General features: G+C 35.3%; 5 protein-coding genes, 3 long non-coding RNA genes, 1 other non-coding gene and 6 pseudogenes across 20 annotated transcripts; 9 read left to right on the forward strand and 6 right to left on the reverse strand.

Annotated features, from left to right (window-relative positions):
* Positions 1-503: 503 nt before the first annotated feature.
* On the reverse strand, positions 504-1061 carry LOC109129115 (F-box protein At5g42460 pseudogene; annotated as a pseudogene).
* Positions 1062-5447: 4386 nt separating this feature from the next.
* On the reverse strand, positions 5448-5915 carry LOC147926720 (putative F-box protein At3g19560 pseudogene; annotated as a pseudogene).
* A 2552-nt stretch (positions 5916-8467) lies between these two features.
* On the forward strand, positions 8468-11684 carry LOC104747018 (uncharacterized). 2 transcript variants are annotated; one of them, XM_010468582.3, is made up of 5 exons: positions 8468-8795; positions 8943-8984; positions 9192-10689; positions 10772-10907; positions 11002-11684. In XM_010468582.3, exons 3-5 carry the CDS (start codon positions 9217-9219, stop codon positions 11556-11558), a joined length of 2166 nt encoding a protein of 721 aa, XP_010466884.1. In that variant the 5' UTR covers positions 8468-8795; positions 8943-8984; positions 9192-9216; the 3' UTR covers positions 11559-11684. The 2 variants fall into 2 exon arrangements, with proteins under 2 accessions (XP_010466884.1, XP_010466885.1); XM_010468583.3 differs by lacking the exon at positions 8943-8984.
* Positions 11685-12972: 1288 nt separating this feature from the next.
* Positions 12973-14051, forward strand: LOC147926721 (uncharacterized). Its single transcript, XM_087486742.1, has one exon. It carries the CDS (start codon positions 13029-13031, stop codon positions 14049-14051), a length of 1023 nt encoding a protein of 340 aa, XP_087342868.1. The 5' UTR covers positions 12973-13028.
* Positions 14052-32348: 18297 nt separating this feature from the next.
* On the reverse strand, positions 32349-42039 carry LOC147926722 (uncharacterized; annotated as a pseudogene).
* On the forward strand, positions 39254-41129 carry LOC104747020 (uncharacterized). 10 transcript variants are annotated; one of them, XR_015581345.1, is made up of 6 exons: positions 39292-39743; positions 39853-39985; positions 40085-40140; positions 40262-40325; positions 40528-40702; positions 40788-41129. It is a non-coding gene; the product is annotated as an uncharacterized LOC104747020 (long non-coding RNA). The 10 variants fall into 10 exon arrangements; XR_015581342.1 differs by having other exon boundaries at positions 39341-39743; positions 40079-40140; positions 40229-40325; positions 40773-41129; XR_015581339.1 differs by having other exon boundaries at positions 39341-39743; positions 40079-40140; positions 40773-41129.
* Positions 42040-45642: 3603 nt separating the features above from the next.
* Positions 45643-46566, forward strand: LOC147926723 (uncharacterized; annotated as a pseudogene).
* A 3306-nt stretch (positions 46567-49872) lies between these two features.
* Positions 49873-52479, reverse strand: LOC147926724 (uncharacterized). The gene is made up of 6 exons (XM_087487180.1): positions 51833-52479; positions 51296-51425; positions 51137-51187; positions 50900-51093; positions 50592-50820; positions 49873-50355 (listed from the first exon to the last, which is right to left on the reverse strand). Exons 1-6 carry the CDS (start codon positions 52477-52479, stop codon positions 49873-49875), a joined length of 1734 nt encoding a protein of 577 aa, XP_087343306.1.
* A 2461-nt stretch (positions 52480-54940) lies between these two features.
* On the reverse strand, positions 54941-57521 carry LOC147926725 (uncharacterized; annotated as a pseudogene).
* Positions 57522-57565: 44 nt separating this feature from the next.
* Positions 57566-62079, forward strand: LOC104747021 (B3 domain-containing transcription factor ABI3). Its single transcript, XM_010468585.3, has 6 exons — positions 57566-60520; positions 60667-60759; positions 60957-61057; positions 61190-61236; positions 61353-61429; positions 61508-62079. The coding sequence occupies exons 1-6, from the start codon at positions 58826-58828 to the stop codon at positions 61673-61675; spliced, it is 2181 nt and encodes a 726-aa protein (XP_010466887.2). The 5' UTR covers positions 57566-58825; the 3' UTR covers positions 61676-62079.
* An 11780-nt stretch (positions 62080-73859) lies between these two features.
* LOC109129219 (uncharacterized) lies at positions 73860-76617 on the forward strand. Its single transcript, XR_002035407.2, has 3 exons — positions 73860-74144; positions 75727-75775; positions 76273-76617. It is a non-coding gene; the product is annotated as an uncharacterized LOC109129219 (long non-coding RNA).
* Positions 76618-77528: 911 nt separating this feature from the next.
* Positions 77529-79797, forward strand: LOC104747023 (indole-3-acetaldehyde oxidase). The gene is given in 9 exon segments (XM_087488617.1): positions 77529-77666; positions 77771-77882; positions 78027-78221; positions 78303-78414; positions 78525-78729; positions 78787-78882; positions 78966-79064; positions 79139-79328; positions 79440-79797. Coding segments are annotated over 6 exon segments (801 nt in total). The 5' UTR covers positions 77529-77666; positions 77771-77882; positions 78027-78221; positions 78303-78406; the 3' UTR covers positions 79643-79797.
* Positions 79798-100273: 20476 nt separating this feature from the next.
* LOC147926726 (small nucleolar RNA R71) lies at positions 100274-100380 on the forward strand. The gene has a single exon (XR_015583209.1). It is a non-coding gene; the product is annotated as a small nucleolar RNA R71 (small nucleolar RNA).
* Positions 100381-104064: 3684 nt separating this feature from the next.
* Positions 104065-105697, reverse strand: LOC104747024 (uncharacterized). Its single transcript, XR_761076.2, has 2 exons — positions 105477-105697; positions 104065-104682 (listed from the first exon to the last, which is right to left on the reverse strand). It is a non-coding gene; the product is annotated as an uncharacterized LOC104747024 (long non-coding RNA).
* Positions 105698-106948: 1251 nt separating this feature from the next.
* Positions 106949-107984, forward strand: LOC147926727 (putative long-chain-alcohol O-fatty-acyltransferase 5 pseudogene; annotated as a pseudogene). Its single transcript, XR_015581445.1, has one exon. The product of XR_015581445.1 is annotated as a putative long-chain-alcohol O-fatty-acyltransferase 5 pseudogene (transcript).
* Positions 107985-109728: the final 1744 nt, after the last annotated feature.

Genomic DNA, 109728 nt, shown 5'->3' on the forward strand with positions numbered 1-109728 from the left:
CCTCAGCCTTTCTACTGGCAGATTCATCACCTTGGATTCTTGGGGCAGGGGGCGATGGAATATGGAATACGCAACACTTGCGGTAGCCGGTAGTCGTAAGGGAACTGACAGGCCAATTTGTAACACTTATCAAATCAAGGAGGACTCGAAGGAATTCAGTAACTTATCTCATAGAATTTTTTTGAATCCTGAGGGAGTGAATAAAAGTAGGTCCTTCTAGTCAAGACCTAAGTGACCCCCTTACTTATTTTTTGGCAAGAAAACAAGTATATATGATTAAGCTTTTGGTAAAACCAAAACATGTATTTCATTCCTAATGAGACTTTTACATCTATGAAAAGAAAAAAGAAAACAACACAAACAAAAGTCCAAATCATATTTGGGTCTTGAAACTAATTAGAAACAATTGACCAGACCAGTTCAAAACAATAATAATTAAAGACTATAAGAAAGAGATGGTGTGCAAGAAACAAACAGAGGTGTTGTAAGTTACTGGACCTTAACTATTGGATCTGCACCGAACTTGGAACATACGAGAACACATCTATGAGATCCAATTTTTCGAAGCACCCATCTTCTCCAACTACGATAGATGTCCTACCATGTAAGCCTTTACCACAAACAACTGCTCTTTTCTTCTCTTTATCAAGGAAGAAACTTTGAACTTTAAACTGAGATAGAAAGTAAGATTTACGCACGAGTTGAATATCAACTTTAAAGAATTTGCTCCACGACATAGCATTGGATTCAATCTTAGTTGTAATCCATATCGCCAACTCATATCTACCCCGACACCTAACAAAAAGCACCGCAAGCTGCTCTTCTCTAACACAAGATAGAATCACATCATCATTGAGTTCAAGCGGCAAATGCAGACGTGGTCCAAATATCTCTGTTGTAAAATCAAAACATATTACAAAATCTTGCCCTTTATGAGCAAGAAAGTAAGTATTCCCCTTCAATGAAATGCCTCGTTTAAACGATATATCATAAAAACTAGGAATGATATCCCAAACCCTCCACGAATTAGACTTAAAATTGTAGATTTCATGCCTTGCCATTGCAATATGATAGTAATCGTCATAGAAAAGCCTCAAGATTTTGTGGTTGCTCTTGTTGTCGTATCCTATAGCATACAAATCAGATAAGTGGTAATCGTTGCTAAGTTGGATCCATTGTTGGGTTTGAATTAGTCTTTGGTTGTTTGTTTCAGTTCGAATAAGCTCCTGGTCTGTAGGAGTAATTAGTAGTTGTCCAAGTATTTCGGTTTCTTAGTTTGCTTCCGTAAGTTTTGTTTCTCTTGTTGTTACTTTGGCTATTTAAAGCCTGCAATCTCTATCAAATAAAGTATCGAAGTATTCAGCTTTTGTGTGAGTTTTATCTGAGACCAACAAATTTGGTATCAGAGCTATAAATCGAGAGTGAGAGAAACACAAGTAAGAGGGTGAGTGAAAACAAGGGTGAGTGAGATGGCTGAATCAAGCAGTTTTGCGCAGCCAAGCATTCCTCGATTTGATGGAGATTATGATCATTGGAGTCTCCTTATGGAGAACTTGTTGAAATCAAAGGAGTATTGGGGTGTGGTGAGAGATGGGTTCGTTGAGCCAACCGACGCAGAAACTCTATCCGACGCGGAGAAGAAGACACTTGCTGAAGCGAGATTGAAAGATCTCAAAGCAAAGAACTATCTGTTCAGTGCAATCGACAAAGCTGTTCTCAAAACGATTACATTGAAGGATACTTCTAAACAACTATGGGATTCAATGAAGATCAAGTACCTGGGGAACTCACGGGTGAAGCGTGCTCAACTACAGACCTTGAGAAGAAATTTTGAGCTGTTGGAGAAGAAGACCGGAGAATCAGTCACAAATTACTTTGCTAGAGTAATGGTGGTGGCCAATGATATGAGAAACTGTGGCGATGATATGCAAGACGTCAAGATAGTGGAGAAGATCTTGTGCACATTGACTGAGAATTTCAATTACATTGTCTGTTCGATTGAGGAATCGAAAGACATTGATAATTTCTCAGTCGATGCATTGCAGAGCTCATTACTAGTACATGAGCAGAAGATGAAGAAACCTGTTAATGGAGGCAAAGATCAAGTGCTGAAAGTCTCATATGATGATAGAGGAGGAAGAGGTAGAGGAAGAATGGGCCAAGGAAGAGGAAGAGGTCGAGGAGGAAGATCTTTTGTCAAAGCTACAATCGAGTGCTTTAAATGTCACAGACTTGGACATTTTCAATATGAATGTCCAAACTGGGATGGAAAAGCAAACTATGCTGAGGTCGATGGAGAAAATGAGGATGTGTTGCTCATGGCATTCACAGAAGGAAACAAGAAGGAAGAAGCATGGTTCCTAGACTCAGGCTGCAGCAATCACATGTGTGGAAACAAGACGTGGTTCTCCACACTTGATGAAAATTTTCGTCACTCGGTGAAGCTAGGTAACAATTTGCAGCTCGGAGTGATGGGGAAAGGAGATGTGAGTCTACGATTGGAGGGAAGAACTCACACCATCTCAGACGTTTATTTCGTTCCTGATTTGCGTAGCAACTTACTTAGCATTGGACAACTTCTGGAGAAAGGGTGTGAAGTGTTGATAAAGAATGGAGTCTTCAAGCTGTTTCATCCAAGAGTTGGACTGATCCTGCAATCCTTCATGACTCAAAACAAATTGTTTAAAGTCATGGCAGCCATACATGGATTAGATGTTGCACCTGAATGTCTACAAACCACATCCGCAGATGAGTTCCAGCTTTGGCATCGCAGGTACGGACATCTCAATTACAAGGGGCTGAGGACCTTGAAATATCAGAACATGGTGAGAGGGATACCACAATTGAAGAACGGTGGAGGAGAAGCAGCATGCGTTAGTTGTTTGGCAGGGAAACAACATCGAGAAACCATTCCAAAGAAAAGCTTGTGGCGATCTTCACGACGTCTACAGGTTGTGCACTCGGATCTCTGCGGTCCGATCTCTCCAGTATCGAACAGTGGCAAAAGATACATCCTAACCTTCATCGACGATTACAGCAGAAAGGTCTGGACCTATTTTCTATCAAATAAGTCTGATACATTCGCTCTGTTCACAAGATTTACAAGTCAAGTTGAGAGAGAACAGAATGGGCTGTACATGTTTTAAACAGAAGTCCTACATCTGTTTTAAAAGGAAAGACACTAGAGGAGATGTGGAGTGGAGTAAAACCATCAGTGGATTATTTCAGAGTGTTTGGTTGCCTTGCACATGTACACGTTCCAGATCAAAGACGTAAGAAGCTTGACGACAAAAGCATTACTTGTGTGTTAATTGGGGTGAGCAGCGAATCAAAGGGCTACCGACTTTACAATCCAGCAACTGAGAGTGTTATAACAAGTCGTGATGTTGTGTTCGAAGAAGAAAAGGGCTGGAACTGGGAAACTAGCGGTGGAGAAACAAATGAGGAACCACTGATCTGGGAAGGTGATGAAGGTGATAAGTCTGATGGAGAAACAACAGATAATGCAGAACCTCAGCTATCGGATGCTCCAGGGATGCCACAAGAACCTGCAACACCTCAGCCAACACAAGCTCCATTGACGCAAGCTCCACTAACGCCACAATCACCACATGCTCCATCGCAAAGAACTCGTAAGCCAGCTTCTTATTTACGAGATTATGCTGTTGGAGAAGAATTGTCAGAAGAAGAAGAAGAAGTCACAAATATGGTTATGTTTGCTTCTCTCGATGATCCGTCAACATTTGAAGAAGCAAACGTAGAAGAGAAGTGGTTGGGGGCGATGGAAGCTGAGATGGAGTCGATTGAGAGGAACAATACATGGGAGCTTACAGAGCTTCCTAAGGGAGCAAAGAAAATTGGTGTGAAGTGGGTCTACAAGACGAAGCTTAATGAGAAAGGTGAAGTAGACAAATACAAAGCAAGACTTGTAGCAAAGGGGTATGCTCAACAACATGGTGTGGACTACAATGAAGTCTTTGCTCTAGTGGCACGATGGGATACTATTCGCATGATTTTAGCATTGGCAGCTCAGAGACAATGGTGCGTGTTTCAATTGGACGTCAAGTCTGCATTTTTACATGGAGAGTTGTCAGAGGAGGTGTATGTTGAACAGCCACAAGGTTACATCAAAAGGGGAGAGGAACACAAAGTATACAAGCTTAAGAAAGCTTTGTACGGTCTTAAGCAAGCACCTCGAGCGTGGTATAGCAGAATTGAGGCGTATTTTGCTAAAGAAGGGTTTCAAAGGTGTGAGTATGAGCATACTCTGTTCATTAAGACGGGAGAAGGTAACAAAATTCTTATTGTTAGCCTTTATGTAGATGACTTGATCTTTACTGGAAATGATTCTGATATGCTGGAAAAGTTTAAGTCATCTATGAAGAATGAATTTGATATGACTGATCTGGGTCGAATGAAGTACTTTCTTGGTGTCGAAGTGGTACAAGATGCAGACGGGATTTTTATTCATCAAAGCAAGTATGCGGGAGAGATTCTGGAGCGATTCAATTTGTTGTGTGGTAATGCTGTCAAGAGTCCAATTGTTCCGGGAACAAAGCTCTCAAAGGATGGTGAGGGAAGCAAAGTGGATGAAACTCTTTACAAGCAGCTGGTGGGAAGTTTAATGTATATTACTTCAACCAGACCAGATCTCATGTTTGTGGTCTACTTGTTGAGTAGATATATGAGTGCTCCAACGGAACAACACTTGCAAGCTGCAAAACGAGTGCTCAGATACTTGAAAGGTACGTTGTCTTTTGGTTTGTTGTATAGGAGAGGAGGTGGTTAAGAGTTAACTGTCTATACAGACAGTGACTATGCTGGAGATGTGGATGATAAGAGAAGTACGAGTGGGTATGCTTTTATTTTGAGTGGAGGAGCTGTAGCTTGGGCATCCAAGAAACAACCAGTGGTGACGTTATCAACAACAGAAGCAGAGTTTGTGGCTGCTGCGTTCTGCGCGTGTCAATGTGTTTGGATGAGAAGAATTCTGGAGGAGTTTGGATTAGAGTAAGTAAGGAGCACAACGGTTTTGTGTGATAACAGCTCGACTATCAAGTTATCAAAAAACCCAGTGCTCCATGGTCGAAGTAAACACATCGATGTCCGGTTTCATTTCTTAAGGGATCTTACAAGGGAAGGAGTTATTCAGCTAGAGCATTGCGGAACATATGATCAGGTAGCAGACATTCTAACTAAGCCTTTGAGATTGGAAGTCTTTGCTAAGCTGAGAGAGAAGCTGGGAGTTTGCGAACACAAGTTGGAATAAACTGAAGTTTACTGTTTTCAGTTTAGGAGAGGCATTGTTGGGTTTGAATTAGTCTTTGGTTGTTTGTTTCAGTTCGAATAAGCTCCTGGTCTGTAGGAGTAATTAGTAGTTGTCCAAGTATTTCGGTTTCTTAGTTTGCTTCCGTAAGTTTCGTTTCTCTTGTTGTTACTTTGGCTATTTAAAGCCTGCAATCTCTATCAAATAAAGTATCGAAGTATTCAGCTTTTGTGTGAGTTTTATCTGAGACCAACATCCATCTGGTTTGCACCAGATACGGGTTCCATACCACCACCCCTGAGGGTTCCTGAGTGACTACTAATAACAATAAACCGTCACACTGATAGACTACTTTAAATTTATTGACTCGACAAAGTAGTTCACCTATCTCCTTTACAGATGACAAGCCTTTGATGTCATGGCGACTGAATCTCGTTTGTGACATATCAATTAGAAAATAATACTCGCTAGTCATTGTAATCATATACTCCTTGGTTGCTTTACCAAGGTGCTTCTTTGTAAAGCTCTCATCTTTGATTAGAGTTCTCCATTGTTTGCAAGTGGATCCAACAGCTGTGAGAGAAGTTATCGAAACCCTAGAGAGTATCTCTTCTACAAGTTCCCACGAAAGATCAGAGATGATCGTCATTGTTTTCAGATAAAAAAAAGTTAAGGCTTCTAACTTTCACGGTTCTTTTCTTATTTATATAGACAAATAATAAAGTTAGGCCCATATATTCTATTAGTTTTACACTACATAAATTATAAAGTTGGGCCCATATTCTATAACTAATGATATATTATGGCATGTAACGTATATAATTTGAAGAAGAACCAACCAAACTCAAATCGGTGTTTCATAAAATACAAACAAAATGAGATTCGAATTAGCCCGAATGCCTGATTAATCAAATTCATAACTAACTAGTCGAACTTGAAATTCTGAACGTCGGAGAGCTTAGATCATTCAGAGATAAGTCTTTTGTCGATAGGCAATGTGAAACTAAGGCCAACACTGCACATGAAAATTAAAGAAATGTTTTTCAATGATTTCACACTTGCCCCCGAGGTAACCAAAGAGGAATTTTGGGCATTTATTGCTGCCACAAAGACGGTCACTATTTTGCAAGAACCATGTGACTATATTAATGCATAAGCACCTTCTCTTTCTTTTGCTTCAAATTTTGAATCAATCCTTTGGAAATTTGTAGTATTAAGTATTAACAAAAACACCACTCCTAATTTGTAGAAGGCATGACTTACATGACTTTTTTTCTTACGGGATTCCCATAACTTGTGTTTTTTTTTTTTAAGTTATCCTTCTCACACATCTTCTTATTAGGAAGAACAAGGTTACAATCTTGTGGTAATGTATAATATTCAAACTTGAAATGTTTGCGATTTCTTGTCACGGGTCATGTTTGGAAGATACTTGGTAAACCCTAATAAATGTGTTCAATTCAAAAACCACATTCCTTACTAGTATTAAATTTAGAAAGTCCCTACTTTATTTAGTTTGAACGATTTTATCAAGTCAAATATATCGTCCCATTTAAAGTTTTGGAAATGCAAGCAATGCCAATTTCATGAAAAAAAGACTAGACAATACTGTAGTTTGTGGAATGGAAGAAATACACGAATCGAATTAATTGTAATGAATAAAATTAACGAAATGACACACTCGATTAGCAAGTCGTTGGATACTAATAAATCATAGGTAGTGGTGATATTTCTTCAATAAATGCTAACCAAATTATTTGCAATTGTGGAGAAACTAGACAAAAAAAGTGTCATTGAAATGGAATTCTCCAAAAATAGGAATATTACTAATGTCTTTTGTTTGTATGCATCTCTTGTTTTTATTCTCCACTTCTTTCTTCACCCTACATGATTTACAACACATCACAATCACAAATTTGTGAAATAAATTTAATTCAATACCATTATAACAACATTCCACGGCCGTTTTGCACCCAGCTGTTAAAATTAATAAAAACCAAACATGAGTTTATAATGCCCACAAATATATTTTTCTTTTCTAAAAAGAATATTCTCTTCACTTAGGTGTTGACTGGTTCTCCCGCTACCTCCCGCAAACGCTGCGTTTGTGGCTGGTAGCGGTTGCTAGCGATTGGAACCAATCACACAAAACGCTCCCAATCGCTCCTAATCGCTCCCAATCGCTTCAAACCACTGAATTCCAAAAGCTGCTTCCCGCAAGCGTTTGCGTTTGCGGGCGATTGCGGTTTGAATTTTTATTTTTTATTTTTGTAAAAAACTTAAAAGAAATCAATGATAATGAATTTTTTTTGTTATATCTTCTATCTAACTATTTTACTCATTAAAGATGGAAGAAAATGAAGTACGGATACGATTGCAGAGATTATAAAATAAACAATTAGAAGAAAATAATATTCCAATTAACAATAATCCGGAAAACTTGATGTAATTTAATGGCACATCGCACATAAGTTCAAAAAAATCTAAATAAATATAATATTTCATCAAAAATTTAAGAAAATAAGATTATTTGTGAAAAGTATTAAAACAAATCACCAGTGACTCTTCTCAACTTTCACTTGACCATTCCTACCTATGCAACTACTGACCCACGATCTAAGATAAAAGAGAAAAGATCTACGATCTAAAGCATATGTTTTGTCATTTATCAAATTACTTGATTAAATTTTTGGTGAAAGCCAAATGCATAAAGGAATAAGTATTTCAATATGAAATTTATTTGTTTTTGAATAATTATTTTAGTCTTTTTTTAATAAATTTTAATTATAAATTAAGTTTAATAAAAATTTTGGTTTTTTAAAACATTTATATATTATATATCACATTTATTATGTTCCAACCGCTATTGCACCCGCTGGTCAACCAGTCGTAAACCTTCCGCAAACGCACCAATTTTAAACCGCTAAACCAGTCGTTCAAAACGCTTAATAACGCTTAAAACCGCAATCGCCCGCTTCCGCAATCTCCCGCAACCGCAACCACAACCGCAGCGTTTGAACCAGTCAGGCCCTTAATCGTTTTTTCTACTCACATTTGATTCTCTCGCCAGCAAATACTAAAATGCTGTAATAATTTCATTAATACGAAAAAGATTATGTACTAGTTAATTACTCAATGAGATTAAAAAAAAAAAATTAAAAACAGAACCGAATAAAGATGAAACTTGATTAGTTACAAACTAACGGAAGGTAGTTTTGTCCTTTTTCGAAATTACAAACACCGTTCTTCTTCTTCTGATGATGATGACGTGTAGCTTCGCTTCATCTTCCCTATCTCTTCATATAGTGATAGAATAAAAAAATAATTAAAATGTTTTCTTTAGATTTCAATTTTCATTAAGACAAGTGAATCAGCTTGTCCCCAGAGAGGATATTATCTGTGTAAAATTTACGAAACCTTCGACGAAGTCATAAGCTTGGGATCTCTCTTCAAGTTTGACTCGTCTGCTCATTTCTCTCTCTCTCTCTCTCTCTCTTCTTGTTAGTTGCAGGCGATGACTCTTCGTTAGGTTTGATTGAAATCTTCCTAATTTTGATTTTTTTTTTTTTCATCTGGGTTTTACATTTTCTTAAGTAAATTCATAGACTTTATTGAGATTTCTTAATAAGTTTTTGTAAAGATTAAGTTTTTTTTTTTTTTTTTTTTTCTGGTACAGAGGAAGAGGAAACTGAGGTTATTACAAAAGCTTCCATATTTGGTTAGTTTTGTGTTTAATTGTGTCACTTTAGTTGTAAGAGAGAATATTAAAATTCGTTATTTTGTTTGTTCTTGTATTAAATTCAAGAAGAATAAAAACAAAGAATCATGTGTTTAGTCTTATTAGATTGAGAATTCATAACTTAGGGTTGAAGATCTTGCACTGTTTATGAGATCTAATTTAAGTTTGACATTTTTTTGGTTGCAGAGAGAATAAATAAATTAAAAAAACAATGCCTGAAGGGAAACTGAGATCAGGAGTTTACAGATCATTTATAATGTGTGATGATCCAAGAGATGTTGTTGACTGTAGTGCCATTAAGAAACAGAGTAAGAGCCGTCCTTCGAAAGCCAAGGAGAGATCCGAAATGGCTGTGGTGCCTCCACGGAAGAGTACCGAGGATGTTCCACCTCATTCGTCGTTGCAGCTTTTGAGAGTATCTAAAGGGATTGAGAAACTAAACGTTGCGATTGATTCATGGTCTAAAGGGTTTAGCTTTGAGGCTACGTCTAGGCCTGAGGATATAGCGAAAGATTTGTTGAGAGGAGCACTTGATTTGGAAGAGTCTTTAGCTATGCTTAGTAGTATTCAAGAAGATGATATTAAGCAGAAACCGAGTGTTTGTAAAGACGGTAGAAGAGATTTGCGGTTTCAGAGATCGATGTCTGATAGATTCGGAGAGAGGATTGAGAAACGGACAATGGTTCAAGAGAACGTAGCATCTAAAGATTGTTATGAAGAGCTGAGAAAAGTGATTAGAGAAAGCTTTCTTAGGCAGAATCTTGTGTCACAAACAAACGGGACTAAGACTCGTGTTGTTAGAAGTGATCATTTTGCTTCCTCTTCTGGAGCTGCGTCTTCGTCGACGAGCTCTAGCCAATCTTCTATGGTTACTGGCTCTTCAAATTCCTCTGCATCGTCTGATGTTCCACGGAGAGCTCCAAGTTTGATTGCTAGGCTTATGGGTTTGGATGTATCATCAACTCAAGAAAAGAGCAAAAGCGTCGTGGATCATGTTGATAAGGCGGATATCGTAAAGATTTCATTAGAAAGACAAGAGCAGCTGAAGAAGAGTAAGAAGGAGAGTCTTGAAACTGTTTCTACAAGAGAAGCTGTTTTACAAACTTTGCCTGAAGAGAATCCTTCAACTATAGTACTCATTAGACCTATGCGTGTTGTTCAACCGGTAATGGAAGAGAAGCCGGGAAACAAACGAGTGGTTGTACCTAGGAAACCGAGAATGCAAGGGGAGGTTCATCCAAGAATGATTAATAACCAGAGAAAAGATCATCAATTAGCCAAGGGAAGCAACAACAAGATGAAGTTACCATTAAGTATGATGACCAAGAAAGACAAAGAACCGAAAGAAATGGTGCGGAAACTAGAACAGAATGAAGGTAAGGTGATCAAACCAATGTCTCCGAGCAATGTCAAAGCTGTAACAAAAGATCGAAAACCGATGGAAGTCGGCAACAAAACCAACAAAAAGCTTGTTGTCAAGAAGGAGGATACTGCCGAAGGCAAAGACAGAAATAGACCTCTTAAACCAGCCAGCAACACTGCGACTCAAAAGAAATCGAACAGTTCTTCAGACTTATCAAGAAACAAGAGTGGACGTTCCAGCAGGTTAAGCTCAAGCTCTAGTAGTGGTGAGCAGAAGAGTAGTAATCGGGTAAAGAAATCCGGTGAAGCTAATAGACCAAATGTGAGCAATGTTTCTCACTGCCTCAATGCATACTTTTCATTTCTTAACTTACATAGTTTCATTAACTCTGTTTCTCATCTAGGCCAAGAAGAAACTTCGGCAACAAGACAACGAGCTCGGTTCAGAGAATAATAATTCTTGCTCTTCACAGGACACGCGTGGATCACCTAACCAACTCTCTACAGAAGAAACCACATCTTCAGAGTTTCACAATCAAGGTTATTACTTACTACAGTTCTCAATTCTCAAGATATGTTTTAAATGTTTGTTTCTTTTAAAAAGTCTCCTCATACATACTTTAATCTTGTAAAGGTCATTGTGACAATGGAGAAGTATCATCTTGTGCTCCCACAGTTCAAGAGCCAGAAACTTCTCAAATCTCTCTTAAAACATTCCTATCTAGCTCCTCAGATTTTATCAGCTACGCAGAGGATCTCTTCGACATCAACACCAACACCAAAAGAAGCCAAGAATCAGCCTTTCGAAATAGAGTTAGCATTGTGACCACAGACCAAAGACTTGCACTAGACTTTGCCAAAGAAGTAGCCAGACGTAGAAGCCTTCTACTAGCAAAACCAATGTGTCCCCAACGAAGCTCAGTGGACATTGATGAGTTGTTAACGGAAGTCTGTGATGGGTTTGAGTCTCTGAGAAGTTACAGAGACAGGTTTTCAGAACAGAACAGCTTCGTTAAAGAGAGCATTCACATGGTGTTGGAGAATGATCTTAAAGATAAGAAGACAGAGATGACAAGTGGAGTTTGGGATTTGGGTTGGAGAAGTGAGTTTCAGATCGATGAAACTTACCAAGCTGTAGTTGACTTAGAGAAACTTATCTTATCAGGTTTGATTCAAGAAATAATCACTTGAGTTTACCAAGAATAAATGTGTTTCCTCGTCTTTTTGTACCTCGTAGGTTTAATCCTCGTGCATATTAAATTCTTTGTAACCAGTTCAAGAATAAAGTATAAATAATTCAAATATCAGTTAAGAACATACACAAAACTTCACACAATCTAAAAATGTTGGGTTCACCATTTTTATAGCACTTAACTATTAGACAAAATTTGTCAAAACCATATAAAAAGAGACGCAAAGGAATTGGTCACACAGCTGTAATCAGCAAAGCATATAACTGAAAACCTCACAATGAGTCAAACTCGCCACGTCTCTCCCCAGTATCGTGACGTGTATCCCTCATACTCTTTTTTTTTCTTCTTTTATTCCGAAACTATCAAATCTTCTAACTAACAAACTAATTGTAATTCTTGATTACTCAGACAAAAGACGACAAAAGAGAATCCCAAAAATGGCAAGTTTATCCATTTACAGCTTTCCTCTGTAAACAATTCACTCATCAGTCATCACAGGTGCAACTCATAGAGTCATAGAGTTCTTCTCCCCGTCACGACAAAACACTTCCACGGCCATAACTATTATTTCTTCTTTTTTTGTTTTTGTGTTTGTGTTTTTTTTTTTCATAATTCAGGTATCCAAAGCCCAGTGGGCCCTGAGTAGCCCACTAGGCCGAAGGCTTGGCGTGCATCCCGAAGACGACAAGAGTGGTTCCTAGAATGTGTTTGCTGATCACTATATATTTTAATCTTATTGCCACGGGATCAATAAACGTTATCGTGTAAGTTCTTGGACCAAATAATCAAAACCACTGCCTAGACAGTCGACCAAAACATGAAAATTACCAAAAGGTGAAAACTGTTGTAAAACAAGTGTGATTAATCCATCAACACATGTCATCACACTTTTACAACTGTCATTACCATGTTAATAACTGGTATGACTCATAACTTCTTTATTCCCCTATAAATAGGAATTGTACAACATGAGAAAGTGACACAATAATAATACAAAGCTTTTACTCTCCCCCACTCTCTCGTAGCCTCTCTTCCCTCTCCCTCTCTTTAATATTTCTTGTTTTACTTTATAGAATATTATATACACATATAGGTGTATTATAGTTATAGTTTCTATCACATTATCAGCACGATCTCCAACCAATCCAACCGTTTCTATACATGATCACTCTTTTGAGGTAACATCTAATTTATGTCAAATTTGTTTATTTAAAATTTTTTTAAATTCCTTTAAATTCAAGAATATATATATATATGAAATATTTACGGAGTAAAAAGACTATGTCTTCTCTTTGATCATAATGGTAGGCTCTGCCTCCTTGATCATATAGATCTACATTCTTGATCAGAAAGATAGGCTCTGCCTTCTGGATCATATGTTAAGATTTATATTATATTATAGAAGGCTCTGCCTCCTCAAAATCTCATGAATAAATTAATAATGGACTTATTATTCATGTAGATAATTATGTCAAATCTCGCCAGACTCGAAATCCTTGCCCTTGATGTATCTGGAAAAAATTATATGACATGGGCATCGGATGCACGAATGCATCTGAGATCGGATGGGCTTTTAAGCACCATCGATCCGTCGAAAACGACGTCAGATGAGGATAAGGCCAAGGACATGGTGTTTTTACGCCACCACCTCCACGATAATCTGAAAAATGAGTACATCACGAAAGAAGATCCTGTAGATCTTTGGCAATCACTCAAAGATAGGTTTGATCACCAGAAATATGTGATCTTACCAAAGGCTAGACATGAGTGGTTAAATCTCCGGTTCTTGGATTACAAAAGTGTTGGTGAATTTAATTCCGCTATGTTCGGAATCACCTCCAGGATGGCTTTGTGTGGCGAAGAAGTGAGCGATTATGATATGATCGAAAAAACGCTCTCAACTTTTCATCCTGGAAATGTAATCCTGCAAGAACAATACCTGACCAAAGGATACACTCGATTTTCTGAGTTAATGCACGTTCTTCTTGTTGCTGAACAAAATAATCAACTCGTGATGCTGAATCATCAAACTCGCCCAACTGGATCAGCTCCACTTCCAGAAGTGAATGTTGCTTCATCCAGTTATGATTGGCAAGGACGAGGACGCGGACGCGGTCGAGGCCGTGGCTGTGGTCGTGGGCGTGGAGGAGGTCGTGGCCGAGGTAGAGGAAGAGGTCACTATTCTAATAGCTTCAACGCTGGCAAAGCCAACAACAATCTTCATGTAAATGATGCCAGCCGCATTATAAAGAAAAAAGATGAGAGTATTTGTTACAGATGCGGCATGAAAGGTCATTGGTACCAAACTTGTCGTATACCAAAGCATTTGGCCGATCTATATCAAGCGTCTCAAAAGGAAAAAGAAAGAGACGTTGAGACCAATCTCATCTCAAATGAAGCTGGACCTTCCTACCATGGTCTCAATGATGAAACTCATCTGGATATCGCAGATTTCCTCGTCAATCAAGAGAGTGGAAAATCATGCGATTAAAATCTTTATGTAAAATATGCTTGTAAAACTTTTGGTGTTTAAAGTCCTTTTTGTAATATATTTTAAATCACCTAAGACTTTGTTATATATTAATGCATATTTTATGAATGTTTTATCTCCAGAAAATGTCAACTTTTGAGATTGAGGACGAAGAAATGTGTCTAGCAGATAGTGCTACTACGCACTCAATATTTAGAGATAAAAAATATTTCTCCTCTCTCAAAATAAATGACTCCGCTAAAGGCGTGAGCACTATATCTGGAAATGCAAAGATTATAATGGGCTTTGGCAAAGCCAATTTTTCAATGCCAAGGGGAACAAAATTTGAAATAAAAGATGCATTATATTCCCCTAAGTCTCAACGAAACTTGATAAGTTTCAGAGATATCCGAAGAAATGGATATCATATAGAGACTATGAATAAGAATGGCATTGAATATCTTTGCATCAAATCCGAGGAAAAACATATATTGGAAGAGTTACCAATGTTATCCTCTGGATTATATTGCACAAAAATAAATGTATTCGCATCGTATGTTACAGTAAACTCAAAGTTTACTAATACGTTTAAGATTTGGCATGAGAGACTTGGACATCCTGGTTCAATCATGATGCGAAAAATTGTGCAAAATTCTAATGGCCACCCGTTAAAAAACCAGAAAATTTATTGTTCTGGTGAGTTTTCATGTGATGCATGTTCTCAAGGAAAACTCATAATTAGGCCATCACCAACCAAAGTCGGGAATGAATTGCCAATATTCTTAGAGAGAATACATTGTGATATATGTGGACCTATTCACCCTTCATGCGGGCCATTTCGTTATTTTATAGTAATGATTGACACATCTAGTAGATGGTCATATGGTGTGTCTTTTGACAACACGAAATACGGTTTTCGCAAAATTCATTTCCCAAATAATCAGGTTAAAAGCACAATTTCCTGATTATGCCATAAAGAAAGTAAGGCTTGATAACGCTGGTGAATTCACTTCACAAGCTTTTAATGAATATTGTATGTCAATGGGAATTGATGTTGAACATCCGGTCCCTCATGTTCATACACAAAATGGCATGGCTGAATCTTTGATTAAACGGTTACAACCATTGCTAGACCGTTGATATTGAGAACAAAACTCCCAATTTCTATATGGGGTCATGCTATATTGCATGCTGCAGCGTTGGTCCAAATACGACCAAGTGCATACAATACATATTCCCCTTTACAATTAACGTCTGGTCAAGAACCAAACATTTCTCATCTCCGTGTTTTTGGATGTGCGGTTTATGTTCTTATAGCCCCACCGCAAAGAACAAAAATGGGGCCACAAAGGAGATTGGGAATATACGTCGGTTATGCATCACCAAGTATCATAAATTATCTTGAACCACAAACTGGTGATATGTTTACAGCACGTTTTGCTGATTGCCATTTTAATGAAGATGAATTTCCAGCGTTAGGGGGAGGAATTAAACAGGTACCAAAAGAGATTACCTGGAATACACCATCTTTGGTACATCTTGATCCCCCTACGAATCAACGTGAGCTGGAAGTTCAGAAAATTGTACATTTACAAAATTTGGCAAATCAATTACCAGATGCGTTCACAGATACAAAAAGGGTGACAAAATCACATATTCCCGCTGCAAATGCACCATCAAGAGTTGAAATTCCTAGAGAGGAAATCGATGGGAAAAGGGTTAATGAGCCTAAAGTTCAATTGAAACGGGGGAGGCCAGTAGGTTCTAAAGATAAAAATCCCCGAAAGAAAAAGAAAATGGGAGACGGAAATGAAGAGGTTCAAGAGGAACCAAGTGAAGAGAAAAGTCATCAGGAAGACGATACAGAAAATTATGAGATCTCTATTAACTATGCCCAAGATGGAAAATTATGGGCTAGAGATGAAATCAATGATGATAATGGAATATTTTCTTTTTCTGTATCTAAAGAGATTGATTATGAAAATGATGATCCTGATCCAAGGTCTGTGTCAGAATGCCAACAAAGGCCTGACTGGGAGAAATGGAAAAGTGCAATGCAAACTGAATTGTTCTCCCTTAATAAAAGAAATGTCTTCGGACCTATTGTCACTGCATCTAATGATATAAAACCTGTTGGGTGCAAGTGGGTTTTCGTGAGAAAGAGAAATGAGAAAGATGAGATAACACGATATAAAGCCTGACTTGTTGCACAAAGTTTTTCTCAAAGGCCGGGAGTTGATTATGAGGAAACATATTCTCCGGTCATGGATGCAATTACATTCAGGTACTTAATGAGTCTAACAGCTTCTAATAATTTAGAAATGTACCTTATGGATGTAGTGACAGCGTATTTATATGGATCATTGGATAATGAAATACACATGAAAATTCTAGAAGGATTGAAGGTTCCTGAGACTTTAAAGGAAAAACCTAATGAGATATATGCGGTAAAATTACAGCGATCACTTTACGGATTAAAACAATCCGGACGCATGTGGTATAATCGCTTAAGCGATTACTTATTGAAGAAAGGGTATGTAAATAATGAAATATGCCCTTGCGTCTTTATAAAGAAATCCTCATCGGGATTTGTGATCATTGCTGTATATGTTGATGATCTCAATATAATTGGAACTCAAAAGGAGATTGATGATGCTAGAACTCATATGAAAGAAGAGTTCGAAATGAAAGATCTTGGAAAGACAAAATTTTGTCTCGGTCTTCAAATAGAACATCTCCAAGATGGAGTATTTGTGCATCAATCAAATTATACGAAAAAGATTTTAAAGCGCTTTTATATGGATAAAGCGACTCCTTTGAGTACTCCAATGGTCGGTAGGTCCCTGAATGTTGATACAGATCCATTCAGACCTTGTGAAGAGAATGAAAAAATACTTGGTCCCGAAGTACCTTATATGAGTGCTATCGGTGGACTTATGTATCTTGCAAATTGTACCCGACCAGACATTGCATTTGCAACTAATTTACTTGCAAGATACAACTCAGCTCCTACCCGCAGACACTGGAATGGAATTAAGCACATATTACGCTATCTTCAAGGTACGATTGACTTGGGATTGTTGTATCGTAGAAACTCTACGTTTGGTCTAGTTGGTTTTGCAGATGCAGGATATTTATCGGATCCACATAAATCTCGATCCCAAACTGGATACGTTTTCACAATTGGAGGAACTGCAATCTCATGGCGTTCACAAAAACAGACTTTGGTCGCCACCTCTTCTAACCACGCAGAGCTAATAGCGCTTCATGAAGCATGCAAAGAATGTGTATGGCTCAGATCCATGTCAAACCATATAAAAGATGCAAGTGGAATGGTCAGCAGTAAGGAGCCAACGATGCTATACGAAGACAGTGCAGCTTGTGTCGCTCAAATCAAAGAAGGTTATATCAAGAGCGACAGAACAAAACACATTCCTCCAAAATTCTTCTCCTACATTCAAGAACTCAAGAAGAACAAGGAAGTCAATATCCAATATATCCGATCAAGTGACAACGCAGCAGATCTCTTTACAAAATCGCTTCCGACTACCATATTCAGAAAGCATATTCATAGCATCGGAATGCGTCATCTACGAGATCTTTGAAGAAAAGAATACTCATATCTTTTCCAGGGGGAGATTACGTCACTGTACTCTTTTTCCCTTGTCATGGTTTTTTATCCTAATGGGTTTTTCCATGATAAGGTTTTTAACGAGGCAGTACGTAATTCTCTAGTGATGGATAATCAAGGGGGAGTGTTGTAAAACAAGTGTGATTAATCCATCAACACATGTCATCACACTTTTACAACTGTCATTACCATGTTAATAAGTGGTATGACTCATAACTTCTTTATTCCCCTATAAATAGGAATTGCACAACATGAGAAAGTGACACAATAATAATACAAAGCTTTTACTCTCCCCCACTCTCTCGTAGCCTCTCCTCCCTCTCCCTCTCTTTAATATTTCTTGTTTTACTTTATAGAATATTATATACACATATAGGTGTATTATAGTTATAGTTTATATCAAAAACATAATTATTAGTAGATTAGTATGATACTATAGTGAATCAAGTAATTACAAACCGAATGAAGTTTGTTCACTCTTGTGGGGTTTTGGGCCTTTTGGCTTAAATTTTCGATTTTTAGTTCGTTTCTTTTTAAAACCAATTTTTTGAAAGAACTTCGAATTCCTAAGGAGCTGTTACTGGATAGATGATTTCTAATTCCATATGAAAATGTAAATTCTAGAAATCAAAAGACATGGATTTTGAAATAACATGTTTTATCTTTGGATTTGGATCTTTCTATTTTACACTTTCAAATCCATACAAATCCATTGAAAACATAATGTGGATTTTGAAATCCAAAAACAAATCATTAAATGAATAACATGAGATTTGAACAAGTATTTGTAAATAATAGAACCAATAACACATAATTTTGATAAGTATTTCAAAATCAATGATTGAATAACACATGATTTTTAGTTAGATTTCTAAATCCATTAAAATCATAGAATTAATAATTCCTCTAAATTCGAAATTCGTAAATTTCAACCTTTTTGGATAAAAGATCATAGCACGTTTAAAAAATATCTCGAATTCGTAATTTCAACTCTTTTGGATGGCCAACTGTGATCATATCGGCATTAGATATGGAAAACCAAACTTATTCAAAAGCATTAACCAAACTTATTCAAAAGTCTAATGCTTTTGAATATTTGACAGAAAAAAAAAGAGATAAAACAAAGAGCCAGTCAATTAATGGCAAATTCACTTGATGTGAGTTCATATATATTATCCGATCCATCTTGCATAATCATATATATAGCTCATCCATCTTCGAGTTTAGAAGCGCATGCAAGCAAAAAAAAAGTTGGGGAGAGATTTCAGATATATTTACAATGTCAACAACTTTTAAAATTTTGGAAAGTCGTAGTATTTTTTTTTTTGCAAAAATATAATAACTAGGAGTCTCTTTAATATAGAGATGAATGTAAAAACAAATCGGTGCTAACTGCTAAGCCCATATTTCATCTCATAGGTCCAAAACCGATCTTAAATACTAATAAAAAGTGTCAAACTCTTTGGATCGATGTAAAACACTCTTTTTTTTGTCGTGAAAAAAACATTGACACTTTATAGCACCCGACTAACGCCTACCTAAAAAATCAAAGATTAAACAAATATTATTCAAAATTAATTTTAGAGTTATTTTTTAAAATTAATAAAAATATTATATACTTATGATGTTAATTATATGTATAGTTTGATTTCTGTTAATAAAAAGCCACAATATAAAATACAAAACTATTATTGTTTTTAAAATGGTAGCAAACACATGAAAATCTAGTTTTAAAACTAATTTTCTGATTTTTGTTGAAATTTTAAACACAAATAATTATAAAACATCACAAACTCTCAATCTAAATGTTTAATAACCAATAAAAAACTGTTTAATATTTGTAATCTAAAAATAATTGGATTAAGCGGAGAGTAATCAGATTAAGCAAATAATTATTAAATAATTTATTTTTTAAGAATATTAATCTTTAATCGAGACGGATAAAATAGATTTAACAATTACACGGAAATAATCGAAGCTAGACGGAGATTTTTTAAAGAAAGAATTTACCTTTTATTAAAACCAAATTTTGAAAAGCATACTACTAAAACTCTAACGTTTATCGAGATAAAACCTATAAAACATTATTATCAAGTGAAAGTAGTAAATTGTTGTAAAAAAAAAAGTGAAAGTAGTAAATTCATTATCAATACACACGTACTCCTAAAGGTAAAAGTAATTAATACTCCTACAAAGTTTTGGAGTACTCACTATATCCCTTAACCACGAAGATGGCAAATGCAAAAGATCAAAAGATGAATGGTGCCAAAATGAAAGCGTTTTAAATGAATTTTTCTTGTTCAGATAAACGTTTGTAATGATGTCATAAAAAATGGAAACATATATTTCAGATTAGTCGTAACTCATCTTGTTAACTTAAAATGAAGTCTATATAGATTGCGAAAAAAATATGAATTATATATTGCCATCACATGCATGCTAAATATAGCGACATTCGAATATATTCTCGAAACAGAATGACGAATACCTTATCATACAAGTTTTTTTTTATGCTGGTAGCCTGGTAGCATCATCTCATAAATTAACTAGGGTATTATTAATAGATACCACAATTCTGAAACTAAATGAAGTAAATACTATCGGCGCATCGGCTGGCTAAATGAGAATAAGTATAAAGTCATAAACATCCTCTAATTAAAACTATATGTGTATTAAAAAAAACAGTGTTTTATTAAATAAAATATGTAATAAGAGAGAGATTCAACGCTGGGGAATAAGTGAGGGGGAGAGAAGGAGAGAGGGGAGAGGGCTAAAGAGGTAGGGAGAGAGGCGGAGGGAGAAAGGGGAGAGAGAGGAAGGGAGAGAGGGGAGAGAGAGAGAGAGGTAGGGAGAGAGGGGAGAGAGAGGGGAGGCGGAAGGAGAGAGGGGAGAGAGGGGAGGCGGAGGGAGAGAGGGCAGAGAGAGAGGTAGGGAGAGAGGTGGAGAGAGAGGAAGGGAGAGAGAGGAAGGGAGAGAGAGAAGGGAGAGAGAGAGAAAGGTAGGGAGAGAGGCGGAGGGAGAGAGGGGAGAGAGAGGAAGGGAGAGAGAAAGGGGAAAGGGTTAAAATAGTCATATAAAATGCAAAAAATGAATCTGAGCCGATACTGTGTACTAGTGTGGTATTTAGTTAATTTTGTTCCAAGATTGTACTATCCACTGCATATACTCAATTAACTAATACCTTTATACCACAACCACAAAAACAAAGCTTGTCTAATTTAGGGAAATACTAAAACTTTTTTCCTGACACAAGTATTTTTATATAATGCCTGACACGATTATTCATCACAATATTTTTAATATAGAAAATATATTCACATAGTATTGATTATACTTGAAAAGAAAAAAATAAAAATAAAGAAGACAAGCATTAAAGCAATGATAGATATTATATTATTTTTAACGCAACTATACACCATAAAAAATAATGACATACGAGAATAGAAAAATACACGAAACATATTCGTGGCTGCCGTTTATTGGAGAAAACTAAAGGCTAAGATAAGCCGCAGAGGCATATGCAAAGCTTAGGAAAGGGTTTACGTGTAGCTATACTAGTAGTCAACGGGACAAAAACAAATCTTATAATAGTATATAATGAGTTTTATTACCACACAAAAACATATACATATATTGACAATATAAGTTTATAACTTTGTATGCAGTACTACTCGATCGTATATAGTGGTAATGCGTACGTTTATGTACTGCTCTTCTATTACTTAACCTAAAAGTTTCTGGATTCTATGCTCTATAATGGACAAAACATTTACCTTAGTTTATTACTTTACTAATTACTAGATACTGAACAGATTTAGAGAACAAAGGTATATTCTGAATAATCTTGTATATTCGTTAACTTTGCTTTAAGGTATTTACATCCTTTTATATACAATAACAAGGAAGACTCTAGAATCCTACTAAAGCAAAACTTGTATTTGAGGACAGCTGTAATAGGCTGAGTCATTGATAGAGGATTCCAGAAGCTCAAATCTGTTTGGATGAGAGAAGACGACACCCTCCGTACGGGTTCTGCAGCTGCTCTGTTTTAGCCGTTGAGGGTTTGATTTTGTCTTTTGTGGAATCAAAGTTTGATGTTGTTGGACTTGGGCTTGACATTGTTGGACTTGGGCCTCATTGTCTCCTACACTCTCCCTCAAACTTGGCGTGGAGGTGACGGAAGGAATAGAAACACCGAGTTTGCGTCGAAGATCAAGAAAAGATGGACGAGGTAGAGGTTTCGTGAATATGTCTGCAAGCTGTAGTGTTGCAGGAATGTGATGTGTCTCGATCAACCCCAGACCTACTCTTTCTCTGATGTAGTGGAAGTCTTTGTCGAAGTGTTTGGTTCGGTTGTGCAGAGCTGGGTTGGCGGATAGGTAGACAGCTGACAGATTATCACAGAATACGCGAGTGGGATGATATTGTGTAATGCCTAGGTCACGCAGTAAGGATGATATCCAAGTGAGTTCTCGAGCAACAATGGATAATGCTCTATACTCTGACTCTGTTGAGGAATGAGAGATCGTCGATTGCCTTTTTGCAGACCAGGATACCAGGGTCGATCCCAGCAGAATACAGAAACATGTGGTGGACCGTCTGGTGTCTTTGCATCCTGCATAGTCGCTATCACAGAAAGCGGAGAGAGACTGGTTGTCATGTTTTCGTATTGGCATACCAAAGTCCAGAGTGCCTTTTACATACCGAAGAATTCTTTTGAGCAGAGTGAAGTCAGAGTTGGTTGGAGCATGCATCCTTTGGCAAATAAAGTTGACAGCATACTGAAGGTCCGGTCTAGTTATTGTCAGATACTGGAGCTTCCCTGCAAGACTTCGAAAGTAGGTAGGTTATGGGAATGGTGTTGTATCGAGTTTTTCCAGTTGTTGTGGTAGAGGAGTGGGCATTGGATTGCAGTCGGACATCCCGGCTTGGTGTAGTATGTCTGTGGCATAGCCTCGTTGATGCAAAAACAGACCCTTTTGAATAGTTTCAATTTCTATTCCAAGAAAGTAGCGGGGAGGACCCAGATCCTTCATGGAGAACCGACTATTCAGAGCAGTGAGGAGTTGTTCCAGTAGAGAGTTGTCACTGCCTGTAAGAAGTATGTCGTCGACATACAAAAGTAACACCAAAGTCTTCTTCCCTTGTTTGCAGATAAATAGAGAGGGATCAGAGGTACTGCATTCAAAGCCAAAGTCTATCAGAAAGTTGCTAAAGGTATCAAACCAGGCTCTTGGCGCCTGTTTTAAACCATAGAGAGCTTTGGTGAGGCGACACACGTGATCTGGCCATTCTGGATCAATAAAACCCGCAGGCTGAAACATAAACACTGGTTCTTGCAGTTCTCCGTGTAGAAAGGCGTTTGATACATCAAGTTGTTTGATTGGCCATCCTTGATTTGTTGCAGTGTCGAGGACCAACCTAATGGTTGTTGTTCTAACAACCGGACTGAATGTCTCGAGGTAGTCAAGACCCTCTTCTTGTTCAAAGCCTCTAGCGACAAGTCTGGCTTTCAGCTTATCTACCGTGCCATCAGGGTTGTGCTTGGTCTTGAAGACCCATTTGGAGTCTAAGATGTTCATATCTTCAGTGGGAGGCACCAGATCCCATGTATGCAACATATGTATGCGTCCCATCTCATTTATTACAGCTCCATTCCACCCTGGATGTTTCATCGCAGAAGTAATACTTTTTGGTTCGTCAGTGGTGAATTTGGAGGCAAGTAAAACGTACCTAGGATTTGGTTTTTGAATTCCATCCTTCGCACGTGTTGTCATAGGATGAGTGTTGTTTGGGGGAATCACAACTGCATTGTCTTCTACCATAGGCACCTCTGCTTCATTATTACTGTTGTCAGAATCTGAACCCGACTCAGGATACAAGTTGTTATCTTCTGGTGTAGGAGTTGTGGGTTCTGCAGGGACAGGATTCAGATTATTATCTTCTGGTGCAGGAATTGTAGGTTCTGGAGGTTGAGGTTTTGGCGTAGACAGCGGTTGGATAGGCGTTGTCTCTTCTGATGTAGAACACGGTTCTGCAGCTCGCCAAGCTTACAGTAATGGTGATCGGTATTTGGGATTCAGATGCTTATACTTGTCATGAAATGGGAAAGTATCTTCATCAAAGATAACATGACGAGAGATGTAGACCTTTCCAGTTGGGGGATACAAACAACGATACCCCTTGTGTTGATTGCTGTATCCTAGAAACACACACTGCAAGGATCGTGGGTCGAACTTTGTTTCTGCAACTGGTCTTAAACATGGATAGCATGCGGAGCCAAAAACTCTAAGAAAAGAGTAGTCAACCTTCTGTTGAAGAAGAGTTTCATGAGGACTCATGTTGTCAAGGACTGAGGATGGGAGGAGATTGATAAGGTAGTTGGCTGTAAAGAAGGCTTCTACCCAATATCTGAGAGGAGTGTGACTGTGAAACAACATTGATAAGCCAAGCTCCACCAGATGTCTGTGCTTTCTCTCTGCAACTCCATTTTGTTGAGGAGTGTAGGGACAAGATATTTGATGTTTGATCCCATGTTCAGCTAAGTGAGTTTTCAAGGCATTACTTGTAAACTCTCCCCCACCATCACTCTGAAAGACCTTAAGCTTCGTATTGTACTGATTCTCAACAAGCTTTTGAAACGCAACAAAGACAGATAGAAAATCTGATTTCAAACGCAGGGGATAGAACCAAGAGAAGCGAGAGTGATCATCAACAAAAACGGCATAATATTTGAAACCTTGGTTCGATACAATAGGTGAAGGACCCCAAAGATCACAATGGATTCGATCCAGGGGTTTCAAAGCTCTGGAATCAGAAGAAAAAAACTGTAACTTAGTACTCTTCCCCATCTGGCAAGGCTCACAAACAGGGGACATTCTGCTCTTATTGACTTCTATCTCCTTGCTACTTTGAAGGTGTTGTAGAATCTTGGAGTTGCAGTGTCCTAATCTACGGTGCCAAGTTTCTGCATCAGCTCCACATTGACGGTTTGAGAAGAACACTTTAGGCTCCTGATTCTGCAACACATAGAGAGCATCCTCACGAGGACCCTTTGCCACCACTTTCTGAGTGGTCAAATCGATTATATAAACCTTGTTAGAGTCAAAGAACACTCCACACGGGTAGTCATCACACAATTTTGACACAGACATAAGTGATTTTTTCATAGCAGGACATACTAACACCTTGAGTGGGATGGTACCTTTAGAGGTTGAAATAGTGGTGGATCCGATATGTGTGATTGGTAGGTATGCTCCGTCTCCAACCATCACTGCATCATTACCCTCATATGGCGTTGATTCCTGAAGAGCAGAGGTTGAAGTGGCAATATGAGCAGTAGCACCGGAGTCTGGATGCCATTCTCTCCCACTATCATCCGAAACACGCAAGGAGGAGAAGGCTTGAGTCGTGACTTCACTCTGATAGTTATTGTCGAACCGATTGTAACACTTCAGGGCTGTGTGACCAATGCGTCCGCAGATTTGGCACACGGGTCTCTCTCCTTGAGTTGTCGAACCACTTTGATGTTGTGGAAACCCTCGACCCCTTGTAGAGTAGCCTCCTCTGCCCCGATTCTAACCAAAGCGACCACGACCTCTCTGATTTGGAGAAAACTGAGGAGCACATGGGTTTGTTTTCTCAGTCATGAAGGCGACGTGAGGTGAGACGGCATTGGAATCCTCGTATGACTGCAGCTTGCTGTCAAATCCTTGAACCTCAGTGATAACATCGTTGAAAGTCGGAGTTGGGAGCTTACTTAAAGAACTCTGTATCACTGTTGGAATAGGGTCATACTCGCGGCCTAAACCGTTCAGGAATCCAAAAATCTTCATAGACTCATCCACTGGTTTCCCGATGGAGCTCAAGGAGTCACAAATAGTCTTAAACTCACGACAGTAGGTGGAGAGGGGCTTATCTTTCTTGGAGAGAAGTTGAAGGCTGCGACGAAGAGAGAACTCACGCTTTTGTTGAAGTTTTCGGCGAGAGACAACCAGATCTCGCGAGATGTGGGCAAACTGTGAACGTGACCGAGGACTTCCTCTGACAATGTACCAAACAACCAGGAACGGACAAGTTGATCGGTGCAGAACCACGATTTGTATTGTGGGTTGGGAACTTCGGTAGTGACTTCACCATTGACGACGAGGCGAGTCTGAGATGGTGTATTGACAGCACCATTAACAAAGCCGATAAGCTTTTGACTGGACAAGAGAGATTCAAACTGTGTTTTCCACATAAGGTAGTTGTTGTCAGATAGCTTCAGAGTGACTGAGCTAGTGACATGAACATTATCAGGAAATGGGTAAGCGGTGGCCATTGTTTCACCTGTTAGGGTTTACAAGGGCTCTGATACCATGAACAGATTTAGAGGACAAAGGTATATTCTGAATAATCTTGTATATTCGTTAACTTTGCTTTAGGGTATTTACATCCTTTTATATACAATAACAAGGAAGACTCTAGAATCCTACTAAAGCAAAACTTGTATTTGAGGACAGCTGTAATAGGCTGAGTCATTGATAGAGGATTCCAGAAGCTCAAATCTGTTTGGATGAGAGAAGACGACACCCTCCGTACGGGTTCTGCAGCTGCTCTGTTTTAGCCGTTGAGGGTTTGATTTTGTCTTTTGTGGAATCAAAGTTTGATGTTGTTGGACTTGGGCTTGACATTGTTGGACTTGGGCCTCATTGTCTCCTACACTCTCCCTCAAACTTGGCGTGGAGGTGACGGAAGGAATAGAAACACCGAGTTTGCGTCGAAGATCAAGAAAAGATGGACGAGGTAGAGGTTTCGTGAATATGTCTGCAAGCTGTAGTGTTGCAGGAATGTGATGTGTCTCGATCAACCCCAGACCTACTCTTTCTCTGATGTAGTGGAAGTCTTTGTCGAAGTGTTTGGTTCGGTTGTGCAGAGCTGGGTTGGCGGATAGGTAGACAGCTGACAGATTATCACAGAATACGCGAGTGGGATGATATTGTGTAATGCCTAGGTCACGCAGTAAGGATGATATCCAAGTGAGTTCTCGAGCAACAATGGATAATGCTCTATACTCTGACTCTGTTGAGGAATGAGAGATCGTCCATTGCCTTTTTGCAGACCAGGATACCAGGGTCGATCCCAGCAGAATACAGAAACATGTGGTGGACCGTCTGGTGTCTTTGCATCCTGCATAGTCGCTATCACAGAAAGCGGAGAGAGACTGGTTGTCATGTTTTCGTATTGGCATACCAAAGTCCAGAGTGCCTTTTACATACCGAAGAATTCTTTTGAGCAGAGTGAAGTCAGAGTTGGTTGGAGCATGCATCCTTTGGCAAATAAAGTTGACAGCATACTGAAGGTCCGGTCTAGTTATTGTCAGATACTGGAGCTTCCCTGCAAGACTTCGAAAGTAGGTAGGTTATGGGAATGGTGTTGTATCGAGTTTTTCCAGTTGTTGTGGTAGAGGAGTGGGCATTGGATTGCAGTCGGACATCCCGGCTTGGTGTAGTATGTCTGTGGCATAGCCTCGTTGATGCAAAAACAGACCCTTTTGAATAGTTTCAATTTCTATTCCAAGAAAGTAGCGGGGAGGACCCAGATCCTTCATGGAGAACCGACTATTCAGAGCAGTGAGGAGTTGTTCCAGTAGAGAGTTGTCACTGCCTGTAAGAAGTATGTCGTCGACATACAAAAGTAACACCAAAGTCTTCTTCCCTTGTTTGCAGATAAATAGAGAGGGATCAGAGGTACTGCATTCAAAGCCAAAGTCTATCAGAAAGTTGCTAAAGGTATCAAACCAGGCTCTTGGCGCCTGTTTTAAACCATAGAGAGCTTTGGTGAGGCGACACACGTGATCTGGCCATTCTGGATCAATAAAACCCGCAGGCTGAAACATAAACACTGGTTCTTGCAGTTCTCCGTGTAGAAAGGCGTTTGATACATCAAGTTGTTTGATTGGCCATCCTTGATTTGTTGCAGTGTCGAGGACCAACCTAATGGTTGTTGTTCTAACAACCGGACTGAATGTCTCGAGGTAGTCAAGACCCTCTTCTTGTTCAAAGCCTCTAGCGACAAGTCTGGCTTTCAGCTTATCTACCGTGCCATCAGGGTTGTGCTTGGTCTTGAAGACCCATTTGGAGTCTAAGATGTTCATATCTTCAGTGGGAGGCACCAGATCCCATGTATGCAACATATGTATGCGTCCCATCTCATTTATTACAGCTCCATTCCACCCTGGATGTTTCATCGCAGAAGTAATACTTTTTGGTTCGTCAGTGGTGAATTTGGAGGCAAGTAAAACGTACCTAGGATTTGGTTTTTGAATTCCATCCTTCGCACGTGTTGTCATAGGATGAGTGTTGTTTGGGGGAATCACAACTGCATTGTCTTCTACCATAGGCACCTCTGCTTCATTATTACTGTTGTCAGAATCTGAACCCGACTCAGGATACAAGTTGTTATCTTCTGGTGTAGGAGTTGTGGGTTCTGCAGGGACAGGATTCAGATTATTATCTTCTGGTGCAGGAATTGTAGGTTCTGGAGGTTGAGGTTTTGGCGTAGACAGCGGTTGGATAGGCGTTGTCTCTTCTGATGTAGAACACGGTTCTGCAGCTCGCCAAGCTTACAGTAATGGTGATCGGTATTTGGGATTCAGATGCTTATACTTGTCATGAAATGGGAAAGTATCTTCATCAAAGATAACATGACGAGAGATGTAGACCTTTCCAGTTGGGGGATACAAACAACGATACCCCTTGTGTTGATTGCTGTATCCTAGAAACACACACTGCAAGGATCGTGGGTCGAACTTTGTTTCTGCAACTGGTCTTAAACATGGATAGCATGCGGAGCCAAAAACTCTAAGAAAAGAGTAGTCAACCTTCTGTTGAAGAAGAGTTTCATGAGGACTCATGTTGTCAAGGACTGAGGATGGGAGGAGATTGATAAGGTAGTTGGCTGTAAAGAAGGCTTCTACCCAATATCTGAGAGGAGTGTGACTGTGAAACAACATTGATAAGCCAAGCTCCACCAGATGTCTGTGCTTTCTCTCTGCAACTCCATTTTGTTGAGGAGTGTAGGGACAAGATATTTGATGTTTGATCCCATGTTCAGCTAAGTGAGTTTTCAAGGCATTACTTGTAAACTCTCCCCCACCATCACTCTGAAAGACCTTAAGCTTCGTATTGTACTGATTCTCAACAAGCTTTTGAAACGCAACAAAGACAGATAGAAAATCTGATTTCAAACGCAGGGGATAGAACCAAGAGAAGCGAGAGTGATCATCAACAAAAACGGCATAATATTTGAAACCTTGGTTCGATACAATAGGTGAAGGACCCCAAAGATCACAATGGATTCGATCCAGGGGTTTCAAAGCTCTGGAATCAGAAGAAAAAAACTGTAACTTAGTACTCTTCCCCATCTGGCAAGGCTCACAAACAGGGGACATTCTGCTCTTATTGACTTCTATCTCCTTGCTACTTTGAAGGTGTTGTAGAATCTTGGAGTTGCAGTGTCCTAATCTACGGTGCCAAGTTTCTGCATCAGCTCCACATTGACGGTTTGAGAAGAACACTTTAGGCTCCTGATTCTGCAACACATAGAGAGCATCCTCACGAGGACCCTTTGCCACCACTTTCTGAGTGGTCAAATCGATTATATAAACCTTGTTAGAGTCAAAGAACACTCCACACGGGTAGTCATCACACAATTTTGACACAGACATAAGTGATTTTTTCATAGCAGGACATACTAACACCTTGAGTGGGATGGTACCTTTAGAGGTTGAAATAGTGGTGGATCCGATATGTGTGATTGGTAGGTATGCTCCGTCTCCAACCATCACTGCATCATTACCCTCATATGGCGTTGATTCCTGAAGAGCAGAGGTTGAAGTGGCAATATGAGCAGTAGCACCGGAGTCTGGATGCCATTCTCTCCCACTATCATCCGAAACACGCAAGGAGGAGAAGGCTTGAGTCGTGACTTCACTCTGATAGTTATTGTCGAACCGATTGTAACACTTCAGGGCTGTGTGACCAATGCGTCCGCAGATTTGGCACACGGGTCTCTCTCCTTGAGTTGTCGAACCACTTTGATGTTGTGGAAACCCTCGACCCCTTGTAGAGTAGCCTCCTCTGCCCCGATTCTAACCAAAGCGACCACGACCTCTCTGATTTGGAGAAAACTGAGGAGCACATGGGTTTGTTTTCTCAGTCATGAAGGCGACGTGAGGTGAGACGGCATTGGAATCCTCGTATGACTGCAGCTTGCTGTCAAATCCTTGAACCTCAGTGATAACATCGTTGAAAGTCGGAGTTGGGAGCTTACTTAAAGAACTCTGTATCACTGTTGGAATAGGGTCATACTCGCGGCCTAAACCGTTCAGGAATCCAAAAATCTTCATAGACTCATCCACTGGTTTCCCGATGGAGCTCAAGGAGTCACAAATAGTCTTAAACTCACGACAGTAGGTGGAGAGGGGCTTATCTTTCTTGGAGAGAAGTTGAAGGCTGCGACGAAGAGAGAACTCACGCTTTTGTTGAAGTTTTCGGCGAGAGACAACCAGATCTCGCGAGATGTGGGCAAACTGTGAACGTGACCGAGGACTTCCTCTGACAATGTACCAAACAACCAGGAACGGACAAGTTGATCGGTGCAGAACCACGATTTGTATTGTGGGTTGGGAACTTCGGTAGTGACTTCACCATTGACGACGAGGCGAGTCTGAGATGGTGTATTGACAGCACCATTAACAAAGCCGATAAGCTTTTGACTGGACAAGAGAGATTCAAACTGTGTTTTCCACATAAGGTAGTTGTTGTCAGATAGCTTCAGAGTGACTGAGCTAGTGACATGAACATTATCAGGAAATAGGTAAGCGGTGGCCATTGTTTCACCTGTTAGGGTTTACAAGGGCTCTGATACCATGAACAGATTTAGAGGACAAAGGTATATTCTGAATAATCTTGTATATTCGTTAACTTTGCTTTAGGGTATTTACATCCTTTTATATACAATAACAAGGAAGACTCTAGAATCCTACTAAAGCAAAACTTGTATTTGAGGACAGCTGTAATAGGCTGAGTCATTGATAGAGGATTCCAGAAGCTCAAATCTGTTTGGATGAGAGAAGACGACACCCTCCGTACGGGTTCTGCAGCTGCTCTGTTTTAGCCGTTGAGGATTTAATTTTGTCTTTTGTGGAATCAAAGTTTGATGTTGTTGGACTTGGGCTTGACATTGTTGGACTTGGGCCTCATTGTCTCCTACAGATACTATCTAATCTAACTAGATACGAGTTAAATATACTAGATATGTATGGTTTCAATCGTTAGATGTCATACGAGAGAGAGGGGTCGATGGAGAAAAAAAACAAAAAGAAGAAGTAAAACGTAGTTATTGGCGGAAACGAGATAAAGGAGGTTGCTTCAAAGTAAGAAATGGTGACACATGGCAGCATATGAAGACAACCCGCCGCTTAAACCACGAATGGTGACGAAAGGATTCTTGTTTTCATGTGCAACCAATCTCTCTCTGTCTTTTTTAGTCTTTAGTCTTTTACTAATCTTTTTGGTTGTTCGTATAAAATGAAACAAGAATGGAACGACGATATAAAGGTTGGTGATGTACGTACGGCTCTAACTTAGGGGTGGACAAAGTATACGTAAGATCCGTTTTGTTATTTGCTTTGATCCAATTTATTGAAGTGGGAAAAAAAAATTACTGAAGTGTGGAAAATAATGGTATAAAAATTAACAAATTTGATAAAATAATAACATAATATTTTTTTCTGAAAGATATATTTTTATTAATATCATCAATTTATGTAGATATATATTCTTATTAATATCCCAAAAATATATAGTATTTAAGAGTGTTTATTAGTTTATAAAATATTAATTTATTAAATATATAATACAACATAAATCAATAAATTTTTATTTTATCATATTTAATAATTTAATAATATATAGAATTTCTTATTATATTTTCGTGAAATTATTAGAAATTTTCTTTATTTCATTTGATAAAAGATTGGTTTATGTCCTTTATACTTCCATTACAAGAAAACAACCGATTTGTGATAGAAGAATTCATCGTAAGTTCCTCGCAAAACGACATTCACAAGGGATTTGCGAGAGACAAAAATTCCTCACAAATTGCGTTTCACAAATTTCAAATATCGCAAATCCCTCGCAAATTTTGCGAGAAATTTTTTTCCTCGTAATTGCCTCGCAATTTGCGAGGACAAGGTTCCTCGCAAATATCTAGCAGTTTGCGAGAAACAATGTCTGTCGCAATTTGCGAGGACTTGTTCTCTCTCAAATCCATAGCATTTTGCGAGAAACCAACGATATCGCAAGTCTAAAGCTTGCGACGAACAAAATCCATCGCAAATACGTTGCAACATGCAGCACCTCAAATTTTAAATCAAAATTTTGTTTTCCTTATTCCAGATTAAATTCACATTCAATTGAAAGTAATCCACATTAAATTGAAACAATTAAATTGAGGTGAACTTTAAATAAAATTAGGAGTAGAATTAAAATTTAAACTTCAAAAAGAAAATTCAAATTGTCTTAAACAAAAATTTACAAACATAGAGAGAGAGAGAAGATTCAAATTGTCTTAAAAAAATTGGGAGAGAGAGGTGATGTTTTTGCTTTTGGTGTTGGGTTCATCGGTGTTGCCCTCTTCTCCGACTACTGGGTGGCTTCTGGTGGTGGGTTGTTCATTGTCGGGTTTGGGTTTGGAGACTTTTCTGGTGGGTTGTTCATTGTCGGGTTTCGAAACTGTGTAGCAAACTCAGGACCTTTTGCAGCGAGATAGTCGAAGTAAGCATCATAGCAATGCATCCTTTGTGTACTCTCTTGGATTTGACTCGCTTGTGTCTGGAGTTGAGTAGCTTGTGTCTGAATACACTTCTCAGCTTGTGCTAGTTTCTGAGCCAAAATGACCGGATCATTAGACGGAGACAAAGGCGGTGGACAGCTACTGGAAGATGACGCTTCAAATTACATAGAACCAACCCCGAAAATCCTGTTTTTTTTCTTAGGAGCAACCTAATAACAGAACAAAAAATGAACTTGTAAGTTAAACATAAGAAAATCAAAGAAAGAGAGACACTACTATATGATTGGCAACCCCAGCAGTACTCTACAGTACTCTACACTACTATATGATTGCATCCATATATTATATAAAGTGTATGAAACTTACCGATGTGTAAATTTGGTTTTTGATATGAATGGGCACCCCAGCAGAAACACTCTCTCCATTATCTTCCATACAAAGCTCAGATTCCAACTCTTGAATCTTGGAAGACACCTCATTGAACAGAGACTCGGACTTTCCATCCGTAAATAAGCCATCAGGCTTTCGATGAGTGTCTTCTAAGATGCGTAGAAAGTCAGGAGTTAACTCACCGGTTAGCTCAGACTGAAAAAGAGAAAAAGAGAATTGATTAGTGAAATAATAACTGTGCATAAGGTAAAAGAAGGCCTAAATTTATATAACTACACTTACATGTTTCCGGGCACGAGCTTTAAAAGAAGTTTGGCCTAAGCGGTGCTTATATATTCTAGTGCCATCTGGGTCATGATATCAAGCATTACAGCTGTTGATGCTCTTGGTTTCTGATTTGGGATCAAGCCAATACTGAACCAGACCTTCCCATACTTTAGGATCAATCCGCCATGGCATTGCCTCATCACCTTTTCTCTTCCACTTTAACTTCCACCTCTACACTTGATCACACATCCTTTCCTTTAACTTGGCTTCAAACTCCTGCCTTACTCTCTCGTTAATGGCTCGGTGATGTGCCTGCATTTTATAGGATTTTAACTATAGTTTTTACACTTGTTTTGAGTCTTTTATTAAGTCCAAATTGTGCTTTTAGAGTCTTTTTGGTCTTTTGAGAGTTTGTACAGGTTCTAGGTTAACTTGGAAGGAAACTGAGTGTTTTGGGGATGAAAACATGCATCTGGAGCCAATTTGGTGAAGACTGATCGGACTAGCAAGCAGATGGAGCAAACGCAGAAAAGCATCCGAGATCGGCTGATCCACATTCGGGATCGACCAGTCCCGTACCCGAATCAAGTTTTCCTTTTTCGCTTTAAACCAACTTTTAGGGTTTTATTTTGATATTTAAGTTAGAGGCTCAGCCTCCAGAGACATAAGCTTTATTTTTCTGAGACTATTTTGTATTGAGAGCTGAAGGGAGAAGATCTCTAATCCTTTTTGACACTTTGGAGAAGATTTCTAAACCCTATTTTCTATTCTTTTGCAATTCAATTATGTTTTCTTCATTAATGATTTGCTGTTTCTGCTTCTCCATGTCTGAGTAGTTTCTCAATTGGGTTTAGGGTTTCAGAAGGGTTTCTATGATTAATTGATGCTAGGTTTGTTAGATTAGAGATTGATCTTATTGTTCTTCATCTATTGTTGTTCTTAATGCTTAAGATAGATTGATCACCTAGATTAAGATCTTAGGTTTAATTCATCGGGGCACCAAAAGTGTTGTTGAGTTGCTTGAAAAGAACATAGGTGAGCAAGGTGATCCTTAGCCAACGAAAGTTGAAGTTAAGGAACCTTGTGAACTTATCAAACCTGAACTTATTGCTTGCTAGGATTGCTAGATTCAAACGACGATTTAGAGTTTAATCAATTCTTTGCATAGATAACTAACACTGCGACAGTAGGTTAGTTTTGCATTCGAGATTTGAGTTCAAGAATTGTGTTTAATGCATCCCTATCTAATCATCTAAATTCGTGATCATAGTCCCTAATGATTCCCTGTGCCCAATGTTTCTCTTTTGATTTAAAGCACTCTTTTATTTACTGCTTTTTGTTAGTTACTTTCAAACACAAACTTTTCCATTGTCTTAGCTATATTTAATCTACATAATTTCATAGTGTAATTGTTTGGTCTATGTGGATTCGATCCTGAAGTGTTACAACGATACCACTAGATCGTGGTGGAGTACACATTGGGTTTTAATTGACTTGTTGATCACTCGGTCCCAATTATATGTTTGCTTCCAAGAAATAAAAAGTATATTAGTCTGAGTCAACCACATAAAAGAAGTATTTGTAAAAATTGAAAACAAAAAAATGGCATGAGGCTCTTACCGCAAACGTTTCATACCAACGGTCAACCACATCAGTCGGCGTTTGTGTCCAATTGGCATGAGGCTCTTTGAAATCTATTTCAAAGATGCTTCGTACAGTAGCCGCAACAGTAGGATCTTGATCAAACCTTCAAACATACGGAGAAACAAAGAATATGAATCAACCTTAGAATTCGAAAATGAAATTAAAAACATTATAATTCTAATATGAAATTAAAAACATTACCAGAGAGTTCCTTGAGGTCGGCGCGGATCTAGCCTCGTTAAAGCTGTATGCCCAGGACTATCGAGCAACTCTTCCAGAGTGAGACTGTTCAGTTGGGCTGAAGCTCCAGTAGAAGTTGAACGAGCAGGTGGAGACATCTCAATCTCTACATCCCCATTAGTAGGCAGCGGTTGATGAGAGGGCAGTGGTTGCGACGATGAACGGCGGTCATTTTGGACCGCTGCTGTGTTCTGAGAACTAGCGGAACCCCGACTACGGTTTGAGCTGGTGGGTTCAGGTACACGTTGATTAGTGAGAAACCTTGTGTAATCATTACCATGAAACATCTACAATGAAAATCAAGTTACAAATTAATCAGAAAAATCAAGTAACTAGAATTAATCATGCGATTCAGATCCAAAATTAAACAATTGAAATAGAACAATAAAAAAAAAGCCGGAGAAGATTGAAACAGAGAAATAATTGAAAATTAGGGTTTGGGTTTAGAAACTAAGAAATACCTTTACAGAGAAGACGGACAAGACAGAGAATACGGAGACTATCGACCCCTCAACTCTGGCAAGATTTTTGGTCTTTCCTTTAAGAGCAATCCTATTGTACAACCCATGAGTATGTCTTCTATTTTTTTATTATTTAAGTGAATTAAAAATAATGTTTTAATTGTGAATTATGAGAGAGCTGTGTCTCTGCGCCCATACTTTCAGATACTCACAGACCCGCTACGTGTCACGTATCTAGTGGTTAAGATTTATTTTGTTTTATTTTTGGTTTTTTCCTTTCTCTTTTATTCATTTGCTGCCCTCTCTCTCTTTCGATACCACCGAAACAACGAAGAAAGATGAATCGATTTATCAAAATTGTGCAAAACAAAACAATCGACTTTCTGATCGGTTTCTAGATAAAATTGATCACTCGTCGTCATCTTCTTCTTGCTGAGATTTGTCCTTCTTGGTTTCACGGAACTTATGTATCAGATATGGATCTCGATGTCTCTGTTCTAAGATGACATGAAGATTTAATTATCTCTATCTGTTTTGTTTGATTGCTTAGCATTAGCCTCTTAATTTGTTGTTTAGTGATCGTGATATACCTTCTTTAAGCTTTTGGGGTTGATGTTTGCTTCTCCGTCTCTGTTTGCTTTCTTGCTGTAAACGACTTGTGTTGTGTTGTTGGAAACAGAACTAGTTTGTCTGAAACTAGTACTACTACCACATGAATTTTTGGGATCAAAGTATAAGATTTTTGTGTATTTTAGCTTTGATTATCGATGTTGTGGTAGATCTCTGCATCAGAACCTGGAAGTGTTCCTTTATAGAGTTGACCAAATCCTTCTTTCCGGAGAAGTTGTTTCTCCTTAAAACCCTTTGTGGCATTATAAAGCTCCTTATAAGCAGGGCACAAAGAAACATTGAGCTGCAGATCCTTCTAGGATAAATTTGCGGTAAGCAGATGAAAACAGAGTAAGGAACAGAACGATAACTATTTGCAAGACTTTGAGTTCACACATGTTTTTTGTTTTTTGCTTTATGTGATAGTTATGATCTATTGTGTTAGTTATCATAAGAATTAAGTAAGAAGTAATAAGAACATATGGACTTCAAAAGTCTATAATGCCACAAAGGGTTTTGAAGCTTGCGATCGTGAATGTGGGAAGACAAGACGCAAAGAAGCATCTGGAAGAACATGTCTCCAACCTGATGTCATCTAACATTGTTCAGACACTAGGTACTATGCTGGACACTGTTGTCTTCTAGAGAGCTTCTCACTTCTCCAACCACTTCACAACCATTTGGCCAGAGTTGAGCTTTGTTATTAAGACATCTCTTTGGTTTCTGCTTTGTTCAGATTTTTTTTCTCCTAACTTTCAGAATTTACGCTAAAGTGCTTTGGCAAGGCAGTATGCACTTAACCACTAGGAAGAGAGAGCTTTCTTCCTCGGCAGCTCGTTCCTCGTCTTCAACCTCCATACATACCATCATCTTCATTTGCTTTTTTTTTTTTTTTAAGGATTGTAGTATATGTTTTAAAGTTTTTATAATGTAATATATTTGTTTTTATACTATAACTACAGTTTCTAGTTTTAGTTTCCTAGTATTGCATATATTATATAACCAACATTTATAACATTATAAAATATACTTTAAACACATTTTTAATAAAAAAAATTAGACACCCAAGGATGACTAATGGGAGGACAAAAATTAAAAACAAGGGTGTAAAGAGATTTGTATTATTTTTAGTATTATTAAAAAATAGAGACACCCAATTGAGGTTGTGCAATGGGATTGCTCTAAGAGCTTTCATAAACCGCTCAAAATGATACATCCAGCGAAATTGCACTGGCCCACAAAGATCAGCTTCATGTGGTAGATGGATTGGAAGATGTTCCATTACGTCAAAAAAGGTAGGGGGAAAGATTTTTTCCAAGTTCCAAATTAGCACTGGAATATTTTTTCGTAACTGCTCTATGCCATCACTGGTCAATGTTCTAGTGCATAAGTCCTGGAAAAAAACTCCGATATCTACAAACCAATGTATAATAAATTCATGGGTGAATTAATTAAATAAGTATATATATATATATATCAATACATAAATATATATGTATATATATACTTATATCATTATATACTTATATACTTATATACCTACAATAGCTTCATGAATGTGTGTTGGCAAGAGCTCAAGAAATACAAATGGTAGTAGCCGTTGCATGAAGACATGACAATCATGGCTCTTCATACCTGAAAATTTTTGGCCTTGCACCACACATCTTGAAAATTTTGAGACAAATCCATCTGGAAACTTCACTTTAGATTTAACCACTCGAACAACACCTTCTTAGCCTCTGCTGACAATCGAAATTGGGATACTGGTAATTTCCCATCTCTTGTAATATGTAAATCCATCCTTGCACATATTTCCGCCAAATCCAACCTAGATCTCATGCTATCTTTTGTTTTACCCTGCACATTCAGAAGCGTAACAATGAAATTATCGAAAAAGTTTTTCTCGATGTGCATCACGTCAAGGTTGTGCCGCAATAGAAGATCTTTCCAATATGGAAGCTCCCAAAAAATACTCTGCTTGTGCCAATTGTGAGCGCTTCCATATCCATCTGGCATGTTTGCTGGTGTGTGATAGTTACCCCCACGTTTACATGTTTCTTGAGCGCCATAGTAATCAATCTGCTCAAACAAATCATTTCCAGAGACATAATTTGGTGGAGGAACACGCACAACTTTATTCTTTCTAAACAACTTCTTGTTCTTCCGGTACGGATGATGCAAGGGAAGAAACCGACGATGACAATCAAACCAACAAGGTTTTTGTCCATACTTTTAACTGAAACGACTCGATACGATCCATAAAATAAGGAAATGATAATCTTCCGTGTGTTGTCCACCCAGATAACATTCCTTACGCAGGGAAGTCACTAATCGTCCACATTAGCACTGCCTGCATATTGAAATTCTGTTTTCGCGACGAATCGAATGTCTGAACACCTTCATACCACAATTGCTTCAGCTCATGAATTAGAGGTTGCAAGATGATATCTAGAGCTCGTTTCGGATGCTTTGGACCTGGTACCAAAATACTCAAGAACAGAAATTCGCTTTGCATACACATATCTGGCGGAAGATTGTATGGCGTCAATATAACATGCCATAAAGAATACTGCCTCCCTGACATACGACATACCAAATGGACTAAAACCATCTGTACACAACCCAAGATAAACATTCCTACACTCTTGAGCAAAGTCAGGATATACCGATTGAAAATGTTTCCACGCCTTTGCATCAGATGGGTGTGTAATTTCTCCTTCTTCAGTAGAATGTTCTGCATGCAATCTCATTGACGCTGGAGTCCGTTTTGATTGGTATAGGCGTTTCAATCTATCAGCAACATGCAAGTACCACATATGTTTATATGGCACTCACGTCCTTCCTTCAGTAGGCTGATATCTGGGCTTCCCGCAAAACCGACATTCCTGCAACTTATCAGCATCTTTCCAGAAAATCATGCAATAGTCAACGCACACATCAATCATTTCAGATGGTAATCCAAGACTCGCAACTAACTTCTGTATTTCATAGTAGTTCTCAGCCGATACATTATCAGCTGGCAAATACTCTTTAATGAGTTCAGCCCAAGAATCCACTACAAAAAAAGTCGACATTGATAGCATAATGTAATAGCACGGTTTGCTGAACTGCTATTGAAGATGAGTTAAAATTTTGGTTATTATATTATAGCATTTTGTTAATGCTAAGATAGAATTTCACTAAGCGTAAAACTAAAATAACTTGTTCCGCCAAACACTTACTTAAAATTTAAGATTTTTTGCCTTTCAGACTTTCTCCTCTTTCTCGAAAACCCTAAAAACATAAAATCTATCAGACCTAACATATCATTTAGCCAAATATTACACTTTTTAACTCCCACACTTAAGAAAAAAAACACAAAACTCTAACCTAATTTCTATCTTCATCTCTCCACACCCGACATTCATCTTGTTCCAGCCCAGACAAGAGAGAGCGAGAGAGAGAGAGAGATTACTTAGAAGATGTTGTCATATTCAAATCTGGAGCCATCTAAAATATCAAAAATCCATATTCGAGTGGGCTACACCAAGAAAGCGAGGAACCCAGATTCGGCTTGGTCTAGTCATGGTGAAGATGAGACGATTAAGAACGGAAAAGAAGATTGGGTGAAAAAGTTTCAGAGATTAGAAAGATGTGGGTTTTTATGATTTGGTTGTTACTTTTCTCTTTTGTTTCTCATTTTTGTTTGATTTTGAATTGGATTAGTAGCTTCTTTTTTTTTATTTGTCTTCCTCTTGTTCAGATCTGGGTTGGTAAGATATTGTGGATCTAAGAGGAGTTTCGATTTTCTCATAACAAATGCAGTTGCAGCGGTAGTGACGTGAAGAAGATCTGAGATAATTTCTACCCCTCATTCCGGTGTTGACGTTAGACGGGTAAGCAAATCGTCGGGTCTAATTTCACTCTCCCGGAAACTATAATTCAAATTTTTGGTTTCTAGTTAAGTTGTGCTCGACATTTTGTATTAGATGCAGCTGAAGCATGAGCTGAAATAAAAAGGTGTTGAAGAGTCATTACTTTAACGGTTAAAGTGAGTAACTGACTATGAATTATGTTAGAATCCCACCTCTGTTTTAACCTCTTTAATGTGTTTGTGTATACTTGTGAAATTTAATCAGAATGCTGGATTCGTTTGCTAATGTAAATTGTAGTTGGTGTTTGAGCAAATTTTAACCTTGAAGTCGGAAGCTTTTCGAAAGCTTTTCCACTCTCAAGGTCCTCGCTTCTTTTATTCATTCTTTCACAGTGTGATTGATGTTATATTAATAATATTATTCTCATGTAGCAATTGAATTTAAGTGATGAAGAGTTGCTACTGAAGCTCATGAGCTTATTTATATTTTAATAGATTTGTATGAGTTGCTTAAACTTTTTCCGTTGTCTTGTTGTTCTAATTCTCATTTTTTTTTGGTTAAAGAAAGGGGATAAGAGAGCCAGAAATGCTAGGACACAAGGTTAGATTTTGTTGTTGTTATATTGTGTTGCTAAACAAGACCTTGAAACTCTTGGCTAGAGAGTCTGCTTCCTATCAATTTGTATTGCTGCACTTGGTTTGACATTACTTAAATGTGGAGCTTCTAAAATACTTTCAGGTTAGTGTCTTTTCTATGTCCATTGCTAGTTTTATCTGTGAGTCTTTCTCACTTTGCCTCTATGATCTAGTCCTTAATTTTGCAGTTGTACGATCATCCCACTTATTATAAAAGGTTTTCTATGGCCCTTTGATTTCCTTGTATCGATAGAAGAATGAGGATGCCAAATGCTTTTGAAGTTAACATGTCGTATTATCCTTAAAACTTGTAAGGTAAAGAGTAGAGATCCTAGCCTTGTCCAAGAACATGATGATCTACAGCTCCATGTACCTTCTATATCTCTTCACATTGGATGAGTTACATGTACATGTTCTTAGAAGCTTGTCTCTATTGTTTTTTTGTGATTTTAATTTTATTTTAATTAAGATTGGTGGCATTTGATTTTATGTAAGACTTCTTTTGGTTAATGTAATATTAATTTTATGGATGTTGATAATTTTATGAAATATAAAAATAAAAATAAATAAATTCTGCGAAATAGGATTCAAATATAAAAATTATAAAATATATAAAGCAAAAAAATAACACTAATTTTGTGTTACCATAAAAGGTATGATAGCATTTGATTAGCGCTATAATATGAAAATGCTATCGTATGTGACTATCTATTAAAGCATGTCAAAAACGCTATCGTATGTGGGATATTTACCATAGCTGCCGATGTCATGGAATTTATGATAACGCTATGTTATATGTATGATAGCAGTTTTTTCGCGTTAACAATATACATATTTCTTGTAGTGATCCATGCAATTCTCACTTAAGTTATTATCAGCTTTAATTGTCATCATCCTAGATGTCAATGATAACTTAGAATGCCCTTCTCTACATCCATCATAGATAGGTTGATTTGCAGCATCTAACATAGTATAAAACCGTTGTGCATCTATGTTGGGTTCTTCTGTATTATTCTCAGGAAATGCAGCAGTAGTTTCATGAAATGCATCATTAACCATATCATGAAATCTATTTTCCTCATTATACCCATAAAAACCAAATTGATCAGATTCTTGATGCCCATAATTACTAGGTTGATCAACAGCATAATTCATCCTACTACTTCCAACATTAGTGCTACAACCCTCTCCGTGACGAAACCATACATATTAATTTAGCATAAATCCTCTATTATAAATATGCTTCTTCATTAGATTAAATTCCAAATATTTATCGTTGAAGCACTTAGGACATGGACAAAATATTGTACCGTTTTCACAAGCAAAGTCTTGGTTTGTCGCCTGGTACATGAAAGCGCGCAACCCATCACAAAACTCTCTCGTCACATCACCGGTCTCCGGATCTCTGTGATTGTACATCCACCGTCGCATTGTGTACATCCACCTCCAAACATTATTATAGAATTTAAAAGTGTTTAGGCTTTTTTTTTGTAGCCTTTTTTTCTTTCACAATATTTTTTTTGGTAGTAAAAGTGTTTTTGTTGGAAGTGTTTTATGTTGTGGTTTCCATGGATCATGAACTTGCTATTTATAGGCTTACTAAAAATAATTGCTATGGATTTGCTAGAGAAATTTGCAAGGGATTTGCGAGGGATATCTAAATTTTTTTTTTCTTGCAAGGATTTGCGAGACCTTTACTGTTTTACCAACAAAACAGTTACACACGGGGAAAACGTGGCTGCCGACATCATCGTACCTTGCAATTCCCTCACAAATTTGCTACGGAATACGCCATCGCTAATCCGTTGCAATTTACGAGTTTTTTGCGAGGAATTTAAGTGGCGTCGTAAATCTGTATTAAATCCCTCGCAAATTTGTGAGGAATTTTGTCGTCGCAAATTTTGCGAGGGAATTGCAAGTACCCTCGTATTCCTCGCAAACTACTCGAAATTTTGCAAGGACATTATGCCGTCGCAGATTTCCGTCGTAAATCGACTGTTTTTTTTGTAGTGTTCATGGTAGAGACAATTTTGCATTTTCTAAAATTTTGATGCTCAAAACAGTGGCATTTATGGTGATTTTATTAGGTCATTGTCACATCATCGCCATGTTAGCTATCTGGTCATCATATTAACAATTAATATTAATTAAAACACTATAATTAAAGTTCATATAGGTTATTTGAACTTTTTGATTGTTTAGTTAGGAATACGCACTGCTAATTGTTTGTATATGAAACATAAGATCGAAATTGTTAGTGTGAAATATGCCATTTTCCCTCCATAAAAATTTATTGGTTTATTATCAACATATATATCGTGTGTTCAAACTAGACAGTCTACAATTTTTGTCAATTTTTTTCTGGTTTTCACCTTCTAAAACCCTCTACTAATGTCAATTATAATATACATTCAATGTAAAACTGAAATCTTATTTTTACAAATAATTTTTATATTCTTTCAAATACAAAAAGCACAAATTCTATAAATGAATTTTATTTTCTAACTTGTTCACTAGACCTCGCTTAATAAAACAAAGTCCATTTATTTTGGTTTAACCAAATTTGGTTTCCAAGACATAGATTGCAAAAACAGAAACCCAGACAATATACTAAACTATCATTCGTAACTAACGAATTAGTGTATATTCGTAACTAATAAGTTTAGAAAACTATCATGTGTTTCTCTATTTAAATTGAGGGTGCCTCCTTTGATATAAGATTCCCTATTTATATATGAGCAGAAGTCCAGTTTCACAATTTACACTAATTCGTTATTTTAAAGCCAATATCTCAATTGTCTTATTTCTTTTTTTGGATTTTTCTATATCTTCTAAACCTATTTATCATTTTTTCCTTCGTAAGTCGAAGCAGAAGTCGTCAGACTTATGCTTATGGGCTGATCTCGTCAGATTATGGGCCAATCTAAATATTTTCGATTTCAATTTTCAAAATTGGCTAATTAGAGAGTGCGTAGTTTTTCGAGAAAATAATCAATGTTATAGTGTGAAATAAATTTCTTCAGATATCTTTTTAGATCTATATTATCCGAAAACTTTGTTTCAAAGTGCCTAAGGTTTTGAATTATCTTTTCTGGAAAATTTCTTTATTAACTACTTTGTCACAATTTCGTTAAGTTTTTTTTCTTTGGTTATTATTTTTTTCCATATAGCCCGTAATTTTTTTATTTATCACAAATTTTCTATTTTATTCTTATTTTAAAAAGTTAAATAGTGAAAAGAGTACTTAAAGTATATAACTCAAGTGTGCAAGTCAATACTTCTCTGGTAAATTAAATGCATTTTCACACAATTAGATAAAAATTTATATGTTATATCATGCATTCGAAAAATAATAATGATCTCTTAACTTCATATTATATTAGACTAAATATCGCAGAAAAATACATTTCCTACAAAAAGATTCTGAAATTATATTTATAACCAAAAATTTTATTCCCTCTGTTTCATTGTACATTATGTCTTAGATATTCTTTGTTTCATTTATTTTTTTGGTCAAATTTCTATACAAAAATAGAAAAATTAACTTTGATGACTTTAAGATTTTGCTGTATTTTTAACCATTAGCAGAAGTGTTATATCAAGTACTCATTGCGTTTAAAATTACTTGTCGTTTAAATTTTTTCCATACAGATTCAGAAAACAATTAAATTTTCTATTTTATCTCTTATTTAATATCTTTTTAATTTTTTATTGGTCAATACATTAAAAAATTTGAGATAAAATTGGTATTTTTACCAGATGCACTAGAAATCTAAAACAACAACAATTATAAAACAAATTTTTTACTCTAGAACGATAACTAAAAAAACCAGAAGGAGTACTCATTTTTGTTTGCAGACGACAGCCTCTTCATGTGTAAAGCTTCAATCTCTCAATATTCCTTCTTACTAGACACTTTCAATAAGTACGGGGCTGCTTCAGGTCAAGCCATTAACCTCAGTAAGTCTTCCTTCACTTTCGGGTCCAAGGTGAACCAGGTTATCAAAACCAGTATTCAGAACAAGATGGGAATTCTCAAAGAAGGAGGAGCTGGTACATATTTGGGAATGCCATAGTGCTTTTCAGGCTCTAAGGTTGAATTATTGGGTTACATTAAAGATAGAGTAAAAGAAAAGTGTTCTGGTTGGTATTCTCGAATGTTGTCTCAGGGTGGGAAGGAAGTTCTCCTGATGTCAATTGCACTGGCAATGCCAGTTTTTGTAATGTCGTGTTTCAAGCTACCTAAAACGACTTGTGATAATTTGGCTTCTGTAATGGCGGATTTCTGGTGGAGTTCTACTGAGCACTCAAAGAATATACATTGGTTAAGTTGGGAGAAACTTTGCCTTCCAAAAGATCAAGGAGGTTTAGGCTTCAGGAACATTCAAACATTCAACCAAGCCTTGTTAGCAAAGCAGGCCTGGCGAATACTGCAATATCCGAATTGTCTGTTTGCTCGAATGATGAAGAGTAGGTATTTCCCTCAGTCGCATTTCTTGGAAGCTACATTAGGACCAAGACCCTCCTACGCGTGGAGAAGCATTCTGTATGGAAGAGACTTATTAGTGCAAGGGTTAAAAAAGAACGTAGGAAACGGAAAATCCTTCAAGGTCTGGTTAGATGCTTGGATTGAAGATGAAGAGGGGTGGAGAGCACCTTGGAGGATGAATGACTTTTTCAACCCTGATTTGAGAGTTTCTGAGCTGATTGACGTGGAGAGTCGAAGCTGAAATTCCCAGAAAATACATGATCTTTTCTTCCCTGATGATAGGATCAGAATTTTAAAGATCAAACCAGTAACGGAAGAGGAAGATTTCTATTCGTGGAAGCATAACAAGAATGGTGAGTTTTCGGTTAAGTCAGCTTATTGGTTAGGTTATCAATCTTCCAATTCTACTGTCAAAACAGAAGCAAATCAACAACCATCGACGAATGAGCTTAAAGCCAAGGTTTGGGAGCTTCATACTGACCAAGCTAAAAGTTTTTCTCTGGAAAGTGTTATGCGGAGTCCTACCAGTTGATGCAAAATTGAATGAAAGAGGTATGAACGTGGATCCTAGATGTCAGTTTTGTGGCGGTGAGCCGGAATCGGTGAATCACGTTTTATTCTCTTGCTTTTTAGCAAGACAGATTTGGGCGTTAACCGGAATTCCTTCCCCACAAGAGGGTTTCCATAATGGCTCCGTTTTCTCTAATATACATTACCTCCTGATGAATATTAGAAACCCTTTGTGGCCAGATGAACTCAGGAAATCCTTCCCATGACTATGGAGAATTTGGAAGAACCAAAATATGCTTGCATTTGAGGGAAAAATGTTCTCACCTCTGGAATCTGCTCAAAAGATAAGAGAAGACTGGGAGGAGTGGGTTGAGGCTCAAAAGGTAGAAGAAGAAGGGGAATTGAAACAAGACAGAGCAGAAACACCAGAGAGGAGCCGAGAGAATGTGATGCGGGGAAGAAATAGAAAAAGCTGGACGCGTCCGCCTTTAAATTGGCTAAAATGTAATATTGGGTTCTCTTGGTCAAACAGAAACAGACTCGCAGGATGTGCATGGGTTTTGAGAAATCATGCAGGTGAGGTATTATTACATAGCAGAAGAGCTTTCTCAAGTTGCAGGGATAAACAAGAAGCTCAGCTCCGAGGATTGCTGTGGGCAATTGATAGCATGACTAGTCACAGGGTGAACAAAGTGGTTTTTGCGTTGCAGGAATTGTTTTTGGTAAAAGCGATTACCAATCCTGCTGCTTTTCCGTCATTCAGATACCAATCTATGGAGATTGGTTGGTCTCTCAAGCCGATTAATGACTGGAAATTCTTTTTAGAAAACTCATCTTCAAACAGAGGGGCTGCGTTAATAGCTCAGAGTGTCACTATTGACTGCAGCTTGCAATCGTATGTGGCCACAGGCCATCCAGTTTGGTTAGATGGTCTGTTCACGGGGGAAAGGCTTCACACCTCTAATTGAATTTGAGTTTTTTTGTGGATAGGATGGGTTATACATCGAAGATATGTATAGGCCTGTTTTTGTTTTTTGGTATATTTAGCTGATCAAGGTAGAGTTGTAAACCTTGGATCTTTAGGAAGTATGATCAAATTGTAAATCAGGTGAAACTATTATCTATAAAAACAACATCACTTGACAAAAAAAAATATACTTCATATAGTTTATTAAATATAGCTTTATAGATAAAACGTCAAATAAATTAAAAGAGAGAGACTAGTAAAAGGAGCATTTATGGTTTACGTATTTTGAAGTCCATATGAAATTTTGAAATCTTCACTAAATTTAAAATCATATACGTAAATTTTTTGGAAGCACTATATTTTTGTAGCACTTGATTTACCCATGTATTTGTTGAATCTCTATATTTTTCACATCTATATCATTTAAAATTCATTGTGAATTCAATGTGGATTTTTAAATCTAAAAAATAATTTATTAAACGAATAACATAAGATTTTAAATAGTATTTATAAATCATAGATATACTAATACATGATTTTGCTAAAATCAATAATTAATGATTGGATAATACATATATTTTCTTTCAATTTACAAATCTCCTAAGAGTGTATATAATTTATGTGTATACTAGTATTTGTATAGTATGACAATTATTTAAAGTACTAAAGTTTTTTTTTTATCAACTATTGGGCTACAATTGGTCGGTCCATTAGCTAAATTCTTATATTCGTAGGAACCGAGACTCGATTCCGGGTGTGATGATACCTTCTACAAATGAACTTATCTTCTGCCACGTCACTTCACAAAATACTAAAGTTTATGTGTCAAGTTTTGAGTGAAACAAAGTGTTCTCTTCTAAAGTGGATAATTGCTATGTTGAAGATCATGAAATAACTTTTTTTGGCGCATACGTACGTGATTTTAAAATGATTTTAGTTTTCATGTATATTAATTTTACTACAATGGTGTTAGTGGTTTCTTATTAACATATAAGATGTTAGATTTGTTTTGCCAAACCAAATTATATTTTTCTATTATTTTTTCTTTGTTAAACATACAATTTTACATGGAATACTTTCACTACGAGATTAAGTGAGATTGAGATGTGTGACACTGGAACAAATCGCATTATTAATTCAAATCATGATTACGATAATTTATAAAAATCTATGGGACTTCTCATTGTTATGTAGAGAAGACTAGAAGATAAATCCTGCCATAGGGACTTTTTATTGTTATTGGAAAATAATGGAATGTCAAAGCACAACCCCATTTAACCATAGCATTCTTCTGTTGACTTTCCAAAGATTAGCAACAAATAGGGAAATTCCCCAATAAATAAAGTACTAGTACATGACCTTCTCAATCTCATTTTGAAGACAATGTTGAAATCTGTTTGTCACTAAATGTATTAAAATTACACTTTTAAAATTTTGTTTTTTTTCTTCATGGAAAACATTGAAAAAAAAAATTCACAAAACATATGCTACTACTCTAATGTTAAAGTAATTATTTCCAGGGTAATAAAATCCATGTCTGTCTCTTCCACTTCAATAGGAAAGTGCAAGTTTCTCGAATCTTTTTGGCCAGATAATTTAAAAATCGACCGAGGAAACTTACTTTTGTAAAAGTGACCATTTTGCACATAGAAGGTGGAAAGCTTATAATTGGAAATTTTATATTTTAATACAAAAGAAGTGTTTAAGAACCACCGCTTGGTCTCACCACTCAAATTCGAACGTATGGCTCGGGGCACAAACTTCTGTACCAACCTTTAGATACTAGCGGCACGAGGGGACTTCTATTTTCTCTTCGTTTTAAAGTTCTTTATTCAACTTAAATATGTAGTTTGTTTTAGTATTTTTTTAATACAAGTAATTTCAAAAACCATTGTCTTTTCTCCTAGACATGTATTTTTATTTCTTGCAAGATGATATATAAATAGAATTTTAAATGTTTTAAGTTTTTATGAGCTCAACAGTTTTGTCAATATTGCCCACAAGTTTAAACGTTTGCTTTTTGTCTTCTTTGAAAAATCAAATGCTGAGAAAACTGTTACATCTCTTTTTCTTAAAAACTCCTGTCTCTCTCCTTTTTTTTTCCGCTGAGTTAATTGAATGCTACAAAAGAGAAACAGAATAACTTAAAACCAAAATTATCACTTATCGTCAGAAAAAGAGTTCACGAACATATTTTATACTATACAAAATGATAATTATAGTTGTAAATAAAAACTTCGATATATATCATGGAACAAACTGGAACACATGGGGCTCTCTTATTTTAACTTATTTTCTTCTTTGGGTGATTTTAACCAAGTTTATTTTATAGTTTTATAAATAAAATACTATCTCTCCATAATTTGATAAAATAAAAAGGAGAGAGTCTTCTTGTTTTTATCCTTCATTGGAGTAAAACCCAAACGGTTTTTGATTACATATTAGCTGTTCATCACAGTTCTTCCTCTTTAAAACCTAAACTTCTTTCTCTGTTCCAGTAGAACCACTACACGAAAACACGGCGTTTGGGACTACTGGAATCGTCTCAAATCAGTCGCTAAGTCGGTATGTGCAACTATTGAAGGACTGTTATATTTGGTCGCAAATATTTGGTCGCAAATTGTTTTGGTCGCAAACCAGTCCCTTATTTGCGACGCATTGGAGACAAGGGTTATGGTCGTTAATTAGCGACTACGGACAGACCGAAACGTACCGTCGTAATGAACGACTCTATAGTGACTCACTGGCGCAGTCGTAATTGGCGACTACGGACAGACCGGAATATACCGTCGTAATTAACGACAGTATAGTGACTCGCTTTGGCAGTCGTAATAGACGACTTCTTTCAGACGACATGGTAGTCACAAATTAGCTACGTTTGGAAGACTGACTTAATACCACAGTAAACTTTAAAAATCTGAATTTTGGTCCTAAAATAGTCGCTGTTTAGTCACAAGATAGTCGCAAAGGAGTCAGAATTGTTTGTGACGGACTGAAGACTAAGTTTTTTTAGTCCCAAAATCTTGACATATACACAACAAATTTGGTACTTTGTTTGTGTTTATTTAAATTATAAATGGTCGCAAATCAGTGAAAATATACCTAGTAATTTGGGACAGTATACAATAAATTTTGAAAAAAAAAACCTGAATTTAAATTAAAATCCTGATTTGAATGATCTTAACAAAAAACATACAAATCATTCAACGATCATATACAGAAAATAGTTTTAGGCTAAGGATCTAGAAACACTACTACACAATCCAAAAAATAGTTATAGAGGCTTAAAAGAGATAGAATTAGTTTGTTAAGCATGAGAGGATGATACTGACAAAGGTGAAGTGGTTGGTGCAGTCGCAGGTGAAGTAGATGGTGAACTAGCTCCTGAAGTGGTTGTTGCAGGTTGGTTGACATTGGTCGCAGTGGCTGGAGTGATGTTGGTTGCTGGTGCTGCTGTGGTTAATGGCGCATTGGCTGGTGGTTGAGTAGACAAGAATTCTGCAACCCCCGGATCACTAGTCTTCAAGTAGGATACGAGCATCTCCAAGGTTGCAATGCGGTTTTGAGCGTCACGTTGCTCCTCATCACGTCTAGCATCTTCTCTGGCACGTCGAGCATTTTCTTCATCTTGATCAGCGAGCTTACGACGAGCAACCTGGAGTTGTTCTTGAATCTCTAACAGCGAATCTGGACTAGAGCTTGGATAAGTAGCCTTTCTTTTCCCTTTGGTGATTATCTCCGAGAGACTTCCAAGTCCAAAGGGGGTTCCCTTGGCATTCGTTACAGTACACTAAGACAAAAGAAGAGATGATCATTCACAAAACAAACATAACAAACAGAAATATCACACAAACCCAGATAGAAATATCACACAAACCCAGATAATCAACATCGAGTATTCTCAAGCATCAATCAAAAGTATATCAATATCAAGGATTCTTAAGCATCAATCAAAATCAGATACTTAGCTTAGCAAAATAAGACAATTATGATAGGCACAACAAAGACAATTGTACTGGAAATTACCTTTAAGAAAATGTCATCTTTTTCTTGAATGGGGAGGAGGGTTGCATGAGGAGAATCTGGCGAGGAGTGGTCTGTAACATCAGACTCCATTTGAGACATTACCTCCTCTATGTTCTTCTCATATGTCTCCACAACTTGTTTGGCCTTCTGAATAAAAACTTCCATCTGCCTTTGTATGTGTTGCGACAAACACCTCTCCAAGCGAGACAGGACGTCCCAACTTTTCTTCCTACAATGGATAGAAAAATGTTAATTGTGGATACTGAAATATTTAAATGAAATAATTAGAGTTAGTTTAGAGCATTTACCAACTCTTGTTGAATTCGCAAGTAAGATTTCTGGCTGGATAGATGTTTGTGGATTCCAAGACCGTCACGATCAGAATTACGGGCTTGGGATGCATTAGAGCTCTTCTCCTTAGCTTCAGGTGTGTCCCAATGCTCCCACATTTGTTTCCAAAGTGTAGGATTGATCCAAATCGGTGGCTCATCATACGTCTTTGCTTGACTTACAATTCCTTTCATTCTGTTTTTCGCTATCTTCACAAATCCTTCTCTCACAAGCTCAGTAATCGCAACATCCCAATTGTATTTCCTCTACACAGTACAACAATGTAAAGTAAGTGTCAAGTAAGTAAACAAAAGACAAACTCATTGACTTAGTTTAGTAAAAAAAGAAACTGTGTCTAAAAAGAAACTCATTACCGTAAAGGATCTAAAATATCTCTCCCGTATGTGTAATGGCGTAACCTTCCAGCTGAAGTATGGACCATCGAACTTTCTCCTTAAAATCCCAGAAATAACACGAGATAGCTTTCCTTTGTCTCGTCCAAACCTGTTACATAAATATGAGAGTGTTAAGTTATAAAATATAAGCCATCAAACATAAGCGAATGGATCACAACACAATAATCTAATGGAAATTGAACTAAACTTCACAACACAATACAACACAACACAACAAACTTTGAAAACAATTTAGAAACTTTGAAAACAACTAAGAAAACGAACCAAACTTTGAAAACAATAAGAAACTGAACCAAACAATAATCTACTTATTTTATCTAAACGATAACACAACACACAAAGCGTTATTCAAATGGGAGCAATGCGATAATCAAATTATAAAATAAAAGAAAAAAATATTTTACCAAATGATAAAATGATAATCAAATGATAAATATTTTACTTATTTATCAAAATAATAATCAAATGATAAAATAAAAGAAAAAAATATTTTACCATATGCTTTGAGTGTCGGGGATGGGATGCGGACTCAATATCGGGAGATGGTGTCGACCAGGAAGTGCAAGCAACTCATCCAGTTGCTGTTGGAAGTCTTGATTCTGAGCCGGTGGTGGATGCTCTTGACCGTCCTGATTCGGAGGCGGCGGCGGTTGGAATCCTTGATTCGGAGGAGCCAGCGGTTGATACACCGGATTCTGAGGATTCGGCGGCAGAAACCCCAGATCCTGAAGCGGCGGTGGATAAGCCGGATGGTGAAGCGGTGGTTGATATCCACCATTGTGAAGCGGCTGGTTGTATCCCGGATTCTGAGGAGCCACCTGTTGATACACCGGAACATGAGCATGCGGTGGTGGTGGCTGCTGCATCTGGGAGTGGAGCTGTTGTTGAAAGCCTGGTTGTTGTGGCTGAGGAGAAGCTTCTCGAGGATACTGGGGAAATGATGCTTGCGTATACCGAGATGGAAGCGACGGTTGAGATTGTTGGGAGTGTGAAGAATTTTCGTTGTGAGAGGAAGGGTTAGAGGAGTGAGACGACGAAGCGACATCTCTACTTCGTCTCGCAACGCCGCCAGATCCATGACCACCACCGCCAGATCTACGACCACCACCGCCAGATCCACGACCACCACCGCCGGATTTCATCGGAACAGAAGTCGGAGAAGAAGTCGGAGAAGAAGTCGGAATTTCAGTAGATTAGAAAACGAAAAGACAGAGAGAAAAGAAAAAAGAGGGTTTCGGGAAATTATGAGGGTTTCGATATTTACTAAGAGTGTTACTAAGAGTGTTCAATTTGATGGGGGGGGGAATAATTAAACTCGGGGGAATAATTACCGCTAATAATTTTCACTAAAATTTGGGGAAATTTTAATCCGTAAGAAAGTAGTGGTACTTTAAGACTACTTTGTGACTGTCGTAAACATTAAACAAAAACTATACTTAGTGGCAGAACAGTCGCAAATTATAAACCCAGACACCTACACGTCTCAATTTGTTGACATGCACAATCTAAATAGTGACAAAACAGTCGCAAAATATAAGTTCAGTCACAATATAGTCTCAATTTGTGACGTCTTTGTGACAATAAAATATTAGTATAATTTTGTGTTAAGATTTTATAACCAAAAACATATTAGACATGACCCTTTGATCATGTATACTCTCATTTAAGAGTTTAGTTTTGATAAAATATCAAACATAATAATTTTTATATGTTTTTGTAAATATATACAACCTTCACTACTCTAACTTAATTAAACACATGTAACCCTAATACATGTGTTGGAGGATATAAACATAATTGTCTAATTTGGTGTTTTATTTATGTGATTATAGAAATTTAGTAAATATTAGATGTCACATATAAGTAGAAATGTATAAGTTGACATTTTTTGTACTCAAATTTGTAAAATTCTAAAATTAATGTAAGATACTCGCTAAACCGTTGTACTTTAAGACTCTATTGCGACTGACAGAAACAGATGCACAATCACTTTAGTGACAAAACAGTCGCAAAATATAAGTTCAGTCACAATATAGTCTCAATTTGTGACGTCTTTGTGACAATAAAATATTAGTCTAATTTTGTGTTAAGATTTTTTAACCAAAAAAATATTAGACAAAACATAACAGTCGCACTATAGTCTCAATTTATGACGTTTTTCTGACTATAAAATATTGATAAAATTAGAGAGAAAACATCATCGAAATTTCAATAAAATTATAATAACACTAGTGTTTGCGATTTCAATAAAATTACAAATACACAAATAATAAACATGAAAATTATTCATATTCCTCATTTTCATCTTCTTGATCTTCATCCTCATCTGAAGACGAAGACGACGACGAGTAGTTGCCACGAAATTCGTCTTCTTGTTCAGCATCGTTGATCTCAAAATCAAGTTCTTCATTAGGCTGATTACCATCTACGAAACTGTCAACTATGATCTCCTCTATTGAATCTGTCATTCCATCATCAACTGTTTGCTGCAATATAACAACCTCCTTTTGTTTTAAGTTCCCTTGTACAGCATGCCTTGGATTAACTTTCAGAACGTTGAGCCAAAGTTTTCGAGGTCGTTTAGTGTGAGGATATGAAAGATAACAAACTTGATCAGCTTGAGAACCTACACATAAAAAATGGTTCTCAATTAGATGTATATATATATCTATAAATATATATTTAAAATAGAACATTACCTAATATAAACGGTTCATAATGTCGGTATCTCCTTGATGACAACACGTCAACAATGCCTCCATCGCGTATTCGAGTGCCTTTGTCAATTGTAGAGTCATACCATTCACAATAGAAAAGTGTGACCCGTAAATTCAAAAATCCTGGATAGGTAAGCTCTATGATATTTTCAATGGTCCCGTAAAAATCGTCCTCGCCAGATGAATTGGAATAAGTTTGTCCTCGGACACATACCTCATAATTCATTGTTTTTTTAGTGAGACCGTGAGCTTTTGTGTGAAACAGATAACCTCTTGTAAAATATATAGGCCAAGACTTAACTTTATTTTCAGGACCGTCCACGATTTCATGGACCCATGGAGGAAAACTTTCAAAACCACCACGCACCTGTGCCAAATATATATACAAAATTTTAGATCACAATATTTATCATGTTGATATAATTAATTGGTGGATAGTAAAACATACATATTGCTTAATCCATTCATGGAAATCTTCTTCTCTTTTCGACCTAACATCTTCATCAGATAGTTTTGGATATTCATATCGAATTTGCGCCTCCAACAATCTGTATTTTATCAACAAAAAGTAAATATTTTAAAGTTTACCTAAGAACATATGGTTATAAATATACTTGGTAAATCAAAAATACCTCTCATGTTGCTGGAAATAATCACAATTGCGCAGAACATATGCGTGTGCACATTTATAATCTTTTTCAGTTAACCAAAATTCACTACTTTTTCCGCCTGGACGACCAACTTGAGTGAATATATCTGGTACTTGTATAGGATATACAGGTACTTCACCTTCTTCATGCCGAATTAACCTGTTAAAGTTTATTTTGTAAAACCTTTTCACAATTTTAGAAGTTGATAGAAAAATTCAATAATCATATTTGAAGTTTTACCTTCTTCTCCTTGTTGTAGAAATGTGTGAAGCGAAATAGTGTTCTGAGAAATAAGATATCTCATCATTCAAGTAGGATTGAACTATTGAGCCAACTGGATATCTTTTGTTCTTCGCTTTCCCTTTTAAACGTTAAAAAAACCTTTCGAAAGGATACATCCACCTATATTGCACAGGACCACCAAGTTGTGCTTCATAAGGTAGGTGAATAGGGAGGTGCTCCATTACATCAAAGAATGAAGGAGGGAAGATTTTCTCCAAATTACACAAGATCATGACAATATTATCCTTCAGAATTTCGAGGCGGGATTGCTCCAATGTTCTACTACATAGGTCGCGGAAAAATGCTCCAATCCCTACAAAGTTATAACATGTTATGTTGTTACATATAAATATAATATCAACAACTAAACCAAATTAAATGTTTAATTTATATACCTGAAATCGCCAGGTGGACATTACGCGGTAAAAGCTCTGCAAATATGAACGGAAGCAATCGTTCCATAAACACATGGCAGTCATGACTCTTCATTCCCGAAAACTTTCCATTTTTCATGTCAGCACAGCTAGCTAAATCTGCGACATATCCGTCTGGGAATCTAACATCTTCTTTTACCCATTTTAATAAAGCCTCTTTCGCTTTGGTTTTCAATCTCCAAATAGGGAATGGGGCTCTCCCTTGAGCATCTAGATGTAAATCTTGCCGGGAACAAAATCTTGCAATATCCAATCTTGACTGCACGTTGTCTTTCGATCTATCTTTTACATTCATAGTGGTGTACATCAAGTTATCAAAGACATTTTTCTCGACGTGCATCAAATCCAGGTTGTGCCTTAAATTCAGATCGACCCAGTACGGTAACTGCCATAATATGCTTTCTTTATGCCAATTATGCCATCTTCCGTAGCCTTTAACTTTCTTTTCGTGACCATTCCCACCGCAAATAGATGTTTTAGGTGCTTTGGCTTTCCTTATACGCTCATAGATAGCTTGACTACTCAGAGATGCTGGTGGCTCGTCATTCAATGAATCTTTTCCCTTCAGAAAGTCCTTTTTATTCTTCCGCATCGGATGACTTGTAGGAAGAAATCTCCTATGACAGTCAAACCAACATGTTTTCCTCCCAGCTGGTAATTGAAAAGCACCAGTGTCATCCATACAAATTGGACATGCTAATCTTCCATGTGTCGTCCATCCCGACAACATACCGTATGCTGGAAAATCGCTTATTGTCCACATAAGAACAACTTTCATGTTGAAATTTTGATTTAGTGAGATATTATAAGCCTCAACCCCATTATACCATAACTCCTTTAACTCATCGATTAATGGTTGGAGGAAAACATCAAGGCTGGCTCGTGGGTGGTTTGGTCCGGAGTTCAGAATCGTAAGAAATAAATACTCGCTGTTCATGCACATATCCGGAGGTAGGTTGTATGGAGTTAAGATCACAGGCCACAAAGTATGATTTTTGGAGACCCCAAATGGATTACAACCATCTGTACATAACCCAAGGTAAACGTTTCGTGGCTTTTGCGCAAATGTGGGATGTAAATGTTGGAAATTCTTCCATTCAGGCGCATCAGATGGATGACACATTACTCCATCTTCTGAATCATGCTCAGCATGCCATCTCATTGATGATGCGGTCTTCTCTGATTGGTACATCCTCTTCAATCTATCTGCAATAGGTAGATACCACATACGACTGAAGGGTATTCTAGTTCTACCCCCACTACTTTTGTACCTTGGCTTCCCACAGAACTTGCAATGCTCCAAATTCCCATCTTCTTTCCAAAATATCATACAATTCTCTATACATACATCAATTGTATGGTATGGCAATCCTATCTTTCGAACTAAATTCTCTGTCTCGTAGTATGAACCAGTAGCTTGATTACCCTCTGGTAAAACCTCCGTAAACAATTCAGCCCAATCGTCCATGCATGCCTCAGACAAATTATTATCAACCTTGATGTTTATGAACCTAGACGCCAATGATAGTTGCGAATGACCTTCATGACATCCATCATAAAGTGGACTATTTGCAGCATCTAACATGTCATAGAACCGTTTCGCCTCTTCAATGGGTTCTTCATGGATATGATCATATCCATGATCATATCCACTTTCATACTCATGATACTCATTAAAAGGCGTGGTACCATGAAATGCATCATTCACCATCTCAGCATATACATTTCCCTCAAATCCTATTGGCTGACTACCAGGTTGACTACCATGCTGACTACTAGTACTAGTATAATTTGTATTAGGATAATGACTACTAGTTCCTACCCCTAGCACGTCATAATCTTCACCATGTTCAGACCATACATAATAATTTGGCATAAATCCTTTACTATGCAAATGATTAGATATTGTCGTACCATGCAAAATAACATCGTTCTGACATTTTACGCAAGGACAGTAAAACCTACCTCCACTGTTTTGTGCCATAGGCTGGCTGTTTGCGAAATTCATGAACTGCTCAACTCCCGCCAAAAATTCTTTAGAGATATTATTTGTTCTTCCATCGATCCGATTATACATCCACTCTCGAGATGAATTCCACATAGCTTTTTTTTTTCTTTTCTTCTAAAAAAACAAATCTTCTTTCTCTCTTTTTTTTTCTTCTCTTCTAAAAAAAAAAAAAAAATCTTTTTTTCACTACTTTTTTTTTATTCCGTCTCTCTACTTAGAAATGAATGAGAGTGATATGAATGGAATGGTGAGAGTGATGCGTTATATATAGTATAAATTTTGCGACTACTTTGCGACTCCAGTAAAAACAGTCGCAAATAAGGACTCCTTTGTAACTAAAAACTACATAATTGAGACAAATTAAAGCTCGAAACAGCTCAATACAAACGCAAACTGAAACATTTATCACGTTTTTTGCCGACATCAATAAGTGACTGCTTTGCGACTCTTTTGCAACAACGAACGGATGTGTCGCAAATAACGACGCATTTGTCACTGTTTTACCACGTAATAGAGACTCAAAAAAGGGTCACAAAAGTTCAGTACAAATCCACACTACCACATTTACCACGTTTTTTACCGACATAGTCACCGACTGATTTGTGACAATAAAATTAAAAGCAAAACAAAAGTGGCAAATACGTCGTGATTTAAAGACAGCTTTGCGACTAACTTTACTGACTTAATCTTCAGTTTATAGTTTGTCATAAATTGCGATTATTTTGCGACGCTCTATTTTTTCTCGATAAAATGTCCCAAAGTAGTCGCATAATAGCAACGAGTTAGCGACTACAGTTAATCGCCGTAAATTTGCGACTGTTTTACGTCCATTGTATTCGTCATCGTTAGTCCGTGGCAAAAGTGTCACAAAGTAGTCACAAAAGTTTGCGACTATAAATTCAGTCACAAAAAGTAGTCCCAAACGCCGTGTTTTCGTGTAGTGAACCAAGACCAATCTTTGCAAACATATCACATCTTCGTATACTTCAGATCCAAAGGCAGAATTTAGACCATATTACAATATTGGTCTTTGTTCATCTGAAGTTGGAGGAAATAGCTAGCTTTGGTCGGATCTTTACATATGTTGTGGATCCTCTTTCTTCTTTTCCGTATAATTTTAACCTTGTCAAGCTCTTTCTGAATCTCAAAAGATTGTAGTATAAGGCTATATGTGTATGGAGATGGATGGCCAGATAGTTTATGTTGTTTGAAGATTCGATGATAGCCAAGTTGGGTTAATTTTTTCTTTTTTCCTTCTTGCCTCCTTACCCACATACAAACCCTATCTGTCCGTACAAATACTAAAAACCCTAACTTTTCACTCTCTCTCCAATCTAGTTTTATCGTTTTCATTTCCACTATCGCGAGAAAAGACTATTCACGGATCCATCACACCAATGAAAGGCTTGCATGTGGCGGCGAACGGCGGAGATCTGGCTGAGGATTGTGGAATACTCGCCGGAGATGCTGATGAAGCTATTTTAATGGATGGAATGGACGATGTTGGTAGAGAGATCTGGCTAGATGACCATGGAGGTGACCATAATCATCATCATGCTCATGGAGATGATGACTTGATTGTTCATCATGACCCTTCACTCTTCTACGGAGATCTCCCGTCGCTTCCTGATTTCCCATGCATGTCGTCATCATCATCGTCTTCAACATCTCCAGCTCCTGTCAACGCAATCGTCTCCTCAGCCTCTTCTTCTTCAGCTGCTTCTTCCTCCACTTCCTCAGCTGCTTCTTGGGCTATCTTGAGATCAGACGGAGAAGATCCGGCCCCCAACCAAAACCAATACGGATCAGGAAAGTGCGATGATACTTCTGGCGCATTGCAATCCACAGCTTCCATGGAGATTCCCTTAGACACTAGTCAAGGTTTTGGTTGCGGTGAAGGCGGTGGTGATTGCATTGATATGATGGAGACTTTCGGGTACATGGATCTACTCGATAGCAACGAGTTCTTTGATACTTCTGCCATATTTAGCCAAGATGATGACACGCAGAACCCTAACTTGATGGACCAAACCCTTGAGAGACAACAAGATCAGGTCGTTGTTCCGATGTTGGAGAATAACAGTGGAGGAGACATGCAAATAATGAATTCTTCCTTGGAACAAGACGATGATCTCGCTACTGTGTTCTTGGAATGGCTAAAGAACAACAAGGAGACTGTGTCGGCAGAAGATTTGAGGAAAGTGAAGATAAAGAAAGCTACGATTGAATCAGCGGCGAGAAGGCTAGGTGGTGGGAAAGAAGCGATGAAGCAGCTTTTGAAGCTGATTCTTGAATGGGTCCAAACTAATCATTTGCAACGAAGACGCACCACCACCATCACCAACAATAACCTCTCTTATCAACAATCATTCCAACAAGATCCATTTCAAAACCCTAACCCTAATAACACCAACTTAATCCCACCGTCAGATCAAACCTGTTTCTCACCTTCAACATGGGTTCCTACACCACAACCACAACAAACTTTTGTCTCTGATCCGGGTTTCGGATATATGCCTGCTCCGAATTATCCTCCTCCGCCACCGGAGTATCTTCCTATACTCGAATCTCCACCGTCATGGCCACCGCCACCACCACAGTCTGGTCCCATGCCACATCAACAATTCCCCATGCCGCCAAACCCGCAGTATAATCAGTTTGGAGAGCCAACAGGTTTCACCGGATACAACATGAACCCGTATCAATACCCTTATATTCCTCCAGGACAAATGAGAGATCAGAGATTGCTCCGTTTGTGTTCCTCAGCAACTAAAGAGGCAAGAAAGAAACGGATGGCGAGACAGAGAAGGTTCTTATCTCATCACCATAGACACAACAACAACAACAACAGCACTAATCAGCAGAACCAGAACCAAGTCGGAGAAACCTGTGCCGCGGTGGCTCCACAACTTAACCCCGTGGCCACAAACGCCACCGGAGGGACATGGATGTATTGGCCAAACGTCCCGTCTGTGCCACCTCAGTTACCACCACCGTTGGAGACTCAGTTGCCAACCATGGACCGAGCTGGCTCGGCGTCTGCTATGCCACGTCAGCAGGTGGTACCAGTACCAGTACCAGATCGTCGGCAGGTAGACATGCACAATGTTCATCTTTCTCATTGTTTAATGTTATAAGGAAAGTGTAATTGCACCAAGTCGTATTGGTTTGATGATGAAGCTGTTTGATTAATGATATTTGCAATGGAAATTAAAATGATTTTTATTTCTATTGGAAGGGATGGAAACCAGAAAAGAATTTGCGGTTTCTCTTGCAGAAAGTCTTGAAGCAAAGCGACGTGGGTAACCTTGGAAGGATCGTCTTACCAAAAGTAAATTTACTTCTAATTTCTTGTAGCATTTGCTTTCCTTTTTTCCTTTTTTTTTTGTTTTCTTTTTAAGTTTCTGTGTTTATGTAAAACCGATTTTTGTTATTTTCACTGCTTTGGTTTATTTTTTTTTTTTTTGAAAAATATATTTTGGTGTTAATTTTTATTTTACTGAATTTTATGAAAATGAAAATATACAGAAAGAAGCTGAGACGCACTTGCCGGAGCTAGAGGCAAGAGACGGTATCTCTCTAGCCATGGAAGACATTGGAACCTCTCGTGTGTGGAACATGCGCTATAGGTAAGTTACGATGCTACTTTAGTGAACATTTGATTTTTTTTTTTCATTGTCTTTCCTGTATTTGTCAAGAGTTGGAACTTTGACCAGTCTATCTCTTTGGTTATTTAATTTTCTTCTTTTAATGGGTTGTAGATTTTGGCCGAACAACAAAAGCAGGATGTATCTTCTCGAGAACACCGGTACGTTTTTGAAAATGTACCATTAATAAACTTTTGTTCTGTAGTTTGTTGTTCTTTTGTAATCTATCAATGTTGTGGCCGCCTAACTAATTTTCCTTGGAAATTTACTTTTACAGGCGATTTTGTGAAAACCAATGGGCTCCAAGAAGGTGATTTCATAGTCATATACTCCGACGTTAAATGTGGCAAATATGTAAGAGAAACATCACATTTTGTTTCCTACAATTTTTCATTAGTATTCAATTCTCATCATTACTTAATATTGTGACAGTTGATACGAGGGGTTAAAGTAAGACAGCCGACGGGACAGAAGCAGGAGGCTCCGCCGTCGTCAGTAGCTGCCACGAAGAGGCAAAACAAGTCGCAGAGGAACATAAACAATAACTCTCCGTCGGCCAGTGTGGTGGTCGCTTCACCAGCTTCTCAAACTGTTAAATGAAGAAAGCAAAAAAGAAAGAACATGAAACAATATAAATATTATTATGTAGCAAGTAATAAAGAGGCAAAAGGAAAAAATGGCAGCGTACCTGAGTGTGCCACTTCTCGTGCATGCATGGGATCTTAAAGACAAATGGAGGGTTATGATTAAAGCTGTGTTGTCGGGGTCGGGGTTCGGGTTTTTACTCCATTTTTTTGCTTTTTCTTGTCGAGTCGTAACTCTTCTCTTCCTTTTTACCGTCAGGATATTGTAAAGAATGATTAATTCTGGAAATGGTGTTTGTTGTTGTAACTTTTTATACGTATGTGGCTCATTTCTTGAGTTGAGCTTTATTACGTATCGTTTATATTGTGAATGTTTTGCGGAAAATGATAATATAATAAATGTACGGAGTTATTTGTAAAGATTACGTTCTTATAGAATAGGAAGAGGATAGCCGGGGTTGCCCATTTTACATCTAAATTTAGTTTGAGAAAGTTCGTTTTTAAGAAAATTTAGGTTGACTGGTTTAGCCACAAAATGTGGCGTTGCGTACACTTGTATTTGAGACCAATCATATAAATGGTTTCATACCATTTTACAACAATTTAAACGCGCCAAATGAGAACTTTTTTTCATCTTCCTAATTTGCATGATATGATATATATCTTCTGTATATAGTTAAGTGTTTTCTGCTTTTTTTTTTCTCTTTTTTCCAACATCTTGTTTTCACCTAAAACTTATAGTATACTTTCTTTGTTAACCAATATGACATATCTAATTCACTCAATTTTGACATGGTATCAATCATATTTGTATCATCAATTTTTTTCTTTCAATTATTTATATATTTTCCGTTCGATAATTCCAATTAATGGTTTTTTATATCGTCATGGATGATGATAGTGCATCTCGCACAAAAACATTAAGGGTGTGAATGGTTACAGCGGTTGGAGCCGACAAATCCGTCTGCGGATTAGAGCGCTCTTTAATCATCAAACGTAGTCTGCAGTAGTGCAGTCCAAAGAAAACAGAGAAAACCGTAGAGGACCAACTGCGGATCACTTTTGCATATAAATAGAGTTGGTCAGCAGCGGTTTGTTGTCCGTCTTAAAAATAAAGTGATCCAAACCGCAGACGAATTGACAACCCTGATCGCAGTTACCATTCAGACCCTAAAATTCTCAATTGTTATTGAGAAAGCTTTGTAATTAATTTTATCTCAATATGTCAACAGATCTGTGACAGTTATAGAAAAATAGATTGAAAACAATGAAACAAAATAAAAATTGTCGATAAATCATTTGTCTAGTGGAAGACCAGCTCTAATACCAAACTTTGGAGTATAGTAAACTTAATGCTTAGTGTGGATTCCTAATACGAGTGAGACAAAACTTTAAAGTGTCGTTTCATTTTGAAGAGTTTGCATGGACGGTTTTTCTTGTCAGATGTCAGATTCACATTTATGAACTAAAAGTATACATGGTTTCATATAAGCAAAGAAGCTCAATATGTTCACGGATGCCTTTTTGTCATATGTTAAGAATCACATTTATTAACTAAAATCATCTATGGCTTCGTATAAGCAACGAAGGTCAATATGTTCATGGACGGTTTTTTTAGCAGATGTCAAACTCACATTTATGAACTAAAAGCATCTATAGGTTTGTATAAGCAAAGAAGTTCCATATGTTCATGGACGGTTTTTTTGTCAGATGTCAGACTCACGTTTATGAACTAAAAGCATATATGACTTCGTATAAGTAAAAAAAGTCAATATGTTCATGGACGGTTTTTTCTGTCAGATATCAGACTCACATTTATGAACTAAAAACATATATGGCTTCATATAAGCAAATAAGGTCAATATGTTCATGAACAGTTTTTATGTAAGATGTCAGACTCACGTTTATGAACTAGAAACATATATGGTTTTATATAAAGTCAATATGTTCACGAACAGTTTTTATGTAAGATGTCAGACTCACGCTTATAAACTAAAAGCATCTACGAATTCATATAAGCAAGAATGTAATATGTTCATGATGGTTTTTTTTGTCATATGTCAGACTCACATTTATGAACTAAAAGCATATATGATGTTATATAAGTAAAGAAGGTTAATATGTTTTGTTTTACAATTTCCACGATTAGGTTTAACACCAGTTTACTAATTGCAAGTGTGCAATTATTGTGTCCTAGTAGTAATTACTAGATCAAACCCTACAAGGACCAGCATAACACGAAAATATTTCGACAATAGAAGTTAGCTAAGGCATAAAAAGTTTCTTACTAAGACAAAACTCTAAAAGTATTATTTTATGTGCATATAGAGTCTTTAAACTGTAAAGACATAGACGTTTTTTTGGTTAGAAGGTCAAGACTCGTATACGTATGAACAAAGCCTCTTTGACTTAATATAAGCAAAGAAAATCAATATGTTCATAATTTATTCTGCAATTGCCACAATTAAGTTTAAAACCTATATAGCAACCCGCAAATGCACAACTATTGTGTCTTAGTAGTAATTACAAGATCGAACCCCACCAAGATCAATGGAACATGAGAAGTATTTGACAAGAGAGGGTAGTGATGTGTCTGCATTTTATAGGGTTTTAACTATAGTTTTAATACTTGTTTTGAGTCTTTTATTAAGTCCAAGTATGCTTTTAGAGTCTTTTTGGTCTTTTGAGAGTTTGTACAGGTTCTAGGTTACTTTGGAAGGAAACTGAGTGTTTTGGGGATGAAAACATGCATCTAGAGCCAATTTGGTGAAGACTGATCGGACTAGCAAACAGATGGAGCAAACAGAGAAAAGCATCCAGGATCGGCTGATCCGCATTCGGGATCGACCAGTCCCATACCCGAAGCAAGTTTTCCTTTTTCGTTTTAAACCTACTTTAAGGGTTTTATTTTGATATTTAAGCACGAGGCTCGACTTCTAGAAGGACAAGTTTTATTCTACGCAGCCTTTGAGCACTTGTAAGCTTTGGGAGAAGATCTCTTATCCTTTCTAACCTTTGGAGAAGAATCTGAACCCTTTTATTTCTCTTTGCAATTCAAACATGTTTTCTTCATATTTGATTTGTGATTGCTGTTGGTCGATGTCTGAGTAGTCCCTGTTGGATTTCGGATTTCAAAAGGAGTTTTATGATTCTCTAACTTAGGTTGTTAGATTTGGGATTGATCTATTGTGTTCTTCATCTATTGTTGTTCTTATTGCTTAAACTAGATTAGCTACCTAGTTTATGGTCTTAGGTTAAATTCATCTAGGCATCAAAAGTGTTGTTGAATTGCTTGAAAGAACATAGGTGAACAAGGTGATCCTTAGCCAACGACAGTTGAAGTTGAGGCACCTTGTGAACATAATCAAACTTGAACTTATTGCATGCTAGGATTGTTTAGATTCAAACGACGGTTTAGAGTTTTATCAATTCCTTGCATAGATAGCTAATGCTGCGACAGTAGGTTAGTTTTACATTTGAGATTTGAGTTCTAGAACGGTGTTTAATGCTTTCCCAATTTATCATCTGATTAAGTGATCATTGCTCCTAACTGATTCCCTATGCCCAATACTTTCTCTTGATTTTACAAACTTTTATTTAATTTCTGTCTTTGATCGGTTACATGAAAAACAATCTTTCTTATTGCTTTAGCTATACTTGATCTATATAGTTTCATAGTGCATCGCTTGGTCTCTGTGGATTCAACCCTAAAGTGCTACGACGACACCACTTGATCGTGGTTGAGTGTGCTTTGGGTTATTAATTGACCTTTGATCAGGTAGCTAAATCAATTTATTTTTAGTTTAGGTTTTCAGTCACTAAAATAACTACCTAATGTAATAGAAAAGAAGAAGGTACTAGCACAAAAACTTGATGTGGAAACAGTAATATAAGACTTAAAAATAACACAAAAGCAAGCCAGCACAAAAGCAAGCCACCCAAGATGAATAAGGATAATGTTCAACTTGTTTTCAAGATCTACAAGGAACTCAAAATATCAATATTCTATTTTGCAATCATATATTCAGCAGCTAATGTATTGCATTTTGGTTAGATCACAAAATAACATGACTTAATTGTAGAATACAAATAGTATAAACTGTAATATATTTTAAAATTCAAAAAAACAAACATCAATAATATAATAATATTTAAACTATTAAAGAGTTTTAAAATTGTTCATAATTTAGAAAAGGATAAGCTAATCATTTAAAATTAATTATATAGTTAATGACTACAAACAAAACAATTCCAAAGCCCCAATGATTTTTAACCAAAAAAAAAAAAAAACTCTCGATACAAATTTTTTCACATTGTAAAGTCTCTCGAAAAAATTGAAATAAAAATTAACCAAATTCTAATGATTTTTAACCGAAAAGGCTAAATTAATATAACAATCTCTTGCTAGAGACTCAACCTAGTTTAGGTATGCGAGAGGAATTCATGAATGCAAATACAACACAAATTATAAAAGAAAAAACATTAGAACCGTTTCGAAATTAATTCACAAAATTATATTTAGCATAAATTTACATTGGTTACAGAAGTATTACTCATTGAAAGTTAACTCATGGGAGCAGCAACAAGAAAACGTGTCAGTAGTTGAACATATGGAGGAGCACCAACAAAAAAGAAATCTGACTAGTTTGAAGGAGCTTGAGGAGAGGTTGATGAAAGCCATGGAAAATGGATTCATAGAAGTTAATCAGAAGATAGATAAGAAGATAGATGAATTTGATAGGAGGCTCAAAAATATTGAAAGCTTGGGAATGAATTTCCAGTATAGAGAGAATTTTGGGAATGCATTTTCTGCATGGAGAGATGATGAGGCTGGGAGGACAGAAGGAACTAGTGCTGGTGGTACAGGAACGGGAACAGAAAAAGAAGGAGAAGTTGAAATTCAGATGGGAATAGAAAAAGAAGGAGAATCTGAGAGTAAAGGAGGAGGAGGAAAAGAAGGAGAAAAAGAAGGACAAGGTGAGCCAGCTGGTGATGGTGAAAGAGAAGAAGAAGGAATAGAAAAAAAATGAGAAGGAGAAGAAATAGAAAAAGAAGGAGAAGGAGAAGGAGAAGAAGGTGAAGGAGAACATGAAGCTCCGAGAGAGCCAACTGGTGATGGTTAAGGAGAACATGAAGCTCCGAGAGAGAAGAGGAAACTCCGTACGTCAAAGTTCATCACTATTCCTTTCATAGCTACGAAAAAAAAAATAAGAAGTGATATTTGTTTGTGTAGTTTTGAAAACTTGTCTGGATATCCAACTTGTCTTTCGTTTATTATGCAACTGATTTTAGGTACAACTGGTGTTTCTAGGGACAACTATGTTCTTGGGTTATTTTGTTTTGTGTTTATTATGCAACTGATTTTAGGTACAGCTGGTGTTTCTAGGGACAACTATGTTTTTGGGTTTTTCTATTTTTAACTATTATTCTGGTACAACTGAGTAAAGTTAAGTACAACTACGTATCTGGTATAACTGATATTTTTTCCTTTCGTGCTGTTAAAAGTCTACATTGTGACATCTGGCGCCGTCAAAGAACCTCACATGTATAGAAATTAATTGTTTGCGCCGTCAGAAATTCATATAGTTGTCCAGTTGTACACAGTTGTACTTAAATTAACATAGTTGTTCTTTGTTCTAAAAACCACAAAATTAGTTGTTCTTCACTCTTATCATTTTTTTCTAGTTGTACTTATGTTATTACATAATTAGAATAGAAGTCCTATGTCATCTTGTATATAAATGTTTGAAATCACCATTATTTCTTGATTATCATAATATGTGGTCATTATATACAAAGAAACTTTAAAATACTAAGGTTGTTTATTGAAGAATTTGGATTTCTATGGTTTAGATTTGTTTTTTACATGTGAAGTGGATAACGTTAAAATTTTGTGGTTGTTACATACAAAGTAGCCTTAAAAGACCAAATTTTTAGATTTTGGTTCTAAGTTTTCTAATTTAATTTTTATATTTTGGTAATAGACTATAGTTGTACCGGTTGTACTTAGTTGTACCAAGACAGGACAACTCAAAATCTGTACAAATACGACAAGGAAATTAACAATAGTTGTACCTGTTAAACTCAGTTGTAAGAAACAGAACAAATAAGTTTCACAGACACCATCAAACACAAACACCATCGTTTTTAAAAAGCAATCAGAAACAGAACAAATACAAACACCATCGTTCCTAAAATCATCACAATAAAAGGAATCAGAAATCAATTTTGGTCACCATCATTGTCAAACCACTCACCCGTACCAGTCGACTTCTTTTTACCTCCTTTGTCTCTATCTTCTCCAACAAATGCGCACCTTTTTTCTTGTCTTCTTCCTTGTTTAACATCATAACCTCGAACATCATCTGCAGCTTCTTTTTTTCCTCTCCACGCGGTAGAGTATGACACCTGCACACCAAATCTTCCTTGAATTAAGTGAATGAGAGCTTTTGAAACTGGCGTGGCAATTTTAGCCGGATAATCTGCAGCCAAAAAAGAAGCAGCCAAATTTGGTGTACCTTTCCTTCTAATTCGCCATGTACTTGTTGTTGACCGAGAGCATGTATGAATATTTCTATGAGTTCTTATAGAGAAAAGCTTAGACTTATCACCCCTTGCAGCTCTTACGTACCAATTGCAACCATTCTGTGCTTCAGAACATTTTGCCACATATCTTAACGGCTCCGACTTCTTTACAACAAACTCAAAACAATTTTTATGTCCAGCCTTTTCAATTAAACTTTGTATTGCTTCTTTGCTTCCAAATTCTTGGGCTATCGCAAAATCAAGACCATCTTCCCATAAAAGAGGTCCAGACTTGGTTCCTTCTACATCTCTATCTTCATTCTCGACCACCACCAGATTTTGTAGTGATGGTTCTCTTACGTACATATCTACGATACCACCACCACCACTACCATTCGTTCCACCAACTATCATTCGCTCCATCAATTACAACAATCTCTTTATTCGCTCCATCAATTACAGCAATCTCTTTATTTGCTCCATCAATTACAGCAATCTCTTTATTCGCTCCATCAATTAGAGCAATCTCTTTATTCGCTCCACCACTATCATTCGCTCCACCAATTAGAGCAATCTCTTCATTATTTGGAAGATTTCTTGTTGCCAAATCTTTTATCAAAACTTGATCAAACCCCTCATTTTCATCGATCCCCTGATTTTGTTCTTCATTATTGGTAACTTCGACATGCAAAACACTTCTAAACTCTTCTTTAGACACATCCTTTAAATAACACACAACATCTCCATCATCTCGAATATAATTTGGTATTCCCTTATAGTTTGGGAATGAGAAGGGAAAGTAACTAACTCTCAGACTTTTCATAGCCTCATCTACCCTTATCTTGCTGCATATCTTCTCAACCAACTTAGCATATGATACATCACTAGATGATGCCTTCATAAGAAAAAAATACACTTCCTTATCTTCTCTTGAAATTCATCGTACATCTTCTCCGATACTTGAATAGTATCCATCATAAAGAAAGCGTATGACTGAAGTCTTTGGCATTGTCACCTGAAAAAGAAAGAGAAAGAAAACAGTCAATTTCCATTTTTTAGTAGCAGTTCATAAACATAGTTGTACCTATTTGTCTTAGTTGCACCAAATTTTTGGATCCTTAATTTCCTACATAGTTATACCCAATGGTCCCAGTTGTCCCAGATCTGAAATCCCCAAATTTTTTTACAAAATCCGGCATTCAATCTCAAATTCAACCTTTCTCAGTCATAATAACCAATGCAAGACCTTAATCCACTAAGAAAACAAGTCTACTAACCTTAACAAGCATGAAGACAAAATAAATTTACAAATCTACAATTTATCATTCAAATTGAGATTCCACAACAATTTCATAATGTTATATCGAAGGAAATTTAGACAATAAGAGAGATTAAAACTACCTTCAAGTGAGTGTTAGTGGTGGATGAAGAAGAAGAAGAGAGAGAGGAGGATTCAAAATCGTAAGAATGAGAGAGAAGCTCAATATCGACCGTTTTATTTTATTTTTGACAAATGAGAGAGGAGAGAGAGTTTTTATTATTGGTTAATTTTTTTTTCTTTTTTTCTCTTTTTTCTTTTGAGATTCAAATTTATTATATAATATAAGAAGGGTAGAGTGGGATTTTGATAATATTGGAAAAGATAGGGGATAGTGAGAATATGTAGGAGTTTTTCTAATTGGAATTAGAACAAAAGGGGCTAGAGAGATTAAAATCCGATATAGAGGGGGTATTGAACTTGACTTTTAAAGGATTTTATAGAATTTTAATATTTTAGAATTTTGGAAAATTTGAAATGGATTTTAGAAGATTTGATTATTTTTAGAGTTTTTATATGAAAGAAAAAGAAAATGAAATGTGATTATGTGAGATTCTATATATATAAAGTTATATTTTCTCACTCCTGGTGCTGCCACATCAGCCTTTTTTTTTTAATTTGTGGGTCTTACACATTTTAAAAGTCTTTTAAACAATTATATAATTGACAAACTGATCAGCAAAATTTTAATCTAAACTCTGTAAGCCCAGCACTATTTTATCCAAAGTCTCTAGGCCCAACACTATTTTTAAATCATATGGATTCAATTTTTTACTTTAAAATAAATTTAAAATATTCATTTAGTGCATATTCATGTTAATTATAATTAATAGAAAATTTAAATTAAAAAATTATTACGTAAAATATTAAAATAACAAAACAATACTATAATTTTTTTTATTAGTGGTAATAATATAATTAAAATTTTCTATTAAACTGACCATAATTTAAAATTTCAAATGTATTATTGAGTTTTAGAATGGAAGTAATATTTAAAATTTTGGTAGAATAAAAAAAAATCTGTAATTGTATTTATAAAATTTTAAACATGAAAAATAAAACTAAAAGTTAAATATAATTCTATAACATGATCAAAAATGAAAACAAGTTTGATATTTCATAAATTGAATCAAATGCTTCTAATCCAAATTTAAGTATTGAAAGATAGTAATTAAAGATAAAATAGTTGTAAATTGTAATATATCTTGAAAATCATTTTATAGTCTAATATGTGTTATATGTGAGACAATAGAATTTGAAAAAAGTAGATGTTAAAAGGAGTGCATCATCAATAATGATGAAAAAAATATAGTTAAAAGTGTTTGAAAATAAATTAGTAAAACTTGAAAAGATAATAATAAACAGTTAAAATCTATGACATCTCATTAATTGTGTGAAACGAATGAGTTTGTAGAAAAATAAATGACATACATTATTAAATCGATTATTAGATTCCAAGTCGGGTTTAATAGTTTGGCCATATAATCATGGAAAGTGGGATAAGATACGCACATTCATGAATTGATCGTTTATGGTACGTTGCAATTACTTCGATGGGTAAAGCAAGCTTGGTAAAAATGGTATAACGATATGATATTATATTTTACCTTTACACTAAACAATATTCATGAGATTCGGTATATTCAAATTTATAGGGAATAATATTATGTTAGTATCAACATCTATCATAAATAATATATACAATTAGATCAACAATCATCAACATCAAAGCATTTAAAAATATTTTAATGAAATATGAATAAGAAATAATATCTTTTAATGATAAAAGATTTTAAAGTGGTCATCAATATCGTTTATTTTTCCTAATATTACCACATGACATACGTGTATAAAGATTTACCCTCAAAACTTTGAATGATTATATTCAAGCTCAAAAATTTATATTAATAGAACATATTTTCAATTAAAATCTCGCGCTTGCGCGGGTACAAATTCTAGTTTATTATAAACTTTGGGTGATTTTAGAATATTTCACAAAAAAAAAAAAAAAAAATTGACTTCATTCTTTTCAACACACCTAAGAGCATCACCAATGGTTGGAATCCATTTTATGGGATCTAACTGTATTTGTAATTAAAAAAAAATAAAAAGTTAAAAATTTAGACACTTTTGAAAGTGATTTATTTTTGACATAGTCCAATGGTAGAATTTTTTGTAAGGTTCTAAAAATTTTAAATGACACACAAACTCAAGTGAATATTCACACAAACATGGCCCATGGTTTATTTTCATTGAAAAGCACACATTGATAGCCATACCCAGACAAGCTTGTAGGCAACAAGATTTCCAATCTCAAACATCTTTCTGCAGTCCTCAACAGTTTCAACTGCAGTTCCCATCGCAAATCCAACTTTAAACATGCAATATGAAATCACCAAATTGACATTTTCCAGTTTAGGATCACTAGAGAAAGTCACTGTATTGCCTTGGCTGGAGAATACATCAAGAGCATGAGCTACGAACCAACCAGAATCAGTAATTATCAAATTGAATAAATCCAAAACACACTAATACTGGAAACCACAAAAACTCCTAAGAAAATTATACGACGATGAAAGGATTAGTCACCAACAAACTGCAGAAGAACTTTGCTCCATCTTCAAAGGTCTTGTACACTCAAACCTGAAAAGAAGAGTGACAAAAGTCCACAACTCATAAAAAACAACAATATGAGAATGTAATGCTTTTCATTAAACATAGTTACGTACTATAAAGCCAAGGTTAAGCACTCAATGCTAAAGTCAACAATTTGTTTCATGTTTCAAGTGATTACAACTAAATCCAAGTTTAAAACTCATACGACATAATCCAATAAAGTTTACCAATGTTTCCAAGTGTGAGAATTTGGGCAGTGTAGAACAATAAAAAAAGAAATAGAGAGCAGAATAAAGATTACAAACCTGGAGGAAGAGACTGCTTAAGCTTGTCGGAATTCAAAGAGAACCATGAAGAAATCGCAGAATGAATTACCTTGGTAGGATGGATTACCGAGGGCCTCGTAAATTAAGTTCACCAAGTCATCAATGTGAATCCAAGAGAACCGGAAAAGTGTCCAAAACTTTTACCATTGTTGTCCTGAACCCAGAGGTCCTCCGGCAAACAAATCTAATTAGGGTGTGAGAGCGAGAGAGAATACACACCAAACAGAGATGATAATGGTTTGATTCAAGGGAAGACGAATTAAGCTTGAGGAACGAAGCTTCAGGACTGTTGCAATCGATCCTTCTCTCCTTCCCAGAAAAATGTACGTTGATTAAAGGTTGCATAAATCCTTACTTAAGTTGAGAGAGAGAGAGAGAGAGAGATATATCTTTTGTCAAATATTATAGAAATATAATAGTTTACTAGGTTCGGATCCGCATGCGGGGTTAATTTCAAAAACCAAATTTGTTATAAAGTTTATAATATATTACGTATGTGTGAGATTGTGGTTGTAAAAATATTTTTTAGGAGTATTAACAGTCATAATCCAAACTCATACCAGTTTAGTATTCAATTTTTCTTTTTTTTGACCTAACATTAAATTAAAAGATGACTCCCGGTTAGTAGCCCAAACTAGAGGGAAAGAGTTTACAAAAGAAATTTCATAAACTAAAGATCTTGAAGAACGTGCATGACAATATGCCCTCACATTTGACACACCCGGGATCTGGGTAAGAGCAAAGGATGGAAAAGATGATAGGAGGGAAGTAAAATCGTCCAACAAATTTGAGAAGGCGACTAACTCTCAGCAATCTGACTCAAAATTTTGACAGTAACACCAACCACCAGGAGGGACTCCATTGCCCAAATCAAGGCTTGTAACTCCGAGTGTAGAGGTATAGGGCTGCGTCTAAGACTTCGTGCTCCCAAGAGTAGAGTCGTATCTTCACTATTACAAAATAGTGTTATATTATTTTCAGAATTACCTGTTTCCGTCTCATATCTATTTACTTGTCCTGATGTTTGAAATAAATAGATCAATGAAATTTCTTATATATATTTCTCAAAGCTTCTGAAGTTATTATATTTCATATGAAAAAAAAATTTAATTTATTATGTCTATGTGACTATGTGTTTTATATTTAATGGATTATATAGGTTAGACCATTAGAATTTCTTTAGCTTTTATAATTTTTAATGGTAAGGATCGTAAAAAGATTTTAGTTGCATTGTGGTTATTTTCATTTTTAGGAATCCTTGTGTTGAACATGATCGACTCTTCCTTCATGCGGTTGTTTTTTGGGTTATTGGGCTTGTTCTTGTATGGGCTTTGGCCTTTCATCTCATTTTATTTTTTGTCGATAATTTTCATTTTGTCATCTGTATAGCCCTTTCTATTTTAATAAAATGAGATGAAAAAAGAAAAAAATAACTCAAACCCCAAAAATAAAGAAACTGTAGACGACATCTTCTTAGTTATCTCTTGTCGGCTACATAACCTTATGTTCTTTGTTTTGAATCTATTGTTTTGATTCGCGAAATTCTTAACAAAAAATGAGGAAGCGCATGCACTTGACTCATCTTGACGGGAAGGCCCATCAAACAAAGTTACAATCGAAGCTTTTTGGGCGATGTTGGAAACCAAATCTCCAAATACAGTATCGATTACAAAAAACTCTCAATTGAATTCAGTAATGAGGTAATCCTATTCTGCATATTATAGTTCTATGTATGAATTGTTATTTTGATTTTCGTTTGTTTTCATATCTTCTGGGTTTTCAATCCCCTCTGTAAATATTGAAAAAGATGTGAATTTGGAATTTTGATTTGAGAGATAGATGATTACTCAAATTGTTTTTTTTTGGCACAAGGAAGATGATAGAGAGTTACAAAAAAACTCCTGTTTGCTTACTATGTTTACATCAATTTTTTCATCTCCGATTACCATTTGGTATTTGATTTGGATTCTGATTTTTTTTTAATTATCTGAATTTGATTATGGGGGTAAGATATATAGACCTATTTAACTTTTGATTAAATTTTAGCTTTTTAGAATTCTGGACAACCATAAAATAATTCATAACCCAGAAAAGAAAATTATAAGATTTTCAACTAAAAATCATAGTATTAAGAAAAAAGGCATCTCTTTTAATTGAATCTTAAATGTTATTTTTCTTTAAGGTGAGTTCTTCACGAAACTGGATTGATTGATATGAACAATGACTATTCTCATATTTCACTTAAATTGTTTAAGTAATAAGTCTTGAACTTTATGAACACTAACGAAAGAAAGTTATACAGATTGATAATTTTCTAACATAGTTAAGAAAATAGAAACAATTAAAGAATGGAAAACTATGATAAGATTTTAGATTTTCTTTTAAAAGAAATAACATATCATTCGTCTAAAAGACTTCTAAACATGCTTCCTTGTATGTCCTGTAGACAAATCTTTGTAAGTCCTTAAATCTTCACCCCATGTTGAACCTTTTGGAAAAGGAATAGGAGTTTCAAATGTGATTCTTGTTCTTTGCCTTCTTTGATTGTTGTGTTGCCCTCTTTGAGTGGATTCAAATCTGTTTTCGTTTTGTTATAAAGGTTAGCAATAAGTTGTTGTAACTTTTATGCCAAATGAAATGCAGATTAATACATATTCAACAATGAAATAGTTAGATACACTGAAATAGTCCAATAAACAGGAAATACATTAGAAAATTTCAGTTGATGTTTGATTTAATATTATCATGGTTTTAAAAATAACTTTACCTCAATCATCTCAACGACTCTTTTGATTTGCTTTGTGGGGAACTGGAGATAGAAATCCTGCTTCTGTTCGCTTTCAAGTATTGATGAGTTATTAAAAAGCTTTACAAATAATAATATTTAACCTGCGAGACATGCTATGATTGTACCTGTAATAAGATTTGTGACTTTGTGAGTATTTGACTATGATGTTTTAAAAAGAATAATCACTTTAAACACTCATCTCACCGATGCTTGTTGGTTATGATTTTCAGGTATGCACTTCAACTCATCATGTTGGGTATCACATTCTGAAAATGCATAATTGCTAGATATTGAGTGATACTTCTTTAACGTGGCATGAATAAGGGAACCCTAAAATGAAACAGTAAACATAGTTATTAAAAATTGTAAGTTCTTGGTTAGTTGTAGGAAATATATTTAAAAGTTATAAACAAAAGGAAAATAGCTTACTGCAGAATCAGCCAATATCATCTCTATGCACGATCTTGACTCTTATCTTCCATGTTGTTTTGGAGGCATTGAGCTCGGAAAATTGAGTGAATGGCCGCCATGACTTATTCTAAGGTAAATTTCTAATCTATTTGTTTGTATTTTTGATGTGTTTTGTTATGTACGTGGTGATCTATGGTTTTATAGTAGCATAAGTTATCGGTTGTTAGGTTTGTTTGATAGGAAGAATATTCGATGCAATCAATTTAAGATTTTCTGTTTTTGATTTGATATGATATACCATAGTAAGATTAGGAATTGAATTAAAACTGTTTCCGTTTTTTGTTGAGATGATTGATATTTTTAATGGTCAGCTGTGAAAAGGAGAATTGTTTGGTTTTGATTAACTCTTAACATATTAAATTATGAACAAAATTGGTAAGAGTATTGGTTGTTGCGATTGATAGAAATGAAAATATTTACTGTAAATATTTTCAATTAATTTTATGATTTCATTTTCCTGTTTGGTACGATATGAAAGAGGATGATCAGGGATTGCATTAAATTAGTTGCCGTTTTTATAGTTGAGATGATTGGGTTGTGATTACGTTTTATTTCGATTTCATTTACAGGTTTGAGAGAAATGAACTGTTTGGATACATATCTAACGTAATTAAGATCCGAATAGAGTAGTAACCAAACACGGAGGATCCGCGTCCTTTTACACTTCTGATTACCTATATGCCCTTAATTTCTTTTTTTCTTTCTTCTTCCTTTCTTTTCTTGTAGGGGTATTATATGGAATTTTTTTTTATTTTTTTCGAAAATCTCTGATTTGTACTCCCCAATTAATAGTATAGATTAAGTTGTGTTTCATAAGATTTAAGGCATACATATATATAGTGATTAGCTTTGATATATTGCTAACACAACATAATGTAAACTTTCCTAAACACATAAGGAAATAGCTTATACAATAAGTAATATCAAGATCTAGAATATATTTTTCGGATTGGGCTTCACTTCATTAACGGACTTTACGGTCCATATTACTTGGTCCGCAAGATACACATCTTGCTTCCCTAATACTCCCCCGCACGACGAAGGTGGGACGAACGCAAACTATGCAACCACAAAGCGGAACACCTATGTCGTGGACATTATGTTGAGGACAGACAAATCATGTCAACAAAATCTTCAGGTAAAACTTCAATCTTGAGAAGAGTGGTGGAACTTCAGCTCGTCTTCGGTATTGGTAGAAAACATCCCGTGGGTGCAAATCCTGCAGCTCCACAAAACAATTGTCCTTATCTTGGACAGTCCACAAATCAGACTAATAATAACCTAAACATGAGTGATCCAATAAACTCCCAACTCCTCTAATGATTAAACCATAACCAAACTCCCCCGTAATAAAGGAAACTTAAAGAAAATATTCTACGCTCAAGAATAAATCCCACAAAAATAAACAACTATTTGTGTAAAACCCAAATCCTTAAAACATAATAATTTCTCAAAATCACCCAATTCTTCCACTAAATCCATAAAATAAAATAAATAAATAAAAACACTTATTTTAAAACCAAAACGTTGACTTTAAAAGAGACACATACCCCAAAATCAAATTAAACAACCTATCCCTACTATTAAAAGAAAAACGTTGCCTGAAAAAAACCTTAGTTTTGTAAGAATTTACAATACAATGCCATTGCAATTATGACCAAATTTTCGATTTTAAAAAAGGTTAAAATCGTCATTTAATCATTTCTCTATTCGGATAAACACGCGGATACTTTTTACCCGGTAATCTGACCCGGTTTCATTTTTTAATCTCAGCCGTTCAATATTTTTTGAGATTAAATCACAATCGTTCATTGACTAAACCTAAAAAAAATTCCTTCGCCTCTGCTCTCTCTCTCGCCGTCTCTCCCAAATGGATTTAAAGTTTTTTTTTTTCTTTTTTTGTCGACGAAGTCGAAGAGATGAAGAGGAAGAGAAAAAGGAAAAGAATTTCCATTATGCTAAGGTTTTAGTTTCTTTTCTCTTTTAATTAAGTTTATATTTTAAGTATATGTTTGATGATTAAAACCAAGTTTAATTGGAATTTGGTTTCTGAATCTTGATGTGTAGTGGTTTTGGATTCTTCTCTGGTCATCAGCACGATTTTGAGATGATAAACTCAATCTCATAAATCGTTAATAAATCAACCTCAAAAATCTGTCTGATTCATCTCTCCGATCAAGTAAGCTCAGATACTGATTGTTTTCTTTCTAATCTGAATCGATTTGTGTAAGATTCTCTTCTGGTGGGTTCTATGGTTTTAAATGTTATTTTCTTTTAGATTCATGATATGATCTTTAACCTTTTTATTTGTATGTGAATTTAGGATATATTCAAACAGGGAATCATCAAGGCGATCTAGGAGACGAAGCAAGAGTACTTGGTATATCTTGAACCTCTTCTGAGGTTAACACAAATAGTTGGTTTGATGATTTGATTCGTACTATAAGAGTTCACTTATTGGATGGTACTATAAGCGGAGTGCTATTGTTGGAGATGGAATGGGGACTATGGTGGCAAGGTATACACAACTGTTTTCAATTGCAAACGATTCAAAGTTTTAATCTTTCTTACAAAAGCTTTCTGGCCCTTACTGTCACAGTGACGTATACGAAGGAACCCGAGAGGCGAAAGTGGAAGATCTTACTGTAATTAGAAAAACAATCAAACCTCTAGAAGAATCAGGGGCTTTAGTTTGCAGAATTGATGAATAGGTTTGCCTTTTAGCCCATAGCCTTAGCCTTATGTTCTAAGCCTATTGCTTTGTTGTTACGATTAAAGGAATAATTGGTACTAGAAGCGATGAACTGCTCAAGAAAATCAGGTTCATCCAATCGGACACCTTAAGTATGGTGCAAGGCTCAATGACTGCAGGTTGCACAACCTCTGAGGCGAGCAACGAAGCGGTTAGGATTTGTTGTGATGGCTTAGTCGAAAGGCTATTACCCGTCAAGACTGCTTTGGTGGAGCAAACAGGACCTGTGACTTGGGATAACCTCATCAGGTCCATATCTTGAAACATTATTCATGTTTTCTGGTTAATTTGAATGAACTTAGAATGTTCTACTCTTGAATTGTGTGTGTAGGCTTATCTGCAATCGTTAAACATGCCGGTTAGTAGCTTATACTTGCCGGACGACTCCACTGGCGAATATATTAACTATGGAGTTGGAGCGAGCGAGGTAAAGCTTTGAAGAATAGCTGATCTCAGTTTACTTACATTTTGTGAAATGATTTCACTTCTTTCTTTGGTTGTAATCAACAGGTTGAAATAAATGTTTTGACGGGTGAAACAACGATTCTGCGCATGGATATTATCTATGATTGTGGGAAGAGTCTCAATCCCGCTGTTGATTTAGGACAGGTTAGACATGGGAAACCACTCTATGTGTGTCTGTGTCTGGTTCTTGATCTAAATTTGTAGTTTTTTTTTTTTAGATTGAAGGAGCATTTGTTCAAGGACTTGGGTTCTTCATGCTTGAAGAGCTCCTAATGAACTCAGACGGTCTCGTGGTAACAGACAGCACATGGACTTACAAGATCCCAACGGTCGATACAATCCCAAGACAGTTCAATGTAGAGATTCTCAACAGTGGACAACACAAGAATCGTGTTCTTTCATCCAAATGTGACCTTTTACTTATCTCTTCTTTTTCCTCATTGATTTCTCTTTATTGAAACCCAAAAGATCAAAGCTCAAAAGTCTTTTTTAAAACTTTTTGTTTTGGTTTTGATACAGCTTCGGGTGAACCACCACTGCTTTTAGCGGCTTCTGTTCACTGCGCGGTACGAGCAGCTGTTAAAGAAGCCAGGAAACATATTCTGACATGGAACAGTAACCAGGAAGGGACTGATACGTACTTTGAATTGCCTGTTCCAGCAACAATGTCTGTTGTGAAGGAGTTTTGTGGGCTCGATGTTGTCGAGAAATACTTGGGATAGAAAATCCAACAGAGGAAGAACATTTGATATAGCTTGTGTTTGTGATTGTGATGTGAATGTAATTGCTCTGTATGTGTTTACTTTGTAAGTGCTTGCAACAATGTGATGTGCCACTAAAGCAAAGTTCAAAAATAAGAAATTTTTAATTTTCTTTATTTACATTAAATTAATTTATTTTACATTTAAAAAATAATTGAAGTTATTGGCTTGATTTTTAATATATGTTGTAATGTAATTTTGCGAGATCTTTAATCTCCTATCATTAGTACTAAGAGAGTTACCCGCACGCTTGTGCGGGCAGGAAATGAATAGAAAAAAAACCATTTTAATTTCTTAAAATGTTGAATCAAATTTTTATTATATTTTAAAAATCTGTTTAATTTTTTTTTAATTTTTATAGTAGTTCGTTGTTCAATCATAAATTATTTTTTGTAAGTTTCGTATTAAATATTTCTTTTTTCACTTTTTAAAATAATAAATGAATAGTTAATAAAATGTTTATAGTATTACTCTACATATGCAAAATATAAATTGAAATTTTAAAGTCCATTTTTAAAGTTTAATTGAAATTTTAAAGTCCATTTTTAAAGTTTAATTGAAATTTTGTGTGTACGCCAATTAGTTCTTCCGGGAAGAAGATCAGCAATTTTATCGAATCTCATGATTTTCTCAAATTAGGGTTTTCATGTTTCTTCTCTATTATCGAAAACGAAAGGGGATTATGGATTTGTAAGAATACAAACAGTCATGATTAAACGTTGCGTCTTAATCGTTTTAGTGTCTCACCTTTTGTTTGAGTATTAAATAATATTTATTATTATATATATAATTACAGATTAAAGGTTGTTTGTAGTTAATAGATATGATGTAAAATTATATATACACTTTATGATACAGCTAACAATTATATGTTTTCAAACAACATTGTTGAAACCAAATAAAATATAATCATGTGAAAAATTTAATTAATATTTTAGACCATCTACAATTTATTTATCTATTATTTTGTAATATAGAATAAGTCTAAATTAGAAAATATTTTTCTCTAATGTGAAAGTTTATATCTGACTATAAAATAGAGGTAGTGTTAAAGATATTAAAAATAACTTTATTTAAGAGAACAAATATAATTCAAGTCTAAATATCCAAAACAATTATCCAACTACAAACCATAATTATACAGTCTCAAATACCTCTTTTAAAACAACATTAAATGTTTTATTCTGGCATTTCCCATCTTTATCTGTAATTAACACCTTTAAGTCTTTTCTGGTTGTGACTCGAGAGAAGACAACATAAATGTGTCCATGTGTGAAAACCGGTTTTGGTAGAAACAATACAACATGTTCTAGCGTCTGACCTTGACTTTTGTTTATAGTAATTGCAAACGCCACGGTAACAGGAAACTGTCGTCGCCTCATACGAAAGGGAAACTTTGCATCAGGTGGACTAACATACATTCTAGGGATAAGTACTCTATCACCAACCTTTTTTCCTATCACGATTCTTGCTTCGATTACATGATTGGTCATCTGAGTAATAATTAACCTTGTACCGTTACACAAACCTCCCTTAGGATCTATATTCCTTAGCAACATGACAGGTGCTCATATTTTCAACGTTAAAACATGGCTTGGCAATCCATAAACTTGTATACTGTTTAAGAATTCATGAGTGTAGATCATATTATCATGAGCACTTGTATCTGACGTTTCAATACTATCAGAGCTAAGATATCGTCTCTCCTCACCTGTAAATAAAAAAAAATAAAGATGGAATTTTAGATATGTATTTAATATTAGTATTTTTGAAAATTATTACTTCAATATTCATATCCATATTTCATATCCTATTTAATTTGCATACATGGTAGCTTGCTAAGCCTAAATTGATTTATCTTATCAACATCATCATTTCTTGGACTTAGAATAGGTCTTTCCCTAAAGAATGTTGGATCAGTTCTGCTTGCAAAATTTTCACCGTAGATTTTTTTAACTATTGCTTGAATAGAATTTCCACTTGTATTAATTAATAAATCATCCAGAATTTCTATCTCCACATCTCCACTGTTTGTTTCGTTGATTTTTCCATCCCCGATATCAAGAAGCCACTTTAAAAAAGTGGAGAGAGCACCCACATCCATATTATTACGTGCCTTGCGAAGTCTCAAATTTTTGGTAAGTTTTAAGAACATTATAACTATTCCAAAGAATATATGAGTTGATAGATGCTAAAACTGTCGCTACTCTTCCTCCTTCTGTAATAACAGGTAGAATCTGTCTAAAATCACCTCCTAACACAACAACTTTAACTCCAAAAATCTGGTCACACCTCATGATATCTCGCAAACTCCTATCCAGAGTTTCGTAACAAAGCTTGTTCATCACTGCAGCCTCATCCCATATTATGAGCTTTGCTTCTCTAATTAAGTCAGCAAGATCATATTCGGCATCGATCATACACACAGAATATTCATTAAGATTGATTGGAATACCAAATCTTGAATGAGCCATTTTACTACCTTCCAAAAGCAAAGCAGCTATACCACTTGAAGCAACATTCAGAACAATATTACCTTTAGACCTTAAATCAACACCAAGAATAATCCACAAGAAAGTTTTCCTAGTACCACCAAATCCATGGACAAAAAACATACCACCTTTTTGGTGATTCCTAGAGTGAATGATTTCTTCATAAACACGTCTTTGCTCCTCAGTTAGAACAGGTAACAACTCATTGTACAATTCATGTTGTTTATGAGACTTATATATTCTCTCATATGCGATAAGTCTATTTACACCTGTGTTTACCATACTATTATCTGATTTAGGCATTTTCTCAAAGGCCGTAAGAGACGTCCCATTCGATTGCAACATCAGTTCTATTTCAGTTAAACATATATTTTCTATCTGAGCCCATGTCAACATTAGATCTACAACAGTAAAGTTAAACACTTATTTATAATTTTGTTTTGCGAAAAAATAAATTACATTCAATTAACAAAATAAAAATTTGACTTGTGCGGGCAAAAACTTTTTTAAAAACAATTATTGTCTAAACTTTTTTTGTGGTCAAATATATCACTAATTCAATTCTTTTATAAATTTGTGTGGGTAAATATATTTTTAAATAATAGTTCAACTAATTTAACAAACCAAAAAGTAAATTAATTATAAAGCTAAAAAGGATATCAACAAAAATATTAATGGAAAAGAATTAACCAAAAGAGAAGCTATAATTTAATCTTCACCAATAATTTTTATTTTCTATTTTTCAATAATTTAAAATGGAATACAATTATTTTATTTCTAAGATTTTCTAATTTTTGTTTTAAAAATAATAATTCGTTTTTTAAAACATTTTATTTTTAAACGTGAAAGAAAAATAATTTGTTAACATTAATCGTTTATATTTTCAATATATATACATTTAATTGTCAGGACCTTTTGTCTTATTTAGAATCTTTGTTCCTCCTTTTGGTGATAGAGTATCCAGCCGGAATAACATGGTGTTTCCGGAGATTTACAGCAACCTTATGAGATTTTGTCGAGATCATAAAAGATTGTGTCATATCTTCAAATTAAATGGATACTTGTAGTATATCCTCTCGAGATTTTCAGTTCCTTCTATCCAAATCAAACCGTCATAATTATCTATAGAAATTTACAAAAGATTTTAGTATTTATTTTCCATTTTAAAATTAAAAAATAAATGGGATATGAATATTTGATTTCCGTTTTTTCTAATTTTCGTTTTTATAAAAGTGAAACAAAAGGTCTGTAGAAATTTAATAATTTTAAAAACAGAGATATTCTCAAAGAAATATTTGCAATAAATTCTAATATTTATTTTCTATTACTTTTAAATTTTAAATGAGATATAAAATTGAGATTTCTGATTTTTCTATTAAACAAAAGGAGAAATTTACAATTTATTATATATTATTTATCCATCTAAAGCAATTTCAAATAAACAATAATTGTAAATTGTTATAAAAAAACTCTTCCTAATCTTTCTTAATCTCTTTCTTTCTTGAAAAACCTCTGAGATAAAATCCTGAATCCAATTAATATTCTTTCCTTATAATATTTCTTATTATTATTTCTGTAGCTTTCCTTTATAATCGACTTATGCCTCTGATTAGTATTGTGTCTAATTTGTATTAATTTTTCGTTCATGTTTATTTTGTGAATCGGTTATAACATTAGATAATATGCTACTGCAATTGTGAATAAGACATAATATATACATAAATTAATGATTAATTTATCCTCGTATGGATAGCTCTTCATTATAATGCTTTACTGATTATTGTTTCACAATTACTGAAACAACTAAGCCCACATAACCATGCTTCGGTTGATTTAATTCAATTTCTTTGGTCACTATTGCTTAAATATATGCTGATCTGATTTCATTATAATATTTTAATTTTTCTTAAGTACATGAACGTGTATTTCATTACATAATGTTTGATTTCTGATCGAGACATGTTTATATACTGATTTATTAGTTTGCCGAGGTAAGACTCATGCTTATAGCTGGTCTAATATCTCGTTAGTTTACGTATGTATACAGCTATATTATATATGAGTATGAATTATAAGAATACATAAACGGTGATTCAAGCTGTACCACTTATTGCTTATATATTTTATTATTGCTTTGTTATTTACCGAGATAATTTATAGTCGTTTATTTGTCTAATTATTTGTATATATATATATATATATGCAGTTGAGGCTGGTTTTAGTCGGTGAATCTCTTTGAATGCCGTAGCCGACCTCTCAGTTGATGAGTCGAACTAAAGTTTTGCTGTTGCAACATGAGTAGAAGGATAAAGCAATATTCATTGCCAATAATGTCTCCCGTCTCCGTCTTGGATTTCTAATAACGTCTTCATCCAGATAAGTATTATTTTTATATTTTATAGATTAGCATTTAAAATCAACTCTTCCTAATCTTTCTATCAATTTAAGAGGAAAAATAAATATTAGTCACAAATATTTATGAAGAAATATTAGTCATAAAAAATATTTAATCTATTTGTAAATAGAAAGAAATCAAAGTTTTTAGAAAATTATCATAATTTTTTATGAATACAATCCACCATAGTTTTTATGCAACTATAATCATTACAAAAATATTAGTAACGATATTATTTTAAAAAATTAAGGATTCGGGTTAGCAAAAATTAATACCTGAATTTCATTATATTCAATTTTGTAGATCCACAATTATGATCAATGAACATTCATGAATTCAACTGAAATAAATTTTCTTTTGTAATATGTTACATATAATTAGAATTATAATTTAAATCTATTTATAAACAGAAAAAAATCAAAGTTTTTAGAAAATTACCATAAATTTGTTATGAATAGAATCCAGCATAATTTTTCTATAACTATAAATTGTAAGTGATCTCTCTTATCATGAGGTCATCATAATAACACTATTACATATATGTCATGTCACGTGTGTATGTATATACATATATATATTACACATGTCGACAAAAATATAATATGCATACACATTTAACACTATATATATATATATATATATATATATATATTTTTTTTTTAACATTATATTTATAGTGTTATGACAATGTAAGACTGCATCAAATTCTCTGTATCAATATATTATTTTACTTAGCTACTGAGGGACATAGGTATAAATTAATAGTCTATAGATTTGTGGTATTTTTTTTAAACGAATATGATGTCAAAAAAAAAATGAATATACCAATATCTTTGAAAAAACAATATCTAACAATAAAACCAAAAATAAATAAAGAAAGAAAACAACAAATACCGATTATTTTAAAAAATTAAAGATTCAGATTAGCAAAAATTAGTACCTGAATTTCATTATATTCAGTTTTGTAGATCTACAATTATGATCAATGATCATCCATGAATTCAACTGAAACAAAAAAAAATATGTATTAGGTTACATATAAAAGTTTATTTCAAAATACTAAACTACAAAACAAAATATAGAAAATAATATAAAATATATGTTTTAAAAGATGGAGAAACCATAGAAAAAGTCTATGATTTCTTAATCTTAATCTTGATTTCCAAACAACCACTATAAAAAAAAGCATAAAAATTAGAATCCGATGAATCATATAAAATTGTCAAAAGTTGTCTTTGCTCATTTGCTTGTAGAATAAAAAATCATCAAATAAAAATATGATCATGTTTAACCAAGAGAATAAAATTGAATAACAATCACCACTAAAAAAAACAAACAAACATAATTATTAATAATACTTTACCAATTTGATTTTTTTGCTTGCTTCATCAACTTGTTCGTCCAATCTTGTTTTTGATATACAAAAAAACATCCATGGTCCATGGCAGGTACACCTAAAACACAATCAAACAATACAAAATGAGTAAAACTTTTGATTTGATTCAAGAAAAAAAATTTAAAATTATGGTAGCATAAAAATTAATCATGCAAAGCACCAAAGCATATGGATAGTACATCAACATAAAAAAAAAATCAAAATCATATAATAGTAAAGTTGATTCATTAGAACCAAAATAATACAAAAGAAAAATTATACTCTCAAAACTATATGTTTAGCTTAATGAATCCGACTTCTACTGTTTTGGCTTAACCTCTATATATATATATATAGCTTAGAAGGAAAATTGTCATAATTATCTTTATAATTTTAATATTTTTTAAAAATAGAAATTTTCTTTAAACGAAATATTCGTAATATATTCTAATATTTATCTTCCATTTTTTTAAAGAGAGATATTGCGTAAATATATTAGATTTCCGATTTAGTAAAACAAATTCGTTTTTTTTTATAATTTTCGTTTTTTAATTTTTCTTTTTTTAAATTAAATTTAGAAAAGGGTAAAAACGTCCAGATTGGATTCTCATTAATGGCAAATTAGTAATCTTAAGTCTGAGGATGAATGTGGTGCGTTTCAGCAACCTAAATAGAGAACAAAAGCTGGTCCGAAAATTTTTCAGGGGTATTTTTCATTAAGGGCAAGAGAGGTCAAATTTTGTGAGATTGGTTGGGAGCCCTCTCGACTTCTCCTTTAATATATTAGATATCTTTGTAACACATGACTCCACCAATGAAGAAGATTAGACTTCTCTCTGTTGAACTTTGTTCACTACTATTAAAAAGCACATAATATTTTATTTTAGATAAGCATGTACACTACAAGAAAATAAGTTTATTGAGACGTATTTTTGAGACAAAAAATTTCCGTCACAAATTTGTGACACTTTAAATACGATATTATGACTAAGTTTATTTGTAACAAATTCATAGTATTTTCGTCACTATATTATGACGAAAAAACTCAGTAACAAAAGTTTGTCACAATTAGTGACGAATATGCTACGATAATATTAATCGTCACTCTTATGACTACATTGTGACCAATATGTTATTGCAAATTAGTTATGAACTTATAAAAGATATGCAAGTCACAGTTTGTGACATAAAAATGAGTAAACATTAGTCATAAAATAATATAAATTGTTATGTCATTTATACAAAGCCCATTAAGCCAAGTCTCTAACCCTAATTTAACCAGACTTATTTAAGAGATGATTAGGGTTTTATTCTTTACAATTTCGTGCCTCCATAACCTAGAGAGAGAGAGAGAGTGAACCATTTGAGAGAAAGAAAACAAGGAGATACAATTGAGATTAAGGACAGATCTTACATGTTTTAGGAGATGATGGAAAATAAGGGGTAAACAGACTCTTTTATGGACGAATTTTGGTGAGCAATTTCCCAACCCATAGATATAAGTTTTCCCCAAAATATTTTGTAACCCCTTTTGTAGATTAAAAGTTATACATGTTTTCTCAAACCTATTCTGCGCAGATCCGCGAATTAACATCAGTCATCTTGTGAAATCGTTTCCCACTGCTACAAATTGAACCAGAAGCTGATCTACCAACCGTTGGAAAGATCTGAGTCTTAACTTTCCAGAATGCCTGAAATCGTTTCCATAGGAGTTATAACATGGAAGTTATCATCGAATATGTTCATCTGGACGAATTTGTGATTTTTTTTTTTTGTAAGAATAAAGATAGCTTATAATAAATATTTAATGTTTATGATTATAAAAAAAATTTATGATAATAAATTTAAAAAATAATATTGTTTTGAGATTGATTTTTTAAGTTATAATTTTTATCATATGCAATGAATTTTTATTAATAACACCATTTGAAAATAACTTCTAATGATAAAATTGGACATTACGATAGTCACAAAATATCATGATTTTTGAGTATTTGTTAAAATTTTGCGACAAATTTCTAATTATCATTTGTGACCATTTGAGACTATAGTTTCGTAACAATAAGATACATAATTAAAACGTTATTTTAAACACGAATTGTGACGATTTAAAGACGTTTTGTTAGTCTGTAATTAAGACAGTTTTGTTACTTTTTGGTGTCGTAGTTATTGATGACAAAATGGTTACTAATATATTCGTTGCAACTCTTGTGGCGTTTTTGTTACAAATAAAAATTTGTGACCATTGTATTGCAACCATTCAAAAATCGTCACAAATTCGTAACAATGTTTATATTGTGACTAAATACTTTGTATTGTGACTAAATATTTCGTCTTAATAAAATTATTTTCTTGTAGTGGTAACTAAACCTTAATCACCATTTGGTTACAAGATTTTAATATTTCTGTAAATATTTGAATTTTTTTTCTAAAAACTATAAATAGAATATAATATAAACAAAATATATAAAAATCCATGTTTCATATATTTTTCAATCCATATATTCAGTATCTTTGTAACACATGACTCCACCAATGAAGAAGATTAGACTTCTCTCTGTTGAACTTTGTTCACTACTATTAAAAAGCACATAATATTTTATTTTAGATAAACATGTAACTAAACCTTAATCACCATTTGGTTACAAGATTTTAATATTTCTGTAAATATTTGAAGTTTTTTTCTAAAAACTATTAGAAAATAATATAAACAAAATATATAAAAATCCATGTTTCATATATTTTTCAATCCATATATTCAGTATCTTTTTTAGAATAATTTTTTTTCTTCACAAAATGTAGTATGAATTAAAAACTATAACTAATAATAAAAACATAATTAAAAGTAACACATGAATTGAAGTTAATGAGAATCTCAATTTGAAGTTACTTGGTTTACAATTTTTGTTGAGCTTGGTTTAATAAGTTGATAGTTACTTGGTTTAGAACTTGGTTAATGGGTCGTTTGTATTGTGTTGTCTATACAAAAATAAATATTTTTAAAAGGTTGACTATGCGACATATAATCAGTTACTTTGGAACGGATACTTTGAAAATTTTGGATATTTTTAAAAACAATTAAATAATTTTTTTGGATAATTTTAACTAACTTAATAAAAATTAAGTATTCAAGGGGATATTTATGGTGAAAGAGATGGTAAAAGTAAGGAATATTTGCTACCTAAGTACTTATGATTATTAGGGAAATCATTTTATGCAATAGTAAAAGTAAAAAAAATATTGCCCTATCTTATACCATCTCTATATTTATAGAACAAAATCTCTACTTTGGAATAATTATATGAAAATTTGAGGAAACATTACATGTAAATGATGTCATTTATATAAAAGAAAATATGATCTTATAGAAAAGAACGTGTAAGAAACGGGAACATGTAATTCAAACAAAAAAGTAATTATCTAAACTATTTCTAATCAAAAAACAAGATGAGATCATAAAATTTGGATAATTAAATTTAATTTCAACTTTCAAATATAAAAAGTGGATAAGATACATGAACATGTTTTATGCCGAGATATTACTTAGAAGACATTAAGAGTCTTAGTGGTTAATAGATCGTTGTGTATTGTGTTGTTTATACGAAGATATATATTTTTAAAAGGACTATGTGATATGTAATCAGTTACTTTGGAACGGGTAATTTGAAAATTTTGTATATTTTTGAAAACTATTAAATAGAAGTTGATGTGAGACAAAAATGAATAAGTCATATAATATACTTCATTATACTAAACGATTTTTTTTTTAAAAGTTGACTATGTGAAATATAACTAACTACTTTGAGACAAATATTTTGAGAATTTTGGAAATTTTAGAAAATATTTGAGAGTTTTGAGATTTACAATTTCTACTAACTAAATAAATTAAACATTCAAATGGAGAATACATGTATTTCGTCTAAATTTTTAGCCAAAATTTATTAATAACATTATTATATGGGTAATTATTTAAAAGAGAATGGTTATAAGACATAAAATTTCTAACGGGATGTATCGGGACGGGACAAGATGGGATGGGACTAAATGAGATTTAGCACTCCATAATAAAATTATTTTAACATTTTCAACAAACACGGACTATGCTTGATTATTATGGATGAATTTCAAAAAATTGTATATTTTCCAGTTGATGAAAATGATGATCATGCTAATTTTAGGTACGGGTTGCACTATTCTACATATACACCAAAATATTCACAAAACACCATAAAAGAGTGGCAACCTAATTTTTATGAAAAAATATAAAAATTATATAATTAAAAATTTATGACCTAAAAGAATTTATTATTTGACTGAATATATAATTTTACCAGTGTTTTGAAATAATTTATTTTACTATTTAAATACATATACTTTAAGAAACAATAATTAAATTTTCAGAAAATATCCAGTTTTTTATGATATTAAGATGATAAATAGTATACATAAACTGAAACAGGTAATTCGAATAATGAAAAACAATTTATTGAACGATTCTTTTTTAAAAAAGAGACATGAATATTAGGTAAAGGTAAAAAATCAGAAAATATAGGTAGATAAATTCAGTTGTCAAGCTTTCACTAATTTGGAACAGGATTAACTATGCAACAGGTAATTAACCACTTTGGAACACGCATTTTGAAAATTTTGGTATTTTTGAAAATAGTTATATAGATTTTGAAAATTATAATTTTTTGGGTAATAGTAACTAACTAAAAAAATATATTCAATAGAGAACTCTGATATTCCGTATAAATTGAACATAATCTATTTTAGTAAACATTGTCTAACGGGTAATTATTAAAAAGATAACGAACATAAGACAAATAATTATGATGGATACAAGATGAGACGAGATGACATTGGATGAGATGAGACAAGATGAGAGGAGATGGGTTGGGACGTGAGGGGATGAGACGGGACGAAACGTGTTTTCCATCTTAAAGTGAAAACGACTAAGTTTATTTTTTTTAATTTACATGAAAAATAACGCACATGTATTATAGCACCGGGGTTAATATATTCCTTAATCATTCTACGACTTTAAAATTTATACGAAAATATTTTGTCCCATGCTACAGCACGGGTTACTACCTAGTTGAATATTAAAACAAGAAACAAAATCACGTGAAGAAAAGAGTTTCACGTCTTCAGCTGGTTCTTCGTCGTCTCCATCACCATCGTCTTCATCGGCTTCACCTTTCATGATCATTAAGATCACAAAGTTATCACAGCGGAATTTAGATCGACAGTATCGTCTGCTCTGATACCATGTCAAATATTATAGAAATATAATAGTTTATTAAGTTGTGTTTCATAAGATTTAAGGCATACATATATATAGTGATTAGCGTTGATATATTGCTAACACAACATAATGTAAACTTTCCTAAACACATAAGGAAATAGCTTATACAATAAATAATATCAAGATCTAGAATATATTCTTCGGATTGGGCTTCACTTCATTAACGGACTTTACGGTCCATATTACTTGGTCCGCAAGATACACATCTTGCTTCCCTAATATCTTTCACAACCCTACCAATCGATTTTGATTTACAAGCCTCTTGTGTTTGTCTATTAAATCAATTGGTTTGTTGTTTTTTTGGAGGTGTTGAAACAAAACAGGCTGTTATGGAGTGATTACAGTTTAGTGTTCAATTGTTTGTTTTGCAGGTTTTGCAAGGACACGTTTGGAAGACCCTGATTTACAAGAACACCACACTGCCTCCGTATCTTTCTAATCCTGCCTTTTAGCTCAGGTTCTTTCTTAATTAGTACTTGTTCAGATTTATTTGGATGAAACTGATTACTAGTTTCAAACGATTAGGATGAAACTGATTACTAGTGTCCTGATAATTTTGATTTTGTCCTGATGATTTTGATTTTGTAAGATTGATTTTTTTTTTTTTTTTGTGGTGTTATGTGTTTTGTTCATAAACGAGACCTATGGAGTTTGGCCAAACCGAAGACTGTTTTTGGAGTTGTGATGTTCTGTTGTTGTGATGCGGCTCATGCGTGGAAGCCATTCAAAGCTGCCACTGATCTCTTAGCCAAGAAAGATGATCTCTTAATTTGAAAAGCTAAACGGTGAAGTTTTAAAAGTAAGCTTCTCCTTACCAACTAACCTTCTTCGTTTTACATGAGCTTTCATTAACCCTTCTCTACAAACCCAAACTCGGCTAAAGAGAGGCACGGGTAAGCTAGATAAGATCATAGCAATGAAGGATCAAGAAGCCGGAGAAGATATTTTTTCAGAATTATGATGTACTTGTATTGGGGGAAGAGATCTGATGGCAATAGTTAACCTAAGCCTATCTGACGGCTGGAGTTAACCTAAGCCTATCAATGCCACTTTTCATATGAGATCTTATTAGTATATGAAATCGGACGGCTGGAGTTAACCTTAAGCCTTTCAATGGCACTTGCTTATTAACTCATATGAAAATTTTAAATTTGACATGTATCCATATATTAATTAATCAAACAATTTAAATTTAAATTGGGGCTGAAGGCGGCATGCTCCAAGAAGTTGAATGTTTATATACAGACTACTCCACGGAAACGGAGAAGGGAATTGCTTGTGGCGTCAAACCGCCATTACCAAAAGCTGAAAGATGAAGATTCTAAGCTGGAATTACCAAGGGTTAGAGAATAAGGCAACTATCGCGTATCTTCGAGATTTATGGAAGCAGCATCGGCCAGATTTTCTTTTTCTCTCAGAGACTAAACAATCTTATTCGTTTATGGAGTCTTTTATTGGTCATTTTAGTTATTCAAATTTAAAAACGGTTGAACCTTTTGGTTGTAGTGGAGGCTTATCCTTATTTTATAACAATATTTCCAATGTTTCATTTTTAGTTGAATCTAATCGGTTGATTGATGTTGAACTTGAATTCAAGGGCAAACTGATTTATTTGTCTTTTGTTTATGGTGATCCGGTTCCCAAAAACCAGGATCTTGTTTGGGAACAGTTAACTCGAATTAGTTTAACTAGGGACTCTCCTTGGTTTTTGATTGGAGATTTGAATGAATTAAAGGGTAACCATAAAAAACATGACGGCAAATTACGGCATGCAAATTCTTTTATGCCTTTTAATTCCATGATTCAACGTTGTGGACTTCTTGAATTCCCCCATCTTGGGGATAGTCTCTCTTGGAGAGGTTGGCGGGACAAAAAACCAATTCGGTGTCATTTGGATTGTGTTCTTGCTAATGAGTATTGGCATGAGTTATATCAAGATTCTTTTATGGAATATTTAGCGATGATTGCTTCGGATCATAAACATGTGGTAATGGTTCTTGTAGATAAATACCGACGGGTCGGTGTGGTTTTTCTTTTCGATAAGCGTTGGCTTGATAAGGAAAGCTTCCGTGATGTGATTTTGGAGGGGTCGGTGTGGTTTTCGTTTTGATAAGCATTGGCTTGATAAGGAAGGCTTCCTTGGTGTGATTGTGGAGGGGTGGCAATCAGGACAAGGAGCGGGACCATCTAGTTTTGTTAGTAATATTTCTTCACGCCGAAAGGCGATCTCCCGATGGAGGAAAACCCAAATGTCGTATGGTAGGGAAACAATTGAGGATCTGGAAGCAAGGTTGGTGGTGGCACAAGCCGATAATTCTACTTCTGTTGTAGAGATTGTTGGACACTCCGAGCAGTTACGGAAGGCGTACCGGGATGAAGAGGTTTACTAGTATCAAAAGAGCAGAAGTCGCTGGAAGAGGGTAGGAGACCACAATACCAGCTACTTTCATGCTTTGATAAAGCAGCGGCGGGTTAGGAATCGCCTTGTTGGTCTTCATGATGAAAATGGCGTTTGGTCGACGAAGGATAAGGACATCCAACGTACAACGGTTGATTACTTTCAGGGGTTATTTACTTCGACGGAACCAAATGATTTTGATGAAATATTATAACACTCGCAAACCGAAATCCCAGTTTAGGGGATGCATCGGTCGATGCAAGGTCGGTTTTATGCGGTTTGAATTTAAGTTAAACCCTGCGTTTTGGGTTAAGAACCCCTTAAGTTGTGTTTAAAAGGGAGTTTTGTCGTCATTAGGCAAGTTTTTGGCCGCTTTTGAGAGAAAAGAAGAGAGAAAAGGAGTTCTTGCTGTTCTTGAGGTTTTTGGGAGATTTGAGGAGGTTTATGTAGGAATCTATAGCTTGGATTATCGTAGGAGCTTCCTAGGAGCGTACTTCTTCTTGGTTGAGGTTCAGAATCGTCTTGGCAAAAGTAAGTGCATGACCATGACTTATCTAAGCTGGAGTTTTCTCTGATCTGCTTGTTTTATGTGTTTATTGGCTTGTTAGATCGTTGTTGAGTCATAGGAGGCAGTGGTAAGCTTTTTGTGGCTTTGTTTTATGTGTTTTGGTGGTTTACGGACGGAGATGCGGTGAGAAGCTTCGGGGAAAATTGATGCTTGGTATGTGCATCGGTCGATGCACTTTTTGTGTCGGTCGATGCAATGCGAGGACAGCGTGTTTAACCTAGGCACATCGGTCGATGCCATGTGGAAGCGTCGGTCGATGCAGTTAGGGATTTTGAGCTATGTCGAGTATGCGTCGGTCGATGCAGTGTGCGCGTTGGTCGATGCAAGTGGACCTTGCGTCGGTCGATGCAAGCTTGTGTCAGTCGATGCAACCCCAGTTGGTGTCGGTCGATGCATGGGTTGGTGTCGGTCGATGCAAAGTCAATGTTTGTTATTGGTTGATTATTGATTGTTGGTTAATGGTTAGCGATGTCTCTATTGCTTGTGTGTATAACCCAATAGATGGGTGGATTGTCTTACTGAGTGTTTATAAAATACTCATGCATCTCAATTTATGTTTGTGGTGAACGTAAAGGCAAAGTGTGATCATAGAATCAAGGCAATGAAGAGGAGGATGTTCTAGTGACTCGATTGGTTGTTGTCTGGCTTTTGTAGGTTGCTAGAGTGGAGTCTTAGAATGTTTTTTAGGATTGCTGGTTCTTTGATTTTTGTTGTTTGGATTATTGATTTAATTCTTAGGAATTAATGTTGGATATTGGTATTGGATATTAATTGGTTTAATGTTATATTTTTATGTTATCCGTTGTGTATGGTTGTAATTAGTTGGCTAGTAGGTATAGGACCACTAGTATAGATTAGTATTATTATTATTATATTAAAACAAAATGGGTCGGGTCGTTTCAGTTTTGAATCAGAGCCATTACGGTTATAGGTTTGGGTTCACTAGGCTTTGTGCTGTAGATGTCTGGGATTTGCATGTCTTGATTGATTATGTGAATTAGTCAATTGTGTGTGGCCTGGAGTCCTAGAACATCCTCTTCGAGCCTAAAGTGTGATTCCACAATGAGTTATTGTTTTGTGTTCTGTTGAATTATTTGCTTAGCCTTCTGTTCATGGTAGTGTAGATGGTTAAATGTGGAGCTGTTGCTGGTCGTGGACGTGGACGTGGTCGTGGTAGTCGCAGAGTCGATCGATACCCTGTTGTTGGTGTCGATCGACACCAAGGTTCGGCTCATCAACGACGACATCTTGCTGGTTCACGACAGCCTGCTCGTTGACAACAGGTTTAGCAATCACATTGCCTTCTGCATCCAGCTTTTGGTCGTGCTCATTGCGCAAGTGGCCCTCTTGATCCCTCAAAGCACCATCCTCATCTCGCATCAGAATGATTGGGTTAACCATCTTCAAGGATTTGACTGCTTTTCTGTTCTCACGCTCAAGTTTTCCCAACTCCTGGTTTGAAAGCTTCAGAATTGGACCAGTCTTGTTGCTCCTTGTGTTAGGCTTATTAGGCATACACCTGAAACACACAAGAGAAAAGAAAACAAAAGCATGTAAGTTTCATATAAAAATAAAAATTTACACAAAATCAAAAACTCAAATCTAATGGTAGATCAAAGAGTCCCCGTCAACGGTACCAAAATTTAATATGCTCAAATTTATCCCTAGAGCTACTCTCTCAAATTAAGAGATCACTGTAATACTTAGGGGTCGAATTCCACAAGGACTCAAGTCTACACAATAAATTATAGAGTTTTATAATTATGCTAAATAGATTAATTTGAATTAAAATAACAATGCAAAATATTAAATAAAAGTTGTTGTAAATTCAGAAGATCAAAAAGCTAGGCCTAGGGAATTTCTCAGGAAATTATGAATTATTAAATCAGGAAATAAATAGGATTCAAACAATTAAGAACAGATCGAGAACTATAAACACTTTTGTAAATTAAATCAGTTCTCACTGCAAATAATATCTAAACTTGAAACCAGAAAATCCAAATCTCTTTGTAAAATTATAGGTTAAAAATCAGCAATAAAATCAGGTTTAAATTGTTCACAAAATCACTTAATCAAATCTCTTTGCAAAAAGTAATTTTGCTCATCAAAAGGTTTTATCAGGAAAATCAATTATATTCTCGTATCAATTTATTTTCCTAAAGTATTAATTCTAAGTGATCAATCAAGAATTAATATGAAGATCAACCTAAGATGAAGATCTAGATAGATATAGAATCCTACTTAAACAGATCTAACAATTCATAAAATCCATGTGAAAAACCCTAAACCTAACAAGCAAACTACTCAGACATATTCAATGAAGAACAAAACATAATTCTGAATAATAAGCAATATATATTAAAAGAGTAAAAGAGAGTTCAAGAATTCTTCTCTCAAAGCAGTTCAGATCTCTCTCCCAAAAGCTCTCAAAATCTCATAGGGTTGCAGAAAAATAAAACTTGCTAGAATATAACTTAAAGGTTTGTAAAACCTAAAAATACTATTTATATGTCCTAAAACACGTCAGGGACTTGTGTTGCAAATATAGTAGACTTTGGGCAAAATTGTAAAACTTCCAATTTTTGGCTCTCTCGTCGGTTTGGACTGGGTGTCGATCGATGCTCCTTCAGTGTCGATCGACACTGGTCAGTTGATCAGACTCCAAATTGACTTCTTTGATTAAATGCTCCAAAATGATCCAAATTGCCCCATTCTGCTCATTTCATGCCAAAATCCTAGAAAACCTGCAAAGACTTCAAACATCCGAGAAAACTAATCAAAAGACTCTTTATATCATGGTTAAAAACCACAAAAACCATGATATATCAACTCCCCCAGACTTAGCCTTTGCTTGCCCTCAAGCAAAACATAAGCTTAGACATGTGAAAGAGGTTTGAAAACAGGGAACTCACTCAACTGCATGATGATTCTTATTCGCACTCTTCATTTACCTGACTAAAGAACTTACTTCTTATACTCAACCATGATAAGCATCAACATTCCTTACTCAAATCCCACAATCCTCTGGAATCTCTGAAATCTCCATTGTCATCTCATTAAATAAATTAAAGCAAATATAGGCGAGTTCTTACCTTGGGTGTATCGGTCAGTGGCATATGGACTCTCTTCAAGCCAAGACATTCTTCTTACATCTCCTTTCCTCTCCCTTTTCTCACTTCCATTTTTTTTTTTTTTAAATCAAAGGTGTAAGCGAATACCGAGGTCATCGGTAATTTACCTATCCCTCGTTCCAAGCTTTGTGTGATCATTTGACTCAAGAGTAGAATAATGAGGTCACAAGTAATTAACCTACCTCTCTAAACTGATCAAAATCATCTCATCTTTTCTTCTCTATTTTTTTAAAGCACTGAAGGGAAGAGAGAGGGGAGACATACTTTGAAAAAATTGCACTGTCTTGTATGGCCCAAAGAAAAAGTCTAGTCCACTGATTTCCAACCCCAAAGTAAGAGATTAAGTTCGGTTAAAATCCTGATAAAGGTTGAGACAACGTTAGATCAATCATATATCCATTGAATAAGGGCTTTCAGGATTGTTGATAAGGCTCATTGTCATCTAAGCTTTAGTTTTGAGATCAAGCATAAACAAGTAATCATTAGAGTGTTAGACAAATAAAAGAAATCATTACTCAAGATCATAATTCCCAATAAAAAAAAGAAAAATTTGAAAAATTTGACTCAAATTTTATGGTTTTGACTGACACAACTAAAACTTAAAAACAAAAAACATAGTTAGTAGACAACCTCCCCCAGACTTAAACAACACTGTCCCCAGTGTTATCAAGTAAGAGGAAAGCAAAAAAGAAACAAAAATGTATTGAAAATTGTAATGAAAAGATGAACTGTTCTCGGGTTACCACATGGGGTGTCGACCGACACCATTTCAGTGTCGATCGACACTCATCACGAATGGTGGTTTTTGGCCGTAACTCCTTCTTAGTTGCAGTTGGTTGTGTTGTTGAGTTGTTAGATCAATCCTTGGATGATTATTCTGTTAAGAGACACTCAAACACAAGTCAAAAGCAACATGATAGATAGATAGTTCATAAGTTCAAACAAATTTCAAACACAAACTGACTCAATGGAAAAACAAAAATGACTCAAAAGGAAAAGAAAAACCTATCAGTGGGTTGCCTCCCACTAAGCGCTTGTTTTCAGTCATTAGCTTGACTGTGCTGGAGCTCAGGCATCCGGTGGATCAGAACATGGCATGGAATGCTTCTGAGAGAATGACCTCTTCATCCAAGGTGGTGTATAAGCAGTAGGTGCATGATGAGGCTTGCCAAGTATGCGAGGAACAGGACCATGGCGGGATTTAGGGATGGGTTTGCTTCTCTTATGTCCTGCAAAATCATCAACAGAAGAAACAAGCGCTCTACGATAATCTCGTAGCTTGGTTAACTGCAAAACAGTTTTTGTATCTTTGAAGATCTTATTGATGATAAGAGGGGGTTTAGGTAAAGAAGATGCATACCTTTGCTTTACCTGAGGACTCTGGAGTGTGGAGTGGCGACTCTTCTGTTTAGGAACAGATTTCTGACTTGAAGCATAGATGACGTCTCGTGAACTCTCAGTTTTGGTCAAGTGTTGTCTCGGTCGTGGAGGGGTGTTGATCGACACAGTGGTAGTGTCGATCGACACTGAGCCTGTTGCTCGTGTTGCAGCAACCTTCTCAACAGAAAATGTATGTCCATCAATGGTAGGAGCTCTCCTCAGTTTATCCATCTCAAAACTCATACTCAAACCATCCACATTCAGTGTTATGTGTCCTTTCTGCACATCTATGATTGCACCAGCTGTAGCCAAGAAAGATCTTCCAAAGATGAGAGGATCTTTAGGCTCTTGATCATACTTCAGCACCACAAAGTCAGTGGGAATCATGAAGTTGCCAACCTTAATTGGAATATCCTCTAAAACACCTTCAGGAATTCTTCGGGATCGATCAGCTAGGATTAGAGAAATCTGAGTTGGCTTGAATTCTGTCATCCCAAGTCTCACAGCAACAGAATGTGGCATCAAGTTGATGCTAGAGCCAAGATCGAAAAGTGAGTGAGCAAACCCAGGTGGTGTCGATTGACACCATCATCTGAAACCGAGAGATTTGTCGATTTCTCTCCTTTCTCTGCAGAAGCAATTTCACCATCACCTTCATCTCTCACTGATATGGCATTGCAAGCATGCTTCGGGTTTGACTCAGTTCTTCCAGGAAGAAAACCCTCTTGTCGTTTGACACCATCATTTGAAACCGAGAGATTTGTCGATTTCTCTCCTTTCTCTGCAGAAGCAATTTCACCATCACCTTCATCTCTCACTGATATGGCATTGCAAGCATGCTTCGGGTTTGACTCAGTTCTTCCAGGAAGAAAACCTTCTTGTCGTTTGACAGACCCAGCAGTGTGAATAACCTGATTCTCTAACTTCTTGACATGGATGTTCAATGCTTCAATCTTTCCATTCAGCTCAGTGTAGATATTGTCAATCTTCCCATTGAATGTCACTGTCAATTGCTCCTGTCCTTGCAAAATCTTCTCAAGCATGGCTTCCATTCTACTCTCTGAAGAATTCTTAGGAGGTGGAGACTGATAAGATGAGTTCCCATAGGTCCTTGTATAGCCATTGTTCTGTTGCTGCTTCTGGTCACCATTGTAAGGTCTGTTGCCTTGCTGATTACCGAATCTTTGTCCCTGATACCCAGCTCCATACACATAGTTGACATTCTCCTCGGTATTCTCTGGCTCTGGCTCAAATGTCTCAACTTCAGCAGCAAATTGGACTGACTTCTTACCCATAAGAAGATTGTGTACTGAATCCAGCTTAGCATTAACAGAAGCTAGCTGGTTTGAATCACACTCTCCATGCAGTCTCTTTCTTTCAGCATCAGCTCTTTTAGTGCTATTGCTAGAAGCCAAATTCTCAATCAAAACTTCAGCATCTTCAGGAAATCTTGTCTTGAAGTTTCCATGACTTGCAGCATCCAAAGCTAACTGATACTTCCAATCACACCCTCTAAAGAAGATACTCAATAGTTGTACCCTTGAAAAACCATGGTGTGGACAGTCCCTTTGATAAGCTTTGAATCTCACCCAAGCTGCCTTGAAAGCTTCATCATGTCCTTGCTTGAATGAAGAGATCTTGACTCTCAGCTCATTTGACATTGCATCATCATAGAAATGGTTGAGGAAAGCCACCTTGATATCATGCCAATTTGTCACAGATCCAGCTGGCAACTGCTTCAACCACTGAGATGCCTCTCCTGCAAGTGAGTATGGGAAGAGCTTGCAGAATATGAAGTCCTCAGTCACTCCATTAGCCTTGATACTGGTCACAAGATCCTCAAAGTGCTCAATGTGGTCCAAAGACTTCTCATGGGGCAGGTTAGAGAAAGGTCTCTGCCCAACCAGTAGAAAGTAAGCAGATTTCAACTCAAAATCATTCCTCTAGAACGGTGGAGGAACAATTGCAGACCGATTCTCATACACAAGATCAGCCCGGTTGTAGTCAGCAATGGTCCTGATCAAGTCTCGGTGGTGCTCCTGTCTTCGAACTGGGTTTTGGACGTGGTTAGCAGCTCCACGTACGTCTGCTGCAGGTGGGTGTCGATCGATACCCTGTTGCTGGTGTCGATCGACACCAAGGTTTGGCTCATCAACGACGACAGCTTGCTGGTTCACGACAGCCTGCTCGATGACAACAGGTTCAGCAATCACATTGCCTTCTGCATCCAGCTTTTGGCCGTGCTCATTGCGCAAGTGGCCCTCTTGATCCCTCAAAGCACCATCCTCATCTCGCATCAGAATGATTGGGTTAACCATCTTCAAGGATTTGGCTGCTTTTCTGTTCTCACGCTCAAGTTTTCCCAACTCCTGGTTTGAAAGCTTCAGAATTGGACCAGTCTTGTTGCTCCTTGTGTTAGGCTTATTAGGCATACACCTGAAACACACAAGAGAAAAGAAAACAAAAGCATGTAAGTTTCAAATAAAAATAAAAATTTAGACAAAATCAAAAACTCAAATCTAATGGTAGCTCAAAGAGTCCCCGTCAACGGCGCCAAAATTTAATATGCTCAAATTTATTCCTAGAGCTACTCTCTCAAATTAAGAGATCACTGTAATACTTAGGGGTCGAATTCCACAAGGACTCAAGTCTACACAATATATTATAGAGTTTTATAATTATGCTAAACAGATTAATTTGAATTAAAATAACAATGCAAAATATTAAATAAAAGTTGTTGTAAATTCAGAAGATCAAAAAGCTAGGCCTAGGGAATTTCTCAGGAAATTATGAATTATTAAATCAGGAAATAAATAGGATTCAAACAATTAAGAACAGATCTAGAACTGTAAACACTTTTGTAAATTAAATCAGTTCTCACTGCAAATAATATCTAATTTCGAATACATATGAAGAAACAACAGAATAAATCTGTATAACATACCTCTTCGTCTACCAAGATTAGCTCTGCCGACACATCATTCGAACAATCTCTCACTCTCCATGAACGGAAAACCTTGACACAAATCATCCATCCCATTGTCCAAGGATTCAATTTGTCGAGCATCACAAATCTCGCCATTTTTTTTCTTTTTTAAAAACAAAAGTATTTGAGTTAGAGAGAAGTTTCGAAAGAGAGTGAAATGTAGAAGTTGAAAAGATAATAGTTCAGTTTTAAGTTTTAAAACTCGACTATAAGAATTTATAAGGTGTTAATGGTTGCATAAAAAGTATCGTCTCGAAGGAATATTACCACTCACACCTTTTAACTAAATAATTGAAAGATTCATGAATATGTAGATATCATCGAATTATACAGAGGTGACGACTATTTCGAATACATAAGGGAAATAATATAATAAAGATTTTGATTTATGTAATATATAATTAATGAATTAGTATTCTATATCAAATTTAATTCCAATTTCATTATCAAAGAGTTTTAAAGTATCAATTTTGTAAATATGAAATATAAAAGTCATACACTTTAAAATTAAAATCAAATTTTCATATCAGCAAAGGCATCTAACATCTGTGTGACTTGAGGACATGGAGGATTGATCATGACACTCGTACAATTGTGCACCGTGGTTGCCATCCATGTATCTACATTAATAAAGTTTTATAGTTAGTTAACTTATTTTATAAAGAAAGCAATTATAAATAAATCAGCAAGAAATGATTTGAACCTTTATTACTTTCGAGTTTGGCAAAACGTAATACACATATGATAATATCATTGTCACGATGTATCCAATGATCATAGAAGCCGTTCGCGTAGTCCTTTGGTAAACGACATGAGAAACGATCACCCCTACAATTTTTTCATCATTGAGTACTTTTCAAATATTCGGGAATTTAAAACATAGAGCTTATTAAATTAGACCAACTTACTCAATATTTTCAAGAACAACAAATAACTCATTCCATTCTTTGTATGGTGGACCTTGTTCCAAGCTATTTCCAACACTAAAGACTCTCCCGATAAGATCTACAAATATTTTTCCAATAGTTAAACTAATCAAACACTTCAATCTTAACTTATTATATAATAGTAAATTGGTACCCTTACCTACACAATAAGCAGAATCTAAATATCCAATTTCAATATCACTGAATGATACAAAAGAGAAAAACTGATTTGAAGACAAAGGAAGAATTTTCTTAAACCATATCCCATCTCTCCAATGTATTTTAAAACGATGGTCAGTTGGCCTAAAACCGCCATCAACATTGCTTTATGAGAAACTCGATAACATTATCCATTTACCTTCTTCCAAGTCGTTTAAAAAGATGTCATGATAAGGCGAACCCATCAATACATGAATTTTCGTACCCTACGTAAACGTTATACATAATAACATAAAGATTTAAATAAATTTAAGTAAACACTATATATAATGAAAAATATACCTTCTCATCAACTACAATTAAGACTGATGATTTGAGAAGAGGATGACGACACTCGAATTTCTTCAGAATTTTAACGTTAATTTTCCACTCATGAACGAAGGGGTTTAGGTCATCCACATCAAAAAAAATAGTCTCTCTTCCCTATCTTATTTTTTATAGCATTGGAAAGAAGGTTAGCCATTTTTTTTTTTTTTTATTGAAAATCCTAGACTAAAATGAATCATAAATTCAGACTTTTAAACGTATTTATATATACATGATAAAGAAAATCTTTTTAAAAATATTTACATTTAAGGATATTGTCAAAATTCTTAATATTTATCATCGGCAAAACTTAAATGGTATTTGTACAATTATCATTAATTACTAAATCTATAGTATTACACTAGTAAAAAAAAACATGTATAGCCACCAATATATTCGTGGCTAAGCCTAAATATTTGTGGCTATAGAGCTAAAAAGTCATGAATAGTCACAAAAAAAAATCGTAGATATAGCTTCGTAACTAAATTGTTGGTGTTGCTCTTTCGTGACTGCGGAGTCACGAATTTGTCACTCACCATTCGTGACTAAATTTAGCTACGTAAAAATCACCATCGTTTCGTGGCTACATTTAGCTACGTAATGATCACGGTTTATTCGTGGCTACCTCTAACTACGAAACTATCACTTTTAATTCGTGACATACTGTAGCTACGAATTGGGGTCACAGTCCTTAGTGACCTTATTAGCTACGTTTTTATCACCATTTAATTCGTGATAATATAGCCACGAATTTTAAGAGTAACAATTTAGTAGCTTAACTATTAAGCAACAAAGCTACAAAAATAATTTGTTTAGTGGCTGATTATTTGCCAAAAAATAACAATAATATTAATTACTAAAAATAAAAAACCTGTAACGAAAGCCAAAATCACAAAACATGAAATCCAAATAACGATATTTTACATTACCATAATTAGTTTGATGTTTACATATTACCAAAAAGTATTAAGTAGTTTTGTCTTACATTTTACCAAAAGACTTGCTAAATAAAAGTCTATCGTTAGAAAGTTCAACAAAAAAGCTTAACTATCATTGACCGAAACTTAAATACCTAATGATGCAGGAGCAGGAGCAGAAGTTGTAGAAGCTGGGGCAGGAGCAGCTGTTGTAGAAGCTGGAGCATGAGCAGCAGCAGAAGTTGTAGCAGCAGCAGCAGCAGCAGCAGCAGAGAGTTGTCTAACTCCACTACATGATCAGATTAAGTGCTTGTCGTGATGCAAACATCTCTTCCATAACCATTCCCATGTTATTATTCAAATCGGCAACATTGGTGTTGAGCGTCTTGAAGTTTGTCTCCAAACTAACCATAAAGCTCCATTGAGTTTCTTCGGGTGGAGGTGTGGCTGGGATTCTCTTTCAGGAGCACTCAGCAATGCATCGAGAGTTAGCTGGCTGTAGTTGTTGGCGTGTGAAGATGCTGCGCTTGTAGAACGTGTGGCTCCTGGCGGTATGGAGCTTGGCGGTATGGCACCTGGTGGCATCCATCTACGTTGCAGCTATGCAGTTAGAAGATAAACAAAAACAAAAATTAGGTTCTGTTAATAACAAGTCAAGTAAACAAATCCACAAAGTTGAGTTAAGTTTAAACATAGAACAAAGCCAAGTTTCGAATCCACATATACAAATCCTAACCATCAAAAACATGTTCTTAAGACTAGCAAATAGGAACACATAACAAACAAATGACAACACTTAAAGCAAAAGCTAAGTGTCAGAAGAGATAAACCAGCAAAAGAATAATATCTCAACACCATAATTTGAGCAGCAAACAAGAAGAAAAAAATCACACATATCGGACACTTCCTCAGCAAACCAGAACAATATAAGTGTCGGAAGAGATAGACCAGCAAAATAACAATATATAAACATCTTAAATAGAGCAGCAAACAAGAATATAAAATCAATCATATCGAGCACTTACTCAGCAAACAAGAACAGTATGAACAAAGCTATGGTTGGAATAGATAAACCATCAAACAGGAAGTATAAAAAAAACAAAATCGAACACGTATGTCTAAAATTCAAAATCAAACATATCTAAACATCTTCTTAGTTGAAAACATGCTCAAATCAAAACATTAAAGAACAATATGAACAAATCAAATCCTAGATCGAAAACCCTAAACAGAAAAATAAAATAAAAGATCTAAACAACCTTAGAGAAAAATAGAAATAGAGCATGGAGACAAAGAGAGAAAGAGACAGAACTAGTAATTAGTGAATTAAAGAAGAAAAATAAGCATAAGAAGAAGAACGAGAAGCATAAGAAGAAGAAGAAGAAAACGGATACCTGCTGGACCTGACTCGGAGGACCGTGGGCGACGGTGGCCGGAGAGACTCATCGCAGTTCATCAAGGAAGAGATCAATCGGAGCTAATTTTAGATTCGGGAAAGCAGAGGGTAATCAGATAAAAAGAGGGGGTTAGGTTTTTTTTTTTCTTTTCGAAGTGGTGATATGAACGATGAAGGGGAAAAGCGTATACTAATACCCCTCAAAATAACTATTTAGCCAAATTTTCATTTAACCGCGAACTTTGATTAATTTTGGTGGTGGTAAATTATTTGGTAGGTATGGTGGGAAATTATTTGGGTTAGTCCGCCCAAACTAAAAAAAAATGGTTTAAGAGAATTATTTAATTTTTATTAAATTTTATAACAATTGTATGATTAGTAATATTAATTTCAATAGTATGATTTAACAACACTAATTTCCTGATAAAATAAAATATAATAAACAGAATAAATTCATTCCTTAAATAAATTTTATATATATAAAGAAAATAACTCATAATCTATTTCAATATTAGTGCTATTATATGGCTTATCAATAAACCCCCATTACAAGCTAAAATTTAAGGTTCGTCAGACTTAAATTTGTCTCCTTATTAGCTTGATAAGCCATATAATAGCACTAATATTGAGATAGAGCTTAAAACAAACATAGTTATTGGTTGGCTTGTAATAAGACTTTCCAAAAAGAATAGTATAAATTTGTTTTTGTTTTTGTGAGTTTGTTTGGTCATATGCATATTTTTAACCAAGTTGTGATGGGTTAGTGACCTTAAAAATTAGTTTAACTTTCTGCCTAAATTTTCCCATATTTTGAAATATTCATCTTATTTGGTAGGTATGGTGGGAAATTAGTTTAACTAGTTACGTCCATGAGCTATCCAATTAATTTGAAATATTGAACTGTGTGGAGGTACTATCATAAAAATTGGAGTTTGTACCAATTAGCAACTACAAACCACACAAATGGATGAGACGAACTTTGTGGAAGATTTCTACAAACTTGGAATCAATATTTACTTGGCTTGTTTCACCATGCACCTTGTAATTCCCATTAAGGAGTAAGGACACTCTCTTCTTCCTCATGCAGTTATAGAAATATTGAGACACATGATTGTTGACGGCCGACAGTTTCAACATTTGACAGTTCGAAACCATTACTACTAGTCTACCACACAATTTGACGTAGCATTACTACTACATGTATCATGTATGGTTGAGAATTTATAGTATTTATGGTATATGTATGGATACTCATCAGCCAATGGAGACAAATTCTTGTTATTTTTTTTGCTATGGTTGAGAAATCACAACGTTTAAGTCAAGGCAACAAGAACGTTACTCGATAGTTATAAAACTTCTTTATATTTAGTTCAATTCCTACCTACTATGTACTCGATGTAATCTCTTCTTCAAATATTTAACTTAGGTGATTACTAGTAAAAAATGACATTAAACAAAATCAGCCAAGTCACAACTTAAGTTATTGCGCAAAGTTTAACAGCAAACCACAAAAGATCTGAGAGATGGAGGAAGAACTCAAGAGCTTGATAAAAGTCTTGGTTTTTACAGTCATCTCCATATCTTATTGTTACAAGTTGCCACCTAGAATCAAATCAGGACTTCCTCGGTTCCTCTCTGTTTTCCCCATCCTTGCTTTGTTTCTTGTTCTTCCTCTGTTTTTCTCCACTGTGCATCTCTCTTTCCTCACAGCGTTTTTTCTCACATGGCTCGCAAATTTCAAAACTCACCCTCTTCTCCTTTGATAAAGGTCCACTAGTCCCAGTTCCCGCAAGTCTCTCTCGGTTTCTCTGTTTTACTTGCTTCCCAATCAAAACCCTAAACCTCAAACTCATCTGCCCATATTGGCTTTCGCCGTTAAAGTTGCTATCTTTGGTGTGCTATTAAATTTGTATGATTACAAATAAACTATGCCTCATATTCTGCTGCTACGACTCTATTTTATACATATGTACCTAGAGATTGAGATTATTCTTACATTACTCAGTTTTTGTTTATATATCTCTTGGGTGCGACTTGGAGCCACAGTCTAATAAACCATACTTTGCTACGTCTCTACAAGACTTCTGGGGTCGTCGATGGAATACTGTTGTGCCAACGATTCTTAAACCAGCCATTTACGAACCAATGCGGCAAGTCTCTAAACGGCGAATTAGCTCAGATTGGGCTCTGTATTCTGGGATCTTGGTTACGTTCACCGTCTCCGGTTTGGTTCACGACTTGATCTTCTTCTACTTAACTCGTGAGATGCCCACAGGAGAAGTTACTATGTTCTTCATGTTACAAGGCGTTTGCCTTGCGGCAGAATTGGCTGTGAAGAAGAAGACTATTACTATTACTCCTGCACCGACTTAATCTTTGTCGGGTTAGTTGGATTTGATGACTAATGCCTTATGATATAGCCACGGAAATGTCACGAATTATATTCGTGGCAACGTCTTAGTCACGAGCGAGCCACGATTATAATTTGTGGCACTCAGTTAGTCACGATATAGCTATGCTATATTTCGTGGTTATATACTTTCCCCCGTTTTAGTGAGATGGGATGGATATTTCGGTGGAATAGCCACGAAGATTGCCACGAATATTTTTAGTGGTTACGCGTAGACACGGGTTTGCCACAAAATTTATCGTGTCTATTTAGCCACGAATGTTTATGTGGCTATCAGGTGACAACGGTTGTCACGATGTACATTCGTGATTATTTCGTGGCTAAATTTGCTACGAATTTTCTTGGTGGCTTTTTTGTGACAAAGAAAAATTTAGTCACGAATGTATGTGACAAAAACGTGGCTATACGTTTTTTTTACTAGTGTTATATTTGTACAATTATCATTAATTACTAAATCTATATTATTATATATCCCAATCTTTTTTCTAATTGCCATTTTATATAAGTATTCAATATTTGATAGATATATACTTTCAAAATTATGGTAACACCACAAACAATTTGGGATAATCAAATTATTCAAGTATAGTATGATGATTTATTTTTTATGATTTTGTTTTTTTATTAATAAAAAAGTTTCAGATCAATATTTAAATTTATATTATCTTCATACTTTTCTGATAATAACCCTAATTAGTTGCTTGTTATATGTTTATACTATATTAGAAGACGTTGATTAGATGATGCCATAATTAATTTTATGATTAGTCATTTAGTATTGTTTCAAAATTGTTTTTTTTAAATTTCAAATAATCTAAATGTTAATTAATCTACAAATACTATTATCTCTGAGGATTTCTTCAAATTAAGATTATTGTATGATAATCACCAAATATATTATTTATTAACATATTAAATATATCAAATTAAGATCCAGACTCAATATCATAGCGAATTAAATCATATCAAATTACACTTTAAAATTTTTAAAATCAATTCTCCATTTCGGCAAAGGAATCAAACATCTGCGTGACTTGAGGACATATAGGGTTGATCATGACTATTGTACAATTGTGCACCGTTGTTGTCATCCATGTATCTACATTAACAATATATAATTAATTAACAAATTTTAAATCTTAGCAATAATAATTTTAACGTGAAGGAATATTATGAACCTTTAATAGTCTCAAGTTTGGCAAAACGTAATACACATATGATATTAAATTCACAATGAATCCAATTATTGAAAAAGGCGTTCGCGTAGTCCTTTGGTAAACGACATTATAATCGTTCAAACCTACAATTATAATTCGTTTAGAATTAGAGACATTAATGAGTATGATTATATTATTAAATTAAAAGGTTTAAAGTAGAACGAGTTACTCAATATTTTCTAAAACAACGAACAACTCATTCCATTCCTTACTTGGTGGACCTTCTTCAAAACGATTTCCAACAGTGTACACTCTTCTAATAATGTCTGCTCAAAAAAATTCCATTAGAAGTTAAACTTACAGATGTATTTAAAATTTAATATAAGTTTCTTTTTAATCTCACCAACACAATAATCAGGGTCTAAATATCCTCTTTTGATATCATTAAATGATACGAAAGAATAAAACTGCATGGAAGACAAAGGATGAATTTTTCTAAACCATGTCTTTTCTCCCCAATGTATCATAAAACAATGATCAGTTAGCTTTAAAATCCCATCAACCATTGTTAGTGAGAACCTTGATAACGTTATCCATTCACCTTCTTCCAGATCATTTATAAAGATATCACGATAAGGAGGACGAATCATCACATGAATTTTCTTACCCTACATTAAAAAATA

This window comes from Camelina sativa, chromosome 15 (assembly GCF_030686135.1).
Source record: "Camelina sativa cultivar CO46 ecotype springtype chromosome 15, ASM3068613v1".
Lineage (NCBI taxonomy): Eukaryota > Viridiplantae > Streptophyta > Magnoliopsida > Brassicales > Brassicaceae > Camelina > Camelina sativa.

Coding starts and splice junctions, on each gene's coding strand:
- LOC104747018 (XM_010468582.3), top strand. CDS start 9,217: ATGCCTGAAGGGAAACTGAGATCAGGAGTTTACAGATCATTTATAATG. Junction 10,690..10,771: donor GTGAAGCTAATAGACCAAAT/GTGAGCAATGTT, acceptor TTTCTCATCTAG/GCCAAGAAGAAACTTCGGCA. Junction 10,908..11,001: donor TTCAGAGTTTCACAATCAAG/GTTATTACTTAC, acceptor AATCTTGTAAAG/GTCATTGTGACAATGGAGAA.
- LOC147926721 (XM_087486742.1), top strand. CDS start 13,029: ATGTCAAATCTCGCCAGACTCGAAATCCTTGCCCTTGATGTATCTGGA.
- LOC147926724 (XM_087487180.1), bottom strand. CDS start 52,479: ATGAAATCCGGCGGTGGTGGTCGTGGATCTGGCGGTGGTGGTCGTAGA. Junction 51,094..51,136: donor AGCTTGTGAGAGAAGGATTT/GTGAAGATAGCG, acceptor TTGTAAGTCAAG/CAAAGACGTATGATGAGCCA. Junction 50,356..50,591: donor AAGATGACATTTTCTTAAAG/GTAATTTCCAGT, acceptor CTTTTGTCTTAG/TGTACTGTAACGAATGCCAA.
- LOC104747021 (XM_010468585.3), top strand. CDS start 58,826: ATGAAAGGCTTGCATGTGGCGGCGAACGGCGGAGATCTGGCTGAGGAT. Junction 60,760..60,956: donor GAAGGATCGTCTTACCAAAA/GTAAATTTACTT, acceptor GAAAATATACAG/AAAGAAGCTGAGACGCACTT. Junction 61,058..61,189: donor GTGTGGAACATGCGCTATAG/GTAAGTTACGAT, acceptor AATGGGTTGTAG/ATTTTGGCCGAACAACAAAA.